This window comes from Varanus komodoensis, unplaced genomic scaffold (assembly GCF_004798865.1).
Source record: "Varanus komodoensis strain SLA01 unplaced genomic scaffold, ASM479886v1 scaffold3, whole genome shotgun sequence".
In the NCBI taxonomy this organism is placed as follows: domain Eukaryota; kingdom Metazoa; phylum Chordata; class Lepidosauria; order Squamata; family Varanidae; genus Varanus; species Varanus komodoensis.
Window position 1 is genome coordinate 47,297,731 of NW_025335761.1, and position 124,009 is coordinate 47,421,739.

The 124,009-nt window shown below is 41.3% G+C and overlaps 1 protein-coding gene across 12 annotated transcripts; it reads right to left on the reverse strand.

The window, feature by feature from the left end:
- Window positions 1–55,595: 55,595 nt before the first annotated feature.
- DICER1 (dicer 1, ribonuclease III) lies at window positions 55,596–121,502 on the reverse strand. 12 transcript variants are annotated; one of them, XM_044437014.1, is made up of 29 exons: window positions 121,081–121,408; window positions 110,590–110,654; window positions 108,519–108,614; window positions 100,517–100,709; window positions 99,241–99,403; window positions 98,492–98,622; window positions 94,579–94,713; window positions 93,579–93,739; window positions 92,797–92,965; window positions 91,860–92,332; window positions 89,900–90,032; window positions 87,781–88,023; window positions 86,894–87,048; window positions 85,900–86,032; window positions 85,046–85,121; window positions 80,535–80,674; window positions 78,889–79,068; window positions 75,293–75,506; window positions 74,623–74,776; window positions 73,541–73,723; window positions 72,595–72,700; window positions 72,317–72,492; window positions 70,919–71,696; window positions 69,564–69,719; window positions 63,037–63,919; window positions 62,643–62,911; window positions 61,462–61,624; window positions 61,302–61,377; window positions 55,596–60,514 (listed from the first exon to the last, which is right to left on the reverse strand). In XM_044437014.1, exons 4-29 carry the CDS (start codon window positions 100,658–100,660, stop codon window positions 60,349–60,351), a joined length of 5,760 nt encoding a protein of 1,919 aa, XP_044292949.1. In that variant the 5' UTR covers window positions 100,661–100,709; window positions 108,519–108,614; window positions 110,590–110,654; window positions 121,081–121,408; the 3' UTR covers window positions 55,596–60,348. The 12 variants fall into 12 exon arrangements, 11 of the variants coding, with proteins under 11 accessions (XP_044292949.1, XP_044292953.1, XP_044292952.1 ...); XM_044437018.1 differs by lacking the exon at window positions 108,519–108,614; XM_044437017.1 differs by lacking the exons at window positions 110,590–110,654; window positions 121,081–121,408 and adding an exon at window positions 109,370–110,505.
- Window positions 121,503–124,009: the final 2,507 nt, after the last annotated feature.

The following is a 124,009-nucleotide window of genomic DNA, read 5'->3' on the forward strand; positions in this document are numbered from 1 at the left end:
CATGGGTGCAATGAATTATCCCAACAAATAGGAAATGGTACATTTTGGAACTGTTCCCCAGCCCAGTGGGTGGGAGATGGGTAACTATGAATGTCAATTTTTTCCTCCAGACATTTGCAGGGGATTGTTACTATGGCTTTGACATGAAGCAATTCTTCCTTATTGCTTCATCAGCCCACCAAATCAGAGAAAGAGGACCCCAGCCCCTAATTAACAACCTGAAGCAAATTGAAAACAGCTGGGAATAATTAGACAATTTAAGTGCTGTTAAGGAGGAATAATTTCTGCAGCCATTGTAATAAATCTTATGCTGTCCAAATTCATATGTCCTGCATGCGCCCCCCCCCCCCCCCCCCCCCTCCCCCCTCCCCCCCCCCCCCCACTTTTTGGTAAGTTAGTGCATTACTCATAAAAGAAACAATATCCCTTTTGTTTTGATTGGGTCTGCTTAATAACAAAAGAGCATATCCTCGCAAAGGGAAGCATGATGACAAAAAGAATCGGCCTTTACGTTTCCTTGATTTTCCAATGTTGTGGTTCAAATCCTGTGTCAGATTCCTGGCATGGGCATCCTCTTGACAAGGGGAGAGGGAATCCAATCCCATGAATGTGTTTAGATTTGGTTTTCAAAGAATGTGTTCAGAAAACACATGTTTAGGAGGAAAAACATCCAGGTGGAAGCAGATTTGGAGATGGGCAGGCTTAACATCCACCCTTGAGTTTCATGCATGTTGCCCTAGCAGGTGCTGAATGCCACACATAGAAACCGAGATGGGCATCAAGGACAGGCAGGACTGGGCAGCTGCTGAGGATCCACAGCCCAACACGAGCTCACGGACCAAATCCTCCCAGCTCCTCCTCCTGTTCACGGTTGCCTCCTGGCCCAGACAACTTCAGCGACGAGGATGAGGAGGAGCCAATGCCATGGCCTCTTTGCACGCTGGCAACCTGCCTGCCCATCAATCAAGTCAGGACCGTTACGGAAAGGGGAGGAGGAGCAATCACAGTGGGTGACCAGGGCACTGAAAAGGCAGACTCCTTGGGGATGTCATGACAAGGGCCCCCCACTACCCAGGACTAGCACTGATAGGAGCATCAGGAAAGCTTTTCTTGGCTGGACCCAAGGCACACCTAGTCCAGGATGCAGAGCAACAGGTGGCGATGGCTGGCCTGCTGCTGCTTCCCAGCAACAGATATTTTGTGGGGTAATTTACTGTCCCTGAGCCTGCAGATTGGAAAAGGCCATAATGACAAGTCGGCATGGATACCTCTTTTCTCCATAAATTGTCTGCCCACATGAAAGATCCCTTGCAGTGGGCTTGCAACTCCGTAGAGAGCACATGCTTTGCATTCAAGAAGTCCCAGTTTACTTATCTAATCAGGTCAGGACTGGGCCACCAAGGGACATCTGTGGGCCATTTCAGGCCAGAAATGGCTTCTGTGTTTGTTACAAAGTGCTCAAAGGGTCGCCTTTACCATAGAACCAAAGATTTAGCATACTAGGAAGCCAAATGGGTGCTTTTTGGTGCTCTTTAGCTGCAATAGAATACTAAAAAGATCTGATTCTGTTTGCAAAAAATCTGGATTTGCCTCTTTGGCGCTCTCAATCAGCTCCAGATACCAGTTCCTCCCTGCACTACACACACACACACACACACACACACACACACACACAGAGGATCAACCAGAATTCAGCACAATCGCAGGAGCTGCACTCTGGGGTGGTGGGGTCCACATGTTCCCACTCCTAATTTATGTTGTGATTTTAAAACACTGATATCTCACCTATTCTCCAGAAAGTTCTAGTTAGGTCACAACAATTAACAACACAGTAATTAAAAACATCCCTCCATGTTGCAGAAACAGCAGCCACAAAACAACACAGTGATTTAAAATAAAAATAAAAAGGAGAGAACAAATTAAAACTGCACATAAGTCTCTCATGGCTGCCACTTCAATAAGACAAGCTCTGTATAGAGTTTCAGATGTTGGATGTGAAAATACAGCTGCAGGAACCTGGTGTGCAGCACCTGTATGCACTGCTTAATCCAGAGGAGCATGTGTTCACTAAGGACGTGGCAATCACTCGAAGAAACAGAATGCCTGTGTGAATCAGGCTACCAGCACTGGAGAGATGACAGCCCCTAAAGCAGGGGTGGACAGCTTGTAGGTCAAAACAACTGGAGGGCCGCAACTTCCATTAGTCCAAAAGAGCATAGCCAACAGAAGGGAGCTGGGTGCCTCCATTTAGAAGATGGATGATTTACTTTGGAGTGCTACACTGAGCAGGGGTTGGACCCGCTGGCGCTCTGGCCCCTTCCAACCCTGTTATTCTAAGATTCTGTGATTCACCTTGCTTCATGCTGCCACTTCCGGCCTGGGAAGTCGGGGTGCATCAGCTGCATCCTGCTTCTGTGGTGGAGTGCCAGCATAGTCCTGGGGCTCCAAGCAGGAGTAGCAGAGAACAGAGACTGTGCACGTGTTCGCTTCCGTACTCTGCAGTTTTCTCTTTTGGAGCAAAAGCCTCCTGTAGTAAATGCTGAATATTTATTTATTCATTTATTTAGTAAGCTTCTATGCTGTCCCATTCGCCGAAGCCTCAGGGCGGCTCACAATAAATAAATAATCACAATATAAAAACAATATAATTTGAGTCGACCTGGCCAAAGAATAATAAAAATAAATAATATTAACAATTAAAATAATGCTTAAATAAAAAGGTCTTGGCCTGGCGCCGAAAAACAAATAACGATGGCGCCAGGCGGAACTCTCTGGGGAGTGCATTCCATAGGTGGGGCGCCACCGCAGAGCAGGCCCTCCTCCGGGTACCACCCTCCTGATGTCCTTCACAGAGGGCTCCCGGAGAAGGGCCTCTGCTGCTGATCTCAAGGAGCGGGCGGGCATATAAGGACATAAGCGCTCCTTCAGGTAACCAGGACCCAAGCCATTTAGGGCTTTATAGGTCATTACCAACACCTTGAATTGGGCCCGGACTTCAATGGGGAGCCAGTGAAGCTGATGGAGAACTGGAGTCATGTGAACATAATGCCCAGTCCCTGTCAGCAGCCTGGCAGCTCTGTTTTGAACCAATTGAAGTATCTGGACCGTCTTCAAGGGTAGCCCCACATAGAGCACGTTACAGAAGTCAAGTCGGGAAGTCACCAACGTGTGTGTCTCTGTCACCAGGCAGTCGTTCTCCAGGTAGGGACGCAGCTGATGGAATATGCATGTGAATATCTGCATTTCATATGTTTTAAATACCTTAATATTCACATATCGGGTATTTGAGTTTGCCTCCATTGGGATGGGTTGTATGGTAGGTTTTAGCCTTTGAGAGCAAGCATTTTAATATTATAACATGTTTTGAAATGCAAATGTTATGACAAACACAGAAAGCACTCATTTAAAAAAATCTCCAGGAAGAAATATCCCCATCATAAAATAATCAGGTATTATTTGAAAGTGTAATTCTATATTGTTTCATTTCTCTTTGTATGATGAAGAAATAAATTCATTGATTTGTTAATAGTACATTAATAATCACAATAATACTATTCCTGGCCAATGCTATGAGGGTGCTGCCCTGGAGGGTGCAATGGGGAACAAAAATATATTTATTAGGGAAATGTGTTTCAACTTTCAAGATCTGAAGAAGTAGAAAGAAGTTCAGAAGACTGGAAAGAGAAAAATTCTGGACACCAACTTTTTCAAGAAATACAAAGACTGAGATTAAAGGTGGCCTGGGATTTATGGAGTTGCTTGTCAGAACAATTCCATTAGATTACATAAGGCAGGTTTCAGCATTAGTTGCAGCACTGGGGAATTAGGAAAATGTCCCCTAGCAAGAGCCATAATATACTATTCCATCATCAGGCAGGAGCACAAAGCAATGTCAGTTTGCATCTCTCCAAAACCTCATATATCTTTATTCCTTCCCTCCTCCCCTCCTTTAAAAGGAAAGTCTCTCACAGCATGAAAGATAAAAGGCTACCAAAAAAAGAAAAAAGCTAAAATGGTCAAAAGAACATCAAAAACTGAGCACAGGAAAACAGAAATTGTATATCAGGAACAATTCTATGGAGACTTCAGAACAGGTTAATTATACTTCACTTAAAGCTCAGGTTTAAATTATCTCAAAAGGAGCTGGAAGGCTCATCATTGGGTTAAATAGGAAAGCAGATTGTAAGAAAGCAAAGCCCAATCCACAGCCAATTTAAACTGGAGTACTTGGACTGTGGGCGGAAGGAGCAGTCCGTGGGGACCGAGTGGGCTTCAGTGGCTCGTTTAATGGCAGGGCAGACCTTCAGAGGAAGAGCAGATCTTGCCACATGCAGACACTACCTCCACCTCTTGGGTTCGTTCTCTGGTTCAGCCAGCTGTCCGTGCAGCCAAACCTCCAGCTGAGACTGAAAAAAGCACCCTTTTTGCAGTGTTTTGAACATGGGCAGTGCACCACTGGAATTTTATTAACTAGTACCAGCAGCCAGTCTCTTCTTTAGATGCTAACTTTTGTTAACCACCCATAGAGTCTCAGCTATTGAGCAGTATATAAAAGCATGCCTGTCCATTTTTCTCTCTGCATCTGTGTCTTTCTCTTCTCCCTCAAAGGAGTGGGCAATAGGCTCCAGTAATTGTGGACAACAGGCTAAACATGAACCAGCAATGCCATGCAGCTGCCAAAAGGGCAAATGCCGTTTTGGTATGCATTAACAGAAGTATTACTTCCAAATCACAAGAAGTAATAGTTCCTTATACTCCTCACTAGTCAGACCTCACCTGGAATACTGTGTCCAGTTCTGGGCACCAAGATTTAAGATAAATTAGAAAGGGTCCAGAGGAGAGCAACCAAAATGATCCCGGGTTTGGAAACACTGCCCTATGAAGAGAGACTGAGGGAACTGGGCATGTTCAGCCTTGAGAAGAGAAGACTGAGGGGGACATGATATCCCTCTATAAGTACCTCAAAGGCTGTCACAAAGAGGAAGGTCAAGATGTCTTCTTGCTGATAGCAGAGTGTAGGACACGGAATAATCAATTCCAGTTGTGACAACCGAGATTCAGGCTGGACATCAGGAAAAGCTTCCTCACTGTCAGAGCAATATGACAATGGAACCAGCTGCCTAGAGAGGTGGCGGGCTCTCTCACACTAGAGTCATTCAAAAAGAAACCGGACGGCCATGTGAGTGGGATGGTGTAACGTGGTGTCCTGCAACAGCCGGGGTTTGGACTCGATAGCCTTCATGGCCCCTTCCAGCTCTACTATTCTATGATTCTACAAGTCAGCCCTCCTCCCCTGGTCAGAAACATGCGTCACCACAGGGATTCCTGGGAAGTGAAGTTGCAAGACTGCCCAGACTCATCATATTAGGAATCGTAGAGAGCAGTGGCGGGCCAACTTCATTTTGTTTTATTGCTGGAACCCCGGCATCTGCCATCCACAGCCAGTTGCAAACAGGGTTAAATGGCCCATTCTGTTAAATCAATAGTGTGAAACTGAGACACTCTTAGTAGTCTACTTACTCACAAGTAAGGGTGCAGGGCTGATCTGGGATTAGGATCACAGAAACGTGTAGGGAACTTTTAAACTCCCTGCCTGCATGTAGCAAGAAAAACTAGAGAAGTTCTCCTTTGCTACCATATATAGGGGTGTGGAAGCAATTTGGGGAGGGGGACAGCTGTAAGGCTACAGTATAGCTTTGTGTCATGTGGCCCTGCTTGGATGGGGAGTCCATTTGCTAACCTGTGAGTAAAAAACAAAGGAATAGTTAGTTGTATTCAGTGTACTTAGCTTAGGGGTTAGTTTGAGAAGAGGCTACGGCCCTAGGAAGTAAAGTCTCTTGAACTCAGAAATTTGTTCTGAATATGAGAATTGAATGGATTTCAGTCCTTCATGGTTACCCCTGCTCCGTTTTCTTCATTGTTGTTAGTTGTGAAGTCATGTCTGACCCATCGCAAGCCCATGGACAACATTCCTCCAGGCCTTCCTGTCCTCCACCATCCCCCGGAGTCCGCTTAAGCTCATGCCGACTGCTTCCGTGACTCCATCTAGCCACCTCATCCTCTGCTGTCCCCTTCTTCTTTTGCCATCTATTGTTCCCAGCGTTAGACTCTTCTCCAGGGAGTCCTTCCTTCTCATTAGATCGCCAAAGTATTTGAGTTTCATCTTCAGTATCTGGCCTTCTAAAGAACAGTCAGGGTTGATCTCCTTCTAGGACTGACTGGTTTGATCGTCTTGTGGGCCAAGGACTTGCAGGAGTCTCTGCCAGCACCACAATTCAAAGGCCTCAATTCTTCGGCACTCACCCTTCCTTATGGTCCAGCTTTCACAGCCATACATTGCAACTGGGAAATCCATAGCCTTGACTATACACACTTTTGTTGGCAGGGTGATGTCTCTGCTTTTTAGTATGCTGTCTAGATTTGCCATAGCTTTCATCCCCAGGAGCAAGCATCTTTTAATTTCTTGGCTGCAGTCCCCCTCTGCGGTGATCTTGGAGCCCAGGATTATAAAATCTGTCACTACCTCCATTTCTTCCCCATCTATTTGCCAGGAAGTGAGAAGACCAGATGCCATGATCTTAGTTTTCTTAATGTTGAGTTTCAAGCCAACTTCTGCACTCTCCTCCTTCACCCGCATCAAGAGGCTCTTTAGTTCCTCTTCACTTTCTGCCATGAGAGTGGTATCATCTGCATATCTGAGGTTGTTGATATTTCTCCCAGCAATCTTAATTCCAACTGGTGATTCATCTAGTCCCGCCTTTCTCATGATGTGCTCTTCATATAAGTTAAATAGGCAGGGCAACAGTATACAGCCTTGCCAAACTCCTTTCTTGATTTTGAACCAATCAGTGGTTCCGTGTCCAGTTCTCACTGTTGCTTCTTGACCCACATATAGGTTTCTCAAGAGACAAATAAGATGGTCTGGTACTCCCATCTCTTTAAGAACTTGCCACAATTTGTTGTGATCTGCACAATCAAAGGCTTGATTGTTTTCTTCATTGCAGCAGTATTAATTGGGGAGAGGGGGCATTTTGTTGAAACTTTTGTGAAATGACAAGGAGTCAGGAATCCTTGCCAAAATCCTTCAGATCGACCAGAGATTTGCCAGCAGGCCTGAATGTCCCTCCTTCTCGTGTCCTCCATAGTGCTCCTATAAGTGATTGGAACATTTAACTTATAAGCATAATGCAACCATTTAAAAAACACAAGGATCGCTGTGGTGGTTAAAGGAACAGCCAAACTATCTATTGTCAGTAAAAAACTTGAAAGCAGAGGCAGCATTTGGGGGTGGGCCACTAGGGTTGGAGCCTCAAATCTTTGGGACACCACCTGCCCCACCATCTTGCTGTCCATGGGCCTTTGCTGAAATGAAGGTCCACACCCTGTGATGTCCTCTGTCACACCTGATCCCCACACATTAACTGGCTTTTTCTCACCTGTGCTCTACCTCCTGCTGCTCTCCCCTTGAATCTTTCTGCTGGAGGCCTTTTTCTAACATCAAATGCCTTCCCTTTCTTGCCCATATATCTTCTTTACAAATAGGGATGTCCTTAGGAGACAGGGTCTTTTAAAGACACACACACACAAAGAAATACTTTAGCACACCTGTAACTTAGAATGTGCAATGTGGTATTTTTCATTCTTCTAGCTCCATGGGCCTGGGCCTGACATCTTTTCCTTGCCTAGCATAACCCCTGAATGGGAGAGAAAGCTGTGCTTTGCTCATGCCTAAACGCCATAAGATTTGGTGCTAGAACACCTACAATGAAAGGAAGCCCGAAAGATGACATGCTGCTCTGATGAAGCCCTGTTGTTCATAGACAGTTAGCTCACTACAGTAAGTGAGGAACATCCAGACCTCTGTTGAGAATAATCATTAGGTTCCTAGGACAGAAGGTCATCCCTCAGATGCATCAGAAGGCTGAAGATTTTGAAGGGGAACCAAGAAGCAAACTGAATCTCGGCCTGTAAGGGACTTGAGATCCAACAAGGTCTTCAATGAAGTGGCCTTCAGTGCCATCTCCCAATGAATGGCATTCCTAAATTGGAGAAACTGGAATCTAGGTTCAAGTTCGCACCAGTCTGTGGCTTAGAATGTCCACATAAATTGCTTTAACAGAGAACAGTGCTCAGTTTGAAGATGTTCTAGAGAACTGTGAGTTAAAGGAGAGTCAGGAAGAACAGTAGGGCTTGTTATGGGGTTAAGAAGGCTCTTAGAGACCTCAGGCAAGGCCTGTCTGTAGAGGGACTCCTTGGGTTGCCCCATGTCTTGTATGAGATTCGAATATGCTGAGGAACCCAGATCCTCCTCCTCCAAAGTAATCTCCTTTGCAGTTGGGTTGGCTGGAAGCCTGACAGCAGAAGCCTCAAGATTATCCGTCAAGTATCATCATGTTAACAGTAGTCTAAATATGTACACAGGTCTCCTGGGCACAATCTTCCCTATTAAGGTGGTATCAGTAGGATTTCCATTTAAATTATTCCTAACTTGCACTATACATGTAAATCAGCATGTACACTCCCTGTGTGAATCTCTTCCCTCTTTTTTGGCAGCATTTGGCACCCCATGACTGCAGCTGGAGAACCAGGCAGACCAGAAGAGTCAATGGAGTCAGTGCAGAGCGATCCAGACATGGCTCTGACAGCTGCCCAGGTAAGCCAGCGGGCTCTGCATATGAAGAATTCTGAGATATGCATCCCTGGGGACTCCTAGACTCTGAACATTTCCTGTTTGCCCCAAGCCACATTTCAGGGAAGCTTATCTGGTATCACCATTGTGTTGTGGTTACTGCATTTATATCCCACCTCCCTTCTTCTTGCAAGAAACCCCAAATAGCTGACAAGGTTCTCTTCCTCTTTCTTTTATCCTCACAACAACAGCCCTGCGAGGTCGGTTGGGCTGAGAATCAGTGACCAGCCCAAAGTTACCCAGTTTGCTGCATGGCCAAGTGAGGCGACCTGAGTCCCAGTCCCACACTCGAACCACCACACCGCATGTCCAGCAGTGCTCTCCCTGAGGAACTCTTGCTAAGCTTTATTGTAACAACAAAGATCACTAACCACTAATGTGGAACAGGCCGTTGGAAAAGAAAAGAGAAATGCCCTTTACAAATAGCAAGAGAGAACGGTCAAAATCTGCTTGCCCCAGCTTCTGCTGCATAAATATCTCCTGGAGGGTTAGCAAATGGACTGGGTTGGCTGGGATCAAATGAAAGAGAAGACCCTCTAGTGTTTATAATTCCAATTGGTGTAAAATTTCCTGATGGTTAACACATCACATTGCAGGCACTTTTGAATGAATGACTCATTCCCAGATAATTGACCAGCTTTGTAATCTGGGAAGTAACATTCACATTTATGAGTCCCTTGAGCAGAGGTCTACATTGTTGTGCCTAAAAGTAGATAAATCATATTTTAAACGTATTTATTTGGTAAAAGCTTCCATTAGCCTATTGCGTATAGATTGGAGTAATGCTTTTTAAATGTATGCAGCTGCCTTAAGTCACTGGTGCATTTTGCTATATCTTGGATTGAGAATTACAAATTGCCTTGCACAATCCTGCCTTCCTCTTTCCTTGAACCTTCTTTCTGAAGACTTCCTTTTATACGAAGCCTCTTAGCATGAACACTTAAACTGAGGCAAATACTCCGAGCCTGAAGGATTCTTCAACAAATCTGAAGAGTGCTAATTAGGTAAACAGAAACACACAAAGATCAGTGCAGCCCGGATTAAGGGCTCAGCAAATAAATGCTCATCAGGTGCGGGTCTCAATGCATGCCACAATGAGATCTCTAAAGAAGAGCTCCTTGGTGAGAGAGGGTCACACCCAGAATGTGTGGAGTTATCTTACAGGGCCAGCATGAAGCATCAACCTGGGCTGGGCTTCTGCAGAGGCCTCCCCTCAGGTGCACCAAAAACAGGTCCTTCGACCTGCTGCTCCTCTTCCCCATCACAGCCTGTTTGCTCGTCCACCTCCTGCTCTGGCCCAGACAGAAGTGATGGTGAGAAGGATGAGCAGTCAATGTGCCTGCCTTCCGATTTGGGATGGATTCATAGAAGTATTACTTCCAAATCATGAGAAGAAGCCGTTCCCCTAAACTCAGCACTAGTCAAACCTCCTCTGGAATACTGTGCCCAGTTCTGGGCACCAAGATTTAAGAAAGTCTGGAGCAGGACTGTGCCGTTCACAGAAGGTGCACCACCTACCTGTCATATTCTGGAAATAAGTGTTTCCACTCATTTCAATGCTTATTTTAGGAACAGCTTATTTCTGTTGTGCTCGTGGTCCATTCTGCTAGCACAAAAGAAGTAGCAGAAGCCCAGGTGTTAACAGTAGTTAAAGCTGCTCCATTAGTAGTATTTGATGTTCCAAAGGGAGAGTTCTTGCACGGCGCTTCATGAAGATATCTAGGTTGGGACATTGTTGATCTCTAATAAATAGCATGTGCTCAGACACTAAAAGAATGGCCAGGCAGACCCTAAAGTACTGTCATCATGTGATTTCTAGTGACCAGGAATTAAGGAGAATTTTGTTTAGTTTGTGTTTTAACACAAGTCAACCTAATTTCCGCTTTCCAAACCAAGCCACAAACCAGGACTCAGTTATCCTTCACTTTTCACATCTTCTGAATTTTGCAATGCAGTTCTCTGGTCAAAATTTGGATATAAAAATTAGGAGGAAATGCATGCCAAAATGCTTGTTAGGGGAAATAGCATGCAAAAGGTGTGTATTGGGGGGAACTGCTTGTAAAGGGATTAGGGAAAATTGCATGCCAATATGTGTGCAGATTTTCATGCAGACTTTTTTTAAAAAGGGAAAAAGAACTTAGCAAACTAATTGGGAAGCAGATCGCAATGAATGTATGCTTGAGAAAATGTAAATACTACAAAAAGTTAGGCAGATGCATCTGTTCCTCCCAGTGACCTGTGCTTGCCATATCCTGCATGATTTACCCTTCCAAACATCTCTCAACAAAAGCTCCAATCTCAGTTCCACTCACATTTTGGAGGTTACACAGACATGCATCATTCTGGGAGAGGAAGCATTTCCATTTAAGTTATGATAGATCATTAATTTACTCTAGCTGCTCAGTATTTCACTTCTGTTCGGTCTACCGTGCTGACTCAATGGAGTTTTCTCAGTGAATTGGCCTCATGGATGGGAGAGAAGAAAGATGCTTTGTTGCCAAATTGGCTGCGAAGGTTGGCACAAACTCACCCAAAACAAAGTCTGAATCTGTCAATAAAGGATGTGGTGTTTTCACCGCATAGTGGTGGTGCAAGTTTATTTTGGCCATCACGTCAAGCAGAATTTCTAGTTACTTTGGAACAGTCAAAAGACAATGAAACCGAGTGAACTAGCGATGCTACCAAATTTCACAATTAGCTCAGTGGCTGAAATTTGTGCATTCATGATGCTCACCTTTGCAGCAAGCCTGAATCTCCATGTCACAAATTAGTTATTCCTTCTGTGATGGTTTGCAAGCATTGGTCCGTGCATGCCCTGCATCTCAGTGAAGCTGTTTCTGCACGTGCACTGAAGTGGTTGGTTCAGCCTTTCTTAAGATGATGCGATAAGGCCATTCTGAGCCTTTAATGAAAGGACTTATTTCCAGTTATAAAAAGCATATTTTAGGGGGTGATGGTAGGCGGCACTGGAGCCCAACTATGAAAAGGATATTGAAGGAGAATCCAAGCAGAAGGAAGTCAATTCATCTCATGCCTTGGGCAGATCTGGAGAGTCAATATACGCATTACACAGAGTAAGATGGTACAGTTCTGGAAATTATACTTCAGTTTGTAGGTAAAAAAATTAAAGTGCTTCCCCACTGAAAAAAAACAAGCAAACAAATCTTCTTGGACTGACCTATTGCATCAGAAAGATGTCTCCACTATGCCATTCTCCCCAATGTGCTATTTGCTACCAATAGGGAGTTTTACTTTTCACATGTTGGGCCATTCAGAAGTTTGAGCATGATGCAGAATCTGAAGCAGCCTTGTCCAGAGCTCTACAGCTTAACTGGACTACATGCATGGATTATTGCTGACTGCAAGACAAGACTCAGGTGCAAAAGACAGGTTCATCTTTGTGGTCAGCAGTATAACCGTGACATGCAGCCCAGTAACTCTTGTGAAGAAACACTCTATTTTCACCTATTTGTGTTCTGTTATCCTTAACATGTTCTGTGCGAGTGCTGCAATGCATCTGAGTGGGCCAGAGGCCTAGCTTTGTTATGCTTTCAGCAGTGGAAGTCACCTTGGTTACTAGGTCTTATAAAGGAAGGGGAGGTGTTACCTGTGCTTCAATTGGTCAGGTCAGTCAACAAAGACTGTGGAAAGTCCCATAAGGAACAAGATTGACAAGAGGTATTTGAGGTCTATTGCAATCAATTAGAGCACCACCCTATGCATGTTTAGACATTCGAAAGTCTGACAGCTCCCAGCATTGACCCATGAGCCACAGTAGCTGAGGAATCCTGGGCATTGTACGACATTCACCTGTCTATATATATGCATAGGATGCTCCCTTGAGAGACATGTGGAAAGCCAGTGGCAGAGAGGCGAAGTTGCTGGCCTCTGGCTGAAAGCAGCAGGGCCCAGAGCTGCAAAAGAGAAAGCCAGTGTGAGAGGACACTTCTGGAGGAAGCCTTGGAATCCACAGCTGGCGGGAAGGATGAGGTTGGGCTGTGCAGGTGAGACTCAGCTCCAGGGGGCGCAGTCAGGGGTCTGACCAGATGGAACTTCCGAAAGTGCTTCCTGGCATGGTGTCAGCACCCTAGAAGCCAGAGGCAGCAGGAGGGGCTGAAGGACGAGGATAATAGCTGCATAGCATCCATTCCTGTTAAGAGAGATTACCTGGGTAGGTGTTTAGGTTGTATCAGTCACTGCTAAGGAAATGTTTAATTGCATTTTATTGTTTTGTTTTGTTTTATGCACTGCTGCAAAATGCTCTAAATGCATCAGATATGGGGCTGTATAGATACGAAATAAATACATAATAGGGCAGCTAGATGTGGGGGAAAGCGATAGCAAAGCATGCTGGTGCCAGGACACTTTGAAAGCACTGTCTCTAGCTGTCTAAATGGGCATCACAAAAGCAGCCAGGTTCCGTACCCTCTGGGGGAAAAAAATTAAGTTGGAGTAGGCTGTGATGAGCTGAAATACTCATGATGGGAGCAAGGAGCAAGGAAACCAGTGCCAGCTGCCTCCAAGTCCCTCTCTTGCCACAGGGCTCTGTAGCCAGTTCCTGGTGCCCATGGTTGTGGGTACGCATCCAGGTCGGGGTGGCATGACAAGCCATCTCGGGTTCTACAGCACCTGTAACAGATCCTGGGCTGTTGGATGACTTGTGGGCCATGCACAACTCACCCTGGGGAAAGTGATCCTGGTGCCATACTCTGGCCAAATACTAGATACCTAGAAAATTGCAGACTTTCATGGGTACCTGTTATGGACCTACGCACACTCAGCTGTGTTCTCCAGTAAGGCAAAAAGATCTGAGATTACTCTTGGTGGAAGAAGTGTTCCCTTCCCTTCCCTTCCCTTCCCTTCCCTTCCCTTCCCTTCCCTTCCCTTCCCTTCCCTTCCCTTCCCTTTTTGCATATTAGGCCTGATCCTTGGGATCAAACAGGTTCCAGAGCTGTAGCTTTGGTGATCTCCAGCTCAAGTTAAATCTTGGGTAACATCTAGAAAAATGTTGCCCGAAGGACCCTTGAATAAGTGTCCATAACGTGGTAATGAAATTGGACAATAATCAGGTTGTTCATGGGCTTGCTATTTTATTTGCAATGCTTTTGAAACCAAGAAGCCCCCTTCAAATATGCAGCTGCTTTTCCCACATTTTTAAGAGTACTGTAAATGAGTTTAGTATGCTTGAAAGACCCTGTAATTGTTTCTGCTCTTGTTGACACACCAGCTTGATGCCACACAGAACAAGACTGGGTTCAAACCCTTTGGTTTTGCAGCTCCAGTGCATTTCAACTGCTTGACAGGTCCGGCGCTAAGATGTTCTGAATTAGATTTGAATTACAGCCACTAAATGCCCTTGTCAGAGCGAGTTATGCCTGACACTAGCCATACTCATTTAACCAACTGTTCTTAAGAAAAGTATACAGCTTAAACAAAGACATACTCCAAAGTTTCATACTGAATTGTCAAAATGTAATTGAGTTTAAAAAGCAACTAAATGATATGGGGAGCAATCTTTGCTGCTTCTTTTTTTTTTCTTTTGAAAATATATCCATAGGACATTTTAGTGGAATCTTAGAATAAAAGGGTTTATATTGGTGCTGTGGAGGCACTGTGTCCCATAAAGAAAAGACCAGAAATGTTCATCAAGATGGAGCCCAACCTGTGGCTCTACCAATGACCCTTTGGAGAGGCACAACCCGTTCAAAAGTTTGCAGAATGTGAAGCACATAGAGGCATTTCAAGGAGTGGGAGTGTTCTGCGTCCCATCTCCGGTGAGATCCATGTAGCAAGTGCACTCAAGTTGCTCAGTTGGATGGATATTTTTCATTCCCACTGATGGAAAGTGAGGGAGGCAACTTTCAATTTTTTCCGTCTTCCTCCCTAGCCCAGGCAGCACCTTGCCTACCATTCTGCAGTAGGGCTACAGTAGGAGGGGGGAGTCAGTCAGCATCCCTTCCATTCCCAGTTCAGCCTGTGGAAAGTCTTTGTTAGATCAAAAGGAGCCCTTCCACCCACCAAAGACTTTGCAGGACCCGACCCAAAGCCTCTCTCCATAGGCTACTCTCATTTTAGTTCACATCACATATTACTCTAATCTGTATTTTCAGGAAATTGGTACGGCCTTGTACCACACTGGAACATTCTCCAGTCTATGTCCACTCTCTAGAGCCACAAGCCTACTCAGTCATTCTTATGATCTCACATTGACAATACAGTCTTATACGGATCTGCTCAGGCATTCCCCATGGGGTCCAATGGGACTTACCCCTAGGTATGTGTGCATAGAGTGACAAACCTGAGAAACATCAGCCTCGGTTCTTTCTTGCTGATGCTGTGTCCTCCATCATATTGGTCCAGTGGGAAATTGGCCCATTGGGTACCCATTGGCTACTTCCTTCTTTCTTAGTGAAAGTGCTTGAGATGACTGAACGATGCTCTTGGAGGATACCGATTATCCTCATGATTATGTAGACCCATTCCAGTTTGGGTTTCAGCCTGGTTATGGGAACAAATCAGCCTTGGTCCTCCTGGTAAATGACCTTTACCAGGAGAAGGACAGGGGGAATGTGACCCTATTAATTCTGCTTGATTTCTCATTGACTTTCAATACCATTGATCATGGTATTTTCCTGGATTGACTCCACAGGCTGGGTCTTGGAAACACTGTGTTGCAGTGGTTCTGGTCTCACCTACAGGATCAATTTCAGAAAGCTATGTTGGGTGACTATTCCATGACCCTTTGTCCACTGAGCTATAAGGCCCCACAAATACTATCTGGTCCACAAATACTACCTGGACCCCAATGTTAACAGCTATATGAAGTCCCTGGAAGTTGCTACCTGGGAACTGGAGCCAAGTCTATTAATAGGCTGATGACATGCAGCTCTGTCTGCCTGTGATGTGTGAATCAGGAGAGGTGGTCCAAGTCATGAATTAGACTCGGGTAGACTTAGTGATGGGCTAGATGAAGGTGGTAAACTGACAAATTGGGTGAGTGGGACTCAAGTCTGAGATACAGGCCCGTTGCCCTGTATTCCCCTTGAAAACTCAGGTTCATAGTCTAGCTCCATCATAGCTGCTGGAATCCCAAGTGACCGAGGGGACTCTGTATCGCTGTGACCAGCTTTGACTGGTCACCAGTTATTACCTCTCCCAGACAGGGGTGGCTTGGCCACACTGGGACCAGTCCTAGTAACCTGAAGACAGGACCACTGCAACGGACTCTAAGCTGTCCATAAGGCGGCAGCAGAGGCTGCAGCTAGTGTAGAATCCAGCAGCTTGGATCTTCTCAGGAGCTGCCCTTTTTAGCCTTCAACTCCTTTGCCAAGGGAACTGCACTGCTGCTCATTCACTATCCAGCCAGATTTGGTACGGATGAGGAGAACCTTGAACATCTTGGGACCAGGGACCAGAGAGAACCTTCTCCCTGATCAACCTGCCCGGCCACTGAGGTCATAGGATAGCAAGTTCTTGGTGGCTCCGCATGAATCTATGACCCAACTGGAGTGCTGCATATCTCTGGAGCTCCTTGCCTCTGACAGTTAATTATTTTTGGTTGCTTCTGGAAACATCTTTATTTTAGGAAGCCTTTCTTGACTGACCAGCCACAGTTCTTATTGATTCTGTTTAATGTATTTATTCCTTTTATCTGTTTTTATCTTTTTATTGCTCACCCCTCTAGAATCTGTTTAGATGCACAGCAGTATACAAGTGCTGCAAAGAAATGAACCATGATTTTGCTGCAGTGGGATGTTCAGTGTGCCCACACACAGCAGAAAGCAGCAGTACGAAGCACAGTAATCCATTGATAAGGATCGGCACGACCGCAGTTCTGTGATTTAACTCAGCAGTGCGTGTTTCCAACTGCGTACGTTCTAGTTGTGTAATAGCACCAACTTCAACAGAAGACTTTCAGGCAGCAGAAATGCAAGCTTTTAATTAGAAATGCAAACATCTTTTACTTGATTCCCCCCCACATTTTCTGATTACTTGTATGTATGTATGTATGTATGTGTATTTATTTATTTAAAGTTTTTATATACTAAAAGTCTCTGGATGACTTGCAAAGTACTAAAAACCAAAGAATAAAACAAACCATAACAACAACACACAACACACTGCATCCGATAAATAATGATAAAAACAAGGATAAAACCAATTAATTGTTAAAATATTGAGAAAATAAAAAGGTTTTCACCTAAAGCCAAAAAGATTAAAGCGACGGCGCCAGGCAAACCTCCATGGGGAGCGTGTTCCACAGTCAAGGCGCCACCACTGAAAAGGCCCTTCTTTGAGTAGCTACCCTTCAGAGAGGGTTCCCGGAAAAGGGCCCCTGCCTCCGATCCCAAGAGGCGGGCTGGCACATAGGGAAGAAGGCGCTCCTTCAGGTATTCAGGACCCAAGCCATTTAGGGCCTCATGGGTCATTACCAATACCTTAAGTTGGCCCCAGACTTCAGTTGGCAGCCAGTGTAAACAAAAGAGGACCAAGCGTGATATGCTGAGTATTCTTCTTAGATGCTATTCTGCATTACAACAGTAGCACTCCAAAGCCTCACTATCACTTCCTTTATTTGCCAGAGCAAGCAACGGATGCCAGCTATCCCTGAGCATGGGTTCTGAAAACAGCCTGGAAGCTGCCCTTCCATGCTCTCTCCCTGCACTCTCCACTGGCCTGGGCCATTTCACTGGCAGTGCCCTCAGAGGGGCTATGCTCCTCGAGAGAGAGCTGCAGCACAGACCTCAGGTTCCTTGAGCAATTCACAGCGGTAACTCCCATCGTGCTCCCACAGGTGACGGCACAACAGGCTTCCAGGCAGGTGGAAAGATCAGCATCTGCAGGGCCTCCAGTGACGATGTGAGCATCCCTCTGACCCCCATCTATGTAGGACTCCTGGTGAGCTGTATCATGTAAGCGAGTGTTTGCTGAGATTTAGACTGCGAACAGCAGGAAGAGTTAAGCGGATGGCTAGATGTTTAAAGTGCTTGGCAGGCCTGCAACTGCACTGAGTTATTTGCTCACACAATTCATCCAGCCTCGTTCAGAACCACAGGCAACGAATTGGCACACTGTTGTGAGTTCTTAAAACCTTTTGAAAGTTTTACTCCTCGGGGCTCTGTACTAAATAAGTGTAAAGTTTCAACGAAAGGCACTGGTGGTGGGGGGAACCCAGAGAGGCCATGCTATTCTTTGTTAATTTTTTTATTCAATTAAGAAGCGCATGCTGATTACTTTTAGCAGCGTCCCTCTGATACAATTCAGATGTAAATCACATTTCTGCAGTCAGCTGCTGCCGCTTAAGCAGAAATATTTTGACACAATAATTATAGGGCTGAAACTATGCTTTGCATTCGTGTATAAAACACTCATTAAATTAAAATTCTTCCATGAAATCATGAAAATAAACAGTCTGCCTGAGCTGGCATCAACAAATTCGCAGGATACTCCTGCGTTTTCTCAGAGCTGGCCTTCAAGTGACTGCATTACGGGGGCCCTCAAGTTGCCGGCAAAGTGCTAAAGTTCGCATTCTTTTGAAGGTTCCATGCTGCTTGTTGTTTTTAATATTACGGCTATGATTGTTTTTACAACTTGCATGGTTTTAAAGCTATTAAGCTTCAAAGGTGTGGGAGAAATTAGAAAGGTGATCACCGGCAGCACTCAAAAGGTTGGGCGATACGATGGCGGCAGCCCTCCCGCGCCGGCACGGATTAGACGTGGATGGGGCATGGCACCAGATCCAGTGCCTCATGTCGCTCTATTATGGCTAGGAGACAGGATGTACACTTCATACTCAATTCCTTGAGAAGTTCAATAGAAACCTGGCTGTTCGAGGGAAAGGGTGCTTGGAGGCAGAGGAAAGGACACAGACGGGGTACCTAAATGCCATTTTGCCCCTCTGCGAATCCAGAAAAGTTCTGGAGCCCAAAAGCTTGGGCGGAAGTTATTACTGAATATTTACAAGGGCACTGCAACAAAATGTTGCATTTTTGTTCTCACCAAATAGAGGGACTGCTGCTAAGCGTTCTGCTGATGCAGCCAGCCGGTGCATCCACCCAGCACCCCCAGTGCTCTTTTCTTAATTTCTAACGGACAGGCAACAATCTGTGACTACTTAGCATAGTCAGTGAGCTCCTGACACACGCACACGCACACCGGGCCAGGTTGCCAGCAATGTTTTTGCACTTCTGCAACCATTCTGTTGAAATCCACCTCTCATTTCTAAATGACCCCACAGCAGAGTCATCTGCACTCGGCATCTCATTTTGGTGCTAGAGGGGGTGACGCGGTGTAAGTAAAGAGCAGAAAGGATAGTGCTGACCAAGGAAACTTGTGCTAATCAGGATTCAGTCTGCCATCTCACCTTTATGAAATAAGACATTGTGTCAAAGAGGCTTAGGGAGGAACCTCTCCATACCGCGAGCCCGAGGCTTCTGTGCTGAGCTCTTGCTCCATAATGACTCAGAAAGGGCTGGGCAACTGGCTGTCCTCCCGATGCTGGCATACAACTCCCATCATCCCTTACTCCTGGCTATGCCTGAAGAGAGTTGTAGGCAAGAACAGCTAACAACGCGTTAGATATCTTTGGTCCAGGGCAACGTAAGTCCTGAAGTCCGTATGTGATGCCCTGTCCCGCCCCTGCTTCATATTGTTGGCTGCGGCTGTTGTTGGAAATGTGGGACGTCCGAGTGTGGAGATGTCAAGCTAAGCATGGGGTCTCCTTAGCATTACAGAGGAGGAACGGAGGACTCCACGCTGGGCTGCTGGTTTTGGCAGCTGGCAGCCTCTTTCCTTGCAGTGTGCAGTTGTGCACTGAAATCTGTCAGGAGTAGGTGCCATGGAATATAGCTGATTCCTATAATCTGTGCTTGGTCAGTCCCATTCAGAGGATCCATGACTCTCAATTCCATTGTCTAGGCCAGGGGTGGGCAACCTTAAACACTCAAAGAGCCATTTGGACCTGTTTCCCACAGAAAAGGAAATTCCAGGAGCCACAAAACCCTTTTGACATCTAAAATGAAGATAACACTGCATATATCATTTTTTACCTTTATGCTATGTATAAAAAAACTATTTGCATTTATGAAATCAATGAACTGCTACAGAGAAAACAAATTTTTATTTCTGCATGCAACAAAAACATTTTGAACTCTGAAAAAAAAGACACTTGGTTGAAGGTTACTTTCAAATAAAATACTCAATGTCTATTTGAGTCCTCCTCATATTTATGAAATAAAAAGCCAAACTTAAATTATGATTTTTGCTCAGATCAACCTTCCGCATCAGTTCTGAAATGGCTTTCTTTTTTCTCTCATCTCTATCCGGATATTTTTCAGCAAAGGCTGTGTGTTTATTCTGGAAATGTCTTGCAACATTTGACTTTTTGTTGTTTGCCAATCTCTCACCACATATTAAGCATACTGGTAAACCAGTCTCGTCAGGAGTGAAAGCAAATGAATCTGCCCAGGTACCATTAAACACTCTGTTTTCTTCTGAAACTTTTCTTTTCTTGGATTTATCCATGGTTGGCCTACCTGGGGTCGAAAAGCTCAATAAATCGCATGCTGGCGGGTGTTGCACATTGGCGGTTGTGACACACATTTTGAGCGACGGGGATGCGCAGCAGAGGGATGAAAGAGCCACATGCAGCTCTGGAGCCGCAGGTTGCTGACCCCTGATCCAGGGCATCCCCACTAGCTAGGAGGAAACTCATGAGCTGTTTTTAAATTTATACCAACGCCACAATTTAGGGAAAAGAGCAGCTGTGAACAGGGGTGAGCGAAGTTTGGGTGGGGAGGGAAACACTTTACTAAAGTTTGTGCATCTGCTCACTCTTTTCTTTTGGTTGAGCTACAGTTGCAGATCCCATACCGTGATACAAATTTGCCTGTAACATGCAGTTTAGAGCTCACATGTTTCATTTTGAGGCTCCCAAACCATGCCCCATTAAGTGTAATAGAATTTCAGATTTGTCCCAGAGAAACATAGAACAGAGCAATCCAGAAGAGGTCTCCTGGGTCATCTAGTCTGACCCCCAGCTCCTGCGGGCTCTGTTCATGACATGGTATCCCCATGATTACCAGTGATGGGAAAATGGGAGTCATTGGAATTTGCACTAGAAGTAATCTAAAATCCAGGATGAATCAACTTTCTCTCCTACATGTTGAGCTCGCAAATCATAGTAGAATTTAGCACATGAACATTATACAAGTGCACTTTTTGAAAGTGATCCACTGAGCACATGATTCCTGCTGGGCCTTCCTGCGTGGGAAAGGGCAACACTTTTGGTTCAGTTTGACTTTTATAATAATGTACCAACATTCACAACTTTCTCCATATTTGGAACAACCAAAAAACTTGAATTAAATAAAAATATACCTAGAATGTAGGAGAAACAGAAACTGCCAAACTTGGAGTACCATGCTGTGAAATGTCTGCATTTGTATATCCAACCTCTCTGTATACCCAACAGTTTTATTGCTTAATCTGGGTTACCACCTCTCTTTTCTAACAGTCTTTTCATCAGTTTAATAGCTACATGGGTGGGAAAGAACAGTGTATTCCTTTCAGTACTGGGAATAGCTGTATCCAGTGCTTGTTGCTGGTACAAATGGGTGAAAAATGTGTTTCAGAATGGTTTTTATCATAATTTACTAAACTTTGCAAAGTTCTTCATATTCTAGAGGGAAAGAACTTGAGCTTCAATGAAAAACAGGAGAAAGCAAAGCTGGCAGATGGGTCCAGCTCTAGTCCTGTATCCTTCTCAGTCTGGCCACTGCCATGTGCCATGTTTACATCAGAAAGCTGCCAGTGGATTCGCATCCCATGAGCAAGCATGCTACAGAAGCTCCAATGATGCTGCCACGGGAGGAGTCATCTTTTGCAACATTTTAATTTCTTTGAACTAAGGAAGCAATCCAATGGCCCTGGGATGTCTCTAGGGAGCCATAGGATCCTTCAGATTCCCAGTTCCAAGGTTGGCAAAGAGGTCCAATCTCAGAGCTGGAGGTCCATGCATTTATTTATTTATTTATTGCATATATATGCCATCCCAGAGACCAAGGGCTCTCTGGGTGGCTCTCAAGAAACAACAACATGTCATAAATATAATAAATAAAACAATGGCATCTAAAAACCAGATAAATAAGCACTTTAGTTTCCACTTCCCACCTACCCTTACAGCTCTCATGGAAAGAACCACACCAGCTGCTTGTCTGAGGTTATAAGACTGACCTCAGAGGAGGGTTGAAGGGGGATTCTGGGGGGCAAGGAGGAGATTATGCATTACCGGAACACTTTCCTCCCTGTCTGAAGCTAGATGGCTGGAATCAACCACAGGCCCAGGGGAATGAAGATCAGCTCTGTGTCCCTCTGAGGCTGCATCTGATGTCCATAATCATCTGAGCTTGGAAGCTTGGGGGCATCCCCACTGGATTCTACTCCAAAGGCTTAAACATATGAGCATGCGAAAAGGTGGCCAAGAGGGCAGATAACACCTAGTTTGGGCTATGTGGGCAACCTAGCCGCATGGTCCTTGTGAAGAGGACAAGGACAAGAGGAATTAATTTCTAATACATGGATCCAGACTTAAGTCATAATTAGAGCAGACCCACTGAAATCAGTGGAACTTAAATCAGCCATGACCAATGTAACTCTTACTGATTCTAATAGGTCTACTGTGGGTATGATCCAAGTCCTTGCTTTTAATTACAAACATATTATAATTTCAGCACATTAGACTCAGAGCGTGCAATACCTGTGGGAATTACAAACAGGCTAGATTCATGTTACGCACCAGCTAATTACAAGTTTCGGCAACATCACTAATGATTACCTGTAGACGAACTCCAGGTTTCCTCTTCAATGCTAACATGGATTTGAATTTAAAAACATTACCATATAGCATCATACATACTAGAAGACCTCCTCACTGTGCAGACTGGTGTGGGACTCAGACGTGATCGCTGTTGATGTCACGCTGGTGTTTTGGCAGCAAGTGTATAAAATATGCAACACATACCTGAAGATTCACACGCCCATGTGCATGTTCCTGAGCTGGGACTCTCTAATGCATGCACAGAGGTGACTGGAAATACTGGCCCAGAATGCACAATTTGGCCCAGTTAAGCAGACTAATCACAGTTAGAATCATAGAACAGTAGAATTGGAAGGGGCCACAAAGGGCATCAGGTCCAACCCCCGGCTGCTGCAGGACACCACGTTACACCATCCCACTCTCATGGCTGTCCAGTTTTGTCTTGAATGTCTCTAGTGTGGAAGAGCCCACCACCTCCCTAGGCAGCTGATTCCACTGTCGTATTGCTCTGACAGTGAGGAAGCTCTTCCTTATATCCAGCCTGAATCTGGGTTATTGCAGCTTGACTTGCTTATTCCATGTCCTGCACTCCGGTATCAGTGAGAAGAAATCTTGACCTTCCTCTTTGTGACAGTCTTTGGGGTACTTATAGAGTGATACCATGTCCCCACTCAGTCGTCTCTTCTCAAGGCTGAACATGCCCAGTTCTCTCAGTCTCTCCTCATAGTTCTAACTGTGCTTTGGAGATCAGGGACAGGCCAATGGGCCAAGTCCTGCCTAGGGTCTTAATCTGCAGAAGGCCATGGCCCCTCTCCCTGGTCCCATCTTTCTTCCAACCACTGATTCATTAGATGGTTTTCCAGATTTTGCAATATCGCATCCCCTCTCCATTTGAAAAGGCTGAAATGCTTCTCCCAAGGCTGCTTTACTGACAGTTAGTGTTTTAAGCTAAAATGTGCTGCTCTTGCCCCAAACTGTTTTGGTCCCACCCCACTGGCTTCGGTCCCTCCCTGGTCTGGCATGCAACTCCTCCAAACCTTCTTTGTAGTGGAATTCAGTTGAACGAAGTTCATGCCCGCCCTAATGAATTCATCCACCAGGGGACCAAGCCTCAGGTATGGCAAACACTAGCCAGGTTCCTTCGTACTGAGCATTTGCGCACTGGTTTCAGACTCTGGCCTCTAATCCTGGAAATTACAATGGGAAATTTGAGGGATTTAACTCTGGTCAAGGTTGGCACAGATTACCGTTGCCAAGCAAGCAGGGAGAAAAACAAAGTTTTCCTGCTTTGGAGCAGTTGCAAGAAAGTCAAAGGGAGAGGCCAGCGTTTCCAGCTTAGCTAAAACCACATTGCCCGACTCTTGGAACCCCTGGGAACCCCTGGGGCAGCACTCAGAGGCTACTGGTAGTTCTGAAGGCAGAACTACCTCATGCTTTTGGCAGAAATCCCCATTTTCTGCCTCTTTTTACTTCCGCACTGGATCCACGCTGGTACCCACCACAGTAGCAGAATTTTTATATTTGCAGGTGTTACAGCTTACCATGGTTAAGGCCACTGGGGAAGGGAAGGTAGAATTGATGGGCATGAAGAGAGGCATGCAAGTTGTGGCGGAACTGGCTAGGAAGACATTTTTCTTCTGCTCTCATAATACCAGAATCTGGGCTCATCCCATGCCCTGAGCGGAGGGAGACTGGGACGGAGAAACAGCAGTCCTTCTTCACACAGCATGGAGTTCAGCTTTGGAATTCTCCACCACAAGAGGGCGCCATGGGCACCAGTTTGGGTGGCTTTAGAGAAATGCATGAACAGGAAGACTATCAGTGGCTATTGATCATGATGGCTGCAGGCTACCTCCAGTGTCAGAGCCTCTCCTGCACTCGTGTTCTGCTTCTGTGCTTTCTCCTGGCAGCCGAGGGGCCACTGAGTAAAAAAAATGCTGGACTACATGGACCTTTGTGCTGGCCCAGTGTGGCTCTTCCCATGTGCTTTTGAGAGGGCCACTGACTCCCTCTCAACCTCGGGCAGCGATCGAAAGAATCAAACCTACACCAGGCATTTACAGGTTTGCTACCGGAAATGTCACCATTGCACCAATATACTTAAAGTTATCCTGTCAGCCCAACGAGGTGAGCAAACTTCCTAAGCTAAAATTATAAATCTGATTGTCTCGTGTCAGAAAGCTATATACCAGTGATGGTGAACCTTTTAGAGACCGAGTGCCCAAACTGCAATCTAAAACCTACATATTTACTGCAAAGTGCCAACACTGCAATAAAACCTGAATACTGAGGTTTTAGTTTAGAAAAAACAACTCACAGCCAGTCCAAGCAAATTTATATATGTATCCTTGGCAGCGCCCTGACTGGCCATGCGAAAGCTCAGACGAGTTGCGGACGAGTTGCGGGTAATTAGTCATGGCTCAAGACATCATTGCCTGGTGTCGCTGCTCCTTTCCGAGCATGCGCATGGCCCCTGTGTGCACTGCGATCCGATGCTCAGCTGCTGGGGTGATGCTGGGGCGACTTCGCTAGCGTGCTGACAGAGAGGGCTCCGTGTGCCCGCTGTGGCACACGTGCCATAGCTTTGCCACCATTGCTATATACTGTAACATCCTAGTGCTATTACTAAGACACCCTTCTGCAGTTTGGTGTCCTCCAGGTGTGTTGGGCTACTAATCCCATCATCCATGGCCAGCTTGCTGTTGGACTGCTGGGTGGGAACAATGGGCTTTGTTACCCAAGACATCTGGAGGATGCCAGGCTGGGGAGCTTTGCCCTAGTGGGAAAGAGCGGCTGAATTCTCTCCATTGACACTTGAATTAGTGGTGCTTATGGGTCTAAACTGAAGTTCAAACCACTAAGCCATTCCCTTCTCCTTCTGGGTGTGCAAGTAAGCACATATGTGTATATATACTAATCCTTATAAGCCTTAATTGTGTTTTGTTTGTGTTTTTGTTCATCTGTACAATGTCACCGATCTCTACGACATAAAAAGCAGGCTGTGGTTTCTCTAACGTTGGGAGTGAACAACGCGGGACCTTTTGAAACAAAGATGATGTCATCTCAGTGGTGGAGAACATTTTTGTTGCTTCTATATTCCACTAGAATCCTCAATTATGGTTGCCTGGTCTTTTGACTGAAGGGCTTCCAAAAGGATGGTCTGCCACAATAATTGCGCCATTTAATCTTCAGATGCGAATCTTAGACTGATCCTTCCAGTCTGATGAAATTACACACACCATGTCATTTTCTCAATTTGCGCAAAATGTATACACAAGGGTGACTGCAGGAATGTATACTTAGGTTTAAGTTGTCAGAATGTGCCCGCCCATCAGCCAAAAAATAATCATCATCAAAACCATTAGAAAAATTTATTAAGCAAGGAGTGGAATGTTTAAAAAAGACTTTAAGAGTGGAATCATTCCATCTGCTTTATGATGTGTCCATTGCTCCCATTCCCTTGGGAATTCAGAGCGTCATCTATGAGCCTGTTCTCCAGCCACCAGTTGTTTTATCTGAAGAACTACTCCAAGTGCAAATGAATTGAAGCAGGTAATTAACAGGGAGAGGCCTTTCCTGAAGTGGCACCCAAATTCAGGAACAGCCTTCATGGAATCATTTGTCTGGCACCATCCCAGGGGTCTCTTTAGCACTGAGAAGACTCTTCCGTTCACCCAACCTTTTGAAGAAGAGCTGTAGTCCAGGTCTCACCATGCTAGAATAAAATTTAATGTAGGGGCACTATATGCTTCCTTTGATTGTCATATTTTATGCTTTTCTGTTCTAGTTTGAATTGCATTTTTAGCTTTCATTTGCTATGAGCCAGCCAGACACTTTTGTTAAGGGGAAGCATGCAAATTTCATTACATTATTTAATTAATAGGAATACCCATGGATTGAGTTAGGCTGACGTGATGCCCTTCTCCTAGTCCAACACGCAAAGCCATACCCCTCGTGCAAACATTTCAGCATCACTGTTCCACTTACAGTATAGGGAGAAAGCACAGGTAGCCTGCATAGCTATACATCAGACTGACCGGTTGTGTTGCCTTTGCTAAGCTGGAACAGTGTGGGTCTGCAGCTGGATGGGTGACCACATGTGGAAGCAGAGCAGCAGGTTGGACTCACAGCCTTTAGGCCCCTTCCAACTCTACTTCTATTCTATTCTACACATGGTTCTTAATTAAAGCCACCCTCTCCCAGCATTCCCTATCCACAGGATTTCAGTTTCCCTGCCTTTACAAGCAGCAGAGAAACAGCAACATGGATCGAGACTGCAGGGGAAGAGGAGGTAGAAACAAAGAAACAGAGTGAGTCAGAAGGGGCCTCCCAGGCCATCTAGTCTGATCCCCAGCTCCAGCCGGCTCTGCTCACGACATGCCCACCAGGTGCATGTCTATCTTTGAACACCCTCACCAATGGGGCCTCAACCACCTCCCATGGAAGCCCATTCCATACCCTAGAGGTCCTAACTGTCAGGAAATGCTTCCTGGCATCCAAATTGAACCTTGGTTCCCTGAGCTTTGCTCCGGTGGAGTGCATCCTGCCTTCCTCTGCAGGGGAGAAGAGGTCTCTACCCACCTCCATGTGACACCCCCTCACATACCTGTATGTCGCCAATGTATCCCTCTGAGTCTCCTCTTCTCCAGGCTGAAGAGACCCAGTTCCCTCAGCCACCTCTGATCAAAATTGCTGCAGGAAGGGGGTGAACCCCCCACCCCCATGCTCCCGCACCACAAAATATGCCCGTGTGCAGCCCACCCTGTCCAGGTTAGTCAGCCATGCTGTGGATTCTGCTCAGAAACAAAATGGTCAGTGGTCCTGATGGGAACTAGATCTCAGTAAAGCCAAGCCCATCCAAACAAAGGCCAGCAAAAGAAGATGCCTCCAGAAGGAAGAGGCGGGAGGCTGGGCTTTCTTTCCATGTGCATTCAGTGGGGGGACAATAGGGAAGGAGGGCTGCCAGCCCAATATCCCCCTTGTGGGCTTCCCAGCTTCCTTTGGATGGTCACCGAGGAAACAGGATGCTGAGTTCCCATTTGCTGATGCAGCTGCAGTGTCTTTTGTTGCACACATGGTATATATTTAGGGGATCCCCCAGAGGACATAGTTCCTGGGTTCTTTTCCAGTCTACACTCCCCCCCCCCACCAAGACAAGCATCCTCCCAAACTACTGATCAAGGGAAGCTTCATGCAGGCTTATAGCAGTGTATGTTTACCTCCAGATGCGTGGCAGGAAACTACAGTCAGCCCCAGCTGATTCTCTGGAAAGATACAAGGTGAGAAACACTCACGAATATAAAATACGTCCTGTGGTGCACATGGCCCCGATCCAGATCAGGACCCTGAAGCTCTGGGAGAGGTACAGTGGGACGTTTCCCATTTTTGTCCCAAAATTTGACTCATACCACAGCATACTAAAAAGCAGAGACATCACCCTGCCAACAAAAGTGTGTATAGTCAAGACTATGGTTTTCCCAGTTGCAATGTAGGGCTGTGAAAGCTGGACCATAAGGAAGGCTGAGTGCCAAAAGCTTGAGGCCTTTGAATTGTGGTGCTGGAGGAGACTCCTGCAAGTCCCTTGGACCGCAAGGCGATCAAACCGGTCAGTCCTAGAGGAGATCAACCCTGACTGCTCTTTAGAAGGCCAGATGCTGAAGATGAAACTCAAATACTTTGGCCATCTAATGAGAAGGAAGGACTCCCTGGAGAAGAGCCTAACGCTGGGAACCATAGATGGCAAAAGAAGAAGGGGACGGCAGAGGATGAGGTGGCTGGATGGAGTCACTGAAGCAGTCGGCGTGAGCTTGAGTGGACTCTGGGGGATGGGGGAGGACAGGAAGGCCTGGAGGAATGTTGTCCATGGGGTTGTGATGGGTCAGATGCAACTTCGCAACTAACAACAACAACAGAACTGTTTTAAAAAGGGGTCTTTTGGAGGATGTTTCTTTTTCTGCTCCCACCCCCCAAATTAGGGCAAAGAGGGGTCGAATGCTTTAACACCATTCTTCCAATAGCATAATGATCCTGATCAGAACTGGGGCCACAGGCACTAACTCAGAAGTAAGTTAGCTACAGCTAAGGTTGGGCTGGAACTCAGCAGAGTCCATCTGTCTGGGATTCATGGATTGCACTCATGCTTGGCCCTGTCCTAGAAAGTCAGGTGAGCCAAAAGGAAGTCCATGAACCCTTGTGGAAGGAAAACTGCATACCTGTTAACCTTCTCCCTTCAGTGCAGCAGCACAAAGAAGGGCAGCTGTGCATGGCGTGCAGGTGGGACATGGTTTGCGCAATGCTCACAAGGGGCTTGGCTCCTGGTTGGTGCCATGTGAATGCTGGACACGCTTGCCAGAGCCCAGACTCAAGGCTGGGACAAGGCCGATCAGAGTCTGGGGATCCAAGCCCATGGCTGCTTTTGGCGGTGGCTGAATTCCACCAGAACTCCATCACCACCACCATGAATGGTCTGGAATGTTGCTTTTTATGGGGAACAGGGCCTCCAGATGTTGAGATGGGAGAAGCAGAGGGGCTTATTTCAAGGCTGCTTGCTCCAGGTGTTCAGGTGGACTCTGAGAATAACCAGGATCTCTAACTGCCAGCAGGGACCATGGGACAGGAGCTCCAGGAGCTAGACAAGCCTGGCATGACCCATGATGCAGCAGTGGGAGAGAAGAGCTAGCCAACCAGGGGGCATGGCTAGCTAAGAGGCTCACCTGCTTCCAAAAGGACCGTCCCAGAGGGAAAGGGCCCAGCATTACTCCAAAGGAGGGTTCTCAGAAGCAGTTGCTAGACTGGGTTCATCAAACCGCTTTGTGCATGCTCAGAGACTCATTCTGGGGTGATTGGGCTTAGTGGATGTATCTTGGTGAATCTGAACTTTTGCCAAAGAACAGTCTGTTACTTTGAACGTACGAAAGGGGAAACCCAGCTCCCGACCAATGCTCACACATTGGTGATGTGGGGAAGTGGCATCAGATTATTGGTGTAGTTGAAAACAGCATTAATTGCTTACCATGCCACCTTCTCCAACCTGGTGCCCTTCAGAAGTTGTGGACTCCACCTCCCATCAGCCCCAGCCACCATAACCAATAGTCAGGAATACCAAGCACTGTAGTAGAACACTTCAAAGGGCTCCATTTCCCCCCTTTTCTTTGTCTTGAACCCTGCCAGCATCTGAGGACTAGCAATGAGATAAACTCCAGATGAACCCTCCGACCCCGAAGACCCATTTCAGTAGCTGTAAATTATCTGGAGAGTTTCTTCACTACCCAAGCTTACCAGCAGCCTTCACTCAACCCGGTGCACTCCTGCTACATTTGGGCCATAGCTTCCATCTTCCACAGACACTGCGACACATGCTTGTTGAGGATGACGGGAATTGTTGTCCAACATATCTGGAGGAGGCCAGGTTGGCAGAGGCCACTTTACACATGCTTAGTTTCCTTTAGTGAACCATGAAATGTATACACTGGAATAATTCCGAAGCCGAATTCTCACTTTGTTTCCTTACACCCAATAAGTAAATTCTGAAATTCTTAAGAGGCAGAAGAATTCAGTGGACTAAGGGGGGGGGGAGTAAATAAATGCAAACTATATATCAAAAAGAAATCATATGACATTCTTATATTCCAAAATTGCTTTGATATTCCAGTATGAAACCTAGCAGTCTCGGGGTTCTGTGTATTTTTCTCCCTTTGATTCTCCCCAGTATTTTCCCTTTGGAACTGGGATCTTGTACTCACTAGAGTACAGGCTAGTAATAATAGACAGTTGCTTGCGGAAAAGCTTTTGCATGTCAGAAATTACCGGATAGGACACAACATAATTTGGTTGTTGTCCCTGCTTGGTGACTGAGTTGTTGACTGGTATACTCTCTGATGCATATTCTTTTTTCATGATGCTACACAGTGGGACTTGAGAGGTACAAAATGAACAAGTGGAATCTGCAACGAAATGGTGCAGTGCAAAACACTGCTTTGCAAGATTCAGGGCAGCCATCTAATCATGCCCAGTCCACACTGGCCTATTTTGTTTAAGAGATACACCTCCCCCCCCCCGCCCCCCGCCTTGTGAATGGATGGTTCCATTTTGGCAATGAAAGGATAGGAGCTTGGAGCATTCATTCCGCTGTTAGTGTATGGGGTGAAAGCCATTACATGTCTAGAAAGAAAAAAGTCTTACGCTTCCCTGAATTGTCGGGAACTGTAAGACTTTCTTCTGTATGAACATGCATTGAGTGCACCCTAGAGGTCAGCGTTCCTGCCAAAGCATCACGACCTGAACAGCAGCTTCCTCGGCCACTCATACATTTCATGTGGTGTTGAATCAAATACTCCATGCAATCAGATTTGTTCTTCCTCAGTCCAAATTAACTAATGTTAATACCATCATCCAGTTCCACAAACAATAAAAATCTCAGTGAAATGCATAAGAATGATCATTCCTTAGAAAATATATTTTCCAATTCCACAATCTACATGATTTTCTTTTCTTTTTTTTTCATCATCTCCTCTAAATAAGTTGGCTGTAGAAAAGTCAAAATCATCCCTTTTTTGGGGGGGGGTCTTTTCCCTACAACTTTAACTCTTTTAGAACTTTGGTATTTTTCAAGAAATTGATCTTTGATCATTTCCCTGCTTTTTATGAAGGCCATTAGCTCATATTCAGATATTTTCTTTGCTTCATTTCTTCTTCCGCTATTTCTCCTTCTTGTATTTTATTATGTTATTTCAATTAAAGGATAGCTATTATTACTATTGTATTCATATCATGCTCTCTTTCCACTTGTGAGGCACCTAAAGTAGCTTGCATAAGAAGCCACCTCTCAATTTTATCTTCATAACAACCCTGTAAGGTAGGCTAGTCTGTGAGTCACCCAGTGAGCTTCATGATCAAGGGAGGCTAGAACCCAGACCTCCTGGGTCTGAGTCCAACACTCTAACCACTACACCACACTTCTCTATGCTTTCATGAATATATATTCAAGTGCATACATTAAGATAGGTAAAAAAATCAATTTAAATCAACTATTCTCAAATGGCTCAAATTTGGTTTCATTGCAACCTCAGTCACAAAGCAAAAATAGAGCAACAAGTGCACAAGTGTTAAATTGTTTTGTAGTCTGGCAGAGAGTGCAACTCGATGGCACAGCATGTGTGTTGTGCAAGGAAAGTCCTGGGTTCCATCTCTGACATCTCCAAGGAAAAGGATCCAGTGGAAAGTGGTAGGAAAAATCTCATTAAACCCTGAAGAGTAAGCATTACTGGACTAGAAGCACAATATTCTGGCCTATTCCAACCACTCCCCATTTCTTTCTTGGGGGAAAAATGCTACTTATTACACTGGAATCCTACTTTCTTGTCCCTTTCCTGATTTACCACATGATTTTATATAAAGAGCAAGTAATCACTTCTACTTCTAACATGTGAGACAAAGATTAACATGTATGAGCAGAAATTCAGAAATATTTAGACTTAAAAGAAAGGATTCACTATTTTCCCACTGTGTGATCTGCAAATGTTTCCTATTACAATCCTAGCAAAGAGAATTTACTTGTTAAATATAAATATCAACAAGCAGTGGTATGACCCCTTTTCAAAAGAACACAGTTTTGCTGCTTATGCGCTAGATTTTGACATTCTCCTCCTTTTGGGTGAAGCAATAAACACAGCCAATACCTGTTTATTCAGAAAGAACCAGGAATGGTTTGACACATTTGTTGGCTTCCCTGTAATTTGCAAATCATCATGTCATACACCGCTTTCTTCCAACAAATTGCTTAACACATCCACCCACATTACTAAGATGCCAAAAATCAATTTGGCAAGCATTCATTATACAGAAATCACATTTTTTTAAATAACACAGAAAGGTTATCAAAATAATCACAGCTATTAAAGAAGTCGAAATTGAATAAGGTGTGAGCGTACCGCAAGTAAGGCCCTTGGAATATGTGGCTGAGAGTTAGCGGAGGTTTTACTCAGCTCATGTCAAAGTATGCGAGAAGAGGTTTTGGTTCACCTGGAAATGGCACAAAAGGTCCAACTCTCTGCTACTTTCTCTCCTGGTTGCCATACAAGGAAAGGGAAATCAAAGTATGTATGAGCCATATTGCTTGCCAGGGCATTTCCACACTCAAGTCAGATTTGCTGGTGTTACCTTTAAAGTCCTAAGTGGCTTGGAACCGGGTTATTCAAAGGACTGCCAGCACCTACATGGACCTGTCCGGAAGCTATAGGTGCTCCTCACATGCCTGTAGGAAAGCTTCATCCCAAAGGCAAGGATAAGAGTCTTTTCGGTGGTGGTACCATCACTGCTGAATTCCCTTCCTTGGAACCAATATCTGGCTCGCTGTTTGATTGCTTTTAAACAGGACCTTGTGCCCTGATTGTTTGAGGTTGCTTTCAGCTGGAGCAGCCTTGAAGTGACGGCACTGATGCTGATCTGCCTCGGAAGAATGTTAATGGCCACTGCAGTTTTGCTGCTTTTTAAAATACAATTCGCTTTTGATGCATTCCTTCTGCAGAATACCAGAAGGAGCAAAGCACCTTGGGAAGCTCTTCTCTATCCCAGTTGGCAAATGGTGAATGCTGCCGGTGCCCAATACCTCCAGCAGACCGACAGCCGCCTCCTGTTGCTCCTTCCAGCAAAAGCAGAATTCAGCAACACAAGGCAAGCACACACATGCAAAAGCAAAACAGACTGAAGACATGGAACTTGGCCCTCAGCTACAGGGAGGCAGCCCTCTTTTTCAAGTATTTGCGAGCGACACCTGCAACATGCGGCACAATTATTCAGGGCGGCCACTTGAGCTTTGCCGAGAAAAGGACAAAGAGGAATATTCATGCTTGCATATGCTAATTTAAGGGGAAATAGACTGCCTCACCACAGCGGGGAAGACTGACTAGAACCCCGTCACTAAGTGACCCATGGACTTGCCTGGTTTCCATTCAGGAGCTAGACAATGACTGGCAACTTGGATGTTCTCCTACCTCATCATTCTTTGATCTGAAGCCAGAAGTCGGAGCGGACAGTCCAGCCAGAGGACAAACAGCCCTGACAGCTCCTCAGAGAGAGGATCGCTCCCCATTCTGGTCACACTAAGTATGATCCAAGCCAAAGAAGTGGGAGTTCAACCATCATTGCATATAAAATATATGCAGTATGTGTGCATCAAGACTGCCCCCCCACCACTCCTCCTGCTGCCCACATTATCTTCCTTGTCCACAAAATAATGTTCGGTTCCCCTCTTGCACCATCACTTGCCAGAGGAAGAAATACCGCTGGCCAAAATTGCACATTGTGCAATGCGCTGCAATTTTACCAAGCCTCCAGATTCCATTTCCTCTGAGATCACTTTTCATTTTGCCCACCTTTTCCAGTCCTCTGCAGCATTTCCATCAAATTCCAACTTACCCGCAGGCTTCAGCAGCACATTTTTTGTTTCACTTCTTACTTTCAGTTTCTCTTCTGGCAGCATGGGCTATTTCCCATTGCAACTTTTAGGAAAATGATGCCACAGGAGACTGAAGGATCGAACACATGGCAAATTCCATGTTAGGAGTCATTAGGAAAGGAATTCAGATTAAAGCTGCCAAGATTTTACTGTCCTTATACAAATCTAGGATGTGACTGCACTTAGAGTACTGTGCACAGTTCTGGTTTCTGCATCTGAAAAACAGATATGGTACAATTGGACAAGTGGGAAAAGGCAAGTATAATCAAGGAATTGGAGTAACTCTCCTATGAGAAAAGGTTGGAGCAGCTGAGATTAGTTAGCTTAGAAAAAACGCGAGTAAGGGGAGCCGTGATTGAGATGTACAGAATTGTGCATGGCATGGAGAAAGCAGAGAAGGAGACATCTTTCTCCTACTCTCGCAAAACTAGAATTTGAGGTCAGCCCATGAAGTTGCTTGGTGGGAGAGTCAGGACAGATGAAAGTCCTTCTTTGCACAGTGCATAGTTAAACTTGCTTCCATGAAGTGTAGTGATGGCCACCAATTTGAAGGGCTTTAAAATGGGTTGGACAAATTCATGGTGGAGTTGGCTATCCATAGCTACTAGCTCTATGCTACCTCTATGAGAGAGAAAAGGCAGCAGAAACGGAGCAAAGAAGGGGCAGCTTGGTCCATTTTGGACTACTTTCTCATCACTAGCATTCATTCATTCATTCATTCATTCATTCATTCATTCATTCATTTATTTATTTATTTAGGGAACTTCTTTATTTAGGGAACTTCTATGCCGCCCCATTCACCGAAGCCTCGGGCTGGCTCACAATTGCCCAGCTCTTAGTTGTACACTAGATCCAACAGGTTCTTCCCACGTAATCTGCAAGAAAACGGTTCCCCTTCCCAGATTCAGAACAATTCTTCGATCCCACCTTACTTTGTAGGCACATGAGGCTACAGAAAATTGGTGCTACATTAATGTACATGTTTGCCAAAAGAGCAAAGTATTCCTTCTCCCTTCTCATGATGCCTGAGCTGTCTGTTCTCATCAGCAAAGGAACCTGCAACCACAAACCCTACAAGGAGCATTTGGGCCCTGTTTCCAATTTCTGCAAAACAGTAAACTCACTTGTTTTTATTTCTTCGTTCAGTAAACATTTCTCTTTCTCAAATGGTAACTGCTGTTTATAGAGAATGGTAACAACACAGGACAGGGCTCAATGAGATTATAGTATTACTTCAACATTTCCAAACCATAATAGTTCTTTAAAGAAGAGAAAAGGGAAAAAAGAGAAAAAGAAAATCAACCGTTTTATGAGTGTTGCAAAAGGTTGGGCTGGGCAGGTTGAGTTTTGCAATGAATTGCTTAGACACGACTGCTCAGAAGTAAGAAGTGAGCTCTGCTGACTTCAATATGGAAAGATTGTGCTGGGTATCAGCACAAAGCTCTGAACTCAGATCAGGCTACATACAAATTCAGTCATACTTAGAGGTAGCTCGGCAGGTACAGATTCTCTTAAATCAATTCCATCTGTATTTCATGGATGGTCAGGTGTCTTTCCTTCTGTCATCCATTCATTGATGGAATAGGATTAGAAAGAAATGAGCATTTTTCTTCACCTGCACTAGGGGGCATTAGGGTTAGCGTAAATTTGTGCAGATCCCCTTTAAAAAGCAGTCCACAGATCCATGGAATTCACACAATTTGGAAACAGTTGACCTACTGCAGAATCTACAGGTCAGGTTTATAGAAATCCAAGTTCATTTGACTACATCAGTGGCAGACAACCTTTGGGGCCATGGAGGCATTAGAAAATTTGAGAAACAGTCCTGGGTACCAGCAAAAAAGGGCTGGTAAGGAAAGAAGCCTTCCTAAGGCACTCTGTACCAGGCAGGAGGCCCAGCACATTAGCAGTTCCTTTGAAAAACAGTTTTCAGCTCCAAAAGGAATCTTTCACAGCTACCCCAGCTCTTGTTTTGTGTATGTCATTTTGATGTAAGAGGAGTATGGCGTTTTGGTGGGCACCAAGAAAGGTGCTTGGGGATGCCTTGGTGCTTCCAGGTGCCCTCTTTCCTACCTCCAGTCTACCTGTGAAGGAACATAAACTTTTGCAAAAGATGGGCCTTCTTTAAGGGGGAATATCCTAATTGTGGGATACTGTTTCAGGTTTGTTTGCAACTCATGCAAGATGTTTGAATCCCTGAATGACAAACCTGGAAAAAAACAAAGAACCTTATGATGCTTCACTCAACTGCTGGGGCCTTTCTCTGAGTGCCAAACCCACAAGAGGCTTGGAGGATGGTAACCGGGGCAGGGCCTTTTCTGTGGACCGCCCCCCCCCCCCCAGTCTTTGGAACAACCTCACTGCTGTGGCCCACCTAGTCCAATTTGCCATCTTTCCAACACCAGGTCAAGACAGCCATCTATACAAAGGCCTTTAAAGATCCTGGTCAGCCATGGGCCTGAACAGATTATCCTGGTAATTTTTCTTGCCAGGTCTTTTTGACTGTATTTATTTTAAAACTATTTTAAATTAATTTTAACTCCTCTAACATTGCTGTTTTATGTTATTTGTATTGTATTTTATTATTTTGTTTCGATACCTTGTTGCCAACTGTCCAGAGACCTTCAGCTATGAGGCATTATAGAAATGAAATTATTATTAATAATAATCCTGGTGCCATAAAGACTAAAGACAAATCCAGTGCATGTTTAGACAGAAAAATGGCCGATATTCCAGCCAGGTGAGGGATAACTGGGTGGGGCATGCTGGGAGTTGTAGGCCTTTTTAGCTGGCTAAATTTGCACAGGATCATGCCCCACTGCATTTCTTTTGGCATACACTTTCATGGCCTATAGTCTTTTTCACTGCATGCATGGACTTTTATGGGGAGTTTCAGGTTATTTATACAATACATACAGGGTGGGAGAGTTTCATCAGGTGCCAGATAAAACACATGATATAAATCCATAGTCCTAATACAAGACTCTGAGGAAAGAATGAAACTCATTGATCATTTTAACTCAGTGTTCTCTGGTTCCAATCTCCAATGAAGTTTCTTCCCTTCACAGTGCCAACTTTGAGATCTGTGAAACAGTATGGTATAGTGGTTAAGAGCATGGGACTGGGACTCAGGCGATCTGGGTTCGAGTCCCTGCTCGGCCATGGAGCCAGCTGGGTGACTTTGGGCCACTCACAGACTCTCAGCCCAACCTACCTCACAGGGTTGTTGTTGTGGGGATAAGATGGAGGAGGAGAATGATGTAAGCTGCCTTGAGCCCTTGCAGGAAAATGGCAGGATATAAATCGAAATAAAATAAAATAAATAAAATACTGAGGCCTGATTGAGGTCTGAAATATCACTTATTTCTGAATTTTGCTCTTGTTGGTGTTAAATTAAATTTATGTCCATTTTTGCTGTTGTTGGTGTTAAACTAAATTTATGTCCATTTAGTTTTAACTGTAGAAACTGACCTGTTTGCCCTTGACAATTCGATTTTATTTATTTATTTAAGAGCTTGGTATACTGTAGAATAAATTTATCTCTAAGTAACTTCTTAGATTTTAGTCCTTTGTGTTCTAGTTCCCGAATCTGAATAGAGGGGAAGCATCCTCTTTGCACTGTGTATACCCACACTCCACCTTGAACAACTGGAATATTCAGCTAGCTAATTTCAGATCTGTACAAAATTCAGACCTCCTTTCCGCAATGTGTGCAAATTTGTGAAATTGATGCAATTTGTGCAAATTTGTGAAATTTGTGCAAATTGTGTAAAATGTGCATATTGCATTGCCTGTGCACAAAATGCATAGCAAAGTCCCAAACGGCACAAATGTCCCCAGGTTTTATTTCTCATTACACAAATCATAGCCCATTTTAAAAATTGTGCTTGGAATAAGTCTGTGCAGGTGCAGATTGACAGACTGAAATCCACAGAGACAAGTCAAGAAAATCCATCAACTTTTCACTGCTTCACAGAGTCATAAAATATCCTACGCCTCATGTATTTGAAGTATTCGACTATAGCACAGCTCCACCTAGAGGTCATGCAGTGGAAAAGCAGAAAAGAGTTCTTTTTAGGGCTGGGATCTCAGTGTGAAGGCAAAACCAAAAGTAGTTTCAGTAATGAACAGCCTTGTGTAGAAAAGTTCAAGCAGTGACTGATTTGTGAGTTCACCGCGAAAATGAAATGAAAACACTGACCCTAATGTGTGCTTAAGAAATTGGCAAATTCCATGCTAGACGTTATTAGCAAGGAGATTTTTAAAATTTAACTGCCAGGATTATAATATTATTAAAAAAAGTGCTGCTGTTGCAGAATATACAATATGCACAGTTCTTGTTGCCACATTTCAAAAGGGAGATTGTGGAGCTGGGAAAGATGCAGAAATTAGTGACTGAAATGATCAAAGGAGCAAAATAACTCCCCAGTGGGAATGGTTATGCTTGGAGCTTTCAAGCTTAGTACAGGGCTAACAAAGGGCACATGGCTTGCTGGGGCCTGCTGGAAGTTGCAGAATTTTTAAGCTTAGAGGTGCATAGCTGAGGGGAGACAAGAGAAACATTTATAAATGTTGCTGAATGTGGAAAGAGTACCTAGAGAAGCTTTTCTCCCATTCATAAGACTAGAACATGGGGTCACTCAATGACATTGAATGGTGAAAAATTCAGGACAGGTAACAGGAAGTATTCCTTCACACAACACACAGTTATAATGCACAGTCCAACTTATATTTTATTTATTTATTTATTTAAAACTTTTCTATCCTGTCCGTTCACAGATGTCTCGGGATGGTTTACTTTCTTAGCACTATACCACACTGGCTCTCTGCTTGTGAGCTTCCTTGAGACATCTGGTTGGCTATGGTAAAAAGCCAGACATTGGCCCAGAAGGACTGCAGGGAGCTGAGAAAGCCCGTATCCCTCTGGACTCAGAAGATATTGGGCATCCTACACAGAGAAGGAGGAGTCACCTCTATACTCTTCTGCTCTGTGAAGCAGTTCCATAGCCTGCTTTGGCTTTCTCCCTGCAGTGTCTTGAAGGAGGAGAAAAAACAGAGGAGGAATATCCTGGCAGCACCAGTCTCCTCTCCTGCTCCCCCCCCCCCGCCCCACCGAACATCCCTAAACCCTTTCTCCAAGGTTGCCCTTACAATCTCTGAGAAGCGGCTGGCAAGGTTCTTTCTGCACCAGCTCTGAGGTGGGGAAGCGGATCGAGTATTGATCCCTTGCTCTGAGCCTGGAGCAACTTTCTGATCCAAGAGATGGGAATCCAACTTATCCTGCAACTTATCCTGCCTAGAACCTGCCTAGCATCCATGGGATTTCTCTTACGTGACCATACAGCAGAGCGATTTCAAATGTAGCACTTTAACATCACCTTGCTGTACAAAGAACCGTAGCTGCTTGTTCGGCGATGCCCTGTGGCCAGAAAAGAGAAGGGCTTGAAAAGAACCACATGCCTGGCAGCAGGTAACGCAGTTCAATGTTCATCTGTGACATTGCAGAGATCCACTGAATGGGAATATGTCTGTTTTATCTCCACACTCTGCTGATGTGGCCTTTATTATTTCTGACAAGACAGGAGGTTTTGAGGGACATTAATCCTAACTCAATAATTCTCAGGTGCTTTATCCTGTCTGAAAGGCTACCAGTCCCCAAAGAGCCATCATGGTTTCTTACCCTTTTGCTCTGACTCTCTGGGACTGATCAGCGCCACACTCTTTGCAGACTCTACTGTGGGACCTATTTGTCATATTTCTCACACAGAGTTCTTTCAATGGAGGCAAAGTAGATAGACAAATGATTACTCTCCAGGCAAGGATATGAAGCACAGGCAGAATTGCGTGCGTGCGTGTGTGATGCGAATAAAAATGGAAGTGAGTCTGGAACAATTACGCGTGCTGTGCTCTTCCTCCGGAGTGCAACAGGAACTGCTTTCTAGCAGCTCAGGAGGCTGATGCACACAAATCCTCTAGGAAATGCTGGAGTCTAATCTGCTGGCCTTTTTGCAGAGGCCATGAAAGGTGGCGGAGATTCGGTCATCTCACATGATACAGCTCTAACTCTGTCGATGTCTGGACCATGTCATTTGATTGGAGCCTGGCCATAAATACCACTCACTAAGCAGCACTTTTGCATGTCATGCCTTTATCACACAGTACGATACTGTTTCCTCAATATAATACCATGTTGTATTTCCCACTATTCCCTGTAGCTTTTAGGTCAGTGTTCAGAAAGCTTTCAGGCCTTGGAGTTTCATAAAATCAAATAGATTTTCAAATGCTAATGAAAGAGGTAAAGAAGGGCACCAGATGTCTGGAACTGAGCTGAAAAGCACAGAAATTATCTGCAGGAGAGTCTTCGTCTTTAATGTGTAACACAGAGTAATATATATATATATATATATATATATATATATATATATATGAGTACAATATGAGTGCTGCTCATTGGTTCTCAGTTATGCTGCTCTGTTTTCTCTTCCTTATTCAGCTGTGTTTACTCTCTCCAATTGCTTCTCTTTCCCAGTATTGGTTCAGTTCCTGAATGATGGCATTTGGCTCACTCCTGACATAAAGCATATCCAGACAGAGAGTTTCTGAGGCTCCCAATCAAAAGATACTGCATTGCTATTCCATCTTTTCCCCCTTAATTGATTTACTCCAAAGAAGAAGACAATGACAAAGATGAAGTGCAGACTGCACTGAATGCTCATTTCCTTGGGAATAAATTCCATTAAACTGAATGGGAATTTCTTCTGAGACATTAGTTACAACAGTTTCTTTGACTTCCAGTTTGCCACTAGGCCTGACTGAAAGTATTGGTCATGGCATTTTAAGTCTAGGATTGGGCCCTAAATATAGGTATTAAGATTAGGCCCTAAATATTTTAGGAGCCTATGAACTGATAGAAAGAGCTTGTAAAGCAACTTTCTGTGTTGTTTCTTTGCTAGAAGGAGCCAGCGTGTTCCCTCATGTAATGCCACTCTTTTCTCAGTGGATTGGCTACCAGTGCATCTCCAAACCCAGATTCCAAGTGCTGGTATTGATGATTAAGATACTAAACTGTTTGCACCAGACTACCTTAAGGGCCCACTTCCCCACTAGGTCCCTGCTTATCACCTAAGATCTTCATTGCTCATCTGCCCTATCACTAAAATAGGGTTGGCTTGAGGAGCAAAGAAACAGGGCTTTCTCTGTGGTGGTCCCATGCTTATGGTGGCCATTTGACATTCACTCAGCTCCTTTAAGGGTGAAAACAAACATTTCTTTAAAACTGTATCTAGCTGCTATGCCTATTTTTCACCGTATGCCAGAGGAGGCATTGAGGGAAGAGCAGATTCAGTTAGGGACTCTAGCATGGCAGGTATGTGCACTTTAAGATCTGCTCTGGAGGTTCTGCACCTACTCTAGACTAAGATACAGATTTAATGTTTGGCTTGGCCCTGTCAGAGCTCTAAATACTCTTCTTACTGCTGCCTTTCCTAAAGAGAACTGATGGTTGAATGTTGCCAGGCAATTGCCTTGTACCCCTTTGTAGCATCCACTGTGCAGGCATGTGATCTACCTAATGTGCTGTCCTTTCTTTCATTTTGTGTGCATTGTCTTGAGAGTTCTTGGTTCTTAAAGGGGGGTTTCTGGATACCTGGAACCAATGATATTTCCCTACCTAGACCAGCATTGTGTATTTGACTTCACTCTGGGGTTTTCCAGGTCTACAGATCTTTTCCATCACTTCCGGCCCGGAGATGTCCGGGAGGTTTTCATGCAAAGCACTGAACATCAGAAGCTGCCTTATACAGAGTCAGACCATAGGTCTGCCTAGCCCAGTATTGCCAGCATGGACTGGCAGGACTGCTCCAGAGTTTCAGGAAGGATCCCTTCCTGGATTTACTTGAAGATGACCAGGATCGAACCAAGGAGCTTCTTCAAGCAACACAGATGCACCTCCCACTGAGCCGTAGTCCTTCCCCATGACCCAAAATGTCAGGCACGGCTTCCCTCAGAAATGAACAGGAGGTAAATTCAGCCAATGGGAATAAAGCAAGCAAGGACACATCTGTTGCTAGGGTGCTGAAGGCAGTAGTGACTGAAAGCTGGAAGTGGCTACTTCTATAGCTATTCTTGCTAGGAGACTCTATGGTGTTCCCATACCTACAATAGTAAAATAGCAGTCTGGATGACCAGAGAAGTGAGGTGTGAAAACCTTAAAAAAGAGTCCTTAAAAACTAATCCTACCATTTATTTATTTAAAACTTTTATATGCTGTCCCTTATGCATGGCACCTCAGGATGGCTTACAATCATTAAAAATAAAACTCCCACATCCATATAAAGGTAAAGGTAAAGGTTTCCCCATGGCATTAAAGTCCAATCATGCCTGACTCTAGGGGGTGGTACTCATCTCTGTTTCCTAGCCGAGGGAGCCAGCATTTGTCCGTGGACAGTCTCCGTGGTCATGTGGCCAGCATGACTAAACACCGAGGTGCACGGAACGCTGTTACCTTCCCACCGAAGTGGTACCTTTTTTATCTACTTGCATTTGCATGCTTTCAAACTGCAAGGTTGGCAGGAGCTGGGCTGGAGCAGCGGGAACTCACCCCGTTGTGCAGATTCGAACTGGCGACCTTTCGACCAGCCCAGCAGCACAGCAGTTTAAACCACTGCACCACCTGCATCCCTTCATATCAATATAATAAATAACAAATAACCAAAATATAGATTAAATAAGTTAAATAAACATGCAGGAACTCTGGAACTGGGTCTGGATAACACAACACACCCACAATGGTAAGATTTCACCATGTCTCGGGTGGTGCGAAGCTGCCCACTGTCTGTGTCCCACTTCAGAAACATTTATGAGTACTTTCCTACTTGGATTTGGACTTTACACAGGTTGATTTCATGGCAGACAAAATGATTTTTATTTATTTATTTATTTCATTTCTATACTGCCCATAGCCAATGCTCTCTCAGTGGTTTATGACAAAGTAAGTATGAGGCAAGAACTGAAGTGATATTCGATCATAACCTCACGTTTGCTCCAGTAGTAAAACAAACAGTGGCTAACTCTGCCTCCATTTCAATATTTGTGTTTGTAGAACAACGCATTGTGCAGTTCTTTTCATTTGTCACAACAGATATGCAAAATTTCCCCTGCCCCCAAAGTTTATGTTTCTGTGGCAGGAAAGTCACTCTTCCAGTACTTAAACCATGATCTTTGGTTATTCTGTGTGTTTCTCTGTATACAAGAGACAGAAAGAAATCTCCTCCACCTGTTATATCAGAATGATTATCATGAGTGCTCTGTGCAACATACTAATGTTAGAGGCAAGATTAGAACTACTTTGTATATTATAGTTTTACTATTTTAAAAGGTTCTCCACAAGCAGAATGTATAGCAAGAGTGCTAGCAATGTATTGCCAAAGGCTGAAACCATTCGCATGGAGGAAGCATGGGAAACCTCTTTCAGTCCAAGGGCACATTCACTTTTGGAGCAAGTGGCCGGAGCTCCAGTGCAGTGGTGGATGCGCTCAAAAGTCCAGGTTTGGGGCCTGGATATCCAAAGGAGCATCTCCTCCTGTATACACCTCTCCCTTAGAGCAGTGGTGGTGAACCTATGGCACGTGTGCCGTAGTGGCATGCAGAGCCCCCTCTGTCAGCACGGGAGCCGAGTTCCCTCAGCATCGCCCCAGAAGCCGGACATTGGATAACAGCGTGCATAGGGGCCATGCGCATGCTCGGAAAGGAGCAGCGGCGTCAGGCGAAGACGTCACAAGCTACAACTCATTAGCCGCGACTCGTCCGAGCCTTCGCATGGCTGGTCAGTGCGCTGCCACACACACACAGTATTTATTTATTTAGCAAATTTCTATGCCGCCCCATTTGCCGAAGCCTCGGGGCGGCTCACAAATCTATCAACTAAAATATTGTACAATAAAAATATAAAACAAGTTAACAATATAAAATAAGTCGCCCTGGCCGAAGAATAAAAAATAAATAGTATTAACAGTTAAAATGAGGTTTGAATAAAAAGGTCTTCGCCTGGCGCCAAAAAACAAGTAACGACGGCGCCAGGCAGACCTCTCTGGGGAGCGCATTTCATAGATTGGGTGCCACCGCAGAGAAAGCCCTCCTCCGGGTACTCACCCTCCTAATATCATTCACAGAGGGTTCCCAGAGAAGGGCCTCTCCCACAGATCTCAGGGGGCGGGCGGGCATATATGGACGTAAGCGCTCCTTCAGGTAACCAGTATATATGTGCTTGGACTGGCTGTGAGTTTTAATACATTCATTTTTATTAACACAAGATTTTAGCTTTGAGTTTTCTTATGTATGAGTTGTTTTTTCTAAACTAAAACCTCAGTATTCAGGTTTTATTGCAGTGTTTGCACTTTGTGATAAATAAGTGAGTTTTGGGTTGCAGTTTGGGCACTCGGTCTCTAAAAGGTTTGCCATCACTGTCTAAGATCGTCTAAGGAGGTCTTTGTGAGCCACCTTTAAAGGAAGTAGAGAGGGCGGCTGCAAGGAGAAGGGACTTCTCAGCTCTGCCCCCCCCCCTTTATGAAATCAACTCCTCAAGGAGATACGTGTGGTGCTGTTGTTATATATGTTATGGCAGCAGGTTAAAACCTTTTTATTTTCATGCCTTTTAAACTGTTGAATATATTGTCTAGTTTTATACTGATTTTTAAGATTGTTATTGGTATCCATGGAAGAGTTGTATAATTAATTGTTATTATTATGTATTGTTTTGCTTACTATTGATTTGTATATAGGGCCACAAGGATGGTGGCTGGATTTCAGGGAAAGCCATATGAGGCGAGACTGAAGGAACTGGGTCTTTTCAGCCTGGAGAAGAGGAGACTCCAAGGGGATCTGTTGGCGACATACAGGTATATGAGGGGGGTGTCACACAGAGGTGGGTAGAGACCTGTTCTCCCCTGCAGAGAAAGGCAGGATGCGTTCCAACAGAGCAAAGCTCAGGGAACCCAGTTTCAATTTAGATGTCAGGAAGTTAGGAGGGTATGGAATGGACTTGAAGGGCTTGAATGGGGTTGAAGCCCCATCAGTGAGGGTGTTCAAGGATAGGCTAGACATGCACATGGTAGACATGTCATGAGCAGAGCTGTCTAGAGCCGGGGGTCAGACTAGATGTCCCGGGAGACCCCTTCTGACTCGCTCTTTTTCTATGTTTCTATCTGCCTGTTGAATTTTATTGACAGGTGTGTTTGTTCTGAATCTATTTTTAAATTGAATGTATAAATTACATGTTGCTTTTAATAGGATTTTGTACACCATTCTGAAAGCATTGCACTAATTGTGCATTGTGCTATAGAAATACCTAAATAAATAAATAAAAGCCAAAGGGGTTCAAGCAATTACAAAATGTCAGCACATTGTCACTTACAGCTGCTGCCAGTAGCTCTTCTTCAGGTGAGGCATGTCAACCTTTCAGAATGTGAAAAAAACAGCAAAAAAGCTGGAAATCTGCCCAGCAGCAGGTGTGGGGAAAGGTGGGGCCATCTGGGAAACCCTACAATGCTAGATTTAACTCTTAGCCTGCAGTTACTCAACCTTATGAAAAGCACATTTAAAGGTCAACAAAAGTAAAATCAGCAAAGCTACTCTCTTGTCTCCTTGCTGGAAGCTCTGCCTTTTTACCTGAATTTTCACAATACTTCAGCCATTTATACTTCCCCCACCCCACAATAATTCAAGGTGACTTAGAAGATGATGAAAAATCAGAAGGACCATCAAAAGAAAACAAAGCTAAAGAATTGCTTGTACAGCCTTAAATAGCATCATTCAAAGAAAATCTCATGAGAGCAAAAACAAAATTGAATCAGACAATTCGTTCTTCATTTCAGATTGCTCTTTGCACAGTTTGTGCTCCTTCTCTGGGGCTCTGGAGATTACATAATTGATTTTCCATGGTTTCCCTTCTACTCCAAGTGGCAGACACAAAGCTGCTGTTGCATGTGGACCAAATATTCTGTTATCCAGGACTCAAGGAGTATTCCACAATGCAGAAGCTTTCCCCAACCCGGTGCATTCCAAAGCTGTTGGACTACAATGCCCAGCATGGCTGGTTGTGGGATACTGGGAGTTGCTTTTCAACACATCAGGAGGGCATCACTTTGGGGAAGGCTATGCTAAAGGATTTACCTGGCAAATGAACCAGACAGAGGTGGCTGGTGTTTACCTCTACACTGACATGCACTCTCTTAAACCCTGGGCTGCCATATGGAATTGTGCTGACACCCCACAGCTCATGGCACAATGGCGCCACACTGGAGCCACAGTAACCGCCATATGCTACTGAAATGCAGTAAACGTCTCACCATAACTACTCTATTAAATCGATGCCTTGCAAATGTACATTAGGCAACCAAAATAAGTGTCCTACTGTACCAGCCCCCTTTTGCTATTTTATTTTATTTCATTTCATTTCATTCATTTGCTGTATTCCACATGCAGCAACTGTTTTATTTCTAAACCGGAGGTGGGAGGCTATGAGGTGAGCAACCAAACTTGGAAATATTTAGTCTTTGGAAGATAGATAAATGGAAGATGTCAGCTTAAATACATATTTCTCCCACATGTGTCAATATTTGTCAAAGTCACATTATACATTTAAAGAATCTGTGTTGCAAAAATGCGTTCCTTAAAAGGTATCATAGCACAAATGTCTTGTCGTCCAAAGTCGTCTTTCTTTCAGACTTGAGTCTTACAACTGGTCAAAATCAGGCTTATAAACCAGCAAATCCTGTAAGCCTTCCCAATTCCTCTGGAGCAGCTTTTCTCCTCTTCCTTCCACCCTGATATACTACACATAAAGCACGATCTGAAAAAAAAAAAACCAAAAACTGGCTGTAATATCTGAGTGATTTAGGGAAGGACAGACATTTTCCAGTGTGTGTCAATTTTGCATTCATAAGCCTATTCCATCTCATTCCTACATAAGTTTGTATTTTTCCCCTTTTTTTAAAAAAGTGAGGGGCAGGATGTGGTTAGGCACTCCCATTAATGTAAATTAGTGTCAGGGAGTGCTTATTGCTCTTGTGCTAGTGTAAGGGAGCTCTAGTGCAACAGCAATAGCACCAGCTGGCGTGACAGGATTCCCCAGAAAACCCATCCTGTGAGCAAACGCCATTGACATGGAATCAGTGGTCACTTATACCAGAGCAATGTAATTTATGTTATGGGTAGCACTGAATTGGATACTACCCATAAAAACAGATTTTAAATTTGTATTATACATTTTACGTGCAGTTTATTATGATGCCTTTTTAGTTTCAGTTCAGGTTTGGAGGTGAGAACTATATTGCAAAATTTGGAAAAATGCCCAACCTGGAGGAAAATTGTGTTCCAAGCCATGATTTAGTCGAGGAAGCATGAATCACATCAGTCCACTTTAAAATATGGACCAAACAAACCACTGAGCATTCCTAATTACATCTAATTCCAGCCTGAACTTAGCTTTGAATGAGCACATATCAGGTCCTTCTCCTTCAGTGCTGTGTCCCAAATAGTATCTTTATTTGTTGCAGGGAGGTCCCCCCTCCCTGGCAGATTGGTCCATGCTCTGGAAAACATTTTCATAGCACAATAAAAGGGGGGAAAAGGGAGAGGAGGACGGGATAGGGTCATTATCTCTCTACACACCCTCCCTAGCTTACATTTGTCAACCATAATTTATGTCCCTGCATAATTCATTGCTTAAAATAAATACTGATACCCCAGAGAAAAGCTCTGTGCAGGATTTGTACAGTTAAAACAAAAACAAGCCTCCAGAAAGTCACCCCAAAGTGCCAAGTAAATGGAAGTTGTGGTTAACTTCAGCTCTCGTCTTATTAGCATTCTCTGGGAGTACAGTAAAACAGGCGTAGCCCCCCCCCCCCCCCGCCGCACCCGGGCCCAGTCTCTTTTACTAGCCTCTATTGTGTCTGTTGAACTGCTGCTCTGTCTTTAGTACAATCTCTTGCAATCGAAATCTTCTATTAAAACCACCTGTAGGGCTTTGTCAGCCGAGGCAAGTGCTGTCAAGCAACCGAGCTGCTTAAGCCAATACAAGTCATTAGGAAGAGGGTGAATTAGAGAGCTTGACGTTGCCAATAGGAGCTATCTATGATCAATTGATACCTTCCTCAGATAAAGTGGGGCTCTGCAGACGACACCGGTTCCCCCGCCACTCCCCACACCCTCCTGCCTCATCCACCCAGGCCTCAAGCACTGGATCCAATTAGAAGTGAGGAATACCAGGCCCAAACTTGTGCTGAAAGGCCATCAGTAGGCCTATCCATTAATAACTCTCCAGTGCGCTGTACATTGTAATTGTCAGGCTGCAATTTACAGTAATCCTCCAATGCAAAAAGAGAGAGGGAGAGAAGGGGGGGAACCCCTTAAAGAGCTGCAGCTGATTTGAAATTCATACAACCAGTTGAAAGAGAGAAAAACAAGATGCACGGGTTAAAAGGCCAAGCCATGCAAGTGTGTGCGTTGAGTGACAGACATTTTAGTACTAGCAGGGGACCATATTTTAAAAGGTCACTGAAAACTTTTGGCTTGGGCCCTCCTGACAAACAATGAACTTTCCATATATTTATTTGCCATCTCTTTTGTTTTTACAGCGAGCAGAATAAATGAGTTACATGACGTTGCCGGGGCCTGCACATTGTCAGCACAGGTTATAAGTCATTATTAAACGCCATCAAATCAGACCCAACCCGGTCTAGGCAACGAGACTAAAAGTTATTTGCATTCCTTCTGTCATAAAAAATCATATCCCCTTACCCCAAGACTTTCGTTTCTTTATTAAATGCAGCCACCAGAGTATTTCAGGTCTGGCAACGTGAGTGCAGGAAACCTTACTCTGTATAACTCAGTGTAGCAGCTTAGAACCGATTCCACTAAAATGTCCCAGTTGAGTGTATCTGGGCACTCAATCAAGAAACACATATTACTTTTAAATAAGATTAGCCTTTCTATTTTGCTGCTTAAGTTAAAACTTTTCATGTCATTCTCTGGCTTTATGTAAACTCCAGCCTCTTTTCTGGATCCCCCCCCCTTTTTTTTGTTGGGGGGCAGGAGCGGGAATGAACTGTGCAAAATTAAAAACCTCAGGCTCAAGGTGTCTTAACAGACATCACTTAATAGCAGGATAGGCCGCTCAGTGACAGTCAAGTGCCATTAAGTAAGATGAATTTCCCTTGTGCTCCTCTGGGTTTGTAATTATGCAGGAGCCGTTAAGTGCTTTTTCCTTATGATGGCAAAAGCGGCATCTGCAAGACAAGGACTTAAATGACCTCCCCCAGCCCCCTTTCCCTCCTTCAATTCTCAGGTGAATGTAATAATTGTTTTGTAGAACTGTGTCCTTCACAGTCCTTTTATATCCCACAAAACCAACCTAGTCAGCCACATGGGCAGGGGTCTCACACTTGACTGTGCAGACCTAAGAAAGCACGTTATTTAGGGAACGTTTGTTCTTCTCGGGTGGCCTTCTCTGCACCTTTTGCAATCCCATGAGGTGGCCCTGGTTCTAGTTCCCCTTTACACTTTGCACGTAAAAACAGAGGCATGTCGGAATTACCACAGATTCTTAGCTGACTCCCGCCTCATACTCCATAGCCATTTCACTCATAGTGAAGGCTTAACTCCAGCAGCTGTGTGTTGTATTCATTTATCCTGCAACAGCCTCTCCTCCACTGATTTGAAAACTGACAGGAGCACATTTTGTCAGGTTCAAGATATCTTAAGTGCAAAATAAACCTCACCACTTCCAAAGATAGGTTTTCACTTGCTGACAAAAGGAGGCCAACTATGTTTTTGATAGCTTTGCTAGGCAATACTTTCCATATAGCGGACCTGCACTGCTCTCTCACCTTAGTAAGCAGAGGATCCATATAGTGACTGCCTTTAATGGGACACTTCCTATTCTCTGTTCCATTTACACTGGCATATGCCTCTGCTAAACTGTGCAAAAGGAATGAAGAGCTCCTAACGTAAGCACCAAAACAAGCAGAAATGCTCATTTCCAGATCAGCAGAGTTTCCTCCTGCAAGCTCTGTTGATAGGCCCTGCTCCCAAAACAAGTGTTAAGAATGCAAGAAAAGCCCTGCTGGATCAGACCAGAGGTCCATCTAGTCCAGCACTCCTTACACATAGTGGAAAACCAGCTGGCCACAAGCTTTCTCAAGCAAGATGGGTGCAAGACCTCCACCTGCCCAAGCTCCTCAGCAATTGGTGTGTGCAGGCCTGCTGCCTCTGGCAGCACATAGCCAGCAATGCTAGTAGATTCTCCTTGAATCTGTCCACTCCCCTTTTGAAGCCATCCTATGTGGTGGCCATCACCACTAGCCATGGCAGTGAATTCCATAGTTTAACTACGATACATTGTGTGAAGTAGTACTTCCTTTTGTCTGACCCAATTCTGCCACCAATCATCTTCATGGGATGACCCGGGGTTCAAGTGCTATGGGAGAGGGAGAAAAATGCCTTGCTCTCCACTTTTTCCATACCGTGCATAATTTTGTAAACTTCTATCAGGTCTCCCCTTACTCATAATTTTTCTAAGCTAAATAGTCCCAGTTGTAGCTACTCCTCATAGTGGAGTTGCTCCAGTCACCTAATCATTTCTGTTGCTGTTCTCTGCAATTTTTCCAACTCAATAATGTCCTTTTTCAGGTAAGGTGATTAGAACTGTGCACAGTATATGAAGTGCAGGCACATCAAAGATTTGCATAAAGGGAGTATGATTTTGGCAGTTCTATTTTCTATTCTTTCCTTAATTATACCTAACATGGAGTTGGCCTCTTTCACAGCACCTGCACATCGGTTCAACATTTTCATCAGGCTCTCCATCACAACCCCAAAGTCGCTTTCTTGATCAGTCACTGCTAGCTCAAATCTCATCAGCCTATACTGATTTTTTTGCCCCAGTAGATGCATTTGCAATATATTTCCACTTGATTCTGTTTTTTGCAGGACCCTTTTGTGCCTCTGGTGTTAGCAGTGTGTTTGCTATCATGAAGACAGTACAGGATATTACCCCATATGGTTATAAACACTAACACTACAAGGTATGGATTGCCACAATAAAGCAGTTGAGGATAACGTGTGGGTAGTATGTTGGAAGCTGAAAGCTTGAAACCGTGGATGGACAATCTGAAGTTCTCAGCCTAATTTTGAAAGCCCTTTACAAGCAAACAGTTCATACCCCTAGCAAGAGTGTTTTGTTCTCCTGAATTCAGAGAAAAGAGGAGAGAGGGATGGGGTGCCAGGAGGAAAGAGAACAGATGTTGTCCTGCTTACTTTTTGCACCTGCCTCACCCACAACTGGATTAGGCTCAAAGGAATGCAGCCCTCTATGGAGAAGTTTTCATGCCTCTGCACTCAGTAAAGTGGCCAGGCTCACAAAGTGTGTGCTCCAGCTCTTTGCTAGGAATCCTTGGAGCTGCCTCCAAGCCCTGACCAAGCAAGATGAGATGGGATGCAAACTAGTTCTGCAGACCAGTCAAGGGTAAGAAACTGGCAGCTCCTCCGGGCTTCTGGGTGCACTTGAAAAATGCCAGGTAGGATGGCTCAGCTTCCTACTTTATTGAGGACAGTCCTATATTTGAAGGGCTGCAAGATGACAGCCTATTATTTCAAGGTGCCCTCAATTTGGGGGGTTGTCAAGTCCAAGTCGAGCTTAAAGAAAAAGAACCATAAGGAAGGAGAGACCTTGATGTTGTCCATCAACATTTTGCATCTGGATAACAGGAAGAGCACACCTAGAGTTCACCGTGGCACAGTCTTTACTCCAACAATGAGATGTATTATAGTATTATTAAAATAAGTCATCATTTCCAAATTTGCATTAATCCCTATAAATTAGCATATGCAAATCTTGCACAAATGTACACCATCTTTTACTTTTTTTGGTGTTGTGTTTTCCCTTTTTCTTTGTGATGCATATGTGGTCGTCCTGGTGTAGCAAGACATGAGAGTTTGAGAACATCACTTAATGACTGCATATAAATCCATGTTGCACACAGGGATCCCTGGATTGGGACCACATCAGCAAATGGTTGGTGTGTGTGCATGTGCATAAGAGAGACACCTTGTATCTAGCACTGAAATCTAACATGGGGGTGCTGGTAACACCTGCTCGAGAGGTGGAGTGTGGTTTATTCCAGAGGCTTGCTGGCAAAATTAACCATGAAGACTATTTTATCAGCAGGCAAGATTCTCACTAGGGATGTATGAGAATTTTGTTTTGGATCTTCTTAACTTCAGGTTTGATGTATTTGCAGCTGTAACAAAAACGGGATAGCTCTTTTCCGGAAAAACTCACAAGTTCTCTAAATTCAATTTGCATTTCAAAAGTATACCTCAAAACGTTATTTAAAAACCCGTTAGAAGTTCATTTTTTAGAAAATGTTTTTAGCCTTTGAGGGAAAGTGCAGCTTTTGAACACACATTTTAACAAAAGTGCACACTTTTCAGTTCAAAAATAAAAAAAAAAGTTTGGGAATGGGAATGAAATGAACCAAAGCCAAAGGAGAAAATAGGAGAATCTCAACTACCTCAAAGCTTTGTTGTTGTTAGTCATGAAGTCATGCCCGACCCATCGTGACCCCATGGACAACATTCCTCCAGGCTCTCCTGTCTTCCACTATCCCTTGGAGTCCCCCCAAGCTCATGCACATTGCCCCAGTGACTCCATCCAGCCACCTCATCCTCTGCCGTCCCCTTTTCCTTTTTCCGTCAATTGTTCCCAGCATCAGGGTCTTCTCCAGGGAGTCCTTCCTTCTCATTAGGTGGCCAAAGTATTGGAGTTTCATCTTCAGTATCTGGCCTTCTAAAGAGCAGTCAGGGTTGATCTCCTCTCGGACTGACTGGTTTGATCTCCTTGCAGTTCCAAGGGACTCGCAGGAGTCTCCTCCAGCACCACAATTCAAAGGCCTCAATTCTTCACAGATCCCCAATTCTCAAGGCCAGCAACACTCAGAACTTTTAACAGTGAAAGAAGATTTGGGGATCAGCACTCCATCATTAAAACACAGACTGAAATTTTGCTGCTTTTAAAATAGAAACTGTAAGTTAAGAAGCTGGTCGCTGAGTAATAATATCTGCAGAATTTCTCATACAAACTTCTAATTCATTACATTAAGGATCATTATATGCCATTAGTGAGCAAATCCCAGTGAAAACCTTTCAAAGACTAATCATGCTGTATGAATCCAGCCTCAATCTTTGCCATAAGCTGACATAAAACTGCTTTTTTGTGGGAGAAAGAACTGAAAAAGCAATTCATAAACACACTTCATAACCAATCTCTGCAATAACTCACCACCATCACAACTCTGTTTAAAAGGCACGAAGTCAGAATTCATCACCTATGATGAATAGAATTTCATTAGTCTCTGTGTGTGCATGTGTGAGAGTGAGTATTCATAAAAGGGTTGCACACAGTTCCACTTCCTGTCTTTGAATAACTTGCAATAGAAGATTCAAGGAAGCATCATTTTATTCATTTCTGAAATGGGTTTGGGGAGGACCCACAGCTCTTTAGCAGAAAATGTTTTGTGTACAGGTCAGGCTTCTCTAGTTGAACAGATCCAATATCTGGTGATGCGAAAGAGCTCCAGGACAGGTCAGAAAATGTTTCTCCAACGTTGCAGTCCATTCTCAGTCTAAAAAATCAAGAGAGGCTCTTTATACATAGGCAGGATGGAGAAATTCAGAGGACTTTATGGGTATGGAGCTATATATTTTAGTGATGGCACCCCGTGTGAGAACCCCAGACTCAGAAAAGTTTCCTGCCATCTCCTTTCTGGTCCTTTCATTGCCGGATGAAAACTTTAAAATTCTCCCATTTTAAGCAGGCATGGCTGGTCACGAGGGTAAGCAGGGCACAGAACCACTGTTGCTTCTTTATCTTTTGTCTCCCTCATTCTGTTTCATATTACCAGGAATTATGGTTGCCGACAGTCTGTGCTTGTTTTGCTTGGCAGGGCTGCACAGAAATTTTAAGCAATTGCGCATGCTTTCTGCATAGTCCAGCCAATCAAGTTCAACTTTGAAATGGATGGAACAGCACCACTATATTGCTGTTACCCTTACTATTTCGTTTTTTGTGGGGGATGTGGATTCTGATCCTAAAGGCTCTTATTTTTCTGGGCAATGGGAGATGTTCCTGAAAGCGAGAATGTAACTTTAAAGGAGTGATTCTGTCTGATTGTGTAAGACAGGCAGTGGAGTTTGTGTGATCGAGTTAAGTGCAAACTGATTGGCAGACATGTACTCCATACTTTTGTAATGGGTTGTTGTGGAGTTCCCGCAAAGGGGTTTCCACGTTGTGAGTCTGAGAACATTATGGAGACATGGAATGAAGTGAATTTTGAACGGATTTTTTTGGAACTTATTGGCCAGAATTGTTTCTGAGTCATATTGCCCTTTACTGAAATGCATAAATTATTGTACTGTGCTGTTTCTGCTACTTCCAAGTAGAGATGCTGGTATTTTGTGTCAGATTCAATAATTTTGTACATTATTTGCAAGTTAATCATTACCTGGCTTAGCTTTTCTTCTTCTCTTCAATGATAAGGTGCCTCTACCCTATATGTAGTATGAGGGTCCATTAATAAACATAAGAAAAACCATGCAGTGCTGTACTCTGATCACATGGCAACAAGCCAGCTGCCTACCAGATCGCTCAAGCAGGATGGGTACAAGAGTTCTACCTACTCAAGCTCCTCAGCACAGGCATGCTGCCTCTGATAATGGAAGCAGCACATAGAGTTTGGTTTCAGATTTTTAAAAGATCATCATGCTCAAAATTGTTCAGTGCACTGAATATCTACTGTTTTACTTTTCATTTCAATAGAGAAGGAATTATTTCTTAGGCAAGTATAATTGGCCTCAACTGAATATATAAAAGGGGATCAAGAAAGAGATGTATTAAGACTTGTTCCTCACAATATCCTTATTGTATGGAGTGAAACATACTGACTTGGGTTTAACCTTTTTAGCCAACTTCAGTCTGGTTTTCAGAGGATGATAGTGGCATTAAAGAGAGGGGCTGCATCTCAGTGGTGAAGCAAATACTTTTCACACAGAAGGTTATATTCCTGATATCTTTAGGTGGAGCTGGAAAAATTCCTGACCAAAACTTTGGAGATCCATTGCCAGTCTGTGTGCCCCTTTTGAATGGGTCCTACACCTTCTTTTCTGCATTGTGGCTCTGAGGGAATCATCAATCGATGATACTAAAGGATGCCCCCCATCCCCACTGTTTTGCAGTCCTTACTTTAAAATCACTTGATTATGGCCAAGTGTAGATGTGATGTTTGGTGGAGAAGCCTCACTGATCTACACAGGAGTGTGACTGCACCTGTACTGCCCAAGCACCTCAATGGTATTGGGAAACCAGGACTCAGAAAGTGCAGCTGCTGTATTCTTAAATAAGAATGGAGATGTCCTTTTTAACTACTTGTCACAGTGTTTGTTTTAAGGTAAGGATTTTTGTATTCCAGGTTTTTTGAAGGAAGAAACCAATTTTTAAAAAGTAATTAATAGTTGCTAAATCATGTCACTCACAAATTGCCTGTAAAAAAAGTGCATTACATAAGTTAAAAAACCCACAAAAATGAACAGACCATAACTTTATTGGAGATATATTCAGCTACAATTATTACAAAAAATCTATTAAAGGTAATTGTGATCCATAAGGTGCAGACTGCAATTTCTGCAGCATGATTACAGTATGAATGAATTACATTTTATGTCCCTTAGACAGCTGCAGCATGTGATGGGAAATATTTTATTGTCCATCAAATTATGTTATTCATTCTACTTGATTTTAACCATCTTTAAAGTCAAACTATTTACAATAAAAGCCTGCAATTTTCAACGCTTGTTCAACTTGTTTTTCTAGATAACTTGTTGCTGTAGTAAACTGAGTGCATCTATCATAGTAATTTAAACAGTCTGTGGTTTTTATCCAAATTAAAGATACAAAGTAGTGGGGAATCTAGAAAAGGATTATGGAGACAAAATTGATTGATGAATGCTGAGTACTCTTGAAAGAAGCTGCAATTAACTGTTCTGTATTCTAGACTGATCCCTAATAGAGATCTGTTATCAGACTTCTGCTGGTGAAAATTAGGTTTCAGTTAGATTTCATGGTTGTAAATGTTATGGATTTAAAGACAATTTTATAAATAAACACACCATTCCTTACTTGAAAATGAAAGTATTTGCTACCAAGAGCCTAAAAGTATCCTAGGTGCAATCCTGTTTTCATTAGTCACACACAACCAATTCCAGGACATTCATTGAGGAATGCGGGAGAACAGCATATGGCTCAAATATGGTCAAATAACTATCTTAAAATCTGAAAAAGCCTTGATTTGGGGGCTATCAGTTTATGCTACCTCCAGATGTGTTCTTACATTTTATAGGACTGTTCAGCCCTGAGCAGGGCCTATATTTAAACTGACAAGAGCTGTTGCTAAAAATTATGTCCTCAACACTCAACCGGATGATACCCACAGATCCCTTCATGTAAAAAATGTAGAAATTTAATTGACCATTATGTATGCATGTTCAGTAAATTTACAGCAGGGGAGGGGAGGGGAGGGGAGGGAAGGCATGCAGAGGTCAATCTGAAATTTAAACCGTTCCATAAAAAATGAAAATAAGGCATAATGAAGAAAAAAGAAAATGTGTGGGATCCAGAAAACCACTGAGCAGAGTTCTACTCGCAAAACAGAGTCCTCTCAAGTCGTGCTTCTCGCAGCCCCTTGCATCCGCTGAAAAGATGCTCCTGTGGATTGGGGGACCCTCTAGGAAGGTATGGGATGTGGTATGGGCAGCTGCAGCAGAGGGAAGACTTAGCTGGAAATTGAAGGACCCCACAAACTCATATTTGTGGAAGCACCTTCTGGTCATACAAGGGGCTCCCTGGATCCTGGCCAACAGTTTTAAAACAACAAACATATAGTAACATGCCACAGACAAAACAAATGGCCTTTTTTTAGTTGTGCAAGTTAATTGACACAATGCAGGCATTCTAACGATCTTTTTCAAATTCAGCAAATCAAAGCAGCAGCAAGGCCCAAACCACATTTTTCCTCTATTAAGCATATTTCTCCTTGAAATGAGGTAAAGCATGGTACCAAGTGCAATGCTTATTTGTGCTACATGAACAGAACAGCACAAAACAAAGCCATCATAAAAATAAAAATGCAGCATAGTTAGGAGGACTGTATAACAGTATACACACAAACAAAACTGAAACTAGGCTCATGCCAATTAACCCCTCTGCTGTCTACATGAGGAGTCCATGTTGTTTATTTTGAAGACAGGCTTGGAACAGTCCATTTCCTATCATGCTTGTAGCATATCAAGGGATTTCAATCCCAACCTTCAAATGATCAGATTTAGGTCTAAATAGCATACTTTTTCCAATACCCCAATTATATCAAAATGGGTAAAGCACTTGTAGAACATGAAAACTAATGTGGTTTTGCATCTTAACAGCTTAATGAAAAAACTGAATTAAATCATACAGCAAAAAGGTCGTGGCAATAAAACACACAAACAGCAGCAGGACCTACATTTACAATTGGCCCCTACTCAATATTTTCAGTTCATCAGCTTGATGCATCATAGAGGCATTGATACTTCTGATCAGGGAGCGTAATGATCAAAGTTTTCCACTGCAATTAGGCTACACTCTAACCTCTGAAATTATCCAAGTATTTGAAGTATTCACTGAATGTTTTTCAGAATTACAAGATTGGTTTAGATTTTATATATGGCATTTCAACCACCACAAACCTTAGATATTTCATTGGGATCATACATCTCCTTTGTGAGGTTTTAAAGACTGAACTATGCATCACCAGAGAAAACTATCAACATTAGTAACAATTATTTGCTAGAATTACAAAATTCTTACTCTGGTCTACAATTGTGGATTTAATGGTGTTTGTTCATAAACTACTTTTATATCCATATTCTTGCATGAAGATGGAAGGATGGCAACCCTCAGTCCACTTACCACTGAGAAGTTCTACTGAACCCTGGGCAAAGTTTACTTTAAAAGCAACTCAAGTATCAGTGGCTTGAGGACCGTAATCTTTCTTAAGCATTCTAACAAGTGTCTGCAATCCAAAGCTATATGCATGTTGTGGGGAGTATTATGCAAGTAGCAAGAGTCTTCTTAGAAGTCTGAATGGCTGCTGCTCACCCTGAAGCTGAAGAGAATGGCCATTTTTAAAGCTGAAAAAATGGTTTGCCTCTTAATCAGTGTGAGTGGGCTGTAATGGAAACAAAGAAACTTCAAGCTACATGTTCAATTCAAACTTGCAAAAGGAATCATGTCCTTTATGCCTTCCATATTTTACTTTCTCACTGTAACAGAAGTCTCACTCCAATATTTCACTTTACTGTCCTTATTAGAAATTTAACAAAGAAATCTGTTACTCAAAATACACTTCTGTAGTTCAGAAAATTTTAATGTCTCCTGCCAGTGAGGTATGTTTCTTCTCTTTCAGAAAGGTAAGCCAGATGTTTTTCCCCTTTAAATTTTTGAATGCATGTGTATGTGTGGGGAAAGGGGTCTTTAAAAGCAGAGAACAGTATTATCTGTAATTTAACACATAAAACAGCATCAAGAGCAGACCACTGTGCTGGAACACATTAAAAAACCTTGCTCAGCTCTCTCAAACTTCAAGCATAATTAACAGGGTAAAATTGCAGCAAACCTCTACTGATATTGGTGGGAGTGCAAGATGACCCACAGCTTTTTAAAAAGGTAAATTAAGAGGTATTATAGTTACAGTGCAAAAATTAAAATTTCAAGCATAATACATACACATAGCACCAAAACAAAACAGAACAAACAAAAATAATGCATGCAAAAAGGAAAAAAAAGACATGAAAGAACAAAGAAGAACTGAGGTATTTAAGTGAAGGGTGCCTACAAATACCTAAAGAAATTTAGGCATAGCCTAAAATGTATGCTTTCATATCAACCGAAACAGCAACAATGAGCTAGTTAATCTATGTTAAAGGACCTAAATCACAGATGTATCAAAAGTATGGCAGTTTCTCTCACACAACAACTTCCATGGCATTTTAACAGCACAGCTTTGGTAGGTGAAATATGCATGCAATTCTGAAAAGTACAGTAAGAAATTTATGTGGAAATTGCTCTTAAAGGTGTAAAGGTGCTCTATTTGTTAAATATGTATCCAATATAAAATCTGCAGCATATTTTAGGTGCGATATGTCAAAGGTTCTTTTTCTTAAGCAACAGTTTGCACTGTGCAATTAGTTATTATTACAAAGTTCCAATACTGGAAACTGAGTCTCCACTCCACCAAGATAATCTCCCGCACAAGCCCCTTGAGGTGAAAGAGGGTTCTACAGGAGTGATGGATTGTGCTCAGTCTAAACTCTTGTTTTTTGTAATATTGGAAATAAGCAATAAAATTTGTTTTCAATATTAAATAAACTCTGTACTAACCATTTCCTCTGAATTGTTAAAAATAACCTCATTACATATATATGAATACAATTGCTATTACAGTTGTGTAATAAGTTAAGTCACAGCTAAACTAACATGTACTGTAAATATGGAGCTTTACCGCTGAAAAATGCATTTTAAAAGTGAAGGGAATGTAATACAGTTTGCTCCAAAGATACCAGAAACAAAAAATGGTGTTAGTGAGGGCTTATGTACTTTTAAGGCAAGAACCTTTTAATGCAATGTGGCATCAATTTAAAATTCTATCAGATGCCAAACATTTCAATTAAAAACCTGTCCCAAACTAATAAGTGCAATAATGACTGGGAATGCCATCTTAATGCAAAGAAGGCATGGAAAGAACGAGGACAATACTGGCACGCTTATCCTTACACCAAATCATCCAGTACAGTTTATGAACTGCTTTATGACTGGCACTAGTGCACAGATTTGAGAAATCTCAAGATGTTTGTGTGTGTGTAAATCCTAGTAACTGTAATAGGCATAAGCTCCCTGGCCTTTAAACACTAAGCAAAGCTGTACTGACAAAGTAAACCAAAAAATACCTGACAACAATTATTTTCAACACTTGCTAAATGTTTTCATTAAAGCACTCTTGTGATTAAACAAAGCAGAAGTGAGGAAAGAAGACAAGATTGTGTTTGCGCATAAAAAACAAACAAAAACAAAAAACAAAAACAAAAAACCAACCCCCCCATAACTACAATTAGTTCCAAAATTATGTATACATGTTAAATGTTGTTAGCTATTTTGTTACCAAACTTTAAATGATGACTTCAATTTGTTCCTCTCAACAACATCTTTTACATTGCTCTTTACTGTATGTTTGTTTTTTAAGAGGTGTCTCAGCTATTTGGAACCTGAGGTTGATTTGCTTTGAGGCTTCGTAGAGCTCTTCTTGCTGCTGCAGATTTGGCGATCCGATAGCTTCTTCCAACACCTTTGAACTTTCCTTTCCCTACAACTTCCACAGTTACTCTGACCTTTCCATCATAGGTTCTTTCTGCTGGACTGTATGAGTGACAAGAAGAAACAGGAAAAATATACACATATTATAGCCAAGACAGTCAAAGCACAATCAATTCCAGAACAACTATGGTAATTTACAGCAGTGAATTGTATCATAAACCTTAAGGATTAATGTAATGCAACGGGAGGTTTTGTAGAGGAAACAATACACTTCACTGCATGAATGAAGTGGACAGTGCAGGTGTACATATAAACCAAGGGCGAGCAGTTTGTGGCCCTCCATATGAAGTTAAACTGTAACTCCCATCATCCTTCATTATTGGCTAAAGCTGAAGACAAGAGTTAGTCTGGAGTGCCACATGTTTTCCATTGCTGATATAAACAAACATTGGATTGATGGGGAACAGAGGGTGGAATTGGTCTTAATAGCCTTCGCAACAGAAACAAAATTTTGTGCTTAGATTTTTCTCTCTACTGTTCCTTAAATTTGAGATTTTTCTCCCACAGAAGAGCATGGTGTCCAGGTTATTATATGTATATCATAAATCTACTATATGGTACATGATTTCAAGAGTAGGGGAGGGGCTGTTGTTTATTAGTAAGAGCACAAGCTGTGCATGCAGAAGGTTCAGCCTCTGGAAACTTCATACAAGGCTCAAAAAGAATTGCGTCTGAAACGCTGGAAAACTGCTGCAAAAGTGTACTGGGTTAGATCAACCAATACTGGGTTAGATCAACCAATACTGGGTTAGATCAACCAATGGTCTGAATCGATATACACATGTTCTAATGATTATTTTATAGAAATAGGCAACTGGTTCATTCTTACCTGAATTTTGCTGTTTCTGGCTCCATCTCCAGCAGCTCTCTTACTGGGGAACGGGGCACATTTGCAGAAAATTTTTCTGTGTTTAAAAAATGGCATTTGTAATTTCTTCTAACACCAAAGAAAGAGTTACTGAACTTTATTCAAAGAACTCCTACATTACCTATTAATGGCCTCATCATTGGATAGTACACTTGCCAAACCATTTCCAAAGACATTCCACTATCCATGTAAATGGCACCAGCAAGAGATTCAAATATATCCCCCATCGCCTTTGGTACTTCTATGTCCTCTTCTTTTTCTTCATCTTCTTCAGATCTTCGGAGCTAAAACAAGCACCAAAAAAAAAAGCTGCATTATGTAATTGTTGAAAGTTTCAATTAAATGTACAACTACTAACTTAGGTTATTTCGTTGTCACTGCAGACAAACTTTAAGATGCTCGTTTTTGGTTATTTGAAGGATGGAGAACCAAGAACAACTTAAATAAAGTCTGAAATTAGGTAGGTTGTTAGCTTTAAGCAAACCTCAATCAAACTACAGGAATCTGTTTAAACAGATGGACCGTTTTTACAACGTATAGTGGTACCTCGGCTCACGAACACCTCAGTTCATGACCAAATCAGGTCGCAAACAAAAATGTCATTAAAAATTTGACTCAGGTCATGAACTCCACATTGAGTGGTGACTGCAATCGCAGCCATCACCCCACCGCCCCGAGTGGGGAGATAGCCGAGATCACGCCCGTCCTTCCTGCACGAGTGCGCCCATGATGGCACCCGTCTTTTCTGCAGGAGCACAACCGCGATCTCGGCCATCTCTGCTCCCAGCACGATCGTGTCTGTCTCCCCCCACAAGCGCACCCGCATTCACACACGTCTCTCCCCCCCAGCATGCCCGTGATCACACCCACCTCCTCCAAGCGCGCCGGGATGACGGGTGCGATCGCGGTTGTGCTGGGAGGATGGGGGGAGGGGTGTGCTCATGCTCGGGGTGGTGGGGAGATGGCCGCGACCTTTGTTGTTCTTTGTCACTTTGCTTCACATTTTTCTGATTAAAAACATAGTTACAGAACGGATTAACCTTATTTACATTGAACCTTATGGGGAAATTTAATTTGGCTTATGACCAATTTGGGTCACAACCAGAGACCTGGAATGGATTAAGTTTGTGAGCCAAGGTACCACTGTACAATAGCCACACCCCTGTCAGTCATTCGGAATATTTCTTGCTAACTTCTGTTGAATTTTCTTAATTCATCAGATTTTTGAAAAAAAGTGTTGCCAGATTAAATTTAATTCAACACACATGTACACCCCCACTACTGTCCAGTTGTGTCACTAACCTCAGAATCCATCCCTTGCATTTCATTTTTTTCCATCTGAAACTGTACAAAATCATCGATAACATGAAACAGCTCAGGAGAGACAGCTTTGAAGTACTTGTGGTAGTCATACTTTACAGCCAATGAAGCAAAGATGGTGTTATTAACAAGAGCAGATCGCAGGTCTGTTAGGACTCCTGGAGAGTGCTGCCGTGGGTCTTCGTAAAGGTGCTTGGTTATGAGGTAGTCCAAAATTGCATCTCCCAGGAATTCCAACCGCTGGTAACAATCTGAACACACAGGTGTTGAAGGATGGGCAGAAAATATGCAGCAATACAATTAATATTCCTGCCAGATAATCTGCATTCTTTATTTATGCAAGCTTAATTTAAAAAGTGGTTTTTACATAACTTACCAGTAATGGTGTTGTAATGATAGGAGGCATGAGTAAATGCCTGAAGTAGATAAGCCTTGTTTTTAAAACTATAATTAATTTTCTTTTCAAAGTTTTCAAAGCCAGATATAAGGTGATTTAAGGTTCTCTCAGCATCTGGGTGATCAAACATGCATCTTGGCGGAATCTTCAAACAGCCATATACCAAGTCTTTATACAGAGAAGACTCTTTGCTGATTAGAGAGGCTGAAATACAGTTTGCTGAGGGGAGTTTTTGTTGGCTATTTAAGTGGTCTCTGTAGGAATACAGAGCACTGTCCCAGTCATGTTCTTCAATAACTGGAAGCACTTTCAGCCCCAGTGAACAGAGGAAAAGCTGTGCCGCTCTCTCACCACAGCTGGTCAGATAGCAGCCAAGAAGGGCTTCCACACAGTCTGCAATACTTTTGTCAGCAATGCACTGTTCTGTATGCAAATCATAGGAGATGGACTGCTTTCCAGCATCAATGCCACAATTTTCCTCTGATGGATTCCAGAAACCCACTACAAAGTCATCTTCTTCAACAGCCTTACTAGGATCTAGATAGCACATTGCATCCCATGAGCTGTAGTCAAAATCATCAAAATCTGAAGAAAACTGGACATTAGTCAAGGATGATTTTTTGGGCACCTTCCATTCATAATTGTTATCAGCAGGTGGAAATGGGGAAAGGGAGATTTTCTTCACAAACGCTCCAGAGCCCATTAACATGTTGTCAATAAACTTGATATGCTCCTGATCATACTCCAAAAAGTCATCCTCAAAGTCAGCTTCTTCCTTGGGTACTTGCCACATTAAGTCATCGTCGTCATCATCATCATAATCGTCATCGAGTTTTCCATTAGACATCAAACCCTCTTTTGTCTGAAAGTTGAAACATAAAATAAAACATGAAGTTGCAAAATTCTTAAGTAGCTTCAGAATTGCAAAAGAAAATAGTAGTGCCTTTTATTACATTTGATTCAACTCCTATTGCATTTATATACCACCCCAATAGCCCAGAGGGCTCTCTGGGTGGCTTACAAACATTAAAACCCCAGTGTCCAATCCTAAACGAATAAATAAATTGGCTACACCACGACTGAGATTATGATGCATGCTATCAAAGAACTAATGGTGTTTAGCCCACCTAGTCAGGATGCTAGGTGCTGGGATGCACTCTTCTCCAGTGATTCTGGCCCCTTCTGGAAGGAAGGTGTTAAGAGGACTAGTGTTCCACTTCAAAGCCTTTTGGAACATTGCTAGATTCCATCTGGACCCCATAATTTTATTTAAGATCTAAGTGAAACCACTGGGTGAGGCTATCTCAAAATGTCAAAGTGACAGGTCATCAATATACTGATGACATCTAGGTCTCACTCTAATTTCCATTGTCCAATATTGGAGAGGCAGCAAAAGTTCTAAACTAGTGGTTGGGAGCCATTCTGGACTGGATGAGAGTAAATAAACCAAAGCTTATTCCAGACAAGACAGAGATTATTGCCTGACCAGGGATCTGATGATCCAAGGAGAAATATGCATCCTGTTTTGCAGTTCCCTGAAAGCAATTTAAGTTTATAAGAGCCCTGCTGAATAAGAATAGTGACCTATCTAATCCAGCTTCACTTCCCCCACTGGTCAATCAGATGCTTATGGAAAAAGCACAAGCAGGGCATGAGTGCAACAGCATTTTCCCACTCATAGTATTCAGAGCAATTCTGCCACTGATACTTAAGACAATTAATACACATCATGCCTAGTAGTTATTACTAATTTTATTCTCCTTGAATCTATCCATGCCCTTTCAAAGCCACCTCGTTGGCAGCCATTGCTACATCTTAAAAGAGCAAATTGCATAGATTAACTGTAACTGTGTGAAAAAGTACTTTCTTTTGTCTGTCTTGAATCTCCCACTTCTCAACTTTAGTAGATGTCTCTGGGTTCTTGTATTAGGTGAAAGGATTTTCTCCCTGTCTACTCTCTTCACACTACCCAGAGTCGCCCCGAGGCTTCGGCGAATGGGGCGGCATAAAAATGTTTTAATAAATAAATAAAAATAAATAAATACCCTCAGAAGAATATAAAGCAAAAACAAAGCAGTCTAAAGTTATTTTGGAGTTGTATGATTTATTATGAAACAGGAGCAGCAGAACAAGGTCCTCTGTACATTAAAATAATATATCCACCATGCTATCAGTCAGAGAACAATTCTGCAAACAATTATTTAAAATAGCAACACCAATATACCAATGACATACCAATATTTAGCAACAAATAAGATCTTTCAGTGAGAAAAACAGAAATCTCTGTTATCTTGGACTACTGTAATTAAATTGTGCTTAAGCAGAAAAAAAATGTAATTTTTTCATCTTAGTAAATACAGCTTGTGAGAAACCCATTTTCTCAGCATGAATGAAACCAGTTTAAATGATTGTTAAATTATATCTACATACAGATGTAAGAGCTCTAGACCAAATATTTTAAGTAGAGTTGACATTCATGTAAACAATTACTTGTGTAGCACTGAAACACTGGACTGGGAACTTGATAACTTGGTAAATGCCAGAGATTTAAATGAAGGTTTTGGTTTTCAAATACAAGTTATATTTGGGGGAAATTAGAACTAATTAGGAAAAATAGTCTTAATTGATAACTTTTCTGAAGCTGTTCAGCCAATATCTTTTTCAGTTATGATTTAGGACAAGAACAATCCCTATTCAAAGCTACAAACTAAATTAAGCTAATACAAAAATGCTTGCAAATAGAAACTAGCCTGCAAACTATTTCCCTGACATTGTTCATTCTTGTTCTCAGAGTGAGGAAAGGAAAAACATTATATATTTGAGACGTACAAAATACTTTTCGATAAACTCCATCACAGCTCTTGACCACATTTAGCATTCCCACATAAAAGGACATTTCCTGTTATGGGTAAGTAACTGGTTGAAGAACAAAAGATAGTTCTCACAGTAAACAGATCTGTGTCAGGACCAGTGCTATTTAGCTTGTTTATAAAAGATTGGGAGTCATTGATGAAAAGTGAGATGATCAAGGCTGTGGATGTCATTGAATTGTTCAAGATGAGAAAAGTCAAGAGTTCCAAAGGATCTCTGAAATGAGCAAAATGGCAAATGAAAAACAAATAAGGTTCAAAGTAAGTGGATATAATAAAATCAAACTTCATATATACTCTGAAGGGACTTGAACTGGTTGTGACTATGACAAGGTTATCAAGGATCATGGTGGGATAGCACAACAATGGTATTAATGTATCAACAGTGACAGCAAAAGTCCATGTTTGAGTTCTTTACAAAAGTGACTGAAAGGACTGTTAGTATTGTCATCTCTTTATGACCTAGACGCATTAGGAAGATTGTATACAGTTCTGGTTGCCTTATCTCGAAAAGAACTGAGGTGGAGCCAGAGAATATTAAGATCTCTTGTCAGATGGTCCTTGTTTTTTCTGGATAGTGGTGGGTACTTAAGCCCATTCTTGGAAGCCTCCTAACACCACACTGAGAAAGGCACAGCCAAAATTAAACAAGTGTCTTGCCCATAAGGAAAGGCCAACATGTTTAAGGCCTTTTAGTTTAGTTTTTTTTAAAGATGACAAAACAAGGGAGGAAGACAGAGGAGTATAAAACTATGAGTGATCTGAAAAAATGGGTAAAGATTTTTTTCCTATTTGTAACGAGATAACTGGGATAACCTTCATTAAATTAATTGCTACAGAATTCAGGAATGGAATGAAATCTTGATTTAGAAACATAGCTACAGAGCGAGTCAGAAGGGGCCTCCCAGGCCATCTAGTCTAACCCCTGGCTCCAGTCAGCCTCACTCATGACATGCCTACCATGCGCATGTCCAGCCTATCCTTGAACACCTTCTCTGATGGGACTTCAGCCACCTCCTGTGGAAGCCCATTTGCACAATACCTGTTTATATGAATATATTGACAAAAGATGTGATGAAAAACTTGCTCATAACTGAAATAACTACAATCAATACATATGAAATCAATACATAGTTCTAATTTATTTTTAAATAATTATATTCTATATATTGTTCCCAGAACTGGGGTGTGTTTGCAAGACCCATTATTCCGTTTTTTGAAATGCATATTCTTCAATGTGATCTTAGGAACAATTTCTACAATACTTAGGGACTGCAGATGGCACAGTGAGTTAAAACCGCTGAGCTGCTGGGCTGGTTGATCGAAAGGTCAATAGTTCAAATCTGCAGGACAGGGTGAGCTCTCATGCTTAGTCCCAGCTCCTGCCAACCTTGCAGTTCGAAAGCATACAAATGCAAGTAGATAAAAAGGTACCACTTCGGTGGGAAGGTAACAGCGTTCCGTGCACCATGGTGTTTAGTCATGCCGGCCACATGACCATGGAAACTGCCTGCGGACAAACACTGGCTCCCTCGGCTAGGAAACGGAGCTGAGCACCGCTCCCAAGAGTAAGACAAGGCTGGACTTTAATGTCATGGGGAAACCTTTACCTTTATACAATACCTGGAATATTTTATTCTGCAATCAACAGTACAAATAGCACCAGTTTTTGGTATGCCCTCTGGTGACTTTGTAATCAAAGCATGAATATAAGAAAAAAGATGAGTTCAGAGAAAATATTCTTCATTTGTTCTAAAAACGATTCTGACTTTTTCTGGAGGAATATCACTTACAAAGGAAAAGATCACCCTGGAATTTTTGACTGAATTGCTGTATGCAAATATTGAGAAATAATAGTTAACTGATTTATTTTATTAGTTAAAGAGATCTTCAGATAGAAATGAAATTAGATATGTAAATATATTGTTACCTTGTTTTATACTGTTCACTAAGAAAGAGGTCTAATGAATTTCTTTAGTAACAGGCAACCAACCTACCTTCCTTCCTTCCTTCCTTCCTTCCTTCCTTCCTTCCTTCCTTCCTTCCTTTATTTTGGCCAAAATAAATAAGGGAGCTATCAGTGGCTACTAGTCATGATGGCGATATGCTACTTCCAATACTGAAAAGAGTATACCTCTACATACCAATTACTTGGTAACATAAATGAGAAGTTGCTATTACATTCACATCCTACTTGTGAGTTTCCCATGGGCACTTGGGTTAGCCACTGTGTGAAATGAACACTGGAGCAGATAAAGCTTTGGCTGCCTTCAGCAAGGCCCTTCTTGTGTTATTAATAATGTAGAACTGAATCCAATGCCAGCTGTACCAATGTTTTTGAACTGCCGAGTAGGGACTTCAGAACCCTACGTTTCACTATGCAGCAACAACTCAGACAAAGTAGGCCAAATATCAAAGTTATGATTTTAGAGCTTAATAATAATACCAGGACATAACAAACTGTAAGAAATAACAAGGCTGAAACAAAGGTTCAGTAAGAGTATCCAAGTGGTAGTACAAGTAGAACATACACTACAGTAAACCTAAAATAGCAGTCTCCTGCTTATATTTTTGCTTTGATCATGTAACTGTGGTGAGATAGTCTAGAACTGGAAAAAAAGCTGCAATAGTGCAAAACCCAGTGCAGATATAAGTAGGTTTGGGAAATGTCCCTTGTGGGTGAGGCACTGCATAGCATAAGTCACTCAGGAACCAGCTAAAGAAATATATAAATGTTAATATATACATGAAAAAAGAAATACAATTTAATTTTTCCTTTCATCTGCTTTTGAATGGGGAAGGGATTACCAAGTCTGGTAAGTAACCTGTAAAATTTAGTATAACATCACACAGATATTTGTATGCATGTGTATTTTTGTCTGAAGGTAGGAAATTTTAACTTCTGAACTGCAAAGGAAGGAGCATGCAAGCCCAAGGCTCATGACTTCTAGCCAACATTTGGTGCTACATCTGAATCACCTCTTATTCAGCATCACAAGAGTACGGGGTGACAAGAGGTCTTTGAAGTCAGTAGGGAATCCACTGCATGACATTCACTAAAATGCTAAAAACTTCACATTCCTAATCACTGGGGAAAGGCAGTATATAAATAAATATAATAGAAACAATTAAAATGCCTTTAACTCTGACACTGTTGCTCTCCTCATCACCCAAAGCTCCAACTTAGGTATTAGCACTAACTTGATCTCCAAGTTAGCTGCTAGCACTAAGGTGAAAAGGGCATCCTCTGTTATGCAGAGGAGACACCTAATTTGTTTTTATGAGTATTCATATATTTATTGATATGATAAAGGAGAATGTTCTTGAAGAAAAATGTGCGCTTTCACAATAGTAAGCCAAAGAAAATAAATAGTATATTTTCACTGTATTTTTTTGCTTTTCTATTTTATAATTGAACCATTTTCCACAAATTGCCTTCATGAGTCTTCCAATATCACCTTCCTCCCTATTTTTATTAATTATAGAGATGTTTTAAGAGGAGTTTACAGAGATGTAGTAGGCGATATTTTGCTGAAGTATGATAAGAAGCAGAGGCCCCATTTTCCTGTTTCACTTGTAACAATATACTCATACATTGAGACATTTAACGTTAAATGTATTTCAACAAAGCCTTACCATTTCATCTTTTTCCCATTTGTCTGCATTACTCTTGTCTTGGTTTACTATGTAACCAGGAGGAAGCCAGTTGACAGGTGGATCAAAAATAGATACCACCATACGACTAGGAAGCCCTTTCTTTTTTCCAAGACGATACAAGTTACAATTGCTGACCTTCAAGAAAAAGTGTTTATCATAATTTATAGGTAATAGTCAAAAATTCTTAGAACACAAAAACAAGCGTAGGCTATAAACAAAAGGGATTAGTCAGAGTATGTAGCCAAGTTTGTCCCCATTATTTCAAAATGATAGCTTTTGAAAAAAACACAGTCACACTTTTATATCCCACAATATCTCTTCATTCATCGGGGGTATTTCTGAAGAAAGTCCAAGGAGTACACATCAAACAAAACTACACTGGCAAACACAATCACCAATGGATCACATGGGGATCTTGAAAAGTTTGCACTAGAAGGAAATCTAAGATTTCAGAAGATTCTGAGTACCCTATTTAATGCTGGACTGCTACCGGAAGAGTGGGAGTAATAACAGAAGCAATTTTCAACTCTCTGACCTGTCTTTTTTCCCCTCTGGAGAGAACTTAAAGTCTACCTACAGGAGTCTCATTGTGAATTTTGGCCTCTCTACCATCAAAAGCCACTTTTTCCATTCCCCAATTTTCCACTGGTGAACTCAGGAAACAGCTGTAGCAATTCTTTCCATGCCAGCTGCAAAGGGGAGGCAAACAGAACCCAGAGTTCTCTTCCCAATATCACTGCATTGCCTACAGGGTTGGGAGAGGAAATCTGAAAACTCCTACAGATCCTGGGATGCTCTGAGAATGTTACATCATTGTAGTTAAGGTTATTGGGAGAATTTTACAAACCACTGTTCTGCAGAGCTTAGAATGCTAAATTTGGATGAGAAATAACTTTTAGAAGTAGCAACTGAATTTTACTAGCCCACTATTAGAGATAATGACAACTACTGCACCAAAAAGCTACCATGTTTCTCTCTGAGCTAAATAATAAAAGTTATTCAGATATCTGTTTAGCATATTTTTCTAAACATAGCATTCCAGTAATTCCCTCAGTTGCAGTTGGGATTTTCATGGGCAAAAAGGTTTAATGACTGCTCCTTCTTGAGTTCCCTAGCTATAGTCAATAACACCTTCTGTGTGATGATCAAGCAGCTTGACTTTAGAAACTCCTAGCAATTTATACTACAAATGATCCTCTAGTATCATAATACATACCAACAATTAAAGTCAATGACTGAAATGCTCCAGAAATGTGTTACAGTGTTACTGATATATCCATCAACATAACTGCTGCCTTTTTAAAGCAGCTGTCAATCACAGAAATACTACTCACTTTTTTGCTTCTCATATATGAAAGGCGTCCCTCATGAGCATCAGGGTAAGTGCAAAACAAATACGTAGTGATGGCATGCTTTAAAAATGAATCACCAAGCATTTCAAGCCGCTCCAAATTAAATCCATCGCTAGCATTCGAGAGAGTCAAAGCCTGAAGAATGAGTCCAGGGTTTGGGCCAAGGGTTTTTGAGGAGTACCCACTGGAAGGGCTTGTTATAGAATCCATTCTTTCATTTGAAAGAATACAAGCATTTGAAGCACTGGTGGTTACTGCCATTTTGGGACATCCATCTGAGGTAGATTTGTTGGGATTTCCATCAAGATATTTATTACTCAGAGTACATTCATTGCTGGGCTTGAGCTGGTTCTCACTGTTGTATAAATTCTGAATAGGATACGAGGTAGTTGGTTGTACAGGTATTTCCTGCCTGCAGTAATTTAGCTGATTTTCTTGGCAAAAGTCTAGGTTAGCTAAGTCACAATTGCCGTTGGCAAGATTTTTATAATAAGAAACACCATTAACTGTTGCCAGTTCTACTGAGACATCATTTTGGAGTTTAATGGGTGACTCAATCAATGTTCTGTAGTTCACAGACATTTGGTCATGCTTATCTGCAGAGGAGGTTTTATTAGCACCTTGATGTGCAGCATTTTCAGGGACTACAATTGCGCTGTGCTTAAAATAATTTTCAGTCTCTGCTAGAGAAGAACTAGGTGCAGAGATGAAGGATTTGCTGTCAATAGATTTTTTCCACCCAAAGTCCAGGTTAGGATATCTGTAAGATGAATTGATTTAAAAATAGTTATTCATGTACTGATACACACATGCACAGAAATCCCAGAACTACCAGAACTACTCCAACCAGACAAATCACCCACCAATTGTACCCCTACTCCAATGCACTGATAACTGCTTTTAGAAGACAAGTCCCAATCTACTTGTGAATAGGAATGGAGACACTGCTAAGAGAGGTAAGATGAAGGTCCTACTGCTCAAATGGTACCAGCATCCAGGGATTCTGGATGCTGGCCATAGTACCCAGAGTTCATTTGAAGGTGTCATTTTTTTTATAACTAACTGATAACCACAAGGATTTGAATCAAAGAACCATGAGTAGAACAAGAGCATTACTAGCATTGTTCTGCAAATGCTTGTTCTACTGGAAGAGTCTGCACAGTGCTATGAACAGTCAGCTGAATAACACTCCTCATGCTTGTGCAAACAAAACATCATGCTTAGATTAAGTTTCAGTTTTTGCACAGTGTGCTAGGCAAACAGCCCTCCCTTAGGCAGACCCGCCAGACCCAAGGAGAAGCTACCAGAAGACACATTGGCAAAATTTCAAACTACTGTTCAGCATAATTACAGAGAATTAAACTACAGCAAATCCAATACCTGAAATCTGTAGGAAGTGACTTAACTCCTACACCAGCATCAATGGCAGTTTGAGATCTGAGTTCCTCGGCTGTCAAAAGGCAGTGAAGACGATAAAGAATACTAGGGAGACAAACTGCTTTTCTCCACAGTGATGCTGGAATAGGATGTATAGCACAGAGTTCTGGAACCAGGATCTTTAATAAAGGGAAAAAGAATCCTCCTTAAAGTCTGATATTATCTTTCAGAGTAGTAAAGCAGTACTACAGAAGTATTAATACAGGGAAGGACACTATTACCTGTTTGTTCTGTAGACTCTCCCACTTAGCTTTCCTCTTCTCAGCACTGCTTAATGGAAGAGCTTTACCCTTCTGATTCAAATGACGAGGAGTCAAAAGATTAAGTCTAAAAACATAATTAGAAAGCCCTATATTTAAAATACATAGTATAGTAACCCTGCATTCCACCTGGAAAGGTGGGTAAGAGAAGAAAAGAAAAACTTGATTTACGAGATGACGTTAAGCTGGAATGTTGGAAACCCTCTGAAATATTTTATTAGCCTTACATAAATTATTTTTGCTCCCCTGGAAATGTTTTTCCTGAGCCAAAGCCTCCAAATTTTATTTGGGCAAAGTTCAATCACAACTCTAGTTATAATCTACTTTCTAAAAAAATGGGTACTAAACACAGCAGCCCTAGGAGGAAGGTAGAAAAAGAATGCAGAGGAACTGTCTTTGCATTTGCCATGCTAGCATATGACCTTTCATGTGATCTTTTACTGCTGCTGGTTCTTTAAAAAGTTCAGCTTACCATGGCTGCCACTGGAAGAGAAATAAACTATGCCAGCTGCTTGTGGTTTTTCCACAAGTGTTCTGGTGGCATGCTCGGGAACAGGAGGGCCTTGAACCCTATGGATCAATCCCTCCCCCAACACCCCTCCATTTCATTTCATGTCACAGTTTTGACAAGAAGCTCTGGCTGAGTATCTTTCAGCTGCAGGTAGGAGACTTGTGAGGTCAGATCTCTATCCCTACAACACACATCCACTTTTGAAAAATCCAAACACTCTTGTGGTACTTTCCCAGCAATCATAGCATTAGGATATAAATAGTTTTAAAATTACCTCAAGTGATCAATATTTAAGTTTAGAAACATTAAGCAATATGTTTTTAATCAATCCCACAACTAAAAAGTATTTGTAAACTACTGCAAAGTTTTGTTTTGGTTTTTTAAGATTGAGTTTACCTTGAAGATGTGTGGTCCACATCCAGCAATGGCTGGTTGAGATTGGTCAGGTCAAGGTTATACTTGGTTTTATAATATTCGGCAAAGGTTTCATATTCTGGGGAAGGAAATTTGCTCAGTGGAGTAAGATCTGTGTAGACATCAGCAACATAGAATCGATGAGGCTGATCAAAATTTCGATACCTAAACAGAAGCAGATATTTGAGTTGTAATGGCAAATGTCCTGAACAACCTTCATAACATGTTCTGATGGTTAGCATGCTTTCAGGATTACCATGTAAGATTTAGAATGCAACCTTAAGCCATCTGAAAATAAAAAGTAGCTCCAGTAATCCTGAGCATCAAAATCATGCAATTTATGAAAGTAAACACTCTATGTTTATTTGTTGGGATACAAAGTTACTTTAGATGCATCCAAAATCTTTCCTGTTTTGCTTTGGTTTTTTGGTGCAGCCACTAAAAGGGTTTCTGAAATTCCCTCCCTTTGAAATTCAATATATTTCAAATGTATTATTAGGTAAGAAGGTATTCTGGTTCTGACACAAAGTACAAATTGCTATGGAAGTACATGATTAACTGCATAGGTCTCTTGAGCTTGACTACTGTGTTCTGCTGAAACAGGAAGTAAAGCTTAAAGAGCAAAGAAGACACATTATTAGTTTAAAAAGCGTAACTAGAATGCAGCAGGTTTCAGCCTTTAGTCTTGTGTAAGTCCAATAATAATATTTATGCTAGAAGCTTCCTTGTTTCTTTAAATGTATGTTTTAAATACTTGCAATATTCCAAGTTTTAATTCCTTTTGTTTTCCTGACTTATGCTATAGCAAAAGATTTCCATGGCTGAGGAATGCTGAGAATTGTACCACTTTTTCCTGCTTCAGCATGCAGAGGACTGCACATTTACAGTATCTTATTCAAGAGGAATGGTTCTTTTCCAGTTTGAGAAGCAATCTTTTCAAGCAAGGATAAAGCTAACTGGTCTGAGCCCCTGCCAAGTGCCATCAGATACCCTTTAACTTGCATCTGAACTATTAGTAACTAAGATATACATAAACACAGCTTTATTGTTTACAGGATACTGACCTTGGAATGATAACTGCATCCTGGTAATCTTCTAGTTTGAAAATAAAAGGTGTCTCCTTTGTATACTGTGTACTGGGAATGCCTGTACGAGCTTCAGATTTTTCAATATCTTCCATAAATTTAAAATCAATGTCCAAAGTGCTGGAACCATCAACTTAGAAAGAAGGATGGGTACATTGATTTTTTTAAAAAATGAAATGCTTTTTGGAATGATACTGCAAGTTCTTACTATATATTCTTGAATGGCAAACATTCATCTGCTGTAGTAAAAAACCACCAAGAATTCTATGCCACACTAAAATCTGTAAATGTAACAGGACTCCTAGCTGTGCCATAGACATTGGAAGTAATTCTAACCATGGCTACAATCCTTCTTTCAACCTCTAACCCCCAACTAAACAAAACTATTACTTGCAGGTAGAAAGTCATTAGCTCCTAGCACTGTTTTACAAATTTATAGACAATATCTTGGAGAGGATTTCTAAGATTCTGCACCATCTCTCAAATTTCCAGTGCATCAGAAAATGCCCCCACTCTTCTATATAATAACTAGACCTAGTTTTACTTTTCCTGCACCTTAGTCAAACACCTTCTCTGCATGCAGATGGGCACCTTTGATCCATTCTACTATATGTAAAAAAATTAGTATTTATAAGAGCACTCTCCTCACCAACATTAAGAGGTAGAACACAATAGGCTGAATCAGCATCGGTAGGTCTAAATTCTAGTGCAGGTTTCTCAAGTCGAAGAATGTGAGAAAATATGTACTGATGTAGTCTTGTGATCAGCTCAAGCATTTGTAAAGACAAAGTGAAACCTGATTTTTTTAGCTCAATAGATATGGTCACCTCTCCTGAGCGGGTATACACAGGAAAGTGAGGAATCTAAGAAAAGAAAGCAAAATAACAAAACAAAACAAAAACAAACAAAAAAACTAACGTCAATGCAAAATTGTTTCACAAAAGCACTTACCTAAGTTTGTATCTCTGGTTAACTGCTAATACATACTGATAAAGAGATGCAGATATTTTCCACAAAGAAAGCAATGTTTTGCAGACTGAGGGTATGCATAATATGTCATGTGCTATGTCATGTGCATGGGCAATAAGCCACGCCAGCAACTCATAAACTGTTATAGGAATTGCTCTACTCTTGATGGGTTATATCATCTCTGGACCCAAAAAACAAATTCCATTGCGGATAGGGAAAATCAGCTAGCAAGCCCCATGTGGCAAGAATGGCAAACACCCCTTGCCAGTCTTGCCATGGAGCTAATGGGCAAGCACCAGCAACATCCAACCCCAAAGTCCCCAACTTAAGGGCAGCTGGCAGCGCCCACCTCCCCACACCAGGCTTGCTCCATGTCCCACTTTTGAGAGATCACAACTCCCAATTTGACAGTCCCGTCAAACAGCCCCAGTGACATGTTGGAGGGGACTATTATTGATTTTGGGGGGCAAAAATGTACACAGAACTTTGTTATTATATCTGCACAGCTGTGAATTTCCACAGTTAAGCTACTATTGAAATCAAGGCAATGGATCAAGGAAAAAAGGCGCAAATTATCTATAGCTGCAAAAAGGGCTTTGGACAGCATTTGAACCCCCTGTGTATCAAGATCCTCAACCCCCCGCAATCTTTTAGTCCCCAAGGTACACATTTTACATGTTGTCCTAGGCAAATATGTGCTAACCCCTTTTTCAAAAGGAAAGGGGCCTTTATTTTCATTTATTTATTTATTTAGGATATTTGTATGCCGTCCTTTGCAAGAGACTCAGGGAGGCTTACACAAATAAAATACAAATAGCTAACGTAACATAAATAAATTAATGATCCACTCTGGCTTCAATTAAAATATGATGATAAAATTCAATATTAAAACTTATTAAAATATTGATTTAAAAAAAAAGGTCTTAACCTGGCGCCGAAAAACATATAATGACCTTTAACAGATAGCTGCCAAAATCTAAGTTTTGTTTTGTTTTAATGGAGGCCTGAGTAGGAACTGTGTGTTTTGGACTGAGGAAGCAAGACCTAAACCTTCAGTTCCCACTCAAGCTCACCTTTTCTCTTGAGAAAGCAGGATATGAATGATACTTGCAATTTCTAGGACACCTAGAGACTCAGGACAAAATGCAATCTGTAGGCATTAAAGGGGGGGAATTTAATCTTGCTCCTCTAAACCAATTTTTGCAGCTAAAGATCATTCACATCTTTGAGTCAGTCTACCTATCTAGTTCACCAAAGAATGCCATATAAAGCAAAAATGTTAAAAGCCTATCGAACACTCTACAATAAGTGTGTTTATCCATAAGTATGCTGTCCCAAGATGCCATGCAAAAGAGAGAGCATATAAAAGTTTTAAATAAATAAATAAGTACGTGGCTGTACAACTATCAAGAGAAATAGTTATGCATAAGTTTCTAATGCTGATGACGCTTACTTCTCTCTCTCTCTTTTTCATCAAATCTTGGTGAGGTGGTGGCAGTTTTGAATCACTGCCTGGGCTTGAGGGCCAATAAACTGAGACTCAATCAAGACAAGACAGAGGTGCTGTTGGTGGGTGGATCATCTGTCCAGCTGGAAGATTTTCAACCTGTCCTGGACTCCCCTTAAATGACAAGGTTTGTAGTTTGGGAGTGCTCCTAAACCCAGAATTGTCACTGTAGTCACAAGTAGACTCAGTGGCTAGGTGCGCCTGTTACCGGCTTAGGCTAATTTAGCAACTATGGCCTTATCTGGATGGGCAGAGCCATCCACATTCTGGTAACATCTTGACTAGACTGTTGTAATGCACCCTACGTGGGGCTGCCTTTGAAGACAGGCTGGAAATTCCAACTGGTTCAGAAAAGGGCAGTGCAGTTGTTAGCAAGTACTAGCCTCTGTGCTCGTATTATGCTGGTCCTTTACCAGTTGCACTGGCTGTCACAGTTGAGGTGCAGGCCCAATTCAAAATGTTTCTTTTGGCATACTGAGGCCTAAATGGCTTGGGGCCAGGAAATTTGAAGGAACGCTTGCTCCCATATGTCCTTACATGACTAGGAATATCGGTTACGGTGGTCCCTCTCAGGGGACTGCTCCCAAAAGTAGTAAAGGGGTGGCAAACAGGAGAAGAGCCTTTTTGGTTGTTGCACCCCATCTTTGGAACATAATCCACACAGAAATATGCCTGGCACCTTTTTATTTTCATTCGAGTGCCCGGTGAAAACCTTATTTACCAGACATTTTAAAAACTCTGTGTGTGTGTGTGTGTGTGTGTGTGTGTGTGTGTGTGAATTGTTTTATTGTTCTGCTGTACCTGGAACTGGTTAATTTATAAGACTGTTGTAGTTATTTCTTCTATGTTTTTTAGTATTGTAATGTTTGATTTTTCTGTATTGTTGTATGATAGGTATTTTATTGTTCTATAACTGTTTTTATTCTTGTCTATTTGAAGTATAAACCACTTAAGAGAGCCATGTGGGCTATGGGAGCTGAATAGAAAGTATTAAATTACTTTCAGAAAAGGTGAAAAGGATATCAGACATCATCTTAATATTACCCACTCAAATATTGAAAGCACTGTGAGGTCTTCAAATCCACTGTGTTTAGGAGTCAGGCATTTATCTTTTCCAGGTTATAATATTAGCCTTTTAGCAGTGAAAGGTTACTGAAAATCCATTGATGTTGACTTTATATTAATTACAAAGACTACATAATTTAAGAGAACAAATGTATCAGTAAATATTAAAGAACATTTCAATACTAAGTTTATCTGAATTACGCACTCCTCTCCAAAAGAGGTAACTGTTGAACATTGCCAAAATATATGGGTAAGCAACACATTAGCAGTACTATTACCTCCAACCATTAGCTGATTCAGATAAAGCCTTATTTAAGAAGATGCTGTGTAATCCAGTAACTATCCAACACAAGTTTTTTGCTGAACAAGATGCAACTTAAGATCAGCAAACCTTTCTGGCAGAGGCACAAAAACCATGTTCCTTCAATTAGACAAAAAAAGGACCACCTAATTCCCTACATTCATCTTTAAGGCTCTGTGTCTCATGCATATGAACTAATAATAAGCATTCCTAAACATGAATTGTTCCAGTGAATGCTTCTAATAGCAGAGGGCATTCTGGATCTGTAAAGGCAGAAGCACCAAGTCTAGATTCTAACAAATGCTGCAACTGAAAGAACATCTGAATTTGTGCTTTCATATATGAGCAATCCTGAATATCTCAAAACAACTGAGGGAGAGGGTACAAGCACATTTTTAGCTACCTGAGGTATAGGCTTGGCTGTCAGTATTCCAAAACATCTTGCAGTATCTTCAGGAGGATATAGCTTTCGCCGCCTGAAGTTGAGCTCATCAGGTAGAGGGGTAGTTAATACCATTCCAATTACATAAAGGTAACAGGGTTGGTCAGGTTTGGGATAACTGTCCCTCAAACATTCTGGAATCTATAGACATAGCATACATAAACATACTTTTAAAATTCTAAGTATAGTTAAATATGAATTTTAATTATAATTTTTGCACATAAGAGCTTTAAAAATAGAAAATATATTGGGACAGAGGAATACATGACAAGTTACTAATTCATTAAAGACTGTAAGCAAAACTAGCCAATCAGTCACCAGAACCATAATTTCTGCTCCACTGTGTCGACAGTTTCTGCCATAACAAAATAATAAAGCAGCAAATGAATCATAATAGAGTAGAACAGATAATTCATGTTCCGCACTCCAGTCTACAAATTAATCATGGCTCAAGTTGGTGAGTCTTTGCAAAGACTACATATTCTTGGCAGAGAATAAATTAGTTTCTCTAATAAAGGAATGTAGAGTAGCATTTAAAAGATGACAAATGCTAAAATAAGACTCCTGCATTTTTTAAAAACCTAACTCTAGCTGCAGGTGCTTTCCTGCAAATTGTACTAGGTCCTTTTCCTAGCTCCTTGTGTCTTAAATTCTGGTGAGCCCTCCACCAAAACAGTAATAGTATCTATAGCACTACTGAGCACACTGAAAGTCTAATTTAGTGAAATTCAATGCTTTTAGGGTTTAATGGCTGCTATAGAAATGGAAAGGGCCATGTGTAGCTTGCAATCAAACTAAAACTGATTTTTAAATGCTCAATAGTATTCTGGATGCTGCCTTTAAAAAAAAACGTGGGGTGGGAGTTACCCACCAAACTGCAGCATCAGTGAGGAAAAAATAGTCCCTAAATCTTGTGAACTTGCTTTCCCATGGTATAGACCATATAAAGCTAGATGGACAAAGCTACTTCTTTATGTATTAGCATGTAAACAACAATGCAGGGCTTTCATGGAGCAAGAAATATTATTAAATAATATTGCTTTTGTTTCCTGAGAGTGCAATATGGCATACATTGAGTTTCCCTGGCAGGCTTTCATCTAGTCACCATGCCTTAGCTTCCGTAAGGGTGCTGCATCACAGACTCCTTACAACATGCCTGGGTTCATACTGATAACTCGAAGTAACAGCCTACTTTTTATTGTTGTGTTGTAGCATTTAAACATGCAAAAGAAGGAGGAAGCAAGTACTGGGAATGAAAATCATTACTTATTCACCATGACAGATTAAGATTAAATTAACTTTATTTGAAATAAATTTCAGTTTCCTTCTACTGAATGTTTAAGCAGGAAAATCTAATGCCTGGGGGCCTATGCAATCATGCACATAACTACAACTGTCACTCTGTGGTGGAACAACAAGTCTCCCATCCCCAAACGTTTTGGAAAAAAATTGCTTTTGCTTCCATAACCGTTCTGTAGGGCCTCACATTTACACAGTGGAATAGAGAAAGAGGGACAGGAATGAACTACAAGACAGAAGAACCTTAAACATGTGCTTAAAGATTGTAGATGCGATCACACATAGCATGGACACAGAACTATACTAACAGCTTTAGGGTAGCATTGCCTTCGCTTTGTAGAGCCTGGCCTTCCTGGAACACTGGTTTCTTCTTCATCATGCAAATCAAGTTCCTCCTCATATTTCACTGTCTCTTTTCCAACAGGCATCAAGTGATCATCCAGTTCACCTAAAATGTATAGATAAAGATAAATTATAAATCAAATAAGAATTCTGTAACTCATCCAATAAAATGACTTTTATACAAACTATTTTAAAATACTGAGAACTGTGACATTTGGTTGACCTCAGTAACAAAGCATTAGCAGCAATTCTGCATGCACCTTACATTCTTTGCCAATTAAAGTTCTAAGGTTCCTAATCTGTTTTAAGGCAATGAAGGTAAAATTTTCAAGGCACACATAAAAGAATTAAAATAATAATCCCTTCTTTGTTGAAACTGACAGAGAATTTAATTTCCTGCACCAATGGTTCAGGGAAAGCTGTCCAAGTTTAAATTACTCAGGAAACCTTTACATGATTCTCAGACACTATGATTTTTTTAAAGTTATTGTTTAGAGACCAATCTATAGTAACTAAAGATAATAGCAGCATACAAAGATTAATAGTAAGACAGTTCCTGCACGCAGACTTACAATCTAAACAGATATGACGCAAAAGTAAAAGGGACTGAGAAGGAGTAATAAAGCAAAACTCAGTAACAGTTCAAAGTATTTGAGTTTTCTAGGTATTATAAGTTTTCCCTTCTGGCAGGGAAGAGACAAGCAATTTCCCTGCAGATAATCCTCTCTAACCAATGTACCAGTCCAGATTGGTATGCCCCGCCACCCTCTGAAATTACATTTATCCTGCGAGACTGTAGGGTGCAGTCTTCCAGTAGCCTCGGTTGTCTGCAAGGGATGAGGTTAACATACATAGGAATGCATCCTTTCCAAGCATGCTGGTTTGGATCCAGACATGTGAGAAGTTGCATGTGAACTTTTCCTGGCCCCTCCCTCCTGCCAGCTGCCCCTTCAGTGTTCTGACCCTCATGCAGAGGGTCTTGGGGCTTTCTAGAACACTACGAGGTGGAGCTAACTGAAACTGCAGTGGCAGCAGAAAGTCAGGCTGAGACACCATGCACAAGGTGCCTTATTGCTTTGGGACTGCATACCAGGACTGCAGTACAAAGGATTTCTACATGCACACAAATGCTTCCAAGCCAGCATTTCTCAGTAGCTAAAGGTTCTTCCAGATGAAGAACTCCTAGTGCTACCAACAGAAGTCATTCTGTAGCTATTCTGTCTTTTTCACATCAAAAGATTTTCGAATAGAAGAATTGAATAGAAGAAAAAGAATAGAAGAATTGATAAAAAAAATCAGGAGACTGGACACCCACAATTTCTGAACCAACCATAAAATATTATGGATAAGGCGGGGCAACAGTGTAATAACATCTTCCTCATGTGGAAGCCTCCTAAAAAATAATTCAGCAGCCAAAATCTAGGATTCCTAAAACTGTCCAAGAAAGCATACTAATGGCAGTTGTGTTTGTCACAAATCAGCTGAAATATTGCAGGTATGTTTGTTAATTTCTATGCTGCCCCAGAAGCTTTCGGGATGGTTTATAACAATCCACAAAACAAGACAATAAAATAAGAAACTGGAACCAAAGCTGCTGTAACAGAAGGCAGCCTACGTGTACCTTTAACTGTAGTTGTCTGAGTGATCACCTGTACAATCCACTTATGACATTTATGCCTCGCTAAGCAGCATTTCAGAAACTTTTCGAATTCAACAGAATCTGCAGGCCCTGAACATGAAAATCCTGTGCCTTTGCATTGCTCAAAGGCAGAACAAAAGTTATCTCCTCAAATAATCTGAGGACACCACAGGTGTCAGTCAGCAGCTTATACATGCAGCAGGAAAGAAGGGCAGGCTGCACAACTAACTACACAAATGATCACTCGAAGAATTATTGTTACATATAAGTCATTTGCCTTCTTCATGTTGTCTGAGCAGTCCAACATGTGGAAGAGTAGCAAGTAGATCGCCTGGAGGTGGAAGCAAGCATATAACCCAGCAGTTCTGCGACAGATATCACAGAATGTCTGCCACACAAGACAGACTACTGCCATGTGCTCTCCTGTGTCCACAGAGGCGGACTACCACTACATACAAATCAGACAATGTGAGCTCTTAGCAGAGTAACTATAGACAGCATCTCAGAGAGGCTCCAAAAGGATTAGAATTCATGCAGGTGTGAAACAGTCGTACAACAGTTTAATAAAAATGGCCAAAAGGTAAAGGCTATGAAGTGGCCACTGGATTCTCAAGTAAACCTTGAAGAATGGTACAGCAAGAAACAAAGCCAAAACATCCCAGGAAGGACAAACAAAATGCTTTTCATTAAAACAATGCCATCAATAGGTCTTAGACCTCAAGAATCCCACAGCAGAAAACAAATTAGTAGCAGCAGACTGGAAAATGCACAGCTGCTCAGCACCAGCAAGGTGTAGAGCAGGATAGAGACAGGTGACTTGATGACTGGTAACCTACATCTAAAACTGACAGTTCGCTTGCCTGTCTACCTGCTTATCCCCAGCACCCCACCCCAATATAATCAGCACATACATCATAGAAAACCTACTGGGCAGACCTGTGAAACACATACAGTGGATGACAATGTCTCAAAAAGAAACATATAGAGAAAAAGGAACCACAACACACACACTTTTACCTTCTCTGAAACATCTCCCAAATCTATTCAGGAGTGTCCTCCACAGCAAATGTGAGGCAAGTGCAGAGGGTGGCAGAGACAGGAAATCCATTCTAGTTGCAAAAATGATACCACTGGACATAACCCCAGGTACTTGGATATAAGCTAGGCACCAAAGAAAAAGCTAGATTCCAAGCTTTAAAGTATAGAGTGCTCTAGATAATGCTGTCTTCAAGTATAGTTACACAAGTGATGTGTACATAGCTCAATCTATGCATTACTGACAAGATGCAATTGGCTCGCTTCAACAGTAAGTGGAGCTATAACCCACCTTGTTAGTTCTTTGTTAAGAACTGCTTGATTCTTTTTCCTTCTCTGATTCCAGCCTTTCTAACTTTCTGTTTTTTCTGAGTCATGCTCCTGAAGACTGCTAGTGAATAAAGGTTTGCAAACTGCAATTGTGCAGTGTGTGAGGATGTTTTTCACAGTTCTGCAGCACTCTGCAAATAGGTATTGGGCAGGAACTTGGGACCAGGCAGCAGCCCAAAGTTTTGTAAAAAAAAAAAAAAAACCCTGCAGTAAGTGTGTAAATGAGAGTACGCAACCTCTAGAGTCCTTCAGTTAGTATCCTCATAGGATCCAGTCATTCATGAACACAACAGAGAGGAATTCTCAGAGCAGGATCTGCAAATAGCAGTTTGGGCCAACAGTTCCTTGGAATGGATGGTCAAGGAGACATGGTCAAAACCCAAACAGCAACTGAGTTAGAAATATCTGCAACTATATGCAAGGGAGCTTTTTCAAGCACCCTGGGTCTGATGCTGGGTGTTCTACTTTACACAGATCCTGTGTAAATGACAGTGTAGAGACCATAAAAAATAAGTGTGTAAAGCCTGGTGCTGAACTCTACTTGTAGAGGCAGGATGGGGTGGGGGAGAGGCCTCTAAAAAGGGGTACAACCAAATACACTGACTATTTGTATGCCAGTCTGCTATGGGAGATGGACAGCAGATCTGGAAGTGACTATGATCACAAGAAACAAGGGAACTATAAACATAGAGGATATCCAGCGGAAGGAAGATGTGCATTTTTGAAATCTGAACCTAGAGCTTTGCTGCATGTCTCTGTCCCATGTGAACTGGATCAGCAGTCAACACTGCAACCTGAACTAACAATTATATGACCATCAGCCAGACAGTGAATGGTACTGAAGTGACTAACTGCTCAGAAGGATACTGTGGAGCAACTACAGTTGGCCTGAGCACCCTAGGCTTGTCTGATAATGCCCTGAATAGAAGGAGGACACTCATTTTTAAAGAAATGTGGTTTCAGAGTGTGGTAATGGAGGCATTTATGGTGGTGAAGGATTATGCAAACTATATTCCAACAACTAAGGCAGAAGCTACACATACCTCATAGAGCAGGACAATGCCAAGAAAACAACCATCTCTGAAATGTATCCTACACAGGCACACATCACTTCTGTGGTAATGCACAGGGAATTCGAAAAACATATTGGGTTAGATTCAGAAACAGGCACTGATTATATGCAGTGCCACTTCCTACACTACAACATAGTAGGTGCTGTAGATATCTGCAGTGGGAAGGAATCAGAGAAAATCCCCGTTTTGCATCTCTGCATCCAATGGTATTTCATCCTGGTACCATTTGTGAACAGGAACCCTTCCATTCATAGATGGGCAAGTTTTGGTTCAACTGCCTAATCAGAGTAAACTCACAGATGTTGGAAAATGAATCAGTAGAACAACAGAACATTCCAAGACAATACCCTTCAATTGTTTCATTGCCAATTAAATGCTTTTCAATTTCAAAAATGCTTACCAATTTTATGCAACTTTTCACAGCAAATAAGAGCAACAACTCTCTCTGCCAATCTTGTACAACTCATTGGGGGACCCTAGATATAAAATTTGAAGCAAACACATCACCATTCTTTTACACATCTGTAATAATAAAATCACTTATTTTAAAATCACTGTTTACCTCAGTTTTAAATGACCAAGTATTATCACCCATAAAAAACACAGCCCTTCTACAAACAACAACATTAACATTAACAAAGCCACATTGAGAAGTATACAGCCTTACACATAACAGATCAATGTAATTTATATAATCCACAGAAGTTGCTAGCAGCTGCTCCCTGCAGCTTGCAGAAAACATGCAAGGCATTTCCTGCAAAATAAATGCCAGACCACACATGTATAATTCAGGTGAGCATTGAACTTGCAGGGAAAATAAGACATTTGCTTTTACTGACAGAAAGGGGTGCCAGGAGCCCACTCCACCCTCTAGTACTTCCTATGACATCTGCACAGCTAAGCTCTGCCAGTTAAACATTAGTCTGCTAGTCTGGAGGTGGTGGAGGGAAGAGATACAAAGAAGATCCTTTCCTCTTTTTTTTGTCCTATGCTGTTATATGACTTGCACTGATTTGAGCAGTCTCAGCTATGCTCCATTTGGCAGATCAAGTTTCAGCTGAGTCAGCTTAAATCTATACTTGAATCCCTTCAGCTAATCTCAAATCCATGGAATTGGGCTGCTTAACAGAAGCAGAGTAAACGTGTATCTAGTAGCAAAACATACACTGTCAGTATAAATCAAAACCAATGGGAAGTCATATAACCTGAACAATTTCAAAGGTTATAGTAACATAAGCAAAATGAGGTACTTACAACTATTGATGCTCGAAGAGGAGAATTGATAGGCAGATAAAGAGTTGAATAAAAGGTGTTATCAGGGAGTTCTCTAGTTTTACACTTAGGAGCCAGATGAGTAAATGGGTCACTAGGCAACCTAGCACAGTACCTATTTGATACAAAAGTTTAAAAGCATGAATTGCTCTAGAAAGAAACAGACATCTTACAGCCAGTTTATTTTCCAGTTACTAGAACTCAACAGGGAAGGAAGAGGAAATAATAGTTCCCCACTTTCTGTCTCTCCAAAAGTCATGCAGTAGGTTCGAGTTAAGATTTAAGGGCTCAACCAAAGGATAAGAACAAATACACCTGCAAGCTGCAGACTACTATTGGGTGGTGAAGAACTGGTGTGAGACAGAGGTTTTAAGCTCAGAATGTATAGTATGCTATGAGAATAATTACAGAAGCTTTAAGAAAACTTTAAGTAGATTAGATTATATTCTTTATTGCATTTCTTTTAAAAATTAGATAAGCATTAAGCATTTGTAATCTATGGGGTGAAATAACTTTCTCTGAATAGGACAGTAGATACTAGTCAACAATTACTTATACCAGCAGCCCATTCTGAAGGAAGGGTTGTAGAACAAAAAGAGGTTAATTTGCTCTCATGTAAGGATCAGGAAAAAACAAACATTTTGCAACAAGTTTGAGATGCACCAAGAAAAGGAGTGCTGGCAATTGAGATGACTAGTAGGTTCCCTGAGTTGTCCATTTCATGTATCTGTATTTACCATTTACTATAGCAGATTACTTAAAAATCAAGTTTCTTCTGCATCCACACCAAATTATTATTACTGGTATACAACTAATTGATATGACTTCCTTAGTTCTTGGAAGACAGGGAATCTGTAGCACAACCATAACCAAGTTTTCTCATATCTAAAGTTACTCCACCATTATGCATCAATGATGAGGCGTAAAAGAAATCCAGAAAATTATATAGAAACTAAAATAGCAACTGACTGCATACCTATTAATGTGTCCAATAGCAGTGTTTATTGTGACTCTTGGACCACTATCTTCTGGTCTCAGCACATATGGTGGAAAAATATCATCATCATCTATAATAGGCTCATTTTCTGTTTCACCAGTATCTACTGACTTTGAGCATTTGTTCCTCAGGATCTTTAAAAAAAAATCCAGACAGAGAAATGGAAGAACAAGAGGGAAACAGGGATACCCATACAGACTCTTCTGAAAGAAACTAACTAGAGCACCATTAAGATAAAATGATGAGGCACTTATCTGCTATGTCACAACCTCTGGCAATCCCATTAGTAAGCTCATATCCAGCCAAATACTCACTGTCCCCCTTTCCCTCCCACCCAACATCTAAGGAGGGCAATTACTCTGGGTCCTGTGAATGGAACAGGATATATCAACATTAACAGTACACTATAACTGATAAATTATCTCTGGCAGTGATATTGAGTGAAGTTGAAGAAAGTGAAGGTGAAGGGTAGCTTGCATGAACAGTCAGACTCTGGGCCTCTCCAGTTTAACCCCCCGCCACCACCTTTTAGTCTATTACCTAATATTCTGTTGTTATGCTACAAACGGAATTTGAATTATTGGACAGTATGGCAATGTTGTAAAGTAAGTAATGTTTTTGAAAAGGGCTAAGTAGTAAACTGGGAAAAAAAGGCTGGGCACCCCCCCCCCCCCACACACACACACTTTTAGATTGAGAGATACAGAGACTGGATGCTCATCTGGGCGAAGTTCTTTCTCTTCCTATATAGCATTTGTATCTCAGAGGCCCCCAGTGCAGCACCTGCAAGCATCATGGCACTTGGGAGCTCCTGGAAAAAAATACATACAAAAGCTTTTTGGGAGCCAACTATTTTTGTCACCTACCTTCTCAATTGCTTTGTAGGTTTTAAGATCTTCTTCAAAACATTTAATTTTGTCTGAATCTGCTAACATGATGTAATTTGAGATAGGTGCCCTGGCTCTTCCTTTGGACTGCACGTAGGAACGATATTCTGTGGGCAAATCAAAACGAACCACCAAATTGCATTTTGGTATGTCAACACCCTCTTCTACAATACTAGTTGCAATTAGCAAGTTGGTTTCATGTGCTCGAAATTTTCTAAGTACCTACAAAAGTAACCAAGAAGATACATTTCTAAGACCAATCATTGACAAACACTTTATACTTCAGAACTTAATAGGAATTAACCCTACAAATGTGTTTACAATTCACTGGTTAGTCAAAACAGTTTTAAACATAAAACTTTCACAGACACTTAACAATATAAGTATTAAAAAGCACCCTTCTTTCATCTTCCTACCCTTTCACTTACTTGTTTATGATATATGATCTTTATAGCCTTCTTACATAACTTAGGTCATGTTTGACCATCTTATTCTCTAATTTTTAGATACACTCTACTAAAGCAAATACAGATCTCAAAGCTCTTTGTGCATTATGGTAATTCTTTTAACAACTCCATAAGCAGGGTAGTAATTTTAGCCCCATCTTGCAGGTAGGCCAAAATAGTGGCTTGCCTATGTCTGTAGCTTAGATTTGAACTGCCAACTCCTGGATCACAACCTACTCTCTCACGCATTATGTTATACCACGTCTTGTTGAAGTGAGCTTTCTAGCCACTAAATATTAAACGACACAGGGTTGTAGGATGACACAGGGATCTAGAACAGCTTTAGTGTGGAACAGAAGGCAATTATTGCCATAAAAGAATTAAAAATATGTACTATTGTATTTCAATGTATTTTATCATGTTGTAAGCCGCCCCGAGGTTTCGGCAAGGGGCGGCATAGAAATGTTATAATAATAATAATAATAATAATAATAATAATAATAATAATAAAAAATAGTAATTACAATTCTGTTTTTTGTTAAATAAGATTACAGAGACACTATCATCTTTCAAAATCATTCACCACAATTTAAATCACTTAATTTTCAAACATTAAATCTCTCCATTTTACAATTCAAGACCCAGAAACATAAATGGTTTGCCTGGATTAGAAAAATCCCCAGAGGCATAGCTAAATACATTCATAAATACACTGTTATTTGAATATCAGTTTAGTAAACTAGCTGCTAATGTAGGGTCCTAAACAGCAAACCAGCTATATAAAGATATTTCCAAACATAGGTATAGCCTTCTTTTGGAACCTAGCAAACTCATTGGATTAGGAAAACCAAATCCATTGGCTTAAAAGTCCTGGCAGTGAACTATTGAAATATCAAAACAGGTTGCACAACCCCTAAGTTTCCTCAGCAAAATGTGACATATCACTGAAGTATTCAGTGAAGTGTAATTGTTCCATTATTTCTTAAAGCAAGCATGATCCAAATATGAAAACAGACTGACATACTTGCCCAAACTCACAATTAAGTCAATTGTATTTTCTAGAGGAAAAACCTCACCGTCTTTTAAGTTTTTTCACTATGTTGAGTAATTTGAATAATTGGAAATGGTGCCACCTTTTTCTTTATGCTTCATCAACAAAATGAAATAAAATCTATCAGTTATTCAAACTCAGAAAGACACTTAACTTCACAGAGACTACAACCACATTATAAAGATAGTATTTCAAAAAGTGGTTGTTTAAAACTTCAACTAGATTGGAATATATATATATATATATATATATATATATATTCATTCAAATACGTAATATATGTGACATATGTTAAATTTGCAGCTCAAGCTTTGGTTCATTAGCAGCAAGCACTATAATTATCATAGTATGCAAAAAGATTTAGTTAATTCCTGAAAGACTAGATACTATGTCTGATACATGTGGTACACACTGACCTTTCTAAAAAAAGTGCAAGTATAATTTGTTTCAAAAATGAAAACAGTCTTTCTACTATATATTAATAAACAAGAACTTCAAACTATGCAGAATTTTTCAGATAAGGAATTTCCTGGACTTGATGAGGGTTTCAAACACATGAAAATGCACAGCATTTTTGCTGTATTATTTTCATTAAAGTTACCTCTTCCTGCTTTCGGAATTCTATTTCCATCTGTTTGCTACGGGGCTGATTCTTTCCAATGCCATGTCCAGTTATAAAATTGCTGCTGATGTAAGCCAGCTCTGGATCTTGTTTGCCAGCTTCTTTTATCAACCTAAACACATTTTGGAAGCCACGTATAGTTTAGAAAATGTGAGTTAACCTCTGGGATATCAAACAATACTGACAAAGAAAGTATGGTAATTGACTTACTTGACTACATACACATACACTCATACACACACACCCACCCCACCATACACAAGGTGGGGGATATTAGCAGGGTCTGGGGACCCCCAAATTTTGTAACAAAACAAACCTGTCTTTTGTGGGGGGGGGGACCTCTAAATGGGTGAATATCCAAAACAGCCCCAAAAAAACACAAGTGTTCAATTGCCATGAAATGCTGACAGGATGGCAGGAAATCGGTTTCAGGCTAGACACCAGGAAAAACTTCCTGTCAGAGCAATACGACAGCGGAACCAGTTGCCACGATAGGTTGTGAGCTCTCCCATACTAGAGACATTCAAGGCGAAACGGACAGTTATCTGAGTGGGATGGCGTGACTTGGCATCCTACACTAGCACGGGGTTGGACCCAATGGCCCTCTTGGCTCCTTCTACCCCTACTATTCTATGAATTTCTGACTCTACAAATGCACAAAACTGGCTGGGATCCTGAACAAAACACTACATGTTTTGTTGCGGGTCCCACTTGTTGCACAGAATCTTTATACCTTAAGTTGAATTTTACAAGAAATAGTTGTTAGAACAAAAGGGCAAATTCAACCTTTTGTCTCTAATCTATTGGAGTTTCATAAAGCAAACATAGCTTTATGAAATGTAAGCTAATATTTTCTAGACTTCTAAAAAATATAGCACTTCCTACTGTTTTTCCTTCATCGTGTTGTAGACTAAAGACTGTAACTGTGAATTAAATTGAAGTAAAATTTTAATATCTATTTCATTTTCCATGTGACTGCTTTTCGATCAGCATAATTCATGGCTCAGTTTTTTAAAATCAATGTAAATAAAAATCAATTGTTCATTATTTCACAGCTGTTTCACTTCACAATGGTCCACAATCCACTATGATCTCACATGGCTGAGAATGTATCTCTAGCATGAAATACTTGCAGTATTTACTTCATTACTTCTAATCAGTTAAGAATACATTTCTATCTGTAACAAGCTTTAGGTGTTTCCTGTACAAGGACATGCAAACAGCAATCCATGCTACTTCGAAGAGTTTTTAAAATAGAAAGCTGCAAGTTCTTTTTATCTATATTTGTTGCTCCTGTGTGCTGTCAAATCATCTGACTTATGGCAACCTTCCTGAACAAATGCCTTCCAAAATGTTCATCTTATAAATATGCATATATCACCTGCCTTCTTTTAACTGATAGTATGTTACCATCTTAACTTGCATATCAAATATTTGAGTTTAGAAATATTTGGGCAGAAATCCAACATTGCAACAGAAATTCCCCTTTTCCTCCTGCACCCTCCATGCTCCCAAATCTACCCTGCAGGGTCCCTGAATCCTCTGGAATAGATTTCAGAGGATGCAAAAGCAAAGGAATACATTCCACTAACGATGTTCATTCTCTTGGTTGGCTGACAACACTGGCCTACGCTCTGGTTCCAGTTAGAACTATTCAACACATTTTAATCACTTGATATTAGCATATCACATACAACCCAAATACATCTGAATATATTTAAATCATACAAATGTCTTGAGAGAAGATGCTGGTTCTAGAAAGTCTTCATATCACTTTATATATATTATTGACTATATTGTCTCTTTGTATGGTGTGTTTACACAGATTAGTAGTAAGGAAGCCTTCACACAAATGGCTTTCAACATTTTTCAGGACAGCTATTCTATATTATTTCTTTTGCAATCAATAACAAATTGGCATTTTACTAAAAAGCCATACCTGTTTAGAACAACTGCTGTGTATCTTCTTTCCACAAAAATAATTCCACATAAAATATTAGTAAAGGGAGAAGGAAAATTAGTCTCAGTTTTCTCTTTCTCCTCTATTTCTTCATCCTCATCCTCATCTTCAGAATCACTCCAAGACACATAGTTATCCTGGTTCCTATTATTATACCACTCAACACTTTCAAATTGTTGCCGTTCATAGGGCTTATATTTACGTAAGATTTCAAGCAGTTTTATTACTTTTGGGGTTACAAATTTCAGGTCAAGTGAGGCAGGCGAGAAGTGCTCTTCACAGAGTGCATGTATTTTCCTTAGGAAAGTATCTGTAAACAATAAAAATTTCCTGTGCAGCTCCTCTTGCTCATGTTTAATGTACTTCTGTAGCTCTCTCACCATCATCCCGGCTACTTTATCTGCACACCAGGGTCCCAGAACAAGCAACACTGCTCGGCAGTCTGATAGTATCTGCAAACAAATTCAGTTCAACAATTTAGAAAAGCAGAGTAGCAGTTTTCATAGCTTACACTGGGCCCTCAAATTCTTTTAAAAAATGAATGCATAAGTACATGCTTTTTGTGCACTAACCAGCCATATATAGATGACTTCCTATGCCATGTAAGTTTCATTTTTAGCAGAATATACACACAGACTGATGCGCATCCCAAAGACCATTTTGAGTTAAAATGCATCTCTAATTGATCAAAATTATTCAAAATGGAAAGTGTGATAAATGGCCAGATAAAGTCTGAATGCTGACAGTTTAATACAGAGATGTAGCAGATTATTAAACAGCTGTATTTCAATTTTTGTTACAGATATTTTGCCAAGGAGATTTCTGTTTGCAGTTCCCTAAAAATAGGACACATATCAAATTGGGTTCAGCAATGGCATAATGTAAGAAAAATGACAGGTGAGCCATGTGTTTCTACCTGTTTAGAAATTAAGGTAGAATCTCTCTCTCTACAATGTACAGATATGTTGCAATCATTCAGAAAACTAAGTGCATCATCCAGCTCTGTTAACAATCTTTCATAGAGCCCACTTCTGTCAGCATATGGTCCACAATCCACCACGATCTCACATGGCTGAGAAGTATACCTGTAGCATGAAAAACCAAAAGACTTGTCAAGCATTTTTAACTACTGAGAATATAAATAAAGGAGTAAAAATAAGAGATTCGAGCTTCTTTTAAACTATAGTGGGTTGCAAAGAAAGATACACAATTCAGCTTTACCTAAATGGATCTAAATTATGTGTTTCCATTTTTAAAAATGGGACTGCGGGTGGCGCAGTGGTTTAAACTGCTGAACTGCTGGGCTGGTTGATCGAAAGGTCAACAGTTTGAATCCGCAGACTGGGTGAGCTCCCGTACTCTATCCCAGCTCCTGCCAACCTTGCAGTTCGAAAGCATACAAATGCAAGTAGATAAATAGGTACTACTTCAGTGGGAAGGTAACAGCGTTCCGTGCACCTCGGTGTCTAGTCATGCCGGCCACATGACCATGGAGACTGTCTGTGGACAAACACTGGCTCCCCTGGCTAGGGAATGGAGATGAGCACCGCCCCCAAGAGTCAGATATGACTGAACTTTAATGTCATGGGGAAACCTTTACCTTTATTTTTAAAAAAGAACCCTAAGTATGCAGATTCAGTGCACTTCGTCCAACTGAAAGTTTTGAGCATGCCATCCAACAAATTTACCAAAATATACCTGTCCAAAACCACTAAATCAGTTGCTGTTTCAGCACTGCTCTTTAGAATGTTCTCCAGTTTCTGAATCTTCTCTTCTAACTCTGCTGGATCACATTTCCCGTTTAAAATAGAAGCCGTTAATCCCAAGATACGAGGGCATGATGTACAACTTTCACAAAGCTGAAAAATAAACCAGAGTGTTTCACTAGGCTATTAGTTTTATTCTTAAGCAGACATAGCACTCAGAGTCCTGAATCTCCTTTTCTAATATGGGAAAATTCCAGGGGGTGGGTGGGGGGGTGGGGGGAATTGATTTAATGGACTCCAGAAAAAAGTGTGTATCTAACTCATGCTTAATTGCTAGAAGTGGAACTAATGATCTAATAATACACTGACATTGATTGATTGATTGATTGTTCTAAGCAATACACTTGGATGTTACTGTATTGTAATGGCTTTGAGGCCCTGTAGATCAGGTGCTGTCTAACCCCTGATAAGAGAAATAATTCAACTTTATCACTCCAGTGCATACTTCAAAAGGAGCCCAATGCTCCTTATGCAGGAGCTCTACACAACCATGGATAGCCTCAGGCTCACTGATCTGTTCAGTGTAAAGGCTACTCAGTAAGTTCCTTGCAGGTTTTGACTGAACATTTGGCAATGAAATACCAGCACAATTTTTCTGCCAACTCACCCACTGGACATTTTCAAGGAAGCCTGCCAACATTTAATACAACATCCTAGATAGGAATTACAGAGCTGATGAGAGGTAAGGTGATCGGAGAAAACCTTTCTTAGCCACTGTTGCTTTTAGTGGCCATTGATAAAAGAGCACCTACTCACTGAAGATAGGGTAATTAAGTGCATACCTCAAATTAAGGGAATAATCTCAAATTTAGCCCTAAGAATGGATCAGAAGTAGATGCCAAGGTTAGAGAAATATTAATGCACAGTATACAGGGCACTAGTTTGCCTACTTATTATGGTTTGTTTTGCCTGTGGTCAAAGACATAACTTACCTTCATAATTTCACGATAGGGGTGATCCTGGATTGCAAGATGGCACTCATCAAAAATAAGAAGATTAATGTTTGACAGGGATAAGTGTTCATTTTTTAAAACATTCAAAGCAACACAACAGGTCATAACCAGCACCTAAAATATAAAGAGATGCAAGATAAAAATTAAAGTTATTTCTGTCCAAGCAAGTAAGAGTCTCTCATTTTGTCAGCAAGAATAATATAAGTATAATTAATTGCAACTAATAATAATGCTTCTCTCTATACAAATTCAAATTTAACCTGTCGTTTGAATCCCAGGCAGCCTTAAGGTGCAGTTTAACTCCATCCTAAGATCACTCAATATTATTATATAAATATCCAAATTCCAGCTCAAGCCTTTTCCGATCATCTTCAAAAATTCTATTTGAAGAGTGAAATGCAAGCATGCACTCTTGGCCTTGGCATCTCTTCAATGAAATGTTGGCATATTTGGCTGTAAGAGGTTATAGAGCTCCATGCAATCAGGTAACATTCCCAAATACAGAGAACCTGAACTATGTTCAGCAAAACACAGTTATATTTCCAGAGTAGACCTTCCCAATCAACACAGGAAGGCTGTAGCTAGATGGGGTAGGAATGGAGTACATATCCCACTCTCCTCCTGGAGAAGGATTTTTGAATACCTTAAGGGTCAGTTCTCAGAATTAAATCAGGCATTATACAAAACATGCAAGTGCTGCTGAAAACATTAGAAGCACATTTAGGTGCTTCTCCACCATTAGGTATAGTAGAAATTATCGTGTGTCAATGTCCAGATGCTCCACAGTCCTTACTGTCATCAGAGGCAGCCAAGGATGTGAAACAGAAGTAGGAAAAGACAAACTGTAATGATAATATGATTTCAGTTCTTTCAATTTTTTCAGGAAAAAGTTAAACCTGCATTTTCAATGTTTAGTGGCAGGAACACATTATTTTTGGCACTAAACATACTGAATACTACAGAGGTAGTCTTTCTCTGAATGTAATAGATTTTGAAAGCAGAAGAATAGAATATTCAGTAGTTGCAACTGCATTACTTCTAATTTCCATATACACTTTCTGGAAAAGTTAACCAACTGGAAGACATGGCAGGTATCAGCAAACAGATACAGAAGGGCATCCACAACTCAGTGCAATCCAGTGTTCTGACTGCTCTTCTCTATTTCTTCTTTAGCACAAACATGGGTAGAAAACTTGCAGAAAGCTTGCCAAGAAGCCCGGCAGAGACAGACTCCGCAGCCTCTTCTCCTCATTGCCACTAGCACACAGAAATCTGATCTGGGACAAGACAGGAGAACACACTGTGATTATCTCTCTGCAGTGATTTCAGCCCAGAGAGCTGACACTGTGACCCTCTACCCCATATCTTATTAATGATTCCTGCACAAGTCCACTGCAAGTTTTCCACCAACCGAAGTCACACACTGTCTTTTTATGCTTGGTATTTATCAAAGTAAATTTTCTGTAAAACATAAAATGAATGAGTTCAGCTCGACAAACTTATTAGTCATATAAGTCTATCATGTTGCACTAATAACATGCATCCTACAAAGAATTACAGGACTGGGGAACATGCCCAGTTAACATAAATTGGACTTGGCCTAATGCTGCCATTCCTCATTCCTTTCCCAGCCACACTCCTCTCTGCCCATATTTGACTTAAACAGGCTCAACAGAGCAGCTGTGATTCTCTCTTCATGCAACACTGTAATTCTTTCTTCATATACCTGACTCTTGTCACTCTACAGTGAACCATGGTAGGGGCTTTCCTTATAATGCATCTACACTGCAATTATATAAATATTCCTGAATAACTGGTAAAGTTGAATGAAAACTAATTCTGTGCCTGACTCCAGATACAGCAGTCGCATTGCACCATGTAGACACATGAACTATATATAGCTCTGTCTCCAAAGTGGTTACAGAAGCTATAAACTTTGGCAGGATATCCTCCAGGTACAAAGCAGGGCTATTCAAGCTGTTCTAACAGATATCAGAGCACTAAATTCCTTCATAAAAATAAATCATTCATTAAAACACCTGAATCACTTATATCCAGTTGTACATCTTTGACATTAAGCTGACAGAAGAGATAGCTGCACTATGGGTTTGGACTGGTCTAAGAGTAATTCTCTCTCCCCAGGCAACAATAGCTCTCTAAAGGGTTACATGAAAATATTCACTGGTTTTACCAAACGAAAATTTCCAAAACCCCACTCAGCAGTTTCATGTAGATGTTAAATAACATAGGAGGTTGAACAGACCCCTAAAGAATTCCATACCGAAGAAACCATGTGATGAAACAGTATTCTCAGAACATCACCTTTTGGAGTCAGCCCTCCAAGCAGAAGCAGAACTACTGCAATGAATTAACCCCACTCCTACCTCAGACAGTTGTCCCAGAAAGATACCATGACTGAGGTATCAAAAGATGCCAAAAGATCCAGAAATATCAGCAGGGTCACACTTGTCATCTCTGTCTTCACAGGTAAGGATGACCAAAGGTCTTTCTGTGCCAAAATCCAACCTGAACACCAGCTAAAATGATCTCACCTGGAACTAGTTAGTCACCACCTGCTCAGAAACCTTGCACAGGAAAGGAACGCTTGCTAACAGCCTAAAGTTATTAAAATTTTCCAAGTCAGAGAGAATTTCTTCAGAAGTTGTCTACCCACTGCTTCTCTCAGGAGGCATGGAACAACTCCATCTCATAATGAAGCAATGATCACCTCTCTGGCCCAACCAATTGTTCCTTCCTTGTTGAAACTGTAGACCAGGAGGGAAAAGATCCAGGGTCAAAGTAGTTAAATGATCATGTCTAAGCACCTTGTAATTTTCTCAAGCTGTACCAACTGAAGTCATCCAGTAAACCTGGACTGGGCTGTGCTAAGGCACCTAGTCTGATTCAACTGCTACAGTTCTGGTGTCTAACTCCCTGTGGATGAAAGACATTTAGCAGATATATTAAAGCCACATTCACACTGGTCTAGGATGCCCCTGGGATTGCAAAAAAGCATTTGGAGAAGCATATTGCTAAAAATATAAAGGCCAGCAATACATAATTCTTTAACTATATGAGAAGCAGGAAACCAGCTAGAGAGGCAGTTTGACTGTTGGATGGCAATGGAGTTAAAGGAGTTCTAAACAATGTAAGATGACTGCACAGAAGCTGAATAATTTTTATTCCATCTCTGTCTGCAAAAGATATAAGACAGACACCTTTTCTTGAACTGATATTTTCAAGAAGGGAATGTGAGAAATTGAGTGAAACAGTAGTGACAAATGAAATTCTTAGACTTGTTGACAAAGTGTGAGATCACATGTTACAACAATAAACCCTGCAAATAAGGTACACAGAGTGGGTTGTTCATGAAAGGCCATGGGTTGTCTCCCCACCCCACTTTTGTGGAATTCTGGTTCTTTTTTAAAAGGAGTTCTTTGACAGAGCTTGTATACAATTTCCCTTTGACAGGGAAATTGTATTCTTATAGCACAATCCTATACATGCCTATTAAGAAGCAAGTCTCACTCGGTTTACTAGTGGTTAATTCCAGGTTACTGGGTATAGCATTGGAACCCCGTTAATTTTGGTTCTGTAGCTGTGAGGGAAAAAAACAACCAAACAAGCCATTTTCAGGCTAAACAGTTTGCCAGAAAAACAAAAACAACCCCCTCCCCCCACATCTGAACAGGCAACAGCTCCTTTTCCTACAAACAATAGGACAATGGGACCGTGAGCAACAGCATCTGACACGTCTCAAAAAAGTGGCTGTACAAAAGCAAACCAAAGGATGAGACTGCACGTGTGTGCTTTACAAATCATGCTAGAAATCAGGAAATCTTAAAACTATGGCATCACTTTATAATTTATATGATTTAAAGGTTTACCTTACCTGGCATTTAGTAAATTCTTGGTGCCATCTCTCTTTTGTCCATGCTTCAGTTATTTCTAAACTTGAATACTCTCCAACCTTGAGATCTGAATGAGTCCTAACAGTTGACACTTGTTGAGCAACTTGATTTGCTTTGCAGAAGCAGATGAAACATAGGGACCAAAATTATTATTTTGAAACGGTTTCTTAAGTATACATACAATTTCAATGCTGTGCTGACTAGCTATATCACTGCTCAGTTATGTTAAGCTGTGGCAATGTAAGTAACACTATACAAACATATTTTATTTGAATCCTTCAGTACACTCTATAACTTCAATCCCATTTTCCCTAATACAACAAATGTTGAGAAAACATTTGAATGTTGACAAAATTCATGACACTGGTTACATTTTAGTTACTCTTTTCTTAAAAACGTTATTAAAACATTTTTGACTGCCTGTATCTCTGCTGATGCTAGTATCACCCACTAGTGGCATTATAGCATTAGAGGATTTTTCTGGCTGGACATCAGGAAAAGCTTCCTCACTGTCAGAGCACTACAACAGTGGAACCAGCTGCCCAGAGAGGTGGTGGGCTCTCTCACGCTAGAGACATTCAGAAAGAAACCAGACAGCCATCCGAGTGGGATGGTGTAAATTGGTGTCCTGCAACAGCAAGTGGTTGGACCCAATGGCCTTCATGGCCCTTCATGGCCCTTTCTATGCTTCTATCAGAGACCTATTGATTAATTTAACATCACATCTTACCAGAGTTGACCAAGAATACTGTTCTTTTCCCATTTTTGTTGAAATCTCCCCTGATCTGATAGGACAGTTCTTTAATGAGTAGTACTGCAATAAAAGTCTTCCCTGAGCCAGTGTTTAAACAGACTATTGTATTATGATCCAGAGCTGCTTCAAGCAGTTCAACCTGTATTAGAATATAAAAAGGTTTATTTTAAAAATACCTCTAAATTATATACAAAAAAGTTTTCAGATATATCAGTGGAATATGGCCAAATATGTTTGTGTTGCTCTGACATATTATCCAAGAAAAATCAATGAGTTATGAACCTAAAGCATTTTTGGAGGACTTAGAATTCTATTTAAAAAGCACATGGAACAGTGGCAGTTCACTAGTATGCCATCTAAAGTTTTCAATGGACAAGTCTATCTATGAGCAAGACAATGCAACATCCTAAGAGGCTTATTCTCAGAAGACCTATGCCATGTAACTGCTGTGTGGATGAGCTGCCAGGTGAAATTACAGAAAGATCAGAGAATAAGCGAAATGATCTGTCAAAATAATAATATTTGGGTTAGATACTTAATATTGAATCCTCTGTAGCAACTGAAGTCATCCAATTTTATTTTTTTTTTAAAGAAAAATCTTAATTTCCAAAAACCACTTTAAGAAGTAGAGCAATGTGCATTTCTCACAGCTTTATGTTTTATATTCTGGATCAAGCATTTCCCCTAGTACCTTAAACATTGAAACTAAGATCAATATGACATACAGTAAACATTTTCATTCATGTGTAAGTAGGAAGAGTGCTATCTCCATTTATTCTTCCTCCCCCTTTTTACTTTAGTCACAAACCATCCAGAGGAAGAGCTGGGAAGCCCCTGCACTTAGGAGTGGCAGAAGGGAAGGCATGTGGATGAGACTGTAGCAAAGGCAAAACTGAAAACCCAAGTATACACAAACATCTGTTTACACATCATGATAAGACAGGGTTCCCCTAGAACTCTTGCTTATCAAGTATGAGCAGCATGTTTATGCACACTGCTTAACTGTCCCTGCAGTTAAACAAACCAGGGATCTTCCATCTGCAGGTCTTGCAGAATGCACATAATTAAGTGACACAGATTACATCAGTAAGCCGAAGACATTGGTGCTAATGTCTTCTCTGCTTCTAGCAGTAGCAAATAGAAAGAAAGAAAGAATTAACAAGTACTCCAATAAAACTGCAAGTAATGCATGGGTGGACTTCGAGTCAGCCAAATTTCATTCAGCTTTAAAAATATCGGCACGTATTAGTACCTGATATTTTCTTGGTGTGTAAATGTTATCATGAATCGCTTCTTGTTGCCAAGGTAGTCCAAAAAAAGGACCCATTGGGGAGGAAGCAGGGGTCATGAGTTGTAGTCCTGCCATGCTGAGGGACTGCAAAGCAGGGTTATTCATTCATTCATCCAGTGTTTCTTTCATTGCATTTTTGTTCCAGCACAGCTTACTACGAAAAAGGGGAAAAAGCATTAAAATCATATATTAAACAACAGTTGGTTATTCATATATATACACAAAACAAGATCAAATCCTTTATATGTTATATTTATAAGTACTTTAATTACTCTAAGTGGAAATACTTAAAAAAGCCATGCAAGGTAGGGAAGTTCGCCTAAAAAGGATAGGGCATTCAGTCTGACAGCAGCCTGCCTATGGGCATTTGATGTGCAACTCTATACATGACTACTTTGAATTAGATCCCACTGAGTTCAATGCAACTTACTGCTCAGTAAGTATATAGAGGTTTGCAGCCTTAATGAGTCAGTAGGTGTGAGGATGAGATATAATCTAGCAATCTTCTAGGTAACTCACCTCTGCACGGTGTTAGCTCCCCACTTTGATAGGTTGTTTTCACAATTTACTATCCAATTTCAACTGTAGTTCACAGTTGTTCCCTATTTTAGTTATATCTTTATGCTCTTGTGCAGTATATGAAGCAGTATTTGAAAAGCCCTGTGTAGCATCAAGATGATTTCTATACCCCAAGCACTGAAAACAAAGCAAGTTTTGTAATGGGTAACATCACAGATGCACCCAGTATTCAGAAGAATTTCCTACAAGTACAGCAGTCTTCAGAGAATCTAACTGAAGAACATTTATTTATTTATTTGTTTATTTAAAACTCTTCTCTACCATCCCATCACAGATCTCTTGGGATGGTTTACAACAGATCAATACAATAAAATATAAATAGAAGTAAGAGTAACACTCTTTCCCTGTCTTTTCCCCTCAGTGTCCCATTGCAGGAACACAGGACTTGTGTGGGGGAACATATGTGAGCATACTTGCAATATTTAGTTAACCTGTCCTTGCTCTTTTTCAGCTGGAATATTCTTTCAACCTCCAAAATCACTTAGAAACTTTTTTCTGTTGTAAAGTTTTACTGAAAACTGATGGGGGATCCTCCCTTTCTCTTGCTCTTTAAAGGATGCCTTCTATAAGCAAAAAGTAACCATGAAGTAATTTTGAAAATTCATTTTAATGGAAAAGCAGATTATAATCCTCAAATAAAACAAGAACTACTACTAGAGGTGTTGGCTTTCATCTATTATCCTCCAACCCAATTCTTACCTTTGAGATTTCTCATCATACTTCCAATGAGGGCCTTAAATGCTGGAAAAGACAAAATGCTCTATGGAACTAACACTGGCTACCGGCAATGCCAATGGAATCACCACGGGGAAGGTGTAAAGTGATTCCTCAGCCATGATTAAGTACATGCCACACAAATTGGCCTGCTTCCAACTACTATAAAAGCAGAGTCCATGGTACTTCAATTCTCATACATTGTTTCTGGACCTTAACTTTTAGGAAGGGGATGATTAAGTCCAAAGGAAATGTGCTGCAGGTACCAAGTGGTAAGCCTCAGGTACAAAAAAAGGACATCTGGATTCTAGAATGCAGTGCACCACTAAAAACAAAGACTTCACCCACAATCCTATACAACTAACACCGTACTCAAAATATAGTTCCTATTGCTTAGCAAAGCATCATGGAAGTATTTGAGCATGTAAACCTATTCATATTTACATGAAAATAGCCCAAATGCATAGAAATCCACTGTAACAGATTACATGTTTACTTGAAACACTGTGGGGAAAATGTGTATGTAACCCCCAGTAACCTTCCCAGTACTGTTAACAGTCTGAATCCCAAACCCTTCAAACAAGTACAGGACACTTGAAAATCTCAGCTTAAGATTTTTCTTGTTTAATTTGCCCCTTAGTCTTTCAGAGTAAAATTGTTTTAACGGACAACTATTGATACTTAATTTTATCACTGCGTTAAAATGCAAAAGATTTGGAATATAAAGAGTCAACATTGTTGCATTCTACTGACCAACTGAATGCTATTTCAAACCCTCCACAGTTAATTTTAAATTACTAGCAATTTAAACTGTGTATGCCAAGGGAACTGTGCATGTCACTCCCCTTCCCTCACACCTGACTATCTGTTAAAACTTTGCCTTGTCCAGCCGTGGCTTCTGCACGATGCCTGGTCAGCCACTGCTGCATTACCTCAGCAGTTCCTCCTGGAAGCAGAGCAGCTTCAGAATCACTATGGAACATGAGCTACTGAATTGCTGCCTGGAGTCTGCCTGGCAATCAGCACCAGCAATGCTAATATTAATCAGGATGGAAGTGCAGTAAAAAAAAAAATTGGCTCAGCTCAAATTGTTGGCCTAGACTGGCCAAAGAAGAGCCCTTCTTACCAGAAGAACTTTAAGAGAACAAGTACGGGCAACATGGAGGTACCAAGGAGGCAGTGCAGGCACAGACTACCCACCTATGTTTCTTTCTTTGCAGAGGTCAGGCAAAGAGGAGGAGGAGCTTCTGCTGCCCCTTTACTATGCCTTGACCACCAGAACAGCAAAGAAGAGACCAACAAAAGGGGGAAAGCAAGAGACCTCTTCCAGATGATCCAAGAAATCCAAGGGATTCTCAAACTAGATTAGGAATGCTAAAAGACAAACAGGGGGACACTAACTGACCAGGAGAAAATAAAGAGAAGGTGGAAATAATATACAGACCAACTAGATGGAAGAGATGACAGACTCCTTCAAAGAGGTGTCAGACAAGGGTGTATTTTATCTCCCTATCTGTTCAAACTGTACAGCTGGATTAGAATCAGAGAAAGGAGTTAAAATTGGTGGAAGACAAATCAAAATTTAAGATATGCAGATAACACCATTCCACTGGCAGAAACAGCAATAAGTTGAAATAACTCCTGAAGAAAGTGAGAGAAGAAAGTGCAAAATCAGAACTGCAGCTGTACATTAAGAAAACAAAACTCACGACTACAGAAGAACTACAGAGCTTTACTGTGAAATGGTGGAAGATTTTACATTCCTCAGTTCTGTCATCAATTGTAAATAAGACTTTAGCCAAGGAAATCGAAGAAGGCCAAGACTTGGAAGGGCAGCAATGAAGGAACCAGAGAAGATCCTCAAGTGCAAGGAATTCCACTGGAGACCAAGGCCAGGCTTGTCCATCATGTAGGGATGTGAAGAACGCTGACAGGAAGGGCATTGCCGTGTTTGAAACATGATGCTGGAGGAGAGCTTTGCACATACCCTGGACCAACAGAAGGAGAAGCAGGCAGTCCTCGATCAAGTCATGCCAGAGCTTCACCTCGAAGCAAAAATGACAAAGCGCAGGCTGCCATGCTTTGGACATATCATGAGGAGGCAAGAGCCCCTGGAGAAGACCATCCTGCTGGGGAGAGATGCAGACAGAGGAAGAAGAAGGGGAAGACCAGCTGTGAGAGGCATGCACTTCGTCACGGAAGCCACGGCCTGGGATTTGCAAGAGCTCCCAGGGCTGTCATGGATGGGACATTTTGGAGGGTTACCAGAAGCTGGAGGGACTTCTTTTCTTTTTCTTTTCCTTTATAACTTTTCTTTTATAACTTCTTTTATATCGTTTATATTTTTTATCTATTTTATATTATTAACTTTAATTTTATATTGTTATTTTTGTATTGTATTGTATTGTATTGTGTTGTAAGCCGCCCCGAGGCTTTGGCAAGGGGCGGCATAGAAATGTTCTAATAATAATAATAATAACAACATGCAGGCATTGGCAGAAAGAACAAAGGACACCTAACCAAGAAGAGGGAAGTTGTTTCAGTGTCTGTTGCTAATTCTAGCAAGGGTGGCAAGAGGTACTGATTCTTTGCCTTTTCCAGGCACAAAGAGCCTAATGTCTCCCTCAAGGACGGGCTGCATATTTAATTCTGAAGCTGGAATACTGCTATGAGAAGCAATTGGTTGGAACTGCCAATGAATAGGAAGGAAGCATATTTGTTAACTTGTGCCAGCTGGCAATTGTAACAGGCAATAATGAACAAATGCAATCTGCACATGTTCAGAATCTTTGTGACTGGTGAAAGATTTGATTTGCATCCCAAATCCCTCCAAAAGGAAAAGGCAGGCAAAGATAGCCAAGAGGAATCATGGTAACTTTTTAAATTGAAAACTGGATGAAAAAGTAGCAACTCTACTGGGCAACCAAAGCCTGATTAACACTTTCAATGGTAGTCCAAGAGAGAGACAGTGGGTAAGCGATAACATACCAAAATAGAAACCTTAAACCAGCAACAGCCAGTTACAACAGTTTTCTATATATCTCTACTCAGAAGTAATTCTTATTGAGATTAATAGCTGACTAGCTTATTGAGATGGTTAGTGGGGAATCATCAGGATGGCAGCCAGTAACAAGCGGGGTCCCCCAGGGCTCTGTCCTAGGACCGATCCTGTTCAATGTTTTCATCAACAACATGGAAGAAGGGGTGACCAGTCCGCAGATCAAATTTGCAGATGATACTAAAAAGGGGCAGTGCCCACAACTGAGGAGCAGGTACTCCAGATCCAGAAGGATCTGGACAGACTCTGGAAGTGGGCAGAGAACAACAGGATGACATTCAAGGTCTTGCACTTGGGGCATAGGAATGGGCCTCATAAGTACAGGTTAGGGGACAAGTGGCTAGAGAGCAGCACTTGTGAAAGGGATCTCTGGGTGCTGGTTGACTGCAGACTAAACATGAGTCAGCAGTGTGACAAGAGGGTCAAGGGGCGAACACCACCCTTGGTTGCAAAGCTAGAAGCATGGCTTCTACATCGAGAGAGGTCTTACTACCACTTTATACAACTGTGGTGCACCCACAACTGGAGTACTGTGTTCAGTTCTGGGCTCCACATTACAGGAAGGATATAGCCAGGTTAGAGTCAGTGCAGCATAGGGCCACAAGGATGGTGGCCGGATTGCAGGGGAAGCCATATGAGGCAAGGCTGAGGAAACTGGGTCTTTTCAGCCTGGAGAAGAGGAGACTCTGAGGGGATCTGTTGGCAACATATAGGTACATGAGGGGAGTGTCACACAGAGGTGGGTAGAGACCTGTTCTCCCCTGTGGAGAAAAGCAGGACATGCCTTAACGGAGCCAAGCTCAGGGAACCAAGGTTCAATTTGGATGCCAAGAAGTACTTCCTGACAGTTATGACCTCTAGGGTATGGAATGGGCTTCCACAGGAGATGGTTGAGGCCCCATCGGTGAGGGTGTTCAAGGATATGCTAGACATGCACATAATAGGCATGTCATGAACGAAGCCGACTGGAACCGGGGGTCAGACTAGATGGTCCAGGAGAGCCCTTCTGACTCTCTCTGTTTCTATGTTTCTAATGTGAACCACTCTGAGAGCTTCAGCTATTTGGTGGAACAGAAATTAAAGAAATTTAGTTTCAGGTAAATGCATATAGGACTGCAACCTTAATAGAATTTCAATTTTGTGTAAGACAAGCACTGAAAGCAGGATAAATGTTGGTATCTTTAATACTAGTAAGGTTCTTCTTATGGGAGAACAAACTTTGCTTCATAAATATATATTAAATCCAATTATTTAAAAATTATTAAATTATTACCCTGTTTAATGAACTGATTCCTATCACGTCATTATTTTTTTCTCTAAGTCAGATTAGCTAATGATACTGAGATAGGTAACTTGTTGAACATCCTAGGTGAACATCCTTGAGGTTTTTCATTTCCTTTAGAATGTGACTTGGCTCACTTGCTGAAGTCAGCTGCAACTATTTGTTCTACCACCATCTTCGGCACAGTATGTCTTGTTCTGTTTCTCTTTCTGAGGTATGCTACACTACTTTGGTTGAATTCTAAAGCTGCAAAACTATACAGGCTTATATGGGAGTAAATCAACATAAGTGAATAACACATGAAGCACCTTGATTTGGGACAGCTAGTAACTTTTGGGATCCACACTGTCTTATACTGGGAGAAGAGATCAGAAAGGTTGACTTCAGAGAATCTAATCCCTGCGTTAAGAATTGTACCACCACCAGAAACTAATTTATTTCACTTGTCAAGCAGATGCATAGAAGAGCTGGTCGCTGTCTTGTCCTAAATTAGCTGTGTTGCAGCTTTTACAAAAGGAAAGGAGTATTTGTGTGTATAGAAAAGTGGGAAGTTTCAAACATGTGCTGCATGCAAGTTTTCCTAAGAACAGAGTTCTGACTGTATGGGATGTTTAATTTTGTTCAGAATTGTGAGACTTGGTTATTAGATACGTTAAAACTTATGGGAATCCATTTACATTAGTGCTGTCATGTAAAATGTATCTGGGGTATCGATGCTGTCTCTGTAAAATGTATCTGGAATACGGATGCTGTCGTGAACTGCCCAGAGAATTTTGGCTGTTGGTCAGTATAGAAATTGAATAATATTTATACAATATTATTCAATTCAATGAGTTCTTTTGCATTTGTCTTTATGCAGACATGCGTGTGCACATATAGCAGGACCCCTATATCTGTTGTCCATTATTGTGGTTTTACTCAACTGAAACTGACTGTCAGCCCTCCACATTCTCAGGAATTAGTGATACAGGACTCCCACAAATGTGGAAAAACCATGGGTATCTCTAGGGAACTATGCACTCTGTTTGGGGATGCATGATCTTTGCTTGGTAGTAGCCAGCCTCATTTATGTGTTTTGTTTCTCCATGGGCACAGGGACTCTAGAGATATTTGTGGTTTTTCCACTTTTGCAGAGGTCCTGTGCCTCTAACACCCATGAATATAATGTTCACTACTATCTGCAGTTTCAGCCATCTTTTGGGCAGCTTGGAACCTATCCCCCACAGATATGGGAGTCCTCCTTTATATGCACACATCTTTGCTGTGGGCAGATTCTATTCTTAATACAAAGCCTTTCCAACATATGTAGCAGTAATTTACGAGGATGCCAACAATGATGACAATTGTGATAGAATACACTCTGACATCAATAATTTGCTTGTCTACATGGTCTACATGCTTTTAACTGATGGGATATATAAAGCAATCCATTGTGAGTCTACTCAGAAATACGTCTCACTGAATTCAATGGGACTTACTCCCATGAAAGCATGCACATGGCTGTAAAATATGGTTTCCCCCCTCCCCTTTCAATGCTGGAGAAGCAAGCTCTGCTAGCAATTGCTTTCTCTGTGTTATTCTGAATTAATGGAGATGAGGGGAGGCTGAACTTCTTGTAAATTTGAACCTGTTTTGGCATTCATTTTCCTTGCCTTAACTAAAGAATCACATTGAGGAATCCATTTTGTTCTACTGTGCAAAGCATCTCAACTACTATGAGAGTGTGATTTTAAACATCTGTCATTTTGGTAGTGCAAATCAATGTCTGAGAAGACAATTCCCTGTCTAAATTCCTCCTGTTTAATACTTGCAGAGACACACTTTTAAAGTAAAGTACCTTGTGATTATTACAGTCTTTGATTCTGGCTGACTGCTGCCTTACTTTGCTTATGTGTGAAACGGGTTTTTCCCTCTTTTCCTCTTTGCTTTCAGAGAGTGTGTGTGTGTGTGTGTGTGTGTGGAAGGAGGCAGTTTGCTGGGTTGAACCATATTGCAAAAGGCTTGTATAGCAAATCTCCTGAGACAAAAGAGGTATTTTCAGTTCTGCCTCCAGTTACTCTTCTTCCATCCACCCACCCACCCAGATAGACTGGCTATGAGCCTTCACTGATAAATACCAAACAATTCCAATCAAGGTAGAATTTTTGCAGCTCTTGATTAAGTTGATACACAAATACCATCAAATTCTTTATTTTTACTGTTTAGTAACAATTAATGACCTGTAATATAATCTATATTTGTGTTTCAAAGAAATGACTTTTAGAAATGCCTGTATTAAGAGTAATATTCAAACAGATATGAATTTCAGTTTGTTAGCTGTCAAGACTTACGGCATTAATTTCTGTGTCATCTGTCTATGTGTTCTCTGAATTGCTTTTTGACACCATTATATCCACTTGTAGGGCAATTACATCACTGCCAAGCTTCTGCTCAAACAATGGGAGAATGAGTTAGAAAGAATGAGCTAAAATAATGTTAAAATCTTTAAGAGTAAGAGTTTCCACTGCAACATAGTCAAAAATTTAAAGAAAAATCTTATGTTCCATTCTAACTAGAAGAGTTTACTGTATTACTATGATTGGTACATATATAAAATGTTAGCTACGTTATTGTATTTGATGGAAAATGTCATTTTAAAGAATAAAGGACAGAAGGTTTGGTTACCTGCATCTTTCGATGAACAAAACCTTCCCTGAAATAACAGTATGCAAGAAAGCCCTGACAAGGGGCAGGGGGCAGACAGAACTAGGAAACCCCTGTAGGAAGAGAATGCAGCAGGAACCTATACTGGCCCTATTTTACTTCTCTCAAATCTTTCAAAAACTGCAGTGAAGAAAATTTAAAAAGTGAATATCTTAAGCTTGAAAGCAAGAAGAATTAAAATTCTAAAATTCATGTGTTCTTTCATAAAAATGAACCATCTTGTTACAAAACTCTTTCTAATCCACACTGAGGATATCATCAGACAGAATACTATAGAATTAAAAAATACATTCCATTTTTAAATTCACAGATACAAAATGTATTATTTTTAAAACTGTTGAACTTGGGCAATATACAGTAGTCTAATATATTGTATTTATAGCCACACAAATGTTTCGTGGTGCAGAGTAGTCACAAAAGGTAATTTTTTTCTCCTAGAAAAAACTCATTCTTTGATACAGAGAACGTAAGTCTATACCTGTCACTAGGCAAAGCACTTTCCAAGAGAGGGGATGGTGCTGGAACTTTTACTGAAGCCTTCTTCAGGATGCGTGTAACAGCTACTATATCCCTATTCACTGGTAAGCATTGCTTGCAGATAACACAGGTAACATCCAGGTATCAAGGAGAAGGGCTAGCAGACATATTCCTCCTTTCCACCATATATGCCATCAACATGTAAATAGCCTTTTAAAATATGGCAACTTCCGTTGCAGTGCAATTTAAACTAGTTGCAGGGAAAATGGGAGGGAGTGCACCGAATATTAGCTCCTTCAAGTAACAAACCATTTTCTACTGCAAGGGAGGTCAATGTTTTCTCCCCTGGTCATGTTTGCCTACTTCACAAGGGTCATATTTCTCATGAAAATCAAGAAACTAGCTGTAATTCACTTTGATCCTAAGAGCCATGAGCTGTGTTTCACTCATAGCATGTAGTATTCCTGCCCCTCCCCTACCCATGCAGTTAGAAAAGAGAACTGGAATAAAAAGCATTACCCCCATTGCTTATGTGAGCCAAAGACCCACATAAGCAATGGGGCCACTTGCAGTATACATCAACCAAGTCTAAGTGTATTGTGTTACACGTAATTTTTAAGGATATGATCAAAAAGGGAGACGTTTTAAAATAAAATGACAACTAAAAAGCTATAAAGTTATTCTTCACTACTTCGTTAAAAAAGCAAATAATTAATCTTAAGCATCATCTCAGAAGTCTTTTGATACACAAAATAGCAAAGATGATGTAATTATCCTACATGTTAACTAACAATGTCTAAAGGCACAGATTTATTTAAAGTTTTTATAAACCATTCTTTAGTATATATTCTCAGAATGGTGTTGTATCAAGTTACTCAAGCAGCAAAGATGCCAGCTTTTCTAGAAGACATATAGAATCATTTCCCTAACAGCTGAATTATATTTTAAAACAATAACCTTTCTATCAGCAAAACTTAAATATTACAAATGTACATGTACAAGCTAAATATTTAATAGCCAAAACACATAGGCCACATTTCATCAAATTAATGAGCATTTCCAACTCTTAATAAACCATTCAGGAAAATCACAGTATTCTTATAATAAAACGTTATAGAAGAATTAAAAGGAAACCATCTTAATGAAAACTTCTACCCAAACAATATTAAAAGTTAACTGAGAACCCACACCTTGGCATTATATCAGAGCATTTTTTTCTACCTTGATTCCAGATATTGAGCTTTTCCAGAGTTTCAAGCCTGTAATTTTGTTTCAACCTAGATGTCCTAGAAGGCAATGTAAAGACACATTTCAACATAAACAGTAATAAAACCTAACAATGCATGTGGTAGTCTACTTTCTTGCATTTAATGCTGGACACTGGAATAAAAGCATATTACCCTTCAAAATCTAATTTTACATGAGGGGTTTGGTTTTTTGTTTTTTTGGCCAAGAATGCAGATAATGACTGTCTGAAAGATCAATTTAAGTGCTTGAACATACCTTCACATTTTTACTTTATTTATCTGCTAAACTATTTCCCAATATCAATTAGTTTTACAGCTGATTCAACATCACTGTTTCTTTAACTAGGAAAATTAGATCTTAAAGAAACTTAATATTCACTGTGCTATACAGTAGTGACATCTGTGCATTTACTTGTAACCACAACTTTGTTCTATTATAGTTATACACAAAGTACATTAGAACAGAGAGCCAGTACTTTTTTTTGGCAACTGTGCTAAAAAGACAGCATACTGGTAAGACACCTTTTCCATTTTTCTCTATTGTCTGTAAGAATAGTGCAAAAAATCTAAGAACATTTCTGATGTTAACATTTCATGTTAACAGGCTTTTGGTTTTGTTTTTATGAACAATATTCAATACTATTACAGCACTAGTACTATTGATAATCTATTAGCATAAACCAATACTAGTACAGTATCATTAGTACTTGATAGGAAAAGGGGAAGCGGAGTGATTTACCACTAAATTTCATCGCTTCGTACTAGTGCCATGATAGCAATGGCCAAAGTATGAAGCCAATTTCAAAACATGAAATTAGGTTTTGTAAAGCACACTTGGACAGTATAGTCTAGCCTTCTTCAACCTGGTCATGCTGGCTGGAGATGATGGAAGTTGGACATGAAAATATTAGAAGGGTTTTATGTTGAGGAAGGAAGGTTTATTTCAAAAATAAACAAAATGCAAGTCAAAGTTCAACTCGCCACAAATGAAGAATATTTTGTGCAACTGCCAAATGCTTTTTTAGTATGTTCATGGAACCACCTGAGACAGAGTACCCACTGAATGCCACCTCAATACTGATTATTATTCTAGCAAAAAGGGAATAAAGGTATAGCATAAGGTGTGAACAGGATGGCATCAGATATTGTCTTTATTATTAGAGAGACACATTTTGAACTGATTATGCCATAATGCAAGCAAACAGAAGAAACCGTATTTTGGTATTTTTGACATGGGGAAGGGGGAGTTTACACAAAATGACAGGAACTGATGGCTAGACCAGAGATAACCAAGGCAAGCCAAAACATATTAGTCCAACTGCGGATTTGCCCAACTTCTGTAATAAGGTTATGCCAGCAAACATGTTACCAACCCCTCTTCCATTTTTGGATAGACATACACATTGTATAGTCACATGAAATGAGGCAGATAATGCTTTTGAAAAATTAAGGGCACTTATTGACTTCTGTATTCCACTTGCAAAACACACAACTTGTTGCAAATAACTTCTCACTTTTTAGAGGAACAACTGCCTTCCCTCTAGTACAATTTCACTGTATGGAAGCAGTTGTAGTCTACAGTGGGTCAGAAGACAGATCTGTTTGCTATCTATCTATTTACTGAATTTTGAACAAAGAAATCCCTCTGGTCTTTCTTACTGCGCCTATCTTGGCACCTTCAGCATTATAGGAATTACAACAGTTGGCAAAATAATCTGGGGGAAAATACAGACTGTTGGTTCCCCCAACAAATCAACAGACATGCTACTTTATTTTGACCATTTGTTTTATTTTTGCTGAAGCAAAAATGGAAGAACAGGAGTGTAACTGACAGGAATGAAACTGCAGACTGCTATCTTCAGTGCAGCAAGACCCATTCTTTTCCTAAACTAACATATTGCTAGACAAGCTTCATACCAAAGACTGAGCCAAGTTTTAGTACAGAACTGCAAGTTTACATCCTATTAGCATGTCAATAGTTTGTCTCTTCTAGACAAAACGCCTGTTGCAGCAGTCAACCTGCCTGCTGTCTGATGGCCAAAGGCATACACAATTTGCTTGCAAGTAGGGTCTCACAGTAGCAACAATCTATCCCAATCAATCACCAGTCAGTTAACATCATATACACTGGAAATCTAATTTAGTATAAGAGATACTAACTGTGGTACAAAGCATGTTCATGTTCTTTTTCTATACAGCTCTTCATGATAGGAACGTTCAAAATGAAAGATTATTTGATGTATTACAAGGAATATATCTCACTTAAAAGTATTCTTGATTTTGTAGCTACTCATTTAATTCTAGTTTGCTGTCCAATCAACTTGTCTAGAAATACTACAGAAATAAAATGCTACATATTACTTTTTGGATTATTTCCAGGCAGCCCTGCTCCTTTCAAATATAGGTGTTTATAGATTTGGTATTTCCTTAAAGCAACCTTACTATTACTGCTAAATATATTGAAATAAATAAATTGAATTTTAAGATTTAGTTTAGGCTTCAAAGACAATGAATTCTATGCAAATCAAAAGTTTCTTTTGAAATACACCTGATTTTATAAGATGCATTAATACAACACAATAACAGCACTGTTGTGAGCATTTTAAAGCAAATCCAGCAGATCCGCTGTTCAAAATAAACTAATAAAAATTAACAAGATTTTACCCAGCCTTAAAATTAATCATTTAAGTAAAACAAATGATAAACATTGAGACTTATCTTACAATCAGATCTGCACAGTCAATTGCTTAAATGTAAGCTTCCTTCTGCCACAAGCTAGAAGCTAGTGGTAGGTTTGAAGTGTTTTCAGAGCCTCTATAATTTTTACCTCATGGAATGTTAGCAGCAGCTGTTATGGGCTAGTGTGGGGGCTCCATCACAGGATTTGCATATATGTAAATCATATACTTCTCCTTTCTACATGCTTAGAGGTGGCAAAATGCCAACATAATCAAAGGAATTGTACTGATTTTTGTATTCTATCCTTGCAAGGCTCTTGCTTTGAAATCCTGTGGCTAAGGACAAGCTGTGCCATATGTATAGCCAATAATGCTTTTTTAAATATACCCTTTCAACTTAGAGAAGTATCAACCCAAGATAATTTTCTTAAATGCATGCTTTCAAAATGTCATTTTAAATAAATTAAACTTGTTGCATATTTGGGCCTTGGTATTTGCATTGTCTTTTCTCCACAGAACATAATACCCTGCCCCCATCAACTCACATTGGAAAGTTTCCAGAAAAACCACCCAGAGGTCAAGCCAGTGGCTGCTGATGGAGGTTTCCTGCTCAAACTAACAACCTTGTGTGAGCAACTTCAGGGGCTTGTGCCTGCACATTCCCCTCTGGGGAATCCCTTCGCCAACTGATGCAGGCAACTCCCAACATTCTAGTAACTGCATCATTTAGGAAACCATGTGAACTTATTTGTATACTGTCCTCTAATTCCTGAGGAACAATATTCCTTGTAGAGGCCTAGAGTGAAATAAAGGCCATGGACTCCATCAATACAGCAATTAATCAATCTCCAAGTCACCCAACTTTATGAAATGCTTAGCTTTTCACATCTTGTAAAAGTCCTGTCTTAATTTTCAGAGGGTAGCTATGTTAACTCTTCTGTAGAAAAATCAACCAAGAGTCCTGTGGCATGTGTTTTTATAAACTATAGCCACTTCATAGATCCATGGAATATTAACAAAGAATATCAGACTTACACACTCATGGGTGGAGGGGGAATAGGTTCATATATCCTGATAAACCATGATTCCTGCATCTTAACCTTTTGTCTATGATTCTTCTAGCTGCTGCTCCTCCCATATGGGAAAAGAGGAGACAGATTTGTAATGAGTGAAAGAAATTTAATGGAAAATGTACTTTTCTGTACTTTCTGCATGTAATTTCCTTGTAACCTCACTGTTTACAAGTCTTCCTTCACCATCATATGTACTGTAACTCCAAACTCTCCCTTATAGTCCATGTATCCATTAAGTGGGCTACAGTTCATGAAAGCTTATGCCAGAAAAAACTTCTCTGTGACACATTAATTTTGTCTTGAGAGGGAGGTCCTTCCCCATTCCTGCACAGAACCAGGAACTGAGGGCTACATTGGAACTTCAGACAGCTATCCACTAAGATAGATAGTGACAATCAAATTCTGAAAGTCCACCCCATTAACTGGCATGGTAGCTGGATTTTCAAGACTCTGTTCAAAGGAAATGGCACCAATGTTGAAAATAAAATGGGTGTCCCTCCTGACTGCTGACTTACAACTTTCAACAGTTTTTCTAAACTGTATCTCTTTTGCTACTACTCAACTCATTGCCAGGAAATATGCCACATTCAAGTATTTGATGCAACACTCAAATTAGAATCTTACCTAACAAAACAAGCAAGTTAGACATTTTTTAAATAAAATCTTTTTGAAACATTATTGGTGTGCAAAACCTGATTCTTTTTGAGCAACAGAACTTAAACTGTTAAAGGCAATCAAAGTATGTGACAGAAATTGTTATTACTGGAACCTTACAGTACTTTTCATGTAACACACCAATAAATTATGTAGACCTAAGCAGACTGTCTGAATATACTAACTGGACACATGAAAACTTTGTGCACAAGGAAAATGGTTGCTCTGCACATGGAAGTCAGTTTCTATATATACAAGAAGTATCTGAACTGCTCCCTAGTTAGGAACCAATTAATTTCCTTGGGCTTATTTGAAGGAAATGAACTTTCAACTTCGTTTCTGCATGTTTATACTACATGGAAGCTTTGCACATTTTCAAGGTATTAGATGTATCATACAGAAAAGAACATATGTGGAAAGGCAAATATTGACATGCATGGTGATGTTCTTCTGAAATTTAATTTTGAAATCTTGTTACAACGGAAGCCTTTAAAGAAAATGTGAGCTAGTGGATTCCAGGTGCACCGGATTGCTCACTTTATAAATCTCTCCAGTACCCCAACAGCTGTAATCTTATAGAATAAACTAGATTTCTTTATAATATTGAAAGCTTGTTGAATCATATCCACTTGCTGGATTACAGGCCATTCGATAGATCAGGCTAGCATTACACTTAATTAAACAAGGCAGAAAGGGGATATATTAAAGGATTCTTGCCTGGTGAAAGTTATACAAATAACTGAACAGAGTGGGCTCATTCTTGCACGACTCCATTCAGCTAGGCCCACTTACAACTGTGCTATTAGAAGAGCCTGTGGGATGTAGAATATCAATTTTATACTGCCACCATCTACTGTTTCTGTTGTTGGCTGAAATGTTTGAAGAATGGTCCTAATACAGAAACACATAATATGGAAACAGTGGCTGACTGATCCCTTCCCCGAAACCACTTAAATCTCCGAGGTTCTAGACCCTGACCTCAAGAGTTCATGAACTTTGTTGAAATGCTTTATTGTGCCTGTGATGTGACTATTGTAAAAGCCATTCACTATCCTTTATTGTTCTGTCCCATGGAGTGGCAGGATCAATCTTGTTCCCATTAATGAATAGAAGAGAATTTCTGTACGTCCCTCAAAGGTCTTAGTTCAGAAACAACAAAAATCTACATAATTATGGCTTTTCCATCTATTTCTGGGCTGTGTATTTTTATTGTTTATATTGCATTTTATTCTTTTAAATGTTTGCATGTACTTTATATTTTAACTGTGTTTTAAAGCAGAACTTTAGTTTTTTAACTTTTTGCAATCCAGTCATTAGGCAAATCAGAAATGTACTAAATACATGAGAGAAACATATTTCCCCAATTCAACCTCAACATAGATATTGAGAAAAGTATACCAACTAACTCAGCAGTTAAAGAAAGGATTTCAAGGTGATAAAATTTAGCAAATTAAATGTGAAAGGGCTGAGGGAACAATACGAAGTGTATTGTACCAGCAACATACCATTTTTTCAATGTTACAAGGGGAACACCTGTTCATCCTCTAAATCTAGGACAGTTAGTACTGGGCTGAAGGCATATAACAAATTCAAAAGAGATACCAGGACAATTCCTTACTCTAAAGAAGCTCAGCATATTTGCCTTAAATGTTGAGGAATCCCCTGTGTTGCATAAAAGGGAAGTTTAAATAAGTAACAAAACATGAGCAAGGAAGGAATAGTTGTAGAAAATTTAAGGAATAACAGCAGCATAATTTCATAAACGTTTCAAAAATCAGGCAATTTTTCAAAGAACATGCACCTCAATCCCATGGCAGCACATAGGAAGTGATACCTGAATGTATATCTCTAGCTGGACAGGGAGATCACATAAACAAACATTAAGCCTACAGTTTCCTTTGGACAAAAGACCTCTAACCCTCTCCTGGAATCATTACTCTCTCTGTTCTCAAGAAAGACACAGAAAGTTATTCCAAGCCTGAAGCAGGGGAAATTTGTGCCCACCAGGGAGAACTGTGCCTTTGCTGGAAGGGTTCAAGAATGACAACATGATTCCCCAGTGAAGCAGGATATAAATACCACATTGCTGAGTTTTTATTGGCAAGTAATTTGTTTATATCTATCTTAGGTAGGTCTTCTGTTGGAATTGGATTTCTAGCAGCTTTGTTATTATTTTTTATTGTGAGTTGATTTAAGTAATTCCCAAGTGAAAAGTAAAATATAAATGTAAAAAATAAATTGCAGACTGGCAGGCTACCCTCTTTTTTCTGAATAAGTGACATGGTTAAACTGTTCCCGCTTGTTATATCAGATTGGTAATTGCTTGTTCGGTACTCTAACATCAAAGTGGTGTCATATACCTGTTTTTCATGGTTTTAGAGCCTGTTGTATGCAACCATATTCTAACTAGGGCAGATATGTATGCTAAATGAATTCCCCATCACTGTTCCATCCCCCTGTGTCCACCCCAAAATCTGCTCTACAGGTTATTGTGATTTGCAGTACAAGGTAAGAAGGGGAAATCCTGCTGTTCCTGAAGGAACTTGTGTGTTTCACCCAAGGATAGAATTGTTTCAGCTGGAATTTATATTTTGTCTCTTCCTCCCAGCAACCCTTGGAAGGATCCCAAGTGCAACCTGAAACCAGCTCTGTACCTGGTAGAGACTAATTTGATTGTCCACAGCCTCCTCCCACTTTCCATCTTAAGACTGTAACCAAATGCAAACTCCATGACTGGAATATCACCCACTTCTTTCCTTCCCCACACAATCTATTTTGCTGTTTATCATCTTATCTGATAGAGAACTCAAAAGCTTGCACAATAGTTTATAACTTTTGAAAGAGTCTAATAAAGGTATTATGACAATATGGACTTTTGATGTTTTTGTTGAATATTCTTTCCCCATATAACCTTTTAAGTAAATGTTAACAAACTTGTTTCAACCTGGAAGAACAGAATCATACAGAGAAAATATTTCAGATTATTAGTCCTAACAGTGCTTCCCTGCCTGTACCAAATCCTAGTACTAACACTTACATCTACCTCCCTCCAATTTAGTCTTAAAATACAGTGCCTGTCATGGGGTTGTCAATTCTATTTACAGAGTACCACATGAACACAGACAGTAGGTTTCTGGACACAAAAGCGTGGCATAACCTCCATAAATTAGCACAACAAGCCATTCAAGGTAACATTTAAAACTGTGCTCTGAGGGACAAATTAAACATTGCACAGAATTTCTTGTAACCTTCTACTCACATCTTTTCATAATGGTTCTGGAAGATGGAAGGGAAAAGTTGCTTAACCCCTTCTCTACCAGTCATTTTGCTCTTTCACAATTGATTTAACCCCCAGAATGCACCTTTCCCTGCAGGAGGAAAAGGAATACAAGACCACAGCAACAATGGTGCTCGAGTTTTGTGGATGAAAAAGGAAAGAAAGTGAAGGTCCTGCAATAGCATGTAGAAAGAACTCTAATGGGAAGATGAGTAATTCCCACAGGAACAGCAGGAAGTACTCTAGTTAAGGATGAAGAACAGATAAAATTTTCCCATCGTTGCTTTCTTCAATAGGTATTTATCACACAGAATATGCATTGTGCTGTTAATGCTGAGTCAGGCCAGCATTTGTGTAGTGTTAGTGGGAGGCAGGGATGAGGAAGATCTGGTAGCACACAGAATTTCATAAAATATTGCTGGGTATACTGACAGACAAAATGTGGAGATGAAGATCTCTTGGTGGCTTGCAATGTATCAGCAAGAGCTTCTGGCTTCCAGTGGTTTAAGAAGAGCAACAATAGAAGACCTTATTTTCCTCCTAAAATAGGTTGTGAAAATCAAGGAAGCTAGGAGAAAAATCAAGGTAGATTTGAATGGAAGCTGTGTAATTTAAAGCAAATTTCTGGGCAGAATATATGCTCAATGGCATCTTCAACCACTATCTTGCACCTAGCTTATTTCTGCATGCAAGGTTCTTATTTAAAAAAAAAAAGGTTCCCACAAACATGAAGTCACTGCACAACCTTGCTACTAGCATAACCATTCCATAAATGAATATCAGGTATCTACATATGTGTGTGACTTGCACTAGATCAGCAAGGGTGTCTTACTCCTAATTATTTAACACAGCAACAGAAACACAATGACTCCTCAACCCTAAGTGCCAAAATGAAGAATGCTGAGGTTAACCAGCATTCGTTTGTGTGTGTATGGAAGGACTGGGAGCTCCATTCAGTTCTGGTACTCTTCTTTCAAGCCTGACTTTTACCCACCCCTGCTCTACCAAACCTTGATTGCAAAGGAACTTTATTAAAAAGATCATGTCTTGTATAGAACAGCAAAACTGTTCCAAAAGACCACAAAACAATCTATAACAAACTCTATTTACAAAAATACAAAATCTAGTTTATATTAGCTGATATTAGCTGAACCTTAAAGTATACAACAAAGACATCCCAACAAATGCCTTTTCTCTCAAATCCAACCCCAAGGACTTGCTACTACAACTTAGACTTACTAAAGTACTGTTGTTTTGGAATTTTAGTTCATCCTAAACCCAATATAGCATTTCAAGAAATGAATGAAACAGACTTTATGAACATTTTTAAAACTTCATAATATAAAATGTGCTGTATTATTTTTTCTCCTCATCTCAAATTTGTTGTACAACATTTCCAATACTTTTATTCATGCAAGAAGGCAACAGCAACAGAATTGTATAAACTGGCTTGAAATTCTTGGAAAGAAAATAGAATATAGAAATATAATAAATAAATCAGAAGGTGCAGCAGGTACAGTTCACAAGGTATTTTGCCCAATGGCAAGTAGGGAGATATGAGGTTTAGTTTAAGAGACAAGTAAGAGTTTAGAAGATTCCTGTAATTCAAACAATATTTGAACAGAAGGACTCCATATGGAGCAGTAGGCATAGGAGAAGTCTAGTTTTCAAGAAGATGCTTACTTATGCCAGCATCATAGGCACATGAGTGTCAGTTTGAAGTCAGACCCCTAATTGAGGCCCTTATATCTTAGAAAATGTGTTTAGTGACCCCAAAGGGCAATGGATAGAGCAGGAAATAGGAAAGTGAAAGGTCCAGACACCCACGAAGCAAAGCCCAGCTTCTTCTCTCCCCATTTTAGGCCACATGCGTAAGGCAGGGGAGGGGACAGCATGTCTGGCTATTTCTTTCTGTGTGGGAGCCCCAAAAAGTATACTACTAAAAACATCACTGCGGAATATGCCTCATCATCTTCACCTCCCATCATGATAACATGTTGTGTAAGCCACCTCATCTTAGTATCTCTCACACACATAAACTCACGAATACACCCTATCAAGTCCAAGAAGCCTTCCTTAATCAGGCAGACAACTGCCTGATTTTATCGGAACCCAGCTTAAAACGGTTTTATATATACTTGACATAACTATTGTTAATACTGATGTTGGATGATGACGATTTATAGACACGGTGTGCAAATCGTACGGACAAAGCTTTTTCGTTGATGTTATGCGTTGCTTATTTCCATTACCAAATGCTTATGTTACGCATTACTTTTTACATTACGAAAAATGCTCCGTGTTAAATTATTGCTTTCTCTCAATCCCTGGAATAAACGTACTTTTTCTAACTTGTATCGTTGTTGTTGAATTGAAGATAGGGGGACATCACTGGAGTAAAAGTCGGCGTGGGGGGCGATAAAAGCAAGGCAACGCTTTCCAACCACAGAGCCCCCCACCCCATCACCGGAAGGAGGTGGGTAGCTTGACGGGAGGCCCCTACACTGAGGCCTGGGCATGAAAGAGAAGCGGCGCCGAGTGGGAAAACAAAGGCTTCTCCCTCCGCGCCGCATCCCTCCGACTCGGCGCTGCCCTGACCGAGGCGGTGGCGACGTCCAGCTGCACGGGGAGAAAAGAAAAGGGGCGAGCCCAGCAGCAGCTCCGGCAGGTGCTGGGCCCCCTAGCCAGGCTGCTGAGGGGGGCCCGGAAAGCTCGGGCTCCGCACAGCGAGCGACGCGGGCAGCGAACGAACGAGGGAGCGAAGGGCCGACGGCGCCTCCTACCTGCCAGGTGGGACCCAGCCCGGAGCTGCCCCGGCTACAGGCGTCGCCTCATTGTGCCGCCATGGCTGCCGCTGCCGCTGCTGCTGCGGCTACTACCGCTGCCGCCATTTCGCCTTTGCCTTCGCCGCCGCCTCTCAACTGTCAGGTTCCTCCATTCACCTGGGGCTGGCTTGGACAAGCCTCCTCCCCGCCCCTGCCTACGCAAAAGGAGCGCCACCCTCGGCTTTCGCCGACAGGGCCTGACTCAACGCTGCTGGCGCAAAAGCGCTCCGAGAATTCGGAGCCGCCGCCGCCGCCAACGACGCCGCTACCACCTCCCGGCTATAGGGACACAGGCGCGCGCAACGCACTCGCCTAACGTATCGTCTCTTCTCCACCACGTTCCTTCCTTCCTTCCTTCCTTCGCCCTCGTCTCCGTTTGCTCAGTAGATGAAAGAGCGGGCGCGATTGGAAGGGACTGTAGGGTGAGAGGTTAAAGGTGGACAGATCGGCCAATCGGGTTGCAGGAGACGACAAAGAGTTTGGAAAGCGGCTGGAGGAGGAGGAGTTTTAGGAAGAAGTTCACGTGCATGTGTCGCCGTTTCCCGGGTTTGCATTGCGACTTGGGGAGCAGTCCTATACATGAAGCGGGGCGGGGACTACAACTCCCAGCATACTCTAAGTAGCCCTGAAGGCTGCTATCTAACCACACATAGGACAATATGCTTAAGGGTCTAAATCCTGGAGCCCTCCAGCCCCAGCTTGGTGCCCTGCCGAAGTGCTGGAATGCTACTTCCATTATCCCCACCCTTGTTCGCTGGGGGCTGGTGGGAGTTGCAGTTTAACACAGCTGAAGGACACGGTTGGGAACGGTGGTTTAAAGAAAACAAAATCAGACTCGTGGCGTTTTGAAATGTCAGTACAGAGCTCTTGACATGGAAAATGCCACCCGGCCCTTTCCAAAGATGGTCTTCGTGAGAGTCCGCAGGAATTTTCCAGGGGAGGCGGGGCAAGGCTGTACAGCAGGTTGCGGTAGTTGGCACCGCTACGACACGCGTGTGTGCTTTCCCTGCCCGTGCCCTTGGTCGCCGGCACAGTCGTCGCTTTCCGTGACATTTAGAATTCTACACAGAGCAGGAGGTGACGAGTGGAAGAGAGGAGAGGCTGTTCCGCTGCCAGAGCAGAAGTGTGCAGTGGATCCGTAGCTAACAGGGATGGGGCTTCTTTTAAGAGCAGGGATGCTGCAGTCCTCTGATTCCCTCCCTTTCCCCCTCAGACTTTTCTGTTCCGCCTGAGCTTGGCTGTAATCCTGGGAGTAGCTAGCGAAGAAATTGAGTTTCCCAGCCACGATATAGCATTCCATGTTGTAAATCGATATATTTGGGAGGTCCTGGTCTTGAATGGGCAACTGAGACTCTTTAGCCTTACAAAAGGCCTCCAAAAGGCTGGAGATGAAACCTTCAAGAACTGATTTGTTGATCTTGATCAATACAACTCCTGAATTTTTTGACCCTTCCAAAGGATGTGATTCTGGAGACTGACAGAATAAACAGCTCTACTTCTGCATTTACCACTTCCATGCTGACAGTACACTTTCTTGGTATTGACTATTGTTCAGAGGCAAGACCTTACTATAGGAACTGTTACAAACTTTTATTTGCTACTAGTACTATGAGAATAGAACAGGTGCCTCTCCCTCCCTCCCTCCCTCCCTCCCTCCCTCCCTCTCTCTCTCTCTCTCTCTCTCTCTGTTTATACACTTTATCACTTATTTACAATAATTATATAACAGCTTTTCAATTAAAACTTATCCAAGCGACTTAAACAGCTCCAAAACTCTAAAGTTTTTGCTACATTTTACTTTCTGTTCTTTCCCATCAATAGGACACAGGAGCTTTGTAAGCCTCCCTGGGCAAACCCTGTCAAGGATTCCTGGCTCTCTAAATGCTCAACAGCAGAGCTATTGCAACCACTGTGGGCCGTGACCCTTTTCCTTTTGCCAGCCTTGCTTCTGTTGTTGCTACTCTTCTGAGTCCGCAGCAAGCATGCACCGCTCTTGAGTTATGCAACTTATTGGTGTCTTCATGGGAGGACATTGGGCTGCTCCTTAGCCAAGGAGATTATTTTATACCAGGGGTGGGCAATCTATGATCCTCCAAGCATTTTGGCTTACCATTTCCATGATCCCTTAACATAGGCTAGGACTGATGGGAGGTGTAGGCTGAAGTATCTACCTTTTTATTTTATTACATTTCTATATTGCCCAATAACTGATACTCGCTAGACGAGCTGCCCAATTTGACAAGTGTATTTCCAGTAAAGTTGGATAACTGAAAATTATAAGTTTGACCCAGTGACACCCCTGCTGGTATATCAGCCAGGATAATCAGAGCTGCCTGCCATGGATGCATTTCCTTACACAACTGAATGTCAGAGATGGTGCTCACATTAGTGGAAGCTACCATAGTCACAGTGTTGCATCTAAAACATTGTAGTCCATGAAATGCTTTTAGTATTTAGTAATAGTAAATTAGCTTTTATAGTACCCCAAGATACTTTGTTACATTTGCTGCGAGAGATTAGCATGGCTACCCCTCTGGAAATATGACACTGGTTTGTATATATGATGTTATTCCATTCTGAGAACCTTTGGCCATGAAAAAACTCTGTGTGGCATTGCACTCCTACATTATAATGTTAATGTAATTAGGCTGCAGTCGTTGGTCACGTTTATGCTTCTCCAAAGAGTCCATAACAGGTTTGGCATATTTCTTGTGCTAAAAAGAAAAAAAAAGACTAACTATAGAATGTCAAAATTAAGGTAAAGATAGGCTATGATGTAGGCTCTAGTGGTGTTCAGGAGATGGAGAGAAGCAGCCAGGTCACATTATTTCAACTAGAGATGGAGAACTACTTGCACTCTGGATGGCGGTGGGCTACAGCTCTCAAT

Bases quoted from the DNA above. Each gene is read 5' to 3' on its own strand.
- DICER1 (XM_044437022.1), bottom strand. From the start codon at position 100,660: ATGAATAACCCTGCTTTGCAGTCCCTCAGCATGGCAGGACTACAACTC. The intron at 71,697-72,316 runs GTATTGGATTTG...TTCATCTTACAG, and splicing joins TCACTTCCTACAGATTTCAG to ATATCCTAACCTGGACTTTG. The intron at 61,625-62,642 runs GTTAGTGACACA...TGCTTGTTTTAG, and splicing joins TGCAAGGGATGGATTCTGAG to CTCCGAAGATCTGAAGAAGA.